This window comes from Drosophila simulans, chromosome 3L (genome assembly GCF_016746395.2).
Source record: "Drosophila simulans strain w501 chromosome 3L, Prin_Dsim_3.1, whole genome shotgun sequence".
In the NCBI taxonomy this organism is placed as follows: domain Eukaryota; kingdom Metazoa; phylum Arthropoda; class Insecta; order Diptera; family Drosophilidae; genus Drosophila; species Drosophila simulans.
In genome coordinates, this window is record NC_052522.2 from 22,889,847 (window position 1) to 23,034,025 (window position 144,179).

The window sequence follows — 144,179 nt, forward strand, 5'->3', positions numbered from 1 at the left end:
TTCCATTAGCTCATCCGTTCGTCTAATAGTCGCCGTAGAATCCGATCTCACTTGCTACCTTCGCCATGTCAAATTCAAATTCGTTGATCTCATTTAACTTGCTTGATTAAGTTTTAAATTTTTTTATGGGAGTATAAGTGGTCTTGGTTCGATTAAACGATAAACGTTGAATGTCATTTACAATTTTTGGTGGTATTTATCAAGGTTTAGCTGCATAGCAGCGCTGTCAATTACGCCAGCAGCGGAGCGGCAATTTAATATAAAACATATATATACGAAGTACATATATAGATTAAAAGAAACATAGAGAGATTTATTCTTTCGAAATCACTACACTTTAAAAGTTAACTTATTTTTCCATTGCTAACTTCCGTGATTTTGTTTTTATAGTAATAGTAAGTGGTAGAAAGTGTCAGGAGCTTGCCCAAGCAAACTTTCGTGCTAACTTCCGTGATTTTGTTTTTCACGTCCATTTGTTATTTCGTTTTGAAATTTAGCTTTAATAATAGTAAGTGGTGGAAGGTGTCAGGATCTTGCCCAAGCAAAACCACCAATCCCCAAGCCGAACCCCATAACGTTCCCAGTCAATTCAGACCATTAGGCGGGCCTCACTGTGTACGATATCAGCAGTACCATATCAGTCATTACTAATAATTAGCTGAACATAATAAAATGAGCCAATTCCAAGAAATCTTCTTTTTTACATAATTTATTAAAACTTGCTATAATTTTCAAAGCAGGATTTAAATATATTGAACATATTTTTTAAAAGCAAAATGTAGTTTCCAGCAATTGCAGATGAAGTTCCAGTTGATCCAAGTCTGAAAAAATGTAAGCTTTTAATGGGGTATATAAAAAAATATTTTGTTTAATAATTTTTTAATATTATACATAAGCTATTTTTGTTTATTTTGTAATAAAAAAAATATTTTATCTTGTCTTTAAGTCTAAATGAATGGAATTGCGCTGTTTTGTGCTTTAGCGCGGCGCGGCTATCCAAATATGCCAGCTGGGAAACATAAATATTACAGGGCAAACTCCTTCAGAAGCTCCACTTCAGAAACACAATTAAATGATCGGGGAAATCGACTATAGCATTCTCTCTTGTTAACTTCTTGTATCATTCTATTCAGACTTCATAGATAGGGCATGTCCCTTACATCTTACATTTGCAACAAGCTGTCAAGCGCCGGACAAAAGTATCTTGTGCTATACATTGCTGTCAGTGTATGCTCTGTTTCTTGCGAGACATCTAAATTTTCTATTCGATTCAAAAATATTTATAACTGTTGGTAAGTTAAGATAAAGATTCAGCTTTTCGGTAATTACGCATTGAAAGATTGATTCCGTTATATTTTGGTGAGCCTCGCTATGGCCTTTCATCTGATTATTTCATTTTGCTTGCCGAAATATCTTTAATTGTTAGACAGATGCCTGGTAAATAATGAGAATTGAGAATTTCGCATAAGGAACTGGTTTGACGAATTTTTTGCTTAGGTTTGCTTCTAGGACTTATTTTACTTTTTCTTCAATATCTTTAATGTCACTGCTTGGGTGCTTGTTGGCGGGTTAGCGGTGTTACGTTGATGTGGTGTTACGTAATTATTTGCATCTTCTTCAATCTGTGTAAGTTATACTTTATTTATTTATACTGTGCGGTTATTTATTTAATATTTATTTATAACAAGAGGACTATTTACAAGTTTAAACATTTTAATACGGGTTTATTTTGTCAACAGTTTATTTTAAACTGTGCTTTGATGAGACGTCTTTAAAAAGTTTGTTCGCTGGGTACGTAGCGTCGGAGACGGGTTGGGGTGCGATGTAAGACATAGTATTTCCTCTTGATTTCAGCTATTGCATTTTTGAATGAGGTAGGTTTAAGACTCAATAAATGTTTCCGTTTCGAACAAGCCACGGTTCCACGCTGATAGTTCTGAGGATCTTTGATTGAGCTCGTCGGACGATTTCCATATTGCTATTGCAGGTACAGGGTGCGGCAGCATAACACTCTTTTTTAAAATGCGCGCCATTCAGTTAGTTGATGTCATAGCGGAGCGCTAGTTGTCGCGTTCAAGAGGGGCGATTTGCCTTTTTTAAATCCGAATTGGATGTCGTTAAGTAGATTTTTATGTGTTACTAGACACCAGCCTTTTCGCTATTATTTTATCTATCGTTTTTGCTACACATCAGTTAAGAGAGATGGGTCGGTATGAAGAAGTTTTAGTTTTGTTTAGACTCCTTTTGTAGGCTTGTGGTATGTGGCTATTGAATATTTCATTACTTTTGTTATTCTGTTTTTTGTTGTGGGGGAGCTACTTTTGATCATTTGATATGAAATTCTATTAAGTCCTGGAGCACACCCTTTTAATGTTTGTGGGGCTGAGCGAAGTTCGAGATATGTTATGCCTTCTTTTATGGTTTGGGCTATTGGAGAGGGGGTATAGTTATGTAGGTTATTTCGATATTGATTGTTTCGGAATTCCTTTGAAAAGTTTTAATTTAATTGGTTTTAATGGGATAAGTCCGCAGATGCCTTTTATATTGGCCCGAATGGTTGAGGTAAAAGAGCTGGAAACTTCTTTTTTTTTATCTTTTTTAATTCGAACCAAAATTTTGCGTTTTTGCGTCAATAGTCTATAATGTTTTCTACAGTAATTGTATGGTTTAATTTTTTGGGGTATTTCTTGTTAGTTTGTTAAGTGAGTGCGTTGAACTGTTCCCAGTTGGCATCTTTTAGTTTAAAAAACGGTCTAAAAATAAAAAAATAAAAAAACAAAAACAAAAGATAAATAAGCAAACACATACACACGCATTCCATATTTTCTGCCCACAACTTTTGTTAAGTTCAAATTGGTTTAGGCTTGTTTTGTGCAGATGTTGTCCGAATTAAAAATTAGTATGGCAAACCCTAATAATATAATAAGACCATCAGCTTTTAGTTCAAATGAAAGACCGGTGCCCTCAGAAAGACACGACCTGCCTGAACAGCATCGCGTAGACATGAGTGTCGAACAGTTGACAGCATTAATTGGCCAAACGGTGGCCCAAGTTTTACCTGGACTGATAAAACAAATGAATAACAATACTCTTGACTTTACTGACGTGAGCGACCAGGTCGTCGAGCCCGAATACAGAAATAATTTAGCGGACTTTGACAGGGTGCCTGATATCGTAAAATCGATCAGGGAATTCTCTGGAAATCCAGCAGAATTTGGGTCTTGGAAAAAGAGCGTTGATAGAATCATGGAGACTTATACCCCATTTGTGGGTACTCCAAAATATTATGGTATACTTCATACCATAAGAAATAAAATTGTTGGAAGCGCTGATGTGGCACTCGAGTCCTACAGCATTCCGCTGGACTGGAAGGCCATGTCGAGATGTCTCACTCTGCATTACGCAGATAAACGGGGCATAACTACCTTGGAATACCAAATGTCAACTTTGGTTCAAGGCCACCAGCAGTCGGTGGAAGACTTCCACCAGGACGTCTACAAAAATCTGTCGCTTATTCTAAATAAAGTCGGCTGCATGCAAATGAGCCGAGAATCCGAGCACTTTGTTACAAAAATGTACAGAGAGAAAGCTCTGGATACTTTTATCAGAGGCCTTCGAGGAGATTTACCTCGCCTTTTGGCAATAAAAGAGCCAGCTGATCTCCCCTCAGCTTTACATTATTGCCTTAAACTTGAAAATCAAACTTTCAGGTCAAACCATGCGGCGAATAAGGGTCAACAGTCGAGTTTCAGAGGAAACGAAAAACCCATACCGGCACCCCGCAATATTCAGCCGTCGAATGCCTTTGGCCATCGACAGCCTCCACCGGTCCCTCCACGACATCCCATGAGGAGACCTCCACAATATTTAGGCCAGCCATTCCCAAGGCAACATGTGTCTAATTTCGGTAATGCACCGTTCACCGCACCCCGACAAAACTATCAACAGCAATGGCAACAATATAATGCCCCACCCCGTCCCTTTGCGACCAAACCACAACCAAGACCAGAACCAATGGACGTGTCCGCAGTGTACAGACGCGAAACGTTATATAAATAGACCACACTCGGACATAAACAAACGACAAAAGAACTACAACATCCAAACAGTGAACATGAGACAGCCAAGTATTGAAGTAACTGGGTCCAGTTCTTGGGTCCAGATTATGAAACCCAGAACAATATAAACGGCACACTAAATGAATACTGTGACGGACAAATAGACAATTTGGACAGCGAATTTGGACAATTTGGAAAACGGGAAAAGAGTTGTTCTCAAAGAAAAACAGTTCGAGGCTGTTAGCACAATTAGTCCGAGAATAAAACACTTAGAGGTAGAACAGAGAAAGAAATTAAATAAAATAATTGATTCGTATCCAGGTCTCTTCGCAGACCCCAATCAGAAACTTACCTACACAACAAGTGTAAGGGAAGCAATCCGAAGTATATCGGATACGCCAGTGTACTCAAAATTCTATCAGTACCCAATGTCTCTTAAAGACGAGGTACACAAACAAATATCAGAACTTTTAAACGATAGAAACATTCGACCCTCAAGATAACCTTACAATTCACCAGACTGGATTGTACCAAAAAAACTCGACTCCTCTGGCAAGAAAAAATACAGGGTGGTAATTGACTACCGGAAACTTAATATGGTAACGGTAGCGGACATATAACCTATCCCTGACATTAATGAAGTGTTGTCCCAATTGGGAGACAACAAGATTCTCAGTGCTCTTTCTTTTAAAGGAATCTGATATCGAAAAGACCGCCTTCTCCATCAATAATGGAAAATATGAGTTTACACGACTCCCATTCGGTCTGAAAAATGCACCGTCAATTTTCCAGCGCGCACTGGACGATATTCTTCACGAACATATCGGTAAGATATGTTTCATTTATATTGACGACATCATCATCTTTAGTAAAGATGATGAAACACATTACCAGAACCTTAACACTATTTTCAGAACTCTTCAGCAAGCCAACATGAAATGTCAGTTGGATAAATGCGAGTTCATGAAGAGAAAAGTGGAGTTCCTAGGCTTCGTCGTGTCCGACAAGGGCATTGAAACCAGCCCAACCAAGGTACAGGCAATCTCAGACTTTCCAATTCCAAGGACACTCAAAGAACTGAGATCATTCTTGGGATTATCCGGATATTACAGGATATTTATTCCTAACTACGCTAAGTTAGCAAAACCACTTAGCTCGCTTTTGAGAGGGGAGGATGGTCGAATTTCCAAGACATTATCGTCAAAAAAATCCGTCTCCCTTAATTGCGAAGCAATAGAAGCCTTCAAGAAATTGAAGAGCAGCTTGGTTTCTCCAGACGTAATACTCCACTACCCGGACTTTAAAAAAGAATTTCACGTAACAACGGATGCATCCAATTTCGCAGTAGGCGCTGTTCTTTCAAAAGAGAACAGACCCATCTCATTTTTACCGAGAACACTCTCGAAGGCGGAAGAAAATTATGCCACGAATGAGAAGGAAATGTTAGCCATTATCTGGGCTCTAAAAAAGCTACAAATTTACCTTTACGGTAAAGCAAAGGTGAAAATCTTTACTGACCATCAGCCTTTGACCCATTCTCTCAGTAGTTGGAATGGAAATGCGAGGATTAGGAGATGGAAAGCATACCTTGAGGAATATGACTACGAAATTTTCTACAAGCCAAGCAGAGAAAATACTGTAGCCGACGCTCTGTCCAGAGGACCGACAGTCGAACAGATTAACACAGTAGCCTCAACAATGCACAGCTCTGACAGTTCGAGCCATGGGCTGATACTTAGCGTTGAAGCCCCGATAAATGCATTCAAGAATCAAATTTTCTTCAGGGAGTCCGAGTCAGAGAACTACTTATTTAGCATTCCATTCCCGACAATTCAAAGGCATTTAGTAGATCGCAAATTGTTTACACCCGATAGTCTCTTGTCAGATTTGAAAGAATATCTCAACCCATCCGTGATTAATGGAATTTTCACATCTGAGGATGTAATGGGGAAAATACAAATTCTCTACCCCATCCATTTTCAGGGTTTCAAGATTAGATTCTGTCAAACCAAAGTCAAAGACCTTGTTAACGAAGCCGAACAAGAGGAAGAAATACTTAGGACACATAACAGAGCACACAGAAATGCTGTGGAAAATAAAGCTCAGTTGTCCGAAAGAGTATACTTTCCTAAAATGAGGAAAACAGTTTCGGCTATCGTGAATCAGTGTTTGGTTTCCCACGCATCCAGAAATAAGACAAACTCCCTTGCCAGAATACCCCGGACAAATTATTCATATTGACATCTACTCGACAGAACGACATCTGGTGCTCACGGCGATTGATAAATTTTCCAAACTGGCCATGGGAAGAGTTATCAAATCCAAAGCTGTAGAAGACATTAGGAAAGCCCTAAGAGATATCGTGTTTTATTATGGAGTGCCTAAATTAATAGTAATGGACAATGAAAAGTCCCTCAACTCAGCCTCTATCAAATTCATGTTGACAGACCAGCTGGGTATTGAGCTCTACAAAGCACCTCCGTATAAGAGTACAGTAAATGGACAGATAGAAAGATTTCACTCCACACTCTCTGAAATAATGAGATGTTTGAAAGGAGATGGAACACATAGGGGATTCGAGGAACTTCTCGATAGAGCCATCTATGAATATAACTACACTGTCCATTCTGTCACAAAAAAACGACCTCTAGAGGTGTACTTCAGCAGGATAGCTACCGTAGCTCCAGAAAAATATGAACAAGCTAGACTGGACAATATAGACCGACTTAGGCAAAAACAGGAAACTGACATAGAACACACCACAACCGGACAAGAAAGCCCATAAAGACCTATATCAAAGGGCAAGAAATTTTCGTTAGGGTTAATACAAGATTAGGTTCTAAGTTATCAAGTAGATTTAGGAAGGAACTAGTTAAGGAAGACCGAAGTACCACAATATTAACAGAATCAGGGAAATTAGTACATAAAAGTAACATAAGATCATGATTGCTTTCAGAATAATTACTGTGGCCACATCGATAGACAAGTAGAACATAGAAACATTAAACATACTGATTAACGTAACCACGAGAACACAGAATTAAATTTGAAACGATTCGACTTTGACAGATGAGTTGGCCATAGGTTTGCAGAATTAGATTGGGCTCGTGAAAGAAGAGATTGCGTTGTGAATGCGTTTCTGCGGAGCGAGTTTAAATTGAATGAGATCAGTAGCCTACTTGAAAACAATATACCGATTTCTGCCTTGGCGGCCAAATAAATGTTAAAACTTTCACACGTTCTCGCTTTACACAACGGAACTACAATTTGTATGCCATTAAAATCTCCATATTGAAGCAGTTAATTCCTTATTTCTTATATTTTAAAACATGATCAGTAAAGGAAACTAATAATAATAAATAAATAATAATTTAATTTGAATAATAATAAGATTTACCAATTAAAGACGAAATGTACGGAATCAATGCCTTCTGCAAAGGTTCCAATGGTCTAAAAATATTTAGATATAAATTCATTAGTAATTTAGTAAAAACCAGAATGTTAATAGAAAGCAATCAAGTTGTCAATGCAGAACACATCCGAGTTGCACAAACCTCGAACGCACGCAACAACAAACACCTGGCATTCAAACCATTAATGCGGTGCCCAAACCACCACGAATCACCCCACCAACGATGCGACTCAACAACATCCCGTCCTTATGATGAGCTCTTGAGGACAAGCTTCAATTAAGAGGGAAGGAGTTATTGCCCTACACTCGATTCTCTAACATCTTGTGGTTCTACATAGTTCTGGGTAAACACAAGTGCCCAAAATGCTGACCAGAGGTCTGCATAGTCTCCGCTGCCATCAACGCCAACAAACGGTTAAGCGCGACATCAACACTTCTCCGCTGCGCCGCGGCCGACGCCCGCTGCGCCGCTGCCGACGACTTCACTTGATTGCTAGGGACTTAGGGACACATTTTGTACGCTAGTTTTAGTTTCAAATGATAAATTGCAATAAACGGTCCCTTGCGATCTTCAAAATCAAATCAATTTGTATTTGGATAGGGATAGCGATGCCCCTGAGTAGGAGCCCAAATATATCGTTAAATAGGTTGTCTAAGCTGAAGTATTGAAATTTATTATAAGGAAGAAGTCGTCGGCGCATGCATTAAATTTTATTTCTTTATGTAAGGATATGATTTAGGATAATTTATTGAAGGTTATGAGGAATAGTATCACGGATATGGGTGAACCTTGGGGGATTCCGTTGAATAGGGGTAATGGTGTTGATGTATGCGGACCGACGGGGACAGTTATTTTCCTGTCACTCATGAAGTTTTTTATGTACTTCATTATTTTGGGGACCGTTTTCCAATCCTGCAATTGCTGAATTATGGAGTGCATACCTACTGTATCGAAGGCTCTTAAAAAATCAAGATTGTGTGCATTTTTGACTCCGTTATGAGAAAGTCTACATAGAGTAGACAGTTCGAAGTCGATTTGCCTTTTTTAAATCCGAATTGGTTGTCGTTAAGTAGATTGTTATGTGTTACTAGACACCAGCCTTTTCGTTATTATTTTATCTATCTTTTTTGCTACACATCAGTTAAGAGAGATGTATGTAGTATGAAATATGAAGAAGTTTTAGTTTTGTTTAGACTCCTTTTGTAGGCTTGTGGTATGTGGCTATTGAATATTTCATTACTTTTGTTATTCTGTTTTTTGTTGTGGGGGAGCTACTTTTGATCATTTGATATGAAATTCTATTAAGTCCTGGAGCACACCCTTTTAATGTTTGTGGGGCTGAGCGAAGTTCGAGATATGTTATGCCTTCTTTTATGGTTTGGGCTATTGGAGAGGGAGTATAGTTATGTAGGTTATTTCGATATTGATTGTTTCGGAATTCCTTTGAAAAGTTCCAGTCGCCGGAGAGGTCAGAAAAATATTGTGCAAATATGTTAGCAATTTCGTTGCTAGCCAATTTAGTCTTATTGTTTTCTGGGTTTGCGATGGCATGAATTGGTTTTAATGGGATAAGTCCGCAGATGCCTTTTATATTGGCCCGAATGGTTGAGGTAAAAGAGCTGGAAACTTCTTTTTTTTATCTTTTTTAATTCGAACCAAAATTTTGCGTTTTTGCGTCAATAGTCTATAATGTTTTCTACAGTAATTGTATGGTTTAATTTTTTGGGGTATTTCTTGTTAGTTTGTTAAGTGAGTGCGTTGAACTGTTCCCAGTTGGCATCTTTTAGTTTAAAAAACGGTCTGTTGAATTTTTGTGGATTGTTGTTGGGAATATGGTGGGGGGCTAGGATTGGAGAGCAGAGTGTGAGGTCTATGTGTGTGTAAGTATTGTTTTTTTTTTTTTTTTATTATTATTATTCGACTTACGGTACTGTCCGTAGGTGGCATGCACGATTCATAAGCCCTATTGGAATTATGCCTACGTACTAAAACAAAAACCTCCGCGTGCTCTTCAGTCCTTACTCGCTCACCGGGACTGCCAATCAAGGTATGACTTCGGTGAGCAGGATGTGAGGCGAGGTCGCACTCCCTCCCTTCAGTGTAGTCCATGGGGGCTCCTCCTTCCACCCTTTAGTCGCTTTTTAAGACGAGCCGGGAACGCTGAGGTAGAATTCTTCGCCCGCCGTCACCCAGGACAACAGTTTGGGCTTAGACATCCACTCTGTTGGCCATCTCGTCTGATCGGACACGTTTCATCATATTAATGATAAGGCTGTGTCCCAGCTCCCAAGCCCCGCTGTTCGCCAGCAAAGCCGCAAACAAGCCACTAGGGCTGAACGGGGTACCTGACAGCGTCTTTAGCTGCTCCCTCTCCGCCGTGAACCTGGAGCAGGGCATTAGCACATGTTCTGCTGTTTCCTCACCGTCAACGCAGAACAAGCATTGAGCTGACTCTACGTGACGGAACCGGAGTAGATAGGCCCGGAAGCAGCCATGGTCCGTAAGGAACTGGGTTAGGTGGTAGTCCAAGCATTTGTGTTGGCACTCTGCCCAAACCGTCATCTCAGGGTTGAGCTGATAAGTCCACCTCCCCCGTCGCGACGTTTGCCATCTGTTCTGCCATTCACCTATTAGCCACTAGTGTGCCTCTTGCCTGGAAGCGCCACTCCTCATTAGGCTGAGAGCCTTGATCTCCAAAACAATTGGCGGCAGGCCTGCCAGCGCTAGCGCCGCGTCTTCGGATATGGTCCTGAAACCTCTAATGAGCCTGAGGGCCATTGACCGTAGCACCGAGCGAGCTCCTTTCAGGTATGAGCCCCTGCTAGTGGCATTGCTCCAGATTGGTGCAGCGGTATAGCACCGAAGCCTTTGCTACTGACACCAGCAGTTTCCTGGCCGGTGTCTTGGGCCTCCGAAATTGGGCATAAGCCTAGCCAATGAAGAGGCTGTGACTGCTGCTTCTTGCTCGCGTGGTCCTTGAACGATAGTCTGCGATCTATCATTACCCCCAGGTACTTCAGGGACTCTTGAGAGGTCACCTGTGTGCCATTGACGGAGACCAACATGTTCTCCACCTTTTTCCTGCTGCTTAGTAGGACTGCTTCGGTCTTGTGAGCCGCTATTGCTAGTCCGGCTTTCTCGAGCCAAAGGATGGCAGCACCGATCATAGAGTTGCATTTGTCTTCCAACCCTGCGATTGTTTTTGAGACAGCTGTGATTGCCTCATCGTCAGCAAAACAGTGCAGCTCTACTCCTACGGGCCTGTTGATGCCCAAGATCCCATCGTACATAATGTTCCAAAGGATTGTTGCCTTTCGGCAACAGGACCAGCTTCTGGCTTTTCTACCTTGTTGGGAAGATTCCGTCCAGAAGACATTGCTGGAAGGCGGCCCTGAAGACTTCAGGTCTACCCAGCGCCACTGCTTTTATAAGAGCTCCAGGAATACCATCTAGTCCAGGGGCTTTGTTGGCTTTGATGCGCTTGGCTGCCTCGACGACTTCAAGTTCTGTGACGCACGGGAAATCTGGGCAGGGGCTGCCTCTGTTGGCCTCCATCCTACTATGTTAGCCAGGACCCCCGGGTCGGATGGGGTTGCCGCTCTCCTCCTTAGCTTGTTGGTAACAAGCTAGGCGTTTCCTTCTGAAATCCTCCAAGAGTTCCGCGTGGTGTGTACTGCCTCTGGCTCGTTGCGCCGTTCTCCTAGTCCTGAGGCAATCAGACCGTAGTTGGGTTAGGGAGGCACTCCACCAGTAAACGGGTGGTTTGCGCTGTGCCTTATTTTTCCTTGGCATGGTTGCGTCGCAGATTCTTCCCAGCATATTCATGAGGCCTGCCGCCATACTCTCTGCGTCCCCATTTGGGATTTCCAGGGAATTGATGTGATAGGCCAGCATGGCCTCATCGATCTTCCTGGTGTTCCATGCTTTCCCGGCTGTTCTAATATGCCGTCTCCTGGGCATGACCTCCGGGGAGAGACTGAAAGATATCAGGGCGTGGTCGCTCAGCGTCATGACGTCATGGACCATCCAGTTGTTGTTGTCCACTAGCCCTCTGCTGACAAAGGTAACGTCAATAAAGGACGTACCCCTATCGTTGTTGAACGTCGGCTTCCGTTCGTCGTTCAGCAGTATAAGGTCCAGCATTCCCTATATGTGACCATAGCCCAGACACCTGTAGCATCTAGTGGGTCGGACGTCCTGGGTGAAACGACATCTTGACCATCCAACCCGCATTCTGCGAAGGCCCCTGATATCTTCAGGATTTATCTGCAGACCCTGGAATTGGGCGACCATGCAGCTGTGGAGCTTATCTGTTGTCGTGGCCTCGTCCAATCCGCTGCAAGATAGAGCTATTCTTTGCGCTCCCGTGCGCACAGAGGCCAAGTCATTGAGCGCCGCTTCCAGGTCGCTCTTAAACTTGGGAACGCTTTCCGAAGCTTTCCCCTCTACCTCAAGCAACAGTTCACCTTTCTGCGTTCTCCGGATTTTTCGTACTGCCCAGTTCGCTAAGGCTCGGGTCCGATCTTAGCTTTCGAAGCATCTCTGCGTACGAAGCCTCTCCTGTCTTTTTTACGATGAGTGCCTCAGGTTTTTTACGCAGGCGCGTTGGCTTCACCTTGGTCCACTCTGCACCCGTGCTAGCATTCTTGGCGACAGATGCGTAGCTGCCTGGCTTGGACTCGTTAGGTCTGGATGGCGCCCTTTCTTCCGTTGCCACCCAACGTAGGGTTGCTCGGCTTGGACGCCTGGACTTTTGGCACTTGCACCTTGGCTACCTGCGCCTTTTGAGGAGCCTTTTTGGAAGGCTTTTGTACCTCCGTCTGGGTAGCGGTGCTCGCTAGAAGTACCTTCGTACAGCTCTATCGCCCTGTTGTTAAGGGCTGAGAGTTCGGAGGCTATGCCCTTTGTCTCTCGTGTCACTCGCCGTTGGGTCTCGAATGCGGATAGCAGGATGTTGATCTTGCCATTCATCCTGGTGAGAACGCCCCTCAGGTCCTCGTTCTGGAGAGCTGTGGTCAGGTCCGAAGACCGATAAGGGGAACCAGCTGGGGACTTCCCTCCCGTCTTTTGCGATGGCACGGCGATGTGGTCCTGCGTCTTCTGACTTGTCGCGGTCGTAGATGCTGTAGGAGCCAAGTTCTCCACCTCTACAGCATCGCTGCAGTCGCTAGTCAACGGCGGCTGGGAGCCTGCGTGCTCACCCCTCGCCACCGACGGGACCGAGGTTCCGTCACCATGGGTCGGGTTACCGACTCCTCTGGTGGGGGATCTCGAAAGTCGGGAGCTCCTCCTGAACGGGTCGTTGCGATCAGGGGGACTGCCCCCCACTGAGCTGTCCATCAACTGAAGGATGGCCTAAGGTTACCTAGGCGAAGCACCAGCCTTAGAAAGGGGTTCCCACGTAGGCCACGGATTTCCCCCTTGCTTTTACGGATGGAGGTTTGTACCGCCTCGACTCGGACACCGGAGCCTCTGCTTAGGCACCAGCACGGTGAGAGGATGATATTTGGTCTGTCCGCGAAATTTGTGCCTTTTCCCCTTTCTTAACGATTTGTGCGCTCCCAGTAACAAAATTAAATTAAATTAAATTTTAACGGTTTAATTTTAAATTTAATTTTGAATTTCGCGCCCTACTTTCGCAACACAACACTGATCACACGGTTGGTCTGGCAACGCCACCCTCTCCAGATCACCCGTTGCGCCAAGTTGGCAGCGCTATCAGCTGTTTTATCCGCCGCAACAATCGCAAGCTAATAAATTACCTATTTACCTAAAACAGGCGCACAATTAACTCGCGTGATTGCAGCAAAAAACTATAGCGCGACCTTGTGGTTTGCCAGTTTTCCGCACACACCGGCCGACAAAACTTCTATAATTTCGAGTGTTTCGCGCAGCGTTAATTTAAGACGTCCGTCTTCACGGCGATGTAGACTTGGTCTCTGTAAGTATTGTGTGTTGAAAAGTGTGTGGGAGAATTGTCGCTTAACAGAATAAGGTGCGTATTGTCAATGAACCTTTGAGTTGTTTTCCCTCGTGTATTTGTTGTTGGGGTGCCCCAATTAAAAACTCCCGTAAGTAGAGATGGTCTTTGTAGTATATTAAATGTGTTTTGGAGTGTCTGGTTAGTAATGTGGATTGTGTATTGGATTGACGTGTGCACTAGCAGTGCTACGCAAATATTTGTTAATAGTTTGTAGTTTATTGTGGTCGGAATGTTATGAGTGTATTGTATATGAGTTTCTTGGAAGGAAATTATGTGAGGGGAGTATTTTTTGATTAGAATAAGGCGTTGGCTGTAGTTCTTTACATATCCTTTTAAATTTCATTGGATTATAGTAAGAGACAAAGATTATATCTTATAACTTAACTTAAAGGTAATGTTAACGGTTTAGGCTTAAGTTTTGTGTAGAGTTTAAGGTTCTATATGGGTTCGCTGTCGTTGTTGTTAGTGTGCTTGTTTTGGTTTAGAGCTTTGGCCTTTATTTTGTATGCTTTAAGGCTTTGTTCACGCCAGAAGGGCGCAAACAGTTGAGCGGCAGTGTAAGCGGCCAATGCTTGTACTCAAAGCTCCTCCACGGCTCGCAAGCACCGCTGCTCGCGCTCTCCTTCTCTCCTCTCGCTCTCCTCCCTTCCCGCAAGGTATTCACCTCTCCGCGGTCCCGCGGTATTTCCAATGTTAGTTTTAAGGTAGTCTGAATTTTCAAGTGCGAGAATAAAGTGCAATTTTTTGAAGTCGATCCCGGGCGTTTTAATTTCTGGAGGAATCCGCAGCAGCCGCAACCACAAGTTTTTTTCCGCCCACTCCACTTCAGGCTTGTAGAAAAGTTGTTAGACTTGTCTTTCGGGAAGATTTTTATTTTTAGGTCTTTCAAAGAGCTTATGCGACTCAAAGGTAATAATAATTAATCCAGTTTCAACTAAGGTGATGTTGTTGCTGTCAGAGTTAGAGATGGGCATTGTCGCTTCATTATTTTTTTAACGTCAGTTCCATTTTGTGGTTTTAACTCTTGTAGAATTGTGACATTGTTGATGTGGGTAAGGTCGTTGCAATAACTCTCTTAGAGAAGTTTAATGTTTTATGTTCAGTTGCTGTTACTTCCACATATGCAATTGTTGTTAGTTTCAAAAGTTTTCTGGCTTGTAAATCAATTTTGGTTTTTATTAATAAGCTGCCGTCTCTTGTTCGTTTGCATCCCTCAACTTCTCCTCCACAGGCAAAGTCCACCGATTTTTTATGATAAGTGGTGATATTCTTTTAAAAGAGTTGTTGTCTTTCCTTTTAACAACAATACATTTTTCTTCGCCTATTTTTGGTATGATTTTGGGGTAATTTTGTAAATGTCTGGTGGGTCTGTCATGATTGTAGTTTAATGGCTTGAGCTTCGGTTAGGGGGCTTGGTGTTTTTTATTTCGTGATTGTGGTTGGTATTTGTTGGGTAGACCTAACCGCAATTTAGACTCCACCTCCTCGCCCGGAGTGACGATCATATCTGTATATTGTGTACATACCTGTGAAGACGCCACACCCACTTCAAACTCTCTTATTTTTTTTTTTATTTTTTTTTTAGTTTTGTAAATTTTTTTCGATTTGTAAAAATATTCAACAAATTTTCAAATATGTGTGCTTGGCAGTTTTGGGCGGTCTGAGGGCGTTAGAGTGGGCGTGGCAAAAAGTTTTTTATTGCAAATCGATAAAAATTTAAACGACTAATAAAAATATGAAAACATATCAACATATTTTTCAAAAGTGTTGGCGTTGCAGTTTTGTGCGGTTTGTGGGCGTTAAAATGGACGTGGCAACATGGACATGGCCAGATCGCCCCAGCTATCGATCCTGATCAAGAATTTATAGTGACGTATTTGGGTGGTCCAAACCGGACAGTTCAATTATTTCAAAGTACTATACCATCCCAGTTGCACAGAATCCGTTTCTAATAAAGAATTATTTGGCAGCGGTACTTAGCCGTTCTTGTAAACATCTTAAAGCCTAACCTAAGCACATTTGACTGTTTTAAATCTTCTCTTAATCTTAAGAATCCAAGAGCGAGGCTCTCCCGATCCACAATCCAATTTAGATTTGATTTTTAGTCTTAAGCTGAGATCAAAAGAATAAAGACGTGAAAACTATTACTCCGATAATTTTTTATGTCTTAGCGTTGTCCTTAGTCAACTGACGGGACTCAAAAATATCACAACAAATTTTACTATATATATGGTCGGAAACGCTTCCTTCTGCCTGTTACATACTTTTCAACGAATCTAGTATACACTTTTACTCTACGAGTAACGGGTACAAATACCGTTAACGCAAAAAGCCTTTCTGAAGCCTTTGATAAATAGTGGATGAAACTTAATAATTTTTTGTTCAGATATTTTTAAGTAGCTTATAAACTTACATAATTAATAATATCCAAGCCTTCTGTTGAAAAGATAGTTCCCTTGCAGTATAAATATTGCAAGGTAAGTTCCGTCCATTGAAAATTGCAGTTTGTCCAGTTGAAGCTACATTTTCTACTGAGATGAGCATAAGCCTCGACATGTCGATAATCTGAAAATATTTATTCATTGAATGTTGAAGCGTGCACCAGGTAAAAAAGGAAGCCTATAAATAATTTATATTCTGTTGCGACACCCTCTTTTGAGATTCTAAGACTTAAAAGATTCCCACCTTGTTAAGTCAGACTGAATGCAGCGGCCGCGATCGTTCACATTGAAATTCTATTCCATATTCATCAGTAATGACTACCAAAATAAGGGAAATTGTGAAAACTAGTCCTTGGCTCTGGGACCGATAAAAAGGTATAAAAAGACTCCAACCCCCCGACAGAGCAGACCATTCCTTCTAGGGAGGTGACGTTCTCGACATCGTAAAGGAGTCATTCCCTGGAAGAGACAATCTAAAGAGCTGGAAATTTCGGTACAAAATGAAAGGTAGTGATTTCGTGGTCCAGAGAGTCCAGAGAGGACATCTTTCTTCCGGGCTTCAAGAGTCCTGGACTGGAATGTTACGGGGCAGGCAAAAGGAGACCTCGTGAAGGAAGATCTACTTTTTCATACAAACAGACAGGAAGTCAAGAGGGCACCTTGTAAAGGAAGACCTAATTTTCGAAGCAATCGACAAGAACTTCCAAGATAGGTGGCAAAAAGTACAAGGCCTTCGACAATACAGTCAATGTGATTAAGCAGTCGACCAAAAAGACAAGATCCTAGGCGTGCAACAAACCCTTAATTTCATCGCGGTAGTGTTGGTGTTTCTTTCTCAATATTGAGATTAGTAAAGACCTGCAAGGGTCAGTGCAGAAGCGTCGTTACCATCGTCGTTACCGCATCAACCTGCAATGCTTATATATGCTAAGTGAAATCCGCCTGTCACAATGTAAGTTATTGAAGATGCGGGATGCTTCCCTGGATAGAATTTCAACGCCTACTAGATGACAAGGTCGAAGAATACCAGTGGTCCGAAAATAAGAAGTGGAGGAAGTTTTATAGCAGCCTACGTGGCCGTGCACACCGACTTCACTTAACCCTACCAGCCACACTTAGCTTAGCACGTATTAGTAGCAACCCCCGATCACCCTCGAACGACCTCGACATGGCGAGCCGCATTGAGGCCCAGTGCCGTTGACGAACAGATGCCGCATTTATAACCGTTGACGACGCCGATCATCTCCTAGGCACACCAAGGACAGGAAAGCGACAGACATGATATCCCCATTGAATTCACCTGCGGAAAACTAACTCCCGCCAGCGTTTTGGGGCGGAGGTTGACAGCAAGCCCCGAAAGCCCAAGCGATGTTGGTTGTAGAATTTGTATTGAACACTGAATGGTAAGTCAAGACGGTGCAATCTCTCAAGCCTTCGACGTTGATTTGTGAAGTTCAGCATGATGACAGCTAATGTGTTAACATGTTCTTTTTTTTTGCTCATGCTGTATTTTGTAATTTCTTCTACCACTGATGGCAAGTTTTGGTCTTTTTTGATAGTGGCATTCCGCACATAGAAGAACGCATTTATTATATGCCTTAATAGTTTATTCTCTGCTCTTTCCATTTTGATGTTTGTGTATGAAGCTGCCCTACAGCTCAATGCCGTATGTCCACTCTGCCTTAATGATGGCCGCGCCCAGGAGGAACTTGTTTTTGGTGGAAAGCTTACATCTTCTTTGAATCTACAAGTACATACATATGCCTACTTTTGGTATTTTATAGCGTGATTATTCCCGAAATCTAAAAATAGAATTTGCTTGCTTGTGTGAGTAAAAACAAGAGACGAGAACGCGTATATGTGTGCGTGTTGTGCTAGAAGACGATTTTCGGGCCGATATCAATTCTGATCGAAGAAACGAATTTACATATTTGGAATTTTGGCAATATGATGAAGCTACCCTTTACATATTTATATTTATGTTGATAATTAATTATGTGTAATATATACATATAACATTCATTATTTACTTAAAACCATGATGAGAAATAACAAGTTTCATTTGTGCACTTAATGCATGATAAACTTTTTTATACACATTTTTTTTTTATTATTTTTAAAAATATTTTTAAAAACTTTTAAAACACTTTTATTGTATTTTATAAATACTCGAAAAAAAGGTCAGATGGTACTTTAGTTTCCCGAAGTCCGAGTCTATTGAGTAAAAAAAAAATTTATAAAATAAATAAAAATATGAGAACTGCTTATTGCAAAAGTCATATCTTGAGGCACAAAATGCGGACACAAGCACTCAAGAATCATTGCCTTATTAATTTTCCACACGTCGCAAGCAGAATACTCTAATGACAATGCTACAAACTTTGTCTAGACAATTTCCTGATCCTGATATCACTCCTCCTTGCAAAGGCCGCCTTAGGATATGAGAACCCCATATGCAACGACAGCAAGTGGCACGTCAATATATCCAACATCAAGGTTGAAAGGATAGAGAGATGGCACTCATAGCCGTCGCAAAACTAGCAGTTCTGCCCATCGATTCCGATATAGTTGAAACCGTACCTCTTCCAACGGGTGGAGTATGTTCGTAAAATATCTCCAGCGCCTAGTCATGGGCGCATGGGTGTACCACAGTTCCTGCAGAGCTCTTCGACGCTATCTTTTCGCCCGACAGCTATTCCCAAATCTAAACTTCCTAAGCATCGCATCGATGCAGAACTGCATTCGCTAAGCCCAATAAGATCTTATCGTTCGAATTTGCTACATATAGCCAATAAAAAAGCTAATTAGCTTATTATTATTACGGGTATCAAGCCAGATGTGACAACCAAAAAATGAAATTCGGTAAGTTGATACGCACCGGGGTGGCAAAGCGTAAAGCTAGTTCACAGGTGTGAAAAATCGTGCCAAATAACCGATAAAAAATATGAAATCAACTTCAGAAGTTGGTGCACGGGAGTATGGGGAAACCCTATCGTGCGGTAAGCTACCAGAAAGACGTAGAGGCGTGGAGGCGTCGAAAAAACTGCCTGGTGGATTGTGTTAACACACGTACTTTAGTAGGCAATGCCAAAATGCCAGTGCACGATCTTTACAAATGCAAGCCAAAAACGCAATCAATACAACATAATGGTACAAGATGATGGGCGTCGGTATAGTGTCTTAATTGGACTAGTATCGAAAGTCTACTGGAACAGGTTGATCAAATTTTGCACAATCAGAATAATTCTTAAGCCTTAGAAATGCATAAAGTGAGAAAGAAAATACAGACCGTCGAATTAAGACATCTAAACTCGTGTTACAGTTTTACTCGTTAAATACATAAATAAAAAATGTAATAGCCCTTTTTTAATAGGTTATTATTGTTCTTAGAAATAAATCCTGTTTTATCGGTGTGGACTTTGGACAAGCAACAAAAGAATACATCGTGAACTAACAGGACAGATGTGAACCTAGGACTAGAACGGGCCGCGCCCAAAAGAGGGAAATAACGGGATCGCTGCGACCTACACAGAGACTGCGCAAGCGCAGCTCGTGACCAGTCAGAGCACGCAGCGAGCCATTCGTTCACGTGGAGTCGAGTACGGAGATGCGTACTCCAAACTCGGGCTCGGTCAGACACTGGGAACGAGTCCAAAGGCGTTAATAGTCAGTGAAGAGGCCAGTAAGTGAAGACGCACACAGAGCCAGTGAACAAGAGATCCGCAAGTGAGATCGCGCAGAGTCGGTGAATAAGGAGCCAGGGAGTGAGAACGCGCAGTCAGCCAGTAGAAAAATGGGCCGGGAGCGAGAACAGTGTACATCAGGAACAACAATACGCTGTTGATCTCTGCAAGGGATGAAGCAGAGGAGCGCGGTGATCCTCTGACCCGTATCCTCGGAAGAGGACAATGATTTTTCTTGGTCAAAAGAGACTGTGGAGTCATTGGTTCTGGGAAGAGCTTTGGTTCAACCTTACAGACGATAGACCTTGCGGTCCCGGCTACGCGCGACGACAATGGAACGACTCCTCGCAGCGAACGGCGAAAACCGAGAATTATTATAATAAAGCTGACTCAAATTTGGTAGGGAAATTACACAAATCATACATTTGGTGGGAAAAACAAAGACAAAAAGTATACTTATTTTCACCTAACATAAAAAACACGTTGTCCAAGAAAAATTTTGAGTAAAAATACCACACACCTAGTAAAAGCATCTAAGTCAGCCCATTCACAAACTTATATTCTCTGATTATAATAAATAAGAAAGAGAAACACAATAAGAATATTAAAAACGTGAAATATATTTTATCACATGAAAATTACTATCTTTGTCGGGTCACGCAGCCGCCAGCAATACCTAAATTAATATTTGCTTACATTAGACACAGTTAAACTTAACGGAACCTCAGCTGTACAGAAATATCTCCGTTATCTTAGCTCCCATCCTTTGCGCTCTCTCCCATGTATTCTCGCACCTACACCTTTGCACCGTTCTGCTTTCGCTCTGCAATTATCATTCACTTTCGTTAACTTGTACATATCGCATCAATGCCAAATCTCGTTCGCTAAACCGAAGAAATACGTATCGTTCGAAATCGCTAAATGCCCTACAACCATACGAAACTACCACAAACTACCATGGATCTCCTAGAAAAATGTTTAAATTTCGCGTTCGCATTTCCACTAGCTGAGTAACGGGTATCTGATAGTCGGAGAAGTCGACTATAGTATTCTCTCGTTTTTGTTATATATTTTATACTAACCTGTTTAAATGTTTTATTTTTATTCACGGATCGTTTTCGTCTTCTTATTTCCTCAGTCCCATCAATTGTTTCAGAAGGCTCAGTTACTTCCATAGGAAGCATCATTATACTTTGTTCATCTTCTTTACTCTGAAAAAAATTAAACGGTGACATAAAATAAGAGGAAACTTAAAAAATGCTTTTTCTAAATATGGGTATGCATAAATTAGGCCATTTGCTATTCTACGCATGTGGCTTTCTTCGGTTAATAACCTCATTGATCAGTTTTACTTTTATTAGACACTGCATTATTGTGCTAATAACTCCTTTAAAAATTTAAATTGTATTGGAATATAAACTTAAAAGTGCTTTATTATTATGAGATTTTTTCATGTAACACGGTATTTGACGGGGCTCGCAGCCGCCACTAGATCTTACATTTATTCTTTATTATCTAATCTCTAATCTACGGAAATAATAATAATAATTATCTCATGCATTGTAAATTTGACAAAATATGCCCTTTACCATAAGTTCTTGGATTTTAAATCTATATTATTTTTATTAATTGGCACCATATGAAAAATTCTTGTTTTGCATTGCCTTAACGTTATTATTATTTAAATAAAGCTTAGAAAGAGTAATAGCCAAATCTGTATACATCACAAAATAAATTTCGAAAATGACTTTATATTAGAATACTTGTCATTAGAGTATTCAGCTTACGACGTGAGAAAAATTATTAAGGCAGTGATTGTTGAGTGCTTGTGTCCGCACTTCGTGCCTCAAGATATGACTTTTGCAATAAATAGTTCTCATATTTTTATTTATTTTATAAATTTGTATAGCTTAATAGACTTGGAATTCGGGATACTTAAGGCCCCTAACCCTTATGTAATATTTGTAAAATACATATATTGCTTTATTATTATGCGATTTTTTCATGTAACACGGTATTTGACGGGGCTCGCAGCCGCCACTAGATCTTACATTTATTCTTTATTATCTAATCTTTAATCTACGGAAATCTCTATTATAATTTTAACCACATATAAAACAAACCTCCATTTGAACCAATTTCGTACCAATTGAAATCAAAATAGACAGTCGAGTTCCCCGACTATTAGATTCCCGATACTTAGCTAGTTCTACCAAAGATTTTTGGTTTTTTTGGCACACGATTTTTTCGCCGTGGATCTAGAGGTGGCTCCAAGCTCTCTCGAGTTTTTGTTTAAGAGCGAGAGAGCGGAGAGCTCTATAGCGAACAGCTCTTTTCTACGCATACAATGACAGCAGACAACTCTGTGTGTGCAAACGTATGCTCATGCATTGTAAATTTGACAAAATATGCCCTTTACCAAAGAAGTTCTTAGACTTTAAATCTATATTATTTTTATTAATTGGCACCATGTGAAAAATTCTTGTTTTGCATTGCCTTAACGTTATTATTATTCAAATATAGCTTAGAAATAGTAATAGCCGAATCTATGTACATATTAAATTTCAAAAATGACTTTATATTAGAATATTTGTCATTCGAGTATTCATGTTGCGACGTGTCAAAAATTAATAAGGCAGTGATTGTTGATTGCTTGTGTCCGCACTTCGTGCCTCAAGATATGACTTTTGCAATAAACAGTTCTCATATTTTTATTTTTTTATAAATTTGTAAAGCTTAATAGACTTGGAATTCGGGAAACTAAAGGCCCCTAACCCTTGTTTAATATTTGTAAAATACATATTAAAGTTTTTGAAATATACTTAAAAATAATAAAAAAACACATGTGTATAAAAAAAATGTATAGTTGAGCAGTGCATTAAGTGCACAAATGACAGTAGTGCTATCTCATTACGGTTTTATGTAAATAATTAATGATATATATATTACACATAATTAATTATCAACATAAATATAAAAAAGTAAACGGTAGCTAATTCGATCGGCGATTTTATCAAGTGAATTTAAAAAACTTTAAAATTATAATATCATATGGCTACGAAATCGGCCAAAACTCCAAATATGTAAATTGGTTTCTTCGATCAGAATTGATTTCAGCCCGAAAATCGTCTTCTACCACAACACGCACACATATACGCGTTCTTGTCTCTTGTTTTTACTCACTCAAGCAATAAAATTATATTTTTAGATTTCTTACGCTCTCACCGCAAGCGAGCGGACAGAGAGCAATTTTGGCCGTCAGCAAAAAAGTGGCTGCATTGCCAAACCAATGTATGGCCGTTACGCATCTTGTTATTCTAGTGTCTTTGGTCGCGTAGTGCCTTCCAATCTTATGATCAAGCGCCTGAGAGCTAGGCTCTGGTGACCCCTTTGAATCCAGCTACGCATATTAATACATTAGCTGAGTTCAGTTTGGTCTAATTTTAAGCATTTATGATTTATTCTTATTGTCTTTACTCGATAGTGATCAATTCTAGTATAATTCTTAGAATATATAGATATCCAATAGTTAAAAGAATACAATTAGGAAATTAGAATTCAGATAATCAGGAAAACTTCTTCCCCTTTAGTTCTCAATAATGTATGTTACATTTTTTTTACAGAAATTCCTACGTAATATGAATATTATATATATTTTAAAATTACATGTTCCCTTGTACCTTTGCTAAAATACTCACTAAAATATTCACTTTCAGGATTAGCATCATAGAGACCTAGCTCCATATTAATTATTTGGTCTTAATTTGGAAATATTATCAATGTCTTAACGCGCTAATGGAGTCTTATCAATAGGATAAGACTAGTTTGTCAAAAATGTTCCAATATTGTAATACTAATTTCTCTAGAAACTTACTAATGCTAGCAGGGTCATGTATGGTCTATGGTTTTTATTTCCATCCATGTTGTTGTTTTTTCTTGGATTACGACTTCTTTATAAAAGTTCACGGAACTAAAAATTTTCATAAAATTTTTCTTGCGACCGTTTGTTTGTGATTTATTGGAAATCACTGTTTTTAATTCGCTGATCAGGATTGCTATTTTTAAGGATATCCTATAATTGATCAGCACCGTACTTAAAAGGACTTCCTATTTATCGTATTGCGTTTTTTAACTGAATAATATTTATTGAAAACCAAAACCTTTATTTTCGAGTTTGTGAGTCTGGGCTTGGAATGTGGGAACGTGACAATTTGACAATTATGTTTAAATTAGGCAATGGATGTTTGGTCTACTGGTGGGTGGGTAGTTTTGGGTAATTTCACAATTTTATGACGAGTGTTAAATATACACGAAAATATACATTAGCACCCTAAACCAACAAGTAAGCAACTCTTTATTTTGTCATTGAAATGTACATTTTACGAATATGCAAATGTATATAAACATATACAAAGGGGTAGCAGGTTAGCACAAAAGAATGGGTCAAGTCGATCTCCGACTCAATCGATCTAACTTTCACAATGTTTGCTTAACGAGTAACTTTTTTTTGATTACAACGAATACGTTACCATAACTATGCACATAAGCACTTGTAGTGTAAACATTCCAAACGATAAAAATGCTAATGTTGTTAGTGCGATGTCCGATATGTCCTTAAAATTTATTTCTTTCTTATTTTTTGATAAATCGGTAACAGAATTCAGGCGCTCCGAATGTTCCTCATAATCGGATGTGTATTCCTTTTGGGGATGATCATATCCTTAAAGAAGTTTTAGCATAAGATATATAAACGATATTTATAACCTGAAATATACCATTTTTATTGTTTTTCTTCGAAATTAAGGCAAAATTATCCTTGAAGATTAATTTGTTGTTAAATTCTCCAGGAGACTGTAAGATAAGATAAATAGGTAAGATAATTCATCCGTGTAGGAATCAGAGTTAACTTACAATGAAATGGGATCTAGGGGCCAATGAAGGGGCACCCGTATAAGCATAGCCAGTAATGTCCCCGTAATCATATTCTTCTGTTGCTGCGGAACTCGGCTGATTTGGATCTGACGACCTTCGATATCGATTCCCACTTCCATAGGTATACTGACTAATTTCCTTTGAATTTGTATCGCGGTAATATATAGCCATTAAGCTGTAAAAATTTCCAAAAATATATATTTAAATTAAATATATTTAATATATATATATATTTAAATATATATAAATTTAAAACATGAGAGATAGCTATAGTCGTGTTTTGTCGACTATTCCCGAGGAAGAAATTTCAAATTTATTTCGCATATCCTCAAATTGGTATTCACGATCCTAAAACAGTACAAAGATTCGGTTAAAACTACCAATCGTTTTCCCCCTAAAAAGTGTATGTATTCCTCATCCCCATAGATGTAACCATGTCAGTATATCTGTCCGTCCGCATGAAAGTCTAAATCTTGGACACTATAAAAACTAAAAGGTTGAGATTAAGTATACTGATATCTACGCTTTTCAATATTGTTTACAACGTTGCCACCTCCACTTTAAAGTCCACAAACCCCCTTAAATTGTCATGCGCATAATTTTGGGAAAAGGTAAAATTTTTATACCAGTTACTTGTACAATAGATTAAAAGGGTATACTAGATTCGTTGAAAAGTATGTAACAGGCAGAAGGCATCGTTTCCGCCTATATAAAGTATACATATCACCAGGTCACCACGTCACCAGGTCACCACGTCACCAGGTTAGCGCCCCTTGAGCAAAAATCCTTGATGTGAAATATTTAAAAAACTGTTTAAGCGAGAGCTTTGGAAATTTGTTTCCCTTAAAAGTTGAAAAATTCTTGATATATGTATATTCTTAATTAGGATCAATTGCCGTGTCCGTCTGTCCCTATTAACGTCGAGATCTCAGAAACTACAAAAGCTAGTAGGTTGAGATTAAACATACAGATTCTAGAGACATACCCGCAGCGCAAGTTTTTTGATTCATGTTGCCACGCCCACTTTAACGAGCACAAACCGCCCGAAATCACCAAGCCCTTGCTTTTGCAAAATGGTTAGATATTTTTTATATTTATATTAGTCTTGTACGTTTCTTTTGATTTGCCAAAAAGGTGCTTACCCAGAATCGTCACGTCTGCATTGGGTCTAGGATCCCCAGATTCAATGCGCTTTACGGCGGCCACCACCTCGCGTCGCTTAGATAAGCTACAGATTCTGATAGTTATTGGGAATTTCGGATGTTAATAATTCCCTAAGTCTTTATCCTCAAAAATGCAACCCTTTTTCATCAGAGGTAACGAATTGGTAACAGCAACAACAACAGACGTATGTTGTTGTTATGTTACCAACGGAGTAACTTTTGTTGTACGTTGTACGCATCTTGTTTCTATCGTTTTTGGTTTAACTGTATCCAAAGATGGCATATTTACAAAGTATAAATTTAGGAATTGCTGGCGGCTAAGTGACCATCAAAAATGACTCGCTGTCTGTGCGATAAAGTGAAGGACACTAGTGCACTGTCCCAATTTTCAAATATTTTTGTATTGCGGCAAGCTAAAGGTGGATTAAACAGATTGATCAACAGTTTTTGGTGTTATTATGAGAGATAAGAGATATAATTATAATGTTAATTATCTCCTTTCCAAGCTATTAGAGGAATCTTCAAAGCGCAAGAAAGCCGCTGGTGGTAGGCTGCTCCACAGCTGATCAGCTGTCGATCACAGAAAATCATCAAATGTTGCAAAGATCGGCAGCTAAAAAGTTTCGGAGCAATCCGATCAATCCTGTGGAGAAGGTAGTCCAGCTTGGGATATATCTGCACTGATTTCGCATCGTGTGATTCCAACTGTCTCGATTAGTTTACCACATCAAAAAAACATTGAGTCCGGAATACCGGCATAAGTTGGCCCTTCAGATACACAATCATCAGTGCCAAAACCACAAAATCAGCCCTCTAGGTGGTTCCACTCGAGGGAAAGACTTTCCCTCGATCAAATCACCTGATGTACCGCCTTATATACAAGAGAAAAGAAACGCCAATAACATAACATTGGTATAGTTTATCGTTCAGCTTCCAGTTAGGACAAAAATAGGACAAAAAAGGGCCTGGGAAATTACACTTCACTTATGTGCCCAGACCACAGCAATATCCTTCACTTCTACTTATACTTTTTCCCCTTATTCTTCCAAAAACTTACATTTAGGTTCACTATCCCCTATTAAAGTACAAGAGGCTTGCGTAGCAAAAAAAAAGTATGTACAATATATTAATATGTATGTCAATATTAAACAGTATGTCAAGAATTTGTTTACACACTGTGAAATAAGTTGAATTTTTGACTTGAAAGGTAAGAAAAAAATTTCTTTGCTTAATTACCGCAATTTTTTATGAAATATAATTAAACAATATTTATTTTACTTATAAATTAAAAAACAAATTATAAATATTAAATATACAAGAAAATAAACAACAAATTCAAAGTTTACACACTCTTGGCACTGTCAATTAACTCTTTACACAAAACACAAAACAAGTTTAATCCTAAGTTTATCAAAAATTTCAATTTTTTTATTTATGAATTAATATCTTCCGAACGAGACCCCAAATTTGTTGCCCCAGGATTTCGTTTAATGATCAAAAACGTTGCATTATTATAACTGTGATGATTTTAATGAAAATGTGATTTTAAATTTTAAATAAATGTGAGTTTACAAAAGTGTGTGGTTTAATTTGTTACTCTTGAGATCTCGGCATCGACTGCTCGTCATAACTCTTGTGGAGTTATTAAAACCGACGACCAGTCCGGGCCTCTGCCTGCTTGCTCGACTAGCTTGTTTCTGTGTTCTACGTATATTCTTGATTAAGATCAATAGCCGAGTCGAACTGGACATGTCCGTATGAACGCCTTGATCTCAGGAACTTTAAATGAGAAAATGTGTAGAGTAAGCATGCAGCTTCATAGACTCTTGTAAGATTTTATCGATTTGCAAAAAGCTTTCGCCACGCCCACTCTAACGCCCATAAACCGCCCAAAACTGCCACTTTCCCCAATATCTATCGATATCCCAAAAAAATTATGAAATTTCGCGTTCGTTTCAACTAGCTGAGTAACGGGTATCTAGTCGGGGAATCGACTCGGGAAAGCGTGTTTCGATTAAAAGAAGCGGTATGTGTGGAAAAAAGTGCGTTCGGGCGCGGCTCGATGCCACAACGAACGGCTTGATCGGACGAACGACCGTCGGAAAACGGTGGCGGTTGTCGGCAGTTCGATGTGACGAGGTGGTCGATTATAGTTGGAAGTTCGGTGCGAAGTTTGGGAAGTTGCCAACAGGATCATATGACGTAGTAAAGGGATAGGGTCAAACAGAACGGCTCGATGGCAACAAACATTGCATACAGGGGAGGACTGAAAACAAAAAGCACCTGGGATGCTTATTAAAAATTGAACAAACAAAAAATTTGAACAACAAAATTGTTGTCGTACAAACAGGGTGGCTGCCTAGTGTGGGGAGGAGTTCAGTTGATTACAAAGATATTATTTTAATATTCACATATATTGGACTGTAACGCACAGGGTGGCTGTTTAGCGTAGGAATGGATATACATATGTCGCAGAGTTGTTACTTTCTCGTGGCGAGTCTGCCATGTTGACACACAAACTTTTCGCATGAAGCGAATTCCAACCTGCGTTTGCCATCGTCTGCTTTCCACTGCTCGCACTTTTTACTCGCGCATCGATCTATGCTTCACACACGCTAGCTTGACTACACTCGGCGACTGCACGACAACGCCGTCACCTCAATCGTAACGGCAATTTGGTCACATTCTACGTTGTAGTCAAATTCTAAAAATGACCTCACAATATACCAAACTTCTTGCGCATCAGCGTCTTGCAAGCGCAGTGGTCAAACCACGTTAATAATGTGACAGACACGTACAGTGAACAGAAATAAATTCCCAATGCGACATATATATAATATTAATTTCCCATACCATCTTCCGATCCGATTCCGCCGTCTTCCCAGAATATCAGCACACATCTATGAAATGTAAAGTCCAGACTTTATACAAAATTCAAAGTTACCAATTTTAAGTCTTTCTCTTCTAAATGTATAAATTTGTTGAAATTTTACCGTCCTTAACACTTAGTGTCACAATAACTTGTTAAAGCCTTGTAAGATTCAATTCATACTATATCCGAAGTACACACCCTAAACAAAGGTTTTCTGCTATATGATCTTCTGCGTGTTGTAACGGCGCCTGAAGAGTTTTTGCTTCGACCTTAAAGTAATTAGGGCGTTGCCAATTAATGCAGTCCAGCTCCATCGGAGTTATCCATAGAGGGCAGCTGTAACAGGGCCGCAGTGACATCGCCCAGGAAGTCGCTACAAGCGACTCCTAAAAAAGTCGCGCTAAGTCGCCGTCCAGCGGAACAGCAGGGCACACCGCAGCAGCATCGACATCGCCCAGGAAGGCGCTACAAGCAGCACGGCGGCTAAGGAAGTCGAGCTTCATCTTCCATGGGAGCACCGAGGGTATTAATTAAATCTGTAGCCTCTATCTGAAGCGAACAAAAAAACAAGAGAGAATGCTGCAGTCGAGTTCCCCGACTATCAGGTACCCGTTACTCATCTAGTGTGAAAGAGAATTATGAAAAAATATCCAGACATTTTTCAAAAATATGGGCGTGGCAGTTTAGGGAGGTTTCAGAGCGTTAGAGTACGCATGGCAAAAAGTTTTTTGTAAATCGACAGAAATTTACAAGACTGATATGAATGTGGGCGTTATAGTGGGCGTGGCAACAATGGTCAAGAAACTTGCACTGTGTCTTTGCCTCTAGAATAAGAATCTCTACCTTCAAGCTTTTATAGTTGCGAGATCTCGACGTTCATACGGACAGACAGACATGGCACGATCGACTCGGCTATTGATCCTGATCAAGAATATATATAGTTTATAAAATCGGAAACGCTTCCTTCTGCCTGTTACATACTTTTCAACGATCTACTTACCCTATAACTAACTATAACTATCACTTATCTTCAACCCGGTTTGCACTTCGGAGCAACAGAGGGACACGGGGACAACCATACTCCCAAGAGATCACTGTGCGAGACTAGCCCAAACAGAAAAGTCCAAAGGCAACTAAGGAACCATCTTGCCTCGATAACCTGTCGGAGTTGGGATTGATCCTGGACGAGGTTTTGAATATTGTCAACGTCGGCAAAATGTGCCAAATCACCATGGCAACCGAGGCCAAGGAGCTGCCGAAAATAGGGAGCCCGAGGAGGCCCAAGCCGCGCACATAATGCTCGCACACTGCGGGGAGCACTGCCGAGGGTGTGGAAAAAGGAGCGAGCAACGCAAACCAACTCAGCCGGCGCAAGCGTTCTCTAGGAGAAACCCGGAAACCCGTGGCCGCTGCTGAGCAAATCCCCGCAACTTGCGGCTAAAAAGCCGCCACCGAGGGCACCACAGCGACAGCAAAAGGTTGATGCCCATCAGCCTGAGACTGCTTCAAGTAAGTCTGATGCCCCAGCAATAGCGAGAAACGAGTGGAGTACGGTTACAAGGAGAAAGAAAGCCAACCCGGACAAAGCTCGTAAATCACCCAAGCGCAAGGGAAATCTTACAGCGAGGTGCTTGTCATGGTCACCAGAAGGACAGCCACCTTGAAGAGCTAGTGAGCTGCATTAGCAATGCTAGGTGCGCTTTAAACGGTAAACTTCTCTTGGATGTGGCCAAGGGAATCCCAAAAAGCGCGGACACAATGATAGAGAGTTATGGCCAGGCGCTTGTCAACACTGACGAGGTCCGCATCATGACAGAGGACTCTGAAGTGCGTGGTCTCGACGCGCTGGTCAAGACGCAGGAGCTTTCCGGGGAATAGATAGGAGGAAAATGCAGGTTCGAGCGACTTTAGACTGTCCGCGAGATGAGTGGCCCGCCACGGTGTAATAGATGCCTAGAGCTGGGCCACAATGCAAAGAATACGAAGCACCACCTGCTTGGTGGCAAACAGCCCCTCAGGAACCAGAGGTACTCGCCAGAAACCGTTTTCATGCAACTGATTCAACTGAACTTGAGTCATTGCAGGGCACAAGTAGCAAATCCGGTCTTTGGAGTGGTGCTCACCACACACAATTTCTAGAGACAGATCAATCCCTGAAACATTCGCTAAGCTTGACGTAGTCCTGGGCCGGCGCTGGGTCAATAATTGACCTCACGTTCGTTAACTGTACGCTGGTACGCTTCTTCCGTTGGAGCGTCAAGGAAGTGTACACGGTAATGACCACGAAGCGATCCGGAAATAGGCATAAGACCACTCGACAGCAGGGCTACCATGCACCAACCTATGGCCTACCGTCAGAGCACCATGAGTCCAGAGGAGATCGCCGCTGCGCTCCTCGACCCGACGGTCGATGACCGCAGCGAGGGTAGAGGAAGTCTGCGAACGAAGCATGCAAACGAGGAAGACGTACCGAGGGCACCACACCCCCGTTTTCTGGTGGGACGACGAGATGGCAGCACATTGCAGCATCTGCCTACGCGCTAGAAGACTTGTCAAACGAGCTCATGACACCTCGCGCCTGGAAGCTTGCTACGAAGAGTATAAGGTTGCAAAAAGGGCCAGAAAGCGCGAATCGTTTCTGAAACTCTACGACGCATTACATAGTGACCCGGGGAGCGGTGTCAACAGGATGGTACTTAGGCGCATCCATACTGGCGCTGCCAGTAGTCGCAAAGTAGTGGCCTGAAGAAGCAGCAAACACAGCGATCAAGGCTGTCGAACCATGGCTAGCTGTGGCCGGCCTGGAATTGACCTCTCAAAAAACTGAAGCTGAAGGCAAGAAGAATTCCTGAAAGCTCTGTGTGAATACTGCTCATGTCTCGCCGAAACCGTTGTTGGCTACGAACTGACATCGCCACGCAGATTGTCTGATCTTTCCGAGTTTGAGGGCAGTCAGAGGAATGACGAATATTCCTGTGCGCATTCACGGAGACAAGGATGGTAAGTTGCCGATCAGTATCCGAATTGGAATTGGTTAGACTGGGTGAAACACGCGGCTAAAATACAGCCGTAACCTACCGTGTGCACCTAATTACTGTCGCAGACGTCGGAATCAAGGATCACCCCAAGCGAAGAGTATTTCACGTGAATAGTATGCAGACCGCCCTAGACGTTGCCCCATGTGTGAGGGACAACACTGGATAAAGGACTGCAAAGAATTTAACCACTCTTCTGCGGCAACGCGGATCGAGTCCGCAAAGAAGTTAAGGTTTGGTTTTTTGCGTCTGGAGTACGGATAGATGGCCCGGTTCTGCAAGCATGTTCGCGATGCGGGATGAGGGACCACTACCTACTTCATGACACAGCTGGACATCCCCAACGTCCGCCAGTCGCAGATGAAGGCCGCAAGGGAGCAGCCAAGACCGCTGCGACATCAGCAGACAGATACGAATGCCACATTAAGTGAATTCTAGAAGAGCCTACCTACCGATCGACATGCGCTAGCCAGAAATTTTCGCATTGCATCTTGAGTTGTGTCGATTCGGATAGAGGCCACCTGCTATTCCGGACCTTGCCCTTGACGTTGTACGAGAGAATACGCAGGTCGACACCTACGCACTGCTGGTTGAAGGATCGTCTGTCACCCTCATCGACGAGGAACGCATCCGCATTCCGTATGCTCTAAGACGAGGTGCGCTCTGATGAGGACTATGTCAGTAGCAGTATTGGGTACGAGACTGATGGACAATGTCAAGCAGGGCAGCTGCGTACTATGGACGGATTCTAAGACTGTGCTGCACTGGATAAGCAGCACCCACCAGGGATACACGCAATTCGTCGGTAACGATGGCGGAGGTCTAAAAATCTACGAAGGCGTCACAATGCAGATGAATTCCATCGAGAGGGTGCGTCAAGGCAGAGCGCACACTGATAAGTGTCACTCTAATAGCTCTAATAAATCACAGGTCGACGATAATAATTTCGATGTGTCATTTTTTTTTTATTTTTCTTTGACCTGTTATGTCTGGGTCTGATCTCAAAAGAAGTATTTTAATTAAAGCAGTGTTCTTGAATATGCGAGACATCTCTCGGGTATGCTGCAGTCGGTTTTTTTTATTTCCTTGTGCCAATTTTTTTGCAAATGTAACTAGTACTACAATACTCGACTACAAAGCAAAGAATTCAGCACAGGCTGAACTTTTTCTGCATACAAGCCCTCTACTGTGCACCAAAACACACACTTATAAGAAGCGCCTATGAAATCAAAAACAAAAAGATAAAAAGCTTTAAAATGAATATATAAAATTATACACAAAACACCAATGACAAAAACACAGCAGAAACAAAAACATAAGGGAGGGAATAGGAGTAGGAATGTTGGAAGGAATAGTAGTGATAGCGTCATAAATCTGATATCGAAAAAAAGTAAGATAACTTTTCTTTATTCATGACAATACACAAACGGCAACTTACGGCAGCAAAACTCAACGATTTTATTATCTTAAAACAATAAAGAAAACACAGAATTTACTTCACATCGAGCGTTTTGCGGGGAACATAACTAAAACGTTAGCTAAACTTACAAAAGACGTTCACAAAATACACAAAATAATTAGTTCAATCAAAATATTTTCACAGGACAAAATGACATGCAAGTTTTTTATAAATAACAACATAAAAAAAGAATACCCTCAACTTTAAAATCCATTTTAAATCAATTTAATCGAAGCACAATATCAAACGTTTGACCACTTCAAAGTACAGTTTTATTTTGAAAATAACTGACAGACTGCAGCTGCGTTGCGCCGATGACTTTCACGACTTTGAGGAATTTTTCAGAAAGTCACGTTACATATCTAGCAAAAACCGGTTTGCCACTTAGAAGTTTGGACTTTTTAGAGACAGTTGTCAAATACTTTGCAAAAATTTGTTGTGATGGATTTTTTGATTTTTGGCCTTTGGGTAGGGGACCTAACAGATCCGTGGCAACCCATACCCACGGGCCAGTGAGTTAAGGATTTCTATCCATGGGAGATGGACGGATTTCGTGGGATACAAACAATCTCTGTAAGCTTCTTTGACGGACAGAATATGCCCTTGGAATGGGGAATAAAATGAGAAAAAAATGTTAAATTGTTCCAAAGCGTCAGAGTTGGCATGGCAAAAAGATAGAAATTTACACAACTAATAATATTATGAAATAATTTCGAGAAATGGTTCAATATGTGGGCGTGGCAGTGCGATAAAAAGGTACAAGACTAATAATATTATGAAAAAATTTTGAAAAATGGTTCAAAAGTCTGGGCGTGGCAGTTTTGTGCGGTTTTAGTGCTTTAGAAAGGGCGTGGCAACAAACTTGAGCTGCGTCTTTGTCTCTAGAATCTGTATGCGGAATCTCAACCTTCTAGCTTTTATAGTTCCTGTGATCTCGACGTTCATACGGACAGACGGACATGGCTAAATCTACTCGGCTATTGATCCTGATCATGTATATATGTATACTATATGTATATATATGGTCGAAAACGCATTTTTCTACATGTTACATCCTTTTTAAACGAGTCTAGTATAGCCTTTTATGCTACGAGTGTCGGGTATAAAAAGAGCAGCCAAGACATAGTAACACTTTGTTGCAATGCGCATATAAACGCAAGTATATAAGTGTAATATTTTTTCAATATCCTCTGCATTCGAACTACATTTCCAATATTCACAGAAAGGTTTATTGATGTCTTTCAAATCGCGGCACACCCAGTCTAAAAATTCTTGTTGATTTAACCAGGATTCTCGGGAATAATGCGGCAATTTTTTGAACAATGAAAACACAAAAACATTTCATGTTATTTCTCTCTGAATAAAGGGTCTAGCGAAATAATTGAAATTACTTCTATGTACTATAAGGTATATTAAACATTTGCACACATGTTAAACATCATATTTAAGAATTTCAATACCTTTTTAACAGTGATTTGTATTGTAAAGAGCCGCTTTCCACTAACATTTTATTAAAGACGTCAGAGGATTTTGCGTTCGACTGATTTCCTTCAAAATATGTATCTCCTTTAATTCCACTTTTGATGAGTTCATTTTCTTTAATATTCATTGAATTTAAAATTTCCTTTGAAAGATAATTAGATGTCATGTAGTTGTGAATCATTTTTCTGAAAACATATCAAACACATCTAGCATCACACATATATAGGTATTTCATTAACATTTACCTGTGATATGTCATTAAGTGTAGAACCGCAGTAAACTCATTCGAAATTTTGTTCCTAAGCCGACATTTTGCACATAATGTAAAGAGATCAAGTGGCATTAAATGGCTTTCTAGTATTTCATGAATATTTGTTCCAACATTGATTTCGCAAACATAACTATGCCATAAAGCAATTAAGTGCATAACAAAAATGATTATATTAAAATGCTGCGCCATACTTCGCACACACTCATGACACTTTTTGATATAATATGGAATCTGAAAACCAAAGAATCAAAACTGTCTTTCTTGGTTCCACCTTGTGCGCATATTCAACATGCTCTACCAAGCATGCTAAACGTGGCTAACAGAGAAAACATATTTAGCAGCTAAATGCAAACTTAAATACTTTTGTGTTTGTTAAAATCCCCTTGTAAAAAACAACCATAGGTATATTAAAACTAGATAGAACGAATCAGATCAGTTCCTCAAAATCCGATAGATGTTACTCAGCTACTAAATATTAAAAAATAAATTAAAATCAAAAGTGTGGACGTGGCCGTTTTTTGGGGGCTTATGAGCGTTAAGTTTGCTTATGTTTTTAACATATCGATAGATTGGAATGACAATGAACCTATGGTCCAGTTCGGGTGAAATTATTGACTAGTCTCAGCTTAAATGGCTTGCAAAGGTGTCAAGCAAAGGTGTCACATTCAATAAAATCCAGTTTTTGAGCAAATCAAAGGACGGACGGACAGAGAGATGTCATTAGAATTACAAGAGGCACTTCTTTGGTGGTAGCACAAGTCGCTCTCTCTAAGCTCGCGTAAAGTTTAGAGCGTAAAAATCTATACATAGTAAGCAGTTGCTTCATTTATTTAGAGATCTTAGCAATTTCGTTATAAACGAAACCCTACCCGTCTGGCCTTGTTGCGGTTACGCGCGACGACAAAGGAACGACTCCTCGCAGCGAACGGCGAAAACCGAGAATTATTATAATAAAGCTGACTCAAATTTGGTAGGGATCATACATTTGGTGAGAAAAACAAAGACAAAAAATATACTTATTTTCACCTAACAAGAAAAAACACGTTGTCCAAGAAAAATTTTGAGTAAAAATACCACACACCTAGTAAAGGCATCTAAGTCAGCCCATTCACAAACTTATATTCTCTGATTATAATAAATAAGAAAGAGAAACACAATAAGAATATTAAAAACGTGAAATATATTTTATCACATGAAAATTACTATCTTTGTCGGGTCACGCAGCCGCCAGCAATACCTAAATTAATATTTGCTTACATTAGACACAGTTAAACTTAACGGAACCTCAGCTGTACAGAAATATCTCCGTTATCTTAGCTCCCAACCTTTGCGCTTACTCCCATGTATTCTCGCACCTACACCTTTGCACCGTTCTGCTTTCGCTCTGCAATTATCATTCACTTTCGTTAACTTGTACATATCGCATCAATGCCAAATCTCGTTCGCTAAACCGAAGAAATACGTATCGTTCGAAATCGCTAAATGCCCTACAACCATACGAAACTACCACAAACTACCATGGATCTCCTAGAAAAATGTTTAAATTTCGCGTTCGCATTTCCACTAGCTGAGTAACGGGTATCTGATAGTCGGAGAAGTCGACTATAGTATTCTCTCGTTTTTGTTATATATTTTATACTAACCTGTTTAAATGTTTTATTTTTATTCACGGATCGTTTTCGTCTTCTTATTTCCTCAGTCCCATCAATTGTTTCAGAAGGCTCAGTTACTTCCATAGGAAGCATCATTATACTTTGTTCATTTTCTTTACTCTAAAAAAAAAATTAAACAGTAACTTAAAATAAGAGGGAACTGAAAAACAGCTTTTTTTTAGATATATGTAGGTGTACATAAATTAAGCCATTAGCGCGTAGAATTGCAATTTCTTCGCGTTTCGGAAAAGACCAACCTTACCATTGTCGCTATCGTAAATTATCGCTATTTCGGAAAATAAAACTGTCGTTATAAAAGCAAACTTTCTTCGGTTTTTATTATTCGCAACAGCTATTGAAAAAGCTCAATAGCTAAACATTTGGTTTCATCGGTCAATAGCCTTATTGACCAGTTTTACTTTTATTACACAGCATTATTGTGATAATAACCCCTTTAAAAATTTAAATTTTATTGAAATATGAACTTAAAAGTGCTTTATTATTATGAAATTTTTTCATGTAACACGGTATTTGACGGGGATCGCAGCCGCCACTAGATCTTACATTTATTCTTTATTATCTAATCTCTAATCTACGGAAATCTCTATTATAATTTTAACCACATATAAAACAAACCTCCATTTGAACCAATTTCGTACCAATTGAAATCAAAATAGACAGTCGAGTTCCCCGACTATTAGATTCCCGATACTTAGCTAGTTCTACCAAAGATTTTTGGTTTTTTTGGCACACGATTTTTTCGCCGTGGATCTAGAGGTGGCTCCAAGCTCTCTCGAGTTTTTGTTTAAGAGCGAGAGAGCGGAGAGCTCTATAGCGAACAGCTCTTTTCTACGCATACAATGACAGCAGACAACTCTGTGTGTGCACACGTATGCTCATGCATTGTAAATTTGACAAAATATGCCCTTTACCATAGAATTTCTTATACTTTAAATCTATATTATTTTTGATTAATTGGCACCATGTGAAAAATTCTTGTTTTGCATTGACTTAACGTTCTCATGTACAAAATATACCCAAATAAATTTCAAAAATGACAAAAATGACCCCGACTATTAGATTGCCGATACTCAGCTAGTCCTACAATATTACTAATTTGGAATATATTTTTTCAAAGTTTTTCAGTAATCTTCCAAATTTCGAAAATAGTTTAAAAATGTTTGCGGTTATGTTGTATAATTATAATTATTATCATTCTGTTATTTAGTTATATTTAGTTATATACTGACGAACTTCTTAACATAGAATTTAAGATATTGTACACCTACAGAATTTCATTCTTTGACGTTATCATGTTTTGTTTAATGTACCACAAGTCGTAAGTAAACACTTAATACTCGATATGTTACATCTTTTCCCAAACAAACATATTCGATTGAGGAGGGAGACCGTCCACGGATGCAATTGGATTATAAGAAACCTCTTCTGTTCTTGAAAAGAACTATGAGTAGGGAGCGGTGCAAACAAATCTAATTCGCTTTGCATTTCATACATTCTATATGGTTACTTATTATGCGTAAGAAAAATATCATATATATTTACGTTCCGTGTTTCTTATATGATGTTGCTGCAATATTGTGAATCTGAAACTCCATCTCACCCTATGCATTGTAACGAACTGTTTTCTTTGGTTCACTACGAATTTATGATCTGTATGATTGCCCGACCTAGGAGAAAACAGAGTTTCAGATTAGAACAGCTTTACTTTCCGACACTTCGACAATGGACTCCTACAGTGATCGCTGTCTGCTGCGCGACGTTGCTCCTTCCTTGTCATAGGATGTTATGGGGCAGGGTTTATCTTCCGCTAGGTTAAGCTAACTGACTCCACTGTCCCTTCTAACCACTGCGTTGCTCCGTTCTTCACTTGCAGTAATCGTCCTTGTGATTCCTGATTCCTTCTATATCCTGACTGACTTTTAAGCGGGGGAGGGGGAGATCCCCGAGGGGATCCCGCTTTTACCCCTTTTGCGCACGACCCGCTAGGCTACAAGGTCCAACTAATGTCTCGTTAGTTCAAGGTACTTCCTTTTTGTGCTCGTCCAAAGTAAGCGCCCTTACCGTTCGACAAGGGTCCCTTATTTCCCGTTCGACCTGGCCGCATTTGACTCTTCTCGCAATCCAGCCGACTTCGCTGTTGATAAGACGCACCCCTGCAGTCGGATTTGTGGGGAGTTTTAAGACTCCTCAAATCTCCCGCTGCCTTCGGAAACTTTTGAAAAGATGGTGTTTCATAACTGTGACAAATGCTGACACAATGTTTTTTAAAACCCATCTTGAACAATTGAGTGAGGTCAATATGCAAATTTCTTTTCATGAGTAAAATAAATGAAACTGCCTGCGTGCTGCACCGAGAACTCCGCATGAAGTAGAGTCCCACAAAACACTGCAACTTACTGTCAGAAGATTGGCGCTGCTTCGGCTTAAAAGAAGAGTACGAAAGGAATATGCTAGAACAGATGATCCACGCATGCAGCGGATTTAAAGTTTACTTGCCAACCGCTCGAAGAAAGCAGATACAAATAGACAACTTCCTGGATAACTTGGGTACAGACGCGAGCTTAAATTACTCACTGTGGCGGATAACGAAACGTTTCAAAGCTCCCCTCAGCCCCCCTCTAAATCGGCTATCAAAAATCCGTCCGGTGGCTGGTGCCTCACTTACGTGGAAAAAGCTGAAGTGTTCGCTAACAACCTTGAGCATCGTTTTACACGCTTTAACTTTGCGCTGGAAAGACTTTATCGTTAGGTCGAAGAATTTATGGAATCACCCTTTCAAATGAGCATTCTTGCAAGTTCTGTAACACTGCAGTGTGGACCAGAATTCGATTTAAGCTAAAGACTTGAAACTTTGTACATTTTGTTGTTAAATCACAAATAGTTTGCACACAAAATTTTGTGCGATCACGCCCTCGCTTGCCTCCCATATTAACTACCGGAATGACTCAGGAGTCAACGAAATTTGATTGTTTTTTTAAATATAATAAATGTGTATAGATATATTGTTTCATGAATAATCGCCCTCTTCTTCTTCTAGTTCTACATTATAAATTTCCGAATCTGAACTCCAATCAGAATCAAAATGTGAATCAAAAATTTTGTCTGGTGTATCAGAATTAAAATTATACTGTATTTTCAAAATACATACACTGCCTTCGGAAGTGGATTTTTCCTATTTTTTCATTCTCTTTCTTTTAAACAAATTGTTGATAATAGTGGGTCCGAGGAATCAATCGATCTGTGAAAAATATTACTCATCGTATTGATTCGACTATTTTTCCTGGTATGTATTTTTCCTGGTATTTCGAGTAGGCCTCTAGGTGGAACCAACGCCGAATTATTGATTTTAAGTCAGTGAACCAGTACTATATGAATCGTTGGCGATATAGAGATTTTGTAATAGCACTTGAGCAGTATTTTCCATTACTTCTATACCCTCTGGTCGGCACTGTAATTTTGCTTCGATCACTTCATTATAGGCCGGATATATGTCGCTGTTATGGCTTTTATTTAAAAGCCTGGTGCTTATATATTGCTGTGCTGCCTTGGAGTTTTCAAAATCACTAACAAGAATTATTATCTTAGACGCTTAGAAGTTATCTGTTACACTCGGGTAGTTTTCTTTTAATTTCTTCTTCGATTCCAGATTATTGTTGTTGATTGCGGAATGAACGTAATCTGAAACATAACTATTTTCCTATTGTTGTGCCTTCAAATGTCCTGGAGGTCGCTGTAAGAACTCGAACTTGCCTATTATATAAAATCAAATTGTTAGAAAGAAAAATGGGCAAAAGATATTACTTTACAATCAAAGAGAATAGTTAAAGGTACAAACGGACGTTTTTGACTTTTGTCAGAAATTGTCAGAAAATTAGTTATACTCCACGAAACACAGGGGACACTTTAGAATTGTCGTTTAAAAATATACATAAATATGATGTTACACAACACAAAAACAGTACAACTATACACATATTGACTACACACGTTAAAAACCACATAGCTTGGATTTTATTTTCCATATTTTACTATTATTTATGGATGCGTATTAACAATCGTACCAGGTGCAAAAGTAAGCTAATAATTTGGCGGAAATTGCTTTCTCTCAATCAGCTGTTTAACACTGCACCTTAAAAAGCTCATAAAACGATTTAGTGAAGCTTTCGGTCAATATTGTTTTTGTTTTTTGCTTATATGATATATTTTCTTTTAGAAAATATTTGCTAAAGGACGATATATTGTCTTAAAAATTTAGACTTTATGCCAAAAAAAAAAAACGAATTCTGGACCATAGTGCACTGGAAGAAGTGAAGGAACATATATCAAAACTATCACCAAAGAAAGCCCCAGGAGATGATCTTCTAGACAAAAGAATCATTGCACTGGGAGCAGAACAAGCATTGCAGTTTCTGGTTTTAATATAGAACAGCATTCTTGATCGGGGGTATTTTTACGAAAGCCTGGAAATCGGCGAGTTTAATAATGATTCTTCAGCCCAAAAAAACCACCAAATGACGTTTACTCATACAGGCCCATTAGCACTCTCCCTCCCCTGGAAAGCCTAAACCGTACCAGGCTTCAGGTAAAATTATTGATCCTTAACAAGCTTAACAAGCCAGGATATTGCCAAAGCGATTACGAAGTTTAAATTTGGTTTCCACGGTACCCCTAAGCAACTATATAGAGTAGTCAACCTTGCTCTAGAGGCTGAGAAAAAGAAGGAGTTTGCAGAAGCTGCCATTCTTGACAAACAACAGCCATTTGACGGAGTATGGCACCCTAACATCCTGTACACAGCAAAGATGTTGTTTTTACTGCAGCTGTATTTGGTTATTAAAAGTTGTATGGAAAATCGAACATTCCACGTCACTGCTGATGGATTCAAATCTTCTGGAGCTCCTTGGTACATAAGAACCAAGGAAATCAAACGCAATCTCAAGGTACCCAAGCTCAGAGACAAGCTCAAAAACATCTCTAGAAATACATGGAACGGCTCAATGTACACTCAATGAGCTTGGCCAGAAAGCTAGGAACCGCAGCAGCAGCCAAAGCTGATGGTAGAGTCAGAAGAAGTCTTAAACGACTCCACCCTCCACCACCACCACGATCGGGTTTTGACTCAGGAGGACTTACTATATATTTATAATATTTGTCCCCTTGTTCTACTACTACTTGTGTTAGTCTTTAGTAACAAACACGCCACATAAAAACATTCTTATGAGTCAAGTAAAAAAGATTAAAAAAAAATTCGGGTCTCTAAACATTTAATCATCAACGGAAAATATTGGTCCACCGCAAAAATCACTGCACTATAAGTTGATGAAGGAAATTGCTGGCGCGGGCCCAAGAGAGATTCGAGAGCATTTGCTGAAGAACTTGCCGAATAATGACTCTGCCTTGTCCACGACGAGTATTTCAAAAACAATTTTCAGTACTTCCCTCACAATAACATCACCAAGTTCAATCATCAATCAGCCTGTTCATCGAAAGACGCCCTTATTCGTGCCTCAAGGAAAACAAGACGCAACAACCAGCAGGCTAGTGTTAACCAAGCTTACCCCCCGACCACGAAGCCAATCCATCACTCTAAGGTATCAAGAATGATGTTTTTCTTTTCGCAGCGAACTGGACGTCCTTGTAGGAGATTCCTACACCATCAAGACTGCGCTGTTCAGTGCAACACCTAGGATACCTATAGGCAGGGGGCTCGGCATTTTCTAGAGAAAGGATCATTATTTCACCATCAATAGCTCCCCGAGGACCGACCGTACAGAATCGTAACATACACCATGAAGTTTCATCGGAGGACATCATCGCATGCCTACAGAAAGAGGGCCATAGCGTTGTACGTGTGTATACTCTACGCAATAAGTCGACCTCACTCCCTCTTAATATGAGGTTTATTGCTCTCAAGAAAGCGGAAAATAACAAGCTTCTTAAGAATATTCTTTTCGTTTGCAAGCGCTATGTCGAGTGACATGGGAGAAACCACGTTGGCAACTCGAGCCTGTACAAAGCCATAGATGTCAATGCTATTGTCATACCAAAACGTATTTTTCTCGGCATTTTATTTGCAGAGAATGTGTAGGCTCAAGCAATATGATGCCAGACGCTGCTATCATTGTGAAAAGCCCCATGCAGCTAACTTTAAAGGTTGCATTAAATACCTAAAAGAAGCTTATACTCGTAAGCATCATTTGAAGACCAACGAACCCACCGCTTCTGGCCCTATAAACGGATCCCCTGCCCATGGCGCTGGATTGCCGTCTGTTGTCAGAGGCATTCAGCCTGCTGTTCGGCCAATTCATTCGCCTGCCGCTACTGCTTCTAACCAACCTGGACTCCAAGCTGGAAGAGCTTTTTTATAGGCTTGACAGAATAATGTCAGTATTGACAGTAATGTCGTTAGTGGAAACGTTGATGCAACTACGTCTCCAGACCCGCCCTTCGCCCTATGCATTTAATAATGGGTCTTCATAAGATAGCAGCTTGGAATTCAAATGGGTCCTCCTCGAAGACCAATGAGATCCTCGCTTTTATTGAGCTTCACGACATAGACATCCTCCTGTTGTCAGAAACCCACTTCTCCTCCCTGTCCAATTTCAGGGTCTATGGCCTTACCCTACATACTGCCAACCATCCGGATGACAGACAACACGGAGGTGCGGCGATCCTTGTTAGGCCAAATATCTTTCATCAACCATTCGGCACTCTATTGCAAAATCATATCCAGGTAGTAACTTCAATGTTACAGTAGACAGTAGAGTAGTACACCAGAGACTCTAGGTCAAGCCTGGATCACATTCACGCAGGGGTTCCACAGGGAAGTGTGCTTGGACCCTTCCTGTATACCCTGTACACTGCTGAAATGCCAACTCCCGTCAACAACACCGACGAAGCTTGCGTCGTACTCATCCTTGCAATTCGCTTCCAATCAGTCAGCTTCAAAAACATTTACAAAAATCTCAAAGAACTGGATTTTAATGAAATTAAAAGTAATTTGAGTTTAAAATTTGATGAAATTGGCGAACTTTTAAATACACTCCCTCGGGGGAAGATTTTAAAGCCCGGCTCTTAAATGCATCCGCACTCAACAGTGATGGGGCCGAAATCAATTCTGATCGAAGAAACGAATTTACATGTTTGGAGTTTTGGCCAATTTCGTAGCAATATGATGAATTGAATTGAGCTCTTTTTAAAAATATCAAATTGGAATATAAAAAAAAACTGAAATTTAAAAACAACTGAATCTAATGTGCATTTTAAATAATAAAATTGTTCATTTACATACATCATATTAAGTCAAATGACTTAATAAATATACTTAATAATTAATGCAAATACAAAGGAAATTATTATAACTACTGTAATTTGAAACAAAAATATTCCAAAAAGGAGACATTACATTAAGAAATAAATATTTTATATTACGTAGTAGAAAATAAAAATTAATAAATTAAATAAAAATATGAAAACTGTTTATTGCAAAAGTCCTATCTGGAGGCACGAAGTGCGGACACAAGCACTCAACAATCACTGCCTTATTAATTTTTCTCACGTCGCAAGCTGAATACTCTAATGACAAGTATTCTAATATAAAGTCATTTTCGAAATTTATTTTGTGATGTATACAGATTCGGCTATTACTATTTCTAAGCTTTATTTAAATAATAATAACGTTAAGGCAATGCAAAACAAGAATTTTTCGCATGGTGCCTATTGATAAAAAATAATATATATTTAATGTCAACGAACTTCTAAGGTGAAGGCCATATTTTGTCAAATACATACAGTTGTCTGCTATCACTGTATGCGTAGAAAAGAGCTGTTTGTTGTAGCGCTCTTCGCTCTTTCTCTCTCGAACAAACACTCGAGAGAGCCTGGAGCCACCTCTAGAGCCACGGCCAAAAAATCGCATGGCGTTACGCATCTTGTTATTCTATGGTCTTTGCCTACACTCAATAGCAAAAGTCTGCGTACTCACTTACCATTTTAAAATGAAAATGAAGTACACAAATGGTTTGGTCAGTTATGCATATAATTAACCCATTTTTGAAACCGAACTCTCATTTATTGTCTTGGTGTTTTTATATTACAATTAATTAACCATTTTTAATTAATTATATATAGGTGGAAACACGTGTTCACGTTTATCAAAGTATTCTGATCGATAGCAATAGAAATGTAGATTTCGCAAATGTGCCCTGCACCAAATATAAATTTATCAGGTTTTTTCTGTTTGTGTGTGTGGTCAATCTGATTTAATTAAATTGAAAAGTCGAATTAATTTGTAAGTACCAAACCATATATATATATATATAACGTTTTTCAAATTGACTTGCGCTGGGACTTCGGAGGTAAAATTTAAAAGTGAAATATGAAAATGAACTTATTGGTATGATTCCTTTTAGTTAGAATTCCAATGTAAAACTGATTTTACAAAATGTACAAATTTTTTACATTATTATTATAAAAATGGCTTGTATTGCGACGCGTGCAGCCAAAATGGACGAAAATGGTTTAAAACTGGCCTGGTCTATACGTTGCCAGGATGCATCTTTTGTTTAATTAATTTGGATTGGTCAATGCTATTATGCTGACGAATAGTTTCACATGCTGGACCCTTTGTATAAAAGTTTGAAGATTGTGTATAGTTACAACTAAGCTGCCGTCGATCGTGAGAAAGATTTATGGCACCTGAGGAGTTTAAATGTTTATCATTTAGAACAATCTTAATGAAATTTAAAGTAATTTGAGTTAAAAATTTGATGAAATTGCCGTAACTTTTCAATCCCCTCCCTCAGGGGTAGATTTTAAAGCACGGCTCTTAAATGCATCCGCACTCAACAGTGATGGGGCTTATCCGTTGCGCCATGAGCGGATTTGGCATAGGCCACTTTTGCTACCCTTTCCTAAACTGCCAAAATTCGGTAAATGTTGTGCAAATTTGTAAGATTTGTATTCTATGTTAACTAAGCTCATCAAAATTTTAGATTTTTTATTAATATTTTTGAACATATGGATTGAAACAACAAAATCATAAATTCTGATGATCACTTGATGATCACTTGTTATGAGAAAACAGTAACAATATTTATCATAACTTAAAACTTACTTAATTATTCTTATTAATATTTTAATTGATAATTTAATATTTTAACATTAATTAACAACATTTTATTTAAAACTTAAACTTACCAAGAAAAAGTGTACACGAAAAAGTCAGCATACAGCTCTTTTAAGGTGCATGGAATGTTAATGTGCACTTATTGTTAGGTTTTTTTTGCATTGGCCAATTTAAATTGGCCACTAAAATTGGTATTATTGCCAAATGGAACCAAAATTATCTTGAATTCCTTACAGTACGAAATATTCAGACTTTACTGATGTTTTATCGGTGGAAACTCGTGTTTACGTTGATCAATGTATTGTGATCGATAACAATCTAAATGTAAATTTTGCAAATGTGTCCTGCACCAGATATAAAGTGATCAGATATATTCTTTTTATGTGGTAAATAAGATTAAAAAAAGTGAACAGTCGAATTAATTTGTAAGTACTACCACACATATAGACCATATGTATAAATTATAAGTCGTTGGTTTATTTTAGTTATATTTATTTACCACTCTCCCGTTAGGGCGAGGGTCACAATATTTGGGTATTTATAATTACAAGGCGTAAGCCTCGGAGTATGATTAAAAACTAACTTAAGAATTCGGTCCCGGTTCAACTCTGCGGCCTCTGGTCCGCAGCAGAACTGCTGGCAGAAGGCCAGGTCAGCACTTCTGCGTCAGGCCGATCACTCGCTCCGCGAGTGCTCCGTGCGGGCTCCGGGCAATTGCACCTGGAGTACGCGATCAGCAGTTTGTTTAGTTCGCGTGCAGACCACCGGATATGGCCTGCAATTCAGCAGTTTCACTCCGTGAGAACTGCTTGTGTTAACTTATATATTACGTTTTTCAAAATGATTTGCGCTGGCATGTTCGCTCTGCAATTAGGTGTACACTATTTATGCATACAACCAAACTTTCGGTTCGGATATAAAATAAAATAAACGATTTTTCTTTATTAAAATGTATTTAAGCTTAGTTTTATTCGTAAGGTTCCATCAGAAAAACCATTCAGGGTAGTGATTAAAGGAATCCATGCTAGTGTTCCTCGTTCACAGATGGAACAAGTATTGAATGATCACGGCAATGAGGTCCTTAAAAGACAGACTGGAAAAACATTCAGGTTCACGACGATTATATCGGAGCAACTATAAATTTAAAAACGAAACAAAAATTATTTTTTATCAATCTAAAGCAAAGCCTAAAAATATTACAATTTGGGAGATACAGAGTCGCGGTAGAGCAAAGATTCCAAACCTTTGGACCCTCTTAGAACTATTGCACCCAGGACCCCATTTGTGTCAAATATAGTGGTCCCCATTTAACAGGATCTAGTTTGTGTACAAGGTGCATGTATATCGATTGCGGGGGTGATCATGTCTCGACAGACAACTGATGCCTTTTTCAGAGCAGAGAAAGCTAAAAATAAAGGCAAGGTCTAGGCTACCGTCGTTTAACAACTCCGCAATACACAATCAACGTGCTCCAAGCGTCTGTTTTTAGCTGAGGCATTAAGAACAAACATCTTATACGCTAATATAGCTCGACGTAACACGTGTCAATCTAGGGCTCATGCAGGCTGGAGATAAACCAACGTCTAACTGGTCCAAATGCTGACACAATGTATTTAAACCCCATTTGGAACAATTGAGTGAGGTCTATATGCAAATCTAGGAAGAGGTGCATAGTGCATATACTTCTCATGAGTAAAATAAATGAAGAAGCTCTGCTTGCTGCACCGAGAACTCCGCACGAAGTAGAGGCCCACAGACCACTGCAACTTACTCCCAGAAGATTGGCGCTGATTCGGCTTAAACGAAGAGTACGAAAGGAATATGCTAGAACAGATGATCCACGCATGCAGCGGATTTAAAGTTTACCTGCCAACCGCTCGAAGAAATCAGATACAAATAGACAACTTCCTGGATAACTTGGGTGCAGACGCGAGCTTAAATTACTCACTGTGGCGGATAACGAAACGTTTCAAAGCTCCCCTCAGCCCCCCTCTAAATCGGCTATCAAAAATCCGTCCGGTGGCTGGTGCCTCACTTACGTGGAAAAAGCTGAAGTGTTCGCTAACAACCTTGAGCATCGTTTTACACCCTTTAACTATGCTTCGGAAAGTCTTGTCTCGACAGATAACAGCTGCCTCTGTCAGAGCAGAGAAAGCTAAGAAAAAATAAAGGCAAGGCGAGTAGAATAGCCGTATGAACGTCGAGATCTCAGGAACTATAAAAGGTATAAGGTTGAGACTCAGCATACAGATTCTAGAGACAAAGACGCAGTGCAAGAATGATGAAATTTCGCGTTTGCTTTTACACTAGCTGAGTAACGAAATAGTCTGGAAACGCGACTGTAGCATTCTCTTGTTTTTAGTGGAATTGTTGGCTAGTGCCATGGGTAATAAAAGATTTGACGGAAAGTATAAAAAAGCTATACAAGTTGGCAACAATTGGTGATTTAGCAGACAGAATTCACCACCACGCAACGGTGCAGACGTCAACTATTCACGACTACAAACGTCAAATTATTACTATTATTGCTAATCATACAAAACGCATTACACATAAAAAGAGGACACACCAGAATTATACATGTAAGCTGAGATATACTTTATTTTATAATTTTGATATTATATTTAAGAATGGAAGTTACACAGTTATTAGACTGTTTCGGCTTTCTTTTAGACAACTGTCGGCTTTACTAAGCTCTTGCGGCTGTCTCTGCTGAATTCCACACTCGGTTAAGCCTTTTCTGTTCTCTCTGGGCTCTCTGGCTTTTTATTCTGTTGCTCTGCTCTTTTCGATCGCTTCTCCTGCTGTTCTGCTTTATTTCTGCTGATCTACATTTACTTCTTCTCTTGTACAGTTGCGGTAACAATAATAGCACCATAAGCACATTTCGTGTTTGCCCCAGCTTTTCTTTATTTTCTGACATTTTTCATCATTTTTTTCACTAATCTTAAATACTACAATGATTTTCAATCGAAATAATAAAATTGGTAACAGATCTAATGGATATTTTAAAAATAATTGGTAAAACAAAAAAAAAAAACCTCAAAATTTAGGCGGTAACAAAAATAGCACTGTTTCTCGTATTTTGCTAAAACGAAATAAAAAAATAAAATAGTAGTTCAACAAATGGATTACAGCTGTGTTCAAAAAAATAGCAGTGCGATGGAAACTAAGAAACACAAATGTATTTCTCCATGTCCCTTTTTGGAATCCACTTTTTTTTCCACTTATTTTTGTAAAATGGAATGTATAGATATAGAAAAAAAGAAAATCCCGTCAGTTTTTCATGTTATCCTATTTTTATTTACATTCTTGAGCAAATTCACCACTTTTAGGCTGTTTATAAGAATAGCAGTCTCTGGTTTTGTCCATCGTAAAATCTCGAAATGATCAATATTTTCTAAAAAGTGAGTTTGGTTAAGTTAATTCGTATATTTTAAAGGGCAATAAATTTAAAAAAAAATAAAAAAATTTTATTTTAGTGGGCAGAGGACACCACTGCTCCCAGGAGAAAAGAATGTTAATTTTTGAGCTTAGAAAGGAAGGAAAAACATATAAGGACATTCAAAAAACCCTTGAATGCTCTGCCAAAATGGTATCCAATGCCATTAAATATGAATGGAAGCCCGAAGACCGTGGTACCATACTTAAAACCACAGATATAGAGGATCGGCGCATAGTTCGTTACAGCAAAGTCTTTCCTTTTGCATCCTTTGGGGACATAAAGTCTGAGCTGAACTTGGGAAAAAGCGACGTTACTATTCAGAGATGACTACTGAATCAAAATTTAAGTGCGAGGAGTCCACAAAAGGATCCCCTACTTAGCCCTAGGCATATTAAGGCAAGGTTAAGCTTCCCTAAAACCTACCTAATCTGGCCAGTCTCCAAATGGCATAATATCCTTTGGATTAATGGGTCAAAAATAGTGCTATTTGGTAGAACTGGTTCACTACAGTATATCTGATGACCTCCAAACACGGAGTACCACCCAAAACACCCACTGATGACTTTCAATCATGGTGGACCTAAAATCCTGGTATGGGCTTGTTTTTTCTACAATGGTATGAGTCCATACCATATGATTTATGGTATAATAGACCAAAACGGATATGCAAATATACTTAGTGATGTCTGATGTCATATTCTGAATATAATATGCCCTTAAAATAGACATTCCAACAGGATAATTATACGAACCGCAGAAGCAAATCGGCTAAGAATAAGAGTCCACCAAGTCCTGGTACCGTTTTTGAGGAATTTTGCTCCATGAATCCTTGACCCTCGATCCCCCATGAATCCAAAGTTCTTCGATATTGTTGGGTTTGGCTTCAGAAACCTTTTTTTCACGTCCGCACAAAGTTTTTCGATTGGATTCAAGTCGGGTGACTAAGCAGGCCATTTCATTACTCTGATCGATTTCTGCTCAAACCACTTTCGAGCCTTCTTCCTCGTGTGTTTTGGGTCGTTATCCTGTTGAAATGTCCAAAAAAAAAAGGCATTTCATCCTCGGCATATGGCGCCATCACATTTTCCGGGATATCTGTGTAAATGTGCTGATCCATGATGCCTTGAATCATATGAATCGGATCTACTCCATGGTATGAAAAGCACGTCCATACCATGATGTTTGTTCCCCGTCCTTTACCGTCTTAAAGGTGAAGCGAGGATTATATGGTATTCAGCTCGTGGTGGACGCCGAACATAAGACCGAGAGCCTTTCCCACCAAAAAAAAAAAAACAATTTTGCTCTCATCTGACCACAAAATGTGGCGCGCCCTTCTCCACAGGCCAGTCCTTGCGTATCTTGGCATATTTGATTCGCTATGCCACATGCTTCACAGTCAAATGAGGGACTTTTCTGGGACTGGACGCATTAAGGTTGTTTAGTCTTAAGTGTTTGCGAACTGTTTCCACGCTTGCAGCTATCTGAAGCTCCTTCTTCAGTTCCGTCGCCGGCTTAAAAGGCTCCTTCTTGCTTTGCCGAACCAAGCGCTTGATCTCCACGTTGGACATTAAGGGTTTTCTTCCACGTGTTTCGTTCTTTTCGACAAACAGCAATGCATTGCGGATCATATTGTTTGAAAAACCAACAAACCGTCTCATTTTAGCGTAGGTTTTACCATCAGAGATCATGTTTTTAATCAAATTCCTTATTTCGACGGTAAAATGCTTTCCCCGACCCATAACTAGAGAATTTTTGGTCTTCTTTCGAAAAAAATTCAATTAAAACCTTTAATGCAACTCCTTTTTTCAAAATTTGTCCAAAAAAAAAACTCAAAGCAATCACTCCTATTAATTTTATTCAGCAAAAACGTGGTTAGTGCTATTTTTGTTACCGCCTCATTTAGCGCCCTTTTGCAGAAAGTGCCCAAAAACAAAAAGAACCGTTACATTGAGAGACTAAAAAATTATTGCTTAAAGAGACAACATGTACCATATGTTGTTTTATTATTTATTATTCATGCAATCTGACTTACAAAAAAAAAAACATTTAATACCTTTTTTAGGAAATCAACTTTCCACCTGCAGTAGTGCTATTATTTTAACCGCAGCTGTATCTTTTTTGCTCAGATCCTGCGTTTCTTCCGTGATTGCAATACTCTCTTACGTACATACATATTCTGATTATCAAATTACTTGAGCCCAGTACTATGTTATTGTTATTGTCGGATCACTATTTTTGTTTCCTTGCTATACAATTCGTTGTTTTTTTATTGTCACTGCTCATTTAAGCTACGCGATCAATCAAGATTGTACACAATCCTTTCCAATATTCCGTATTGTCAAAAGCCTTAGCCTCTTTGCCGCCCATCTTGTAATTTCCTGTATCTTTCTTGTTCTCTTTCTGCTCTCGGAGCTCTTGATCAAGAGATCGCGATTTTTTTTTGAACCGGTGTCTCTAGCTCTAAGGACGGTCTCCTTAGCGGAATGGCTCCTTTTGGATACAGAGAATCGTCCTGAGAATGGTCTCTCCTCAAAGAGTCCCTTCTCGAAACTTTCTTTTCCTAAGAGGGTCCCCTCTCGGCACTGTCTTCTCCTAATGTGCTAAGGTCTTATTATAACGGCTTAGAGCTTTCTCTTCTACTCATAATGTGTTCTATGGGCCAAGTGTTTCCACTCAGGAGTAATATCACCTTTCCCCTATTTTGGGAGTTAATAAACTACTGATGAACTACTCCATGTGAGCTATTGCGGCCGCTGGACTGGTCACTAGAATTTTCTTCTGCAGTTTCTTTCTTGCATCCAACGAGGTAGTTTCCCTCTGCTTCAGATTCTGTGGGGTTGATTTAGAATCGTGTTATCATACCCAGACGTTGTAAGTAACTTTATACAACATTTTTATAATATCAAAATATTCCTTTTAAAAATGTAAGTCCTCGGTTTAATTTTACCGTGCTTAATGCTGAGTGTTACAAGAACTATTTACAGTTCCATTTCGCACACTATCCGAAACAGTTTTAAAATTTCGTTAACACCAATTGCAAAACAATGTCTTATCCTTTTCGGTATTTTTGAAAACACTACGGTAACATTGAATCAGGCAAAAGGCGAAATATTTGCCAAGTTTTTTCATACAACAAATTTTACTCTACCTCATTCCGAATAGCCTTACTCCTAAGCGATATAAAAGTCGAATTTAATATTTTGTCCAACTCAGCTCACTGCTGTACGATCTTCAGCGGGTTAAGCAGGCCTATTTTCCAGGTCCCGACAGAATCCCTGGCTGTGTGCTTAGATTCTGTGCGGAATCCTTGTGCAAGCCTCTACAGAAACTGATTACCTTATCTCTGGAATCTTCGCAGTTCCCCCATATATTACCCCCCCCATTAAAAAGGTAACAAATTGTATCCGAAAATTACAGAGGAATCTCCAAATTGTCGGCTGTACCTAAGTCTTTATACCCGTTACTCGTAGAGTAGTAGGGTAAACTAGATTCGTTGAGAAGTGTGTAACAGGTGCATATATTCTTGATCACTAGCCGAGTCAATCTGTCATGTCCTACTGTCCGTCCGTAAGTTGAGTTTAAGCATGTAAGTCTAGCGCAAGTGTGTGCGGTGTCAAGTTTATATATTCCAGTCAACTCTGCATAATCTCTTGGTGCGCTTCGTTACACAATATGTCATTCGACTTTGACCAATTCACAAATCGATATAAAAGCACTATATGTTGGAGTTGAAGAATATATTTAATTTCCTTTGAAAAAAGTTAAAGATAAAATAGGTATTTAGGTTACGCCTTTACAGTGGAAGATTGTTTAACATTAAGGTACTCGGTCTGTGATACCCATAAATCGTGGAAAACTAACACTGAACATTATTTTTAATTTTGTGTTTCAGAGCATGTCTGGAAGAGGAAATTTGCTGAGCTTATTTAATAAAAATGCCCGCAATATGGAAAAATCAATTTCAAGTGAAGATCATGAAATCGACAGTGGCTTGGATTTTGATAATTCTGGATCAAGTGGAGAACGTTTACTGTCAGGCCATAATATTGAAACTGATCTTATAACCACTCTTCAAAATGTAAATATCTCTGTCGGCCGAGGACGTGCTAAGCTTATAGACACATTAAAAACGTATGACGATACATCAAATCAATTTATAACAACTGAAGCAAAAGAAAACAATACCGAAAAGACAAAGGGCGCCGAATTAGAAGCAATTGCTTCACATAATGGATTATTTTTTCCCGATTTAATTTACGGATCTAAAGGTACAATCCAAAAAAAGATTATGCTTATATGTATATTTTTTTACAGGTAGAAGCACTTTGTCATTTTTAAATTAAGATAAATTAAATTTGATAAAACTTTAAACTGTATTAAAATAATATATATATATATATATTTATATATATATATATATATTTGCGGTTTTTTGTAGGCTTTACGTTTTTAGAATTGCCTTTCAAGTTTGTATAGTTCCTAAGATCCATGTTTACGGGACAGACATGCCCAGATCGACTAGGCTATTCATCCTAATCATGAGTATGTATATGTCGCAGCGTTGGCATTTTCTTGCTCCTGATCTTCCATATTGGCAAATAAACTGTTCGAGTGAAGCGAATTCCAACCGGCGTGCGCGATCGTCTGTATGCAACTGATCGTATTTTCTACGCATCGATCTATCCTTTACACACCCTAGCTGGACTACACTTGGCGACAGCGCGACAACGCCGTCGCCTCACTCGTAACGGTACTTTGGCGCCAGTCATATTCTACGTTGTAGTCAAATTTTAAGAATGTCCTCACAATATACCAAACTCATTGCGCAGCTGCGTCTTGCAAGCACAGTGGTCAAACCATGCTAATAATGTGACAGACACGTACAGTGGTCAGAATACATCCATAATGCGACATATACTTAATAGGGTCAAAAACGCTTAATTTGACCTTTCACGGTTTTTAACGGATCTAGTATTTCCTTCTACTATACGAGTAACAGGTAAATTTATTACATTTCTTTTTGTTATTTCCAATTTTCTATTTCCTTTCCAATTTCTATCTATAGCCAAAAACATCTTGGCCACACCCACAAAGCCGTGGCTCCCACATTTTTCAATTTTTTCGTTTCGTCTATATTTTTTATTTACAAATTGCAAACTCATAGAGTAAAGAGGGTATACTAGATTCGTTGAAATATACATATGTAACAGTTAGAAGGAAGTAGTCGATCTGGATATGTTTCAGGAATTAATAAAACTAGAGCGCTGATATTAGACATGCAGATTCTAGAGACATAGACGCAGCACAAGTTTGCTGCAAAATGATGTTACGCCCACACTTTTGAAAAATGTTTTAATAATTTTTAATTTATTTCTATATACATTTCTAACGATTTGCTTAAAAATGTTTTTATTTTCTTTGTCTTGCCAATTTATACTATATACCAATAACACTTTGGCCACACCCTTTCAAACGCCTTTAAACTTTTGAACAGTTTTTTAACTTTTTCTCATTTTATTTTCCAATATCTATTGTTGTGCCAAAAAAATGATGAAATTCTGAGTTGGCAGTTAACTTTCTGAGTAACGGGTATCTAATAGTTGTGGAACTCGACTATAGCATTTTCTTTTTTTTTTTTAATTATATGCTTGATTTACGATATCCTTATGCTGATTTTACACCCGCGCAGCTCTAGCTTATTGGCTCCCAGAGGGTACATGTTTATCTTTTTTTCTATTCTTTATATGATTCTGTTTTTTTTCTATTCTTTATATGTGTATAACGAATTTATAATATCGATTTTTCAGGTTCATCTGTTGATATATACTGTAATTACTTAAAGCTAACGACGGATGAATCCAAGGGAGTTTATAATTACGAAGTGCGTTTTTTTCCTCCCATTGACTCGGTTCATTTAAGAATAAAATATTTAAATGATCATAAGGATAAACTCGGTGGAACCAAAACATTTGACGGAAATACTTTATATTTACCTATTTTGTTACCAAATAAGATGACCGTCTTTATTTCGAAGGTCGACGATGCTGAATTGCAGATTCGAATTTTATACAAAAAAAAAGAGGAAATGAGGAACTGCACGCAATTATATAATATTTTATTCGATAGAGTTATGAAAGTATTAAATTACGTTAAATTTGATCGCAAGCAGTATGATCCTTCGCGTCCAAAAATAATACCACTGGCAAAGTTAGAAGTTTGGCCTGGCTATGTTACAGCCGTTGACGAATACAAAGGTGGTTTAATGCTATGCTGCGACGTTTCGCATCGTATACTTTGCCAAAAAACTGTTCTAGAAATGCTGGTTGATCTTTATCAGCAAAATGTAGAGCATTACCAAGAATCAGCGAGAAAAATGTTGGTTGGAAATATTGTTTTAACTAGGTATAACAATCGTACATATAAAATAAATGATATTTGTTTTGATCAAAATCCAACATGTCAGTTTAAAATTAAAACTGGCTGGACAAGTTACGTGGAATATTATAAACAATATCACAATATAATCATAAAGGACGTCAATCAACCATTGATTTATAGTATAAAGAAATCAAGAGGAATTCCAGCAGAAGGGGAACATATACAGTTTTCTTTAATTCCAGAATTGTGTTATCTTACTGGGCTGCGAGACGAAGTACGGTCAGATAACAAGCTTATGCGCGAGATTGCTACGTTTACGAGAGTTTCGCCAAATCAACGACAGATGGCGTTAAATAAGTTTTACGAAAATGTTTCGAAGACACCCGCCGCACAAGAAATTCTTAATAGCTGGGGTCTTTCATTAACGAATAATTCCAACAAGATAATTGGACGTCAAATGGACATAGAGCAGATATGTTTTTCAAAAACTAGTGTGTCGGCCGAAAGGTCCGCAGAGTTCTCTAAACATGCTGCGACCAATGAAATGTTGAAAGTAGTACACCTGAGTAAATGGATCATTATACATTTAAGAAATGATACGAAAGCTGCAACTAACTTGCTCGATAACATGAAACAGGCATGTAAGTCACTTGGTATGAACATTTCTAACCCAACAATGATTTCGTTAGATCGTGACCGAATCGATGCGTACATTCAAGCACTGCGGCGAAATATAACAATAAATGATCAAATAGTCGTATGTATTTGTCATAACAGTAGAGACGATCGTTATGCTGCAATAAAAAAAATATGTTGCTCGGAAATACCTATACCATCACAGGTAAATTGTTTTAATTTGTATAATTATTTGATTTATGTGTAAGCTAAATGAGCTGTAACTAATTTAATAACGATGTTTACAGTATCAAAGGTTAGTCCTTAAAATTTGTTATTAGTAAAATAAAGTGTATTTGATAATAAGGATCTAAATTCGGCAACCGAAGAATATTCACCATAGTATTACCCCGTAACTACAAATGGTAAATTTATGATAAACAAGAGAGAAAGATATAGTCGAGCTCTCCACTATCAGATATCCGAATCCACCTTCGAATTTTCTCGGAAATATGGTGTTAGCTAAAAAGCTTTTTTATTAATGCTTTTGAGCAATTAAAGGACGAGGTTTATTTTGCGATTTCGTACAATAAGTTTTATTGGGGTAACGAACGAGAATTGCATCAATGAGCTCGCAACTCGCTTCGGTCTTACTCTGACATCTTCCGAGCGATTAAAAATGAGTTGTGTATTGCTCGTTCTCGCCCAATATATATTGGGCTATATTTTCGTGCGCACTCTGCCGTCAGCCATAGATGCTCACGCAGCTGGCATGCATAGATAACGATGATATTGCTGCACAGCTGAGGTGCAGTAAAGTTCAGCAGTGTCTTCAATATTAGGAATTGCTGGCGGCTGCGTGCTCAACATATGGTTTATATCAAATGTTGTAGAATATTAATATTAACATCTAATTCAATAGATGTTAAAGATGTTTTTATGTTTCAATAAACCAAGCAAATAGTAAAAAATGATATTTGTCAAAGTTTATTGATTTTAGAAGTGAAGCTGTACTAAAGTGACGTTTGTTGCCAAATATTTTAAGAACACTATTAATGGCATTCATTTTCATATTAAAAAGTTCACTTTACAATTTTTCTGGAATTGGAATGAGGAGATAAAAGCGTCAGTTCTCTTTTCTTTCCAAAAACGAAGTGTTCTTTCTTTTCTTATTCCGTTCCATTCTAAGCTTATTACTTATGTATATTGGTGTGTCGGTTTCTGATCGTGCGAACGGGACACGAAGTAATGTCCGCAGGCACTTAACACGAAAGTAAGCTGGATGCATACATCGTGGTTAAAACCCTGCAACCCCGCTGAAAGAGCGCCCAATCATTGCTTTTAAGGCGCATTTTAACCATTAAATCATCAGTGTATTCTTAGCTTTCTCACCGCTGTTTAATCAGTTACTCACAACACACTTTGATGAGAGAAATTGTTTTTTATTTTGCTTATTATTAAAATTATGCATTTAAATTATTAAATTACTAAATAAATTATGCATACATATAAATACAAAATTCGGGTCTAGGTCGTGTTGTTATTATTCGGATTTAGAGCACTTTCTTTTCAGTTGAGTTGGAATATGGGTCCAAATGTCCGATTAACATTAAAGTAAAATATATTACCTTAAATGATCGCTTCTGCGATTAGAACGTGTTGTTGCTTGTATTACCTATTCCATTGCTTAAATTACCTGGATTAATGAATTAACATCTAGAATTCTTGTTCTCTTGCAATTAACTTATGTTCTTACAAGCTTTTTCTAATTTTCCCCAAATTCTATATATCAATATCTTCACTCTTTTTATTTGTCCCTTCTAACCTATCTTCTAAACTATATATAACTCTGCCGTTGGAACTTGGATGTTGGTTAATTGATGATAATGCATTATTCAGGACATGAGCATTAACCTGTGGGGATCCGTTAGCTAATTTTTTGTGCTTTATTCCCTTTTTTTTAAGGAAATCTTGAAATCTCCCATGCCTTGCGATCCGAAATAATACATACAAAAAAGTCCTTCCAAGCTACTACTGCTTCCCTAGATTTTGTTTTTTTTTTTTTTTTGGGGATACAGTCTTACGAGCTTCGTGAACGCGTCGATAATCAATAATATATGTTTTATAAACAGGTAAAATGGTCTATGCGTACTACATCAAATGGAATGTTTTCCTTGGGAATGCTGTGAAGGAATCCCTCTCTTCTTTTCCAGATTTGGGACTAACTTTGGGAAAGCAGTAGTTCTTTAAAATCACTTCTTTCATAATGTCTAGTCAAACGTGTCCTAATTGATCATGATAATTCAACAAAACATGACTTTCCATTCCACTCTGTACATAAAATAAGATAATTTCCTTATCCTCATTTCAATAAACTATTTTTAAATGCTTTTTTTCCTCTGCTTTCACAAATAATTAGACTTTCCTCAATTGAGTTACAATCGATCGTTAATATGTGTTTATTCCTATTAAGCGCATTAACGTGTAAGATGTAATTATAATCTTGCAGAAACAGCACCCACCTGCCTAATCTTGGACTCAATAATTTTTTATTTAATGCTAGGATACAGTTTCTTCAGCATCGTAGAATTACCGTAGAAGAACAACACAAGCGCAAAGGCCCAGTCCAATGCACGAACTTTCAAGAATATGGCCATTCAAGAGAGAGCTTCATGACTCTGCTCATTGCACGACAAATAAAAGCGATCCCAATACTAAAAAGTGCGGAAATTGTGGCGGTAACCACACAGCTAACTATAGAGGCTGTCCAATATACAAAGACCTCAAAAGCCGGTTTCACCTCCGAGTAACGACTGTACGCCTCCATAACGCACGGAATACACTTAAACCCTCAGAAATAAACCCAGACGTATTTTTCTCAACCGCAAAGAGATCCTCATTTGGCCCGGGGATTACCTCACAAAATGTGACTTTCGCAAACGTCCTGAAAGCGGGACTTACTAGGCCTAGCACTACGACAACCACTCTACATACTGCCCAAATTGATCTGACACCGAATCCCACAACAAAGCAATATTGAAACCATGATGCATACTTTTCAGCAGCATATGGTTGAATTCATGTCCTTCATGCGGACTACCATGCAATATCTCATGCGCAAGGAAAATCTCCTCATGGAGATGCTAATATCACAACGTTTCAAATAATCAATGGTTGCCCTACGAATATCATTGTGTAACGCCAACGGCGTTTCACGGCATAAACTTGAAATAACTCAATTTCTTTATGACAATAAAATTGACGTCATGCTACTGTCGGAAACACATTTCACTGCTAAATACAACTTCCAAATAAGCGGTTTTTTGTTTTACGGAACAAATCATCCATACGGAAACAAACACCACCATTATAGCGAGTTTGCAACTAATTACATGCAGGCCACATCTATTAACGTACAACCAGGAAGCAGCAATCTTACCCTCGCAGCGGTATACTGTCCCCCACGTTATAATGTATCCGACCAACAATTTCTGGACTTCTTTAACACTTTAGGGGACCATTTCATTGCTGCAGGTGACTACAACGCCAAACAGACCCACTGGGGGTCACGCCTCGTCACCCCTAAAAGAAAACAGTTATATAACGCCATCATAAATGTAAATAGAAAGCTTGACTACGTCTCTTCAGGCAGACCATCGTACTGGCCTACCGACCCGAACAAAATTCCTGATTTGATCAATTTTGCAATCACCAAAAACATCCCTCCAAACCTCATTAGTGACGAATCCCTACCGGATCTATCATCTGACCACTCGCCAGTCCTCTTAATACTGAACGCCCTCCAATGCCCTGTGACTACAAAGCAGACTAGCAGATTAACATTAAAAAGAACAAACTGGATCAAGTACAGAAAATATATAAGCTCACATATCGCACTGACGCCGATATTAACTCCGCAACAAATACTCTAGAGAGTGTCTTAGCTGCAGCTGCCCGCATCTCTACACCAAAAATTGAGAGTGCACCTCGCAGCCCTATGATGACAAACCTTGCCATCGAGCAGCTCGTTCTTGAAAAACGACGGATGCGACGGGAGTGGCAAGTCCATAGATCACAATTCGCAAAGCAAAGACTAATAAATGCTTCACGTAAACTCTCCAATGCACTCAGGCAAGAAGAGAAAAACGCCCAACGTCGATAAATACAACAATTATCAACATACAGCAGTAAAAACTCGCTAGGGAAAGCCCATCCCAGTTTAACTACCCCGGCAGAAACTATTTCACATTTAAGGACCATCGCAGGTGGATGGGTCCAAAGCGATAGAGAGAGAGAGCTACCTCATTCGCAACGCACCTTCAACCGTTGTATTATCGACGCTAAGAGACGACCACCAAACACTACATGAGTGAATCGAATTTCGAGCCAACGAAATAGCAAAAATTTGAAAGGATCAACTAAATCCGAAAAAGTTTTCAGGATGTGATCCAATAACACCAAAGATGATTATTGAGCTTCAATACTGTGCTATATGCACTATCTCCCTGCTCTTTAACGCTATCAAAAAACTCGGGTATTTTCCAGAGAGATGGAAAAAGTCGATCATAGTACCGAAGGCAGGAAAGGACCTTTCAGTTTCAGTTTTCAGTATGAGCCTATTCCCTTGTCTTTCGAAACTCTACGAAAAATGTCTGATGACCCGGATCACCCCCTATCTGATGACACGTAATCTTATTCTAGCGCATTAGTTCGGCTTTCGAGAGAAACATGGAACCATTGAAAAATCAATCGAATAACTCCAGAAATACGAACTGCTTTCGAAAAATATATTTCACAAGAATATTTCTGGATGTCTCCCAGGCATTTGACAAGGTCTGGCTGGATGGTTTTAGTTTTTAAAATCAAAGCAATGCTTCCCCAAAACACCCACAAACTCTCGAAGTCGTATCTCTATAACAGAGGTCTTGCTGTGAGATGTAACTCTGATATGTCCAATGACCACGGCATAAACGCTTGAGTTCCCCAAGGCAGCGTACTTGGACCTACGCTATACGTCCTTTATACTGCAGATATACCCACAAGCAGAATGCTAACAACTTCTACATTTGCCGACGACACAGCGATTTTAAGTCGATCCAAATGTCCTCTTCAAGCAACAACTCAACTCTCTCGTCCCTTAGTGGCTGTGGAGAAGTGGCTATCTGATTGGCGAATCAAAATAGACGAACAAAAATGTAAGCAAGTAACATTTACACTCAACCGGCAAGACTGCCCTTTGATCACTTTGAACAACACCGTACAGCAAACGAAGTTACTTATCTTGGAGTTCATCTCGACCGAAGGCTCCTGGCGTAGGCACATCGAAGCCAAAAGAACACATGTGAAGCTTAAGGCTAGTAGTCTCCATTGGCTTATCAACTCACGGTCATCCCTCTGTCTTGACCACAGGGTCTTAAAATCAATTTGGACATACGGCTTCCAATTATGGGGAAGTGCCAGCAGTAGCAACATTGATATCATGCAAGGGGCGCAGTTAAAGATACTGAGAACAATCACTGGGGAACCAAGGTATATCCAAAGAGACCTTAAAATCATATCTGTCAGAGAGGAACTAACTTAACATAAACAAAATTACATGAGCAAATTAACTTCACATCCTAACCATCTTGCGAGAAGTTTAACGCGGGCTTGCGACCGATTCCGTCTTCGCCGCAATGACCTTCCGACTCAAAGCTAAGTATTAGGTCCGTTCTTCAAGAATACAGTTCAAAAGACTGCACTGTGGTCCAGAATTCGATTTTTTTGGCATAAAGTCTACAAATTGAGATACGGACTTGAAACTTTGTACATTTTGTTGTTAAATCACAAATAGTTTGCGCCCAAAATTTGGAGTCTGCGCGACCACGCCCTCTCTTGCCTCCCATATTAACTACTGGTATGACTCAGGATCCAACGAAATTTCTTTTTTTTTTTTTTTTTGTAAAAAGTGTACATTGTTGTTTTAAAAATATTCGCCCTCTTCTTCTTCTAGTTCTACATTATAAATTTCCGAATCTCAACTCGAATCAGAATGTGAATCCAATATTTTGTCTCATGGATTAGGTTTAAAATTAGACTGCATTTCCAAAAGACTTATTACTGCCTTCTGAAGTGGTTTTTCCTATTTTTTCTCTCTCTTTCTTTTAAAGTAATTGTTGATAATAGTGGGTCCGAGGAATCAATCGTTTTGTGGAATTTATCACTCATCCTATTGATCCGCCTATTTTTCCTTGCATGTGATAGTCGGTCCCTTTTGTAAAGTTTATTCCGGTCTTCACTCGCATTTTCAGTTTCCTTTTTAATCTTTCTCCTACATTTTGGTAAGATAAGTTTCGGCGTCCCATTTGCTGGGTGTCTTGGAGTTTTCAAAATCTCTAACAAGAATTCTTATCTTAGACGCCATCCACTTGGTATCTTTGGAAGTAAATCGGTCTAGGTGTCTGTTACACTCGGGCAGTTTTAATTCAAAAAGTACTATTTTTTTGTCAACCTCTTCTGTCTTTTTCTATTCCAGATTATTGTTGTTGATTGCGGAATAAACGTAATCTGAAACATAACATATTTGCCTATTGTTACGCCTCCAAATGTCCAGGAGGTCGCTATGTCTGAACTCGAACTTGCCTATATAAAATCAAACTTTAAGAAAACGAGCAAAAATGAGCAAAATATATTACTTTACCATCAAAGACAATAGTTAAAGGTACAAACTGACGTTATTAACTTTTGTCAGAAATTGTCAGAAAATTAGTTATACTCAACGAAACACAGGGGACACGTTAGAATTTTCTGTTAAAATACACATAAATTGGACGTTACATAACACAAAAACAGTACAACTACACACGTTAAAAACCACATAACTTGGATTTTATTTTCCATATTTTACTATAATTTATGGATGCGTACGTATCGATCGTACCACGTCCAAAAGTAATCAAATAATTTGGCGGGAATTGCATTCTCTCAATCAGCTGTTTAACACTTCACCTTTAAAAGCTCATAAAACAATTTAGTGAAGCTTTCGGTCAATTTTGTTTATTGTTTTTATTTATATGATCAATTTTCTATTAGAAAATAATTGCTAAAGGACGATATATTGACATAAAAATTTAGACTTTATGCCAATAAACATGGAAATGTCCAGGAGGGAGGTTATGGAACACCAGATGATCCTTACTGCCACATGCGAACGCACATACCACGCAACTAAGGCGCCGTGAGATAGTGTGACTGTGTGTTGTATTAGTTAGTGTGGCTGCTTGTTACATTTTTTAGTTCCTTGATGCTTGTGTCCATACGGACAGCCAGACATGATCAGACCGACTCAGCTAGTGATGACTATCTAGGATACGGTCGTAAGCTGATAATTCTGGGCATTAGACTATGGCTTTCCTATATTAAGTTCATACAATAGAATGCTTATGTATTTAAACATGAAACATTATTTTTTTAAAACTCCTAAATTTATTTTCAGGTTATAAATGCTAAAACTTTACTAAATGATTTGAAAATTCGTTCCGTTGTTCAAAAAATTGTTCTACAAATGAACTGTAAACTCGGAGGCTCATTATGGACGGTTAAAATTCCATTTAAAAATGTGATGATTTGCGGAATAGACTCATATCATGACCCATCTAATCGGGGAAATTCTGTTGCAGGTAAGGATATTTAATCTTTCAATATCAATGTAACATATCTTCATAGAATTATTTATTGATTGCTATGTAACACGCGAAAAACCGATCCGATAAAATTAAACTGTTGGCACGTCTTCTTGTACCCGGACAAATCTTGTAGGCGGTTCGTTAAAAGGAAATTAAAAGCTAACAATGTCATTGCATTAATATTCAACTTGCACACAAACACTCCTTTGCTGTTTAATTATCTCCATATCCCCAGCACCTCCATTAGCTGAGAGTATTTAATAGTCGTGGCTGGCAACTGTAGCGCTCCCTCATATTTTTTTATCAGTATCTCACTCTTTCTGGTTAATTCAATGTCGTAGAATTACAAATTGTTCTTTACCAGCTTACGCAAATCGTTTTGGATAGTGGATTTAAGAAATGAGATTGCTATATTCCAGCGCTCAGCTAAAATAAGTGTAATTTTTTTTTAAGCATTAATAAATCGATCCAGACTCCGTGGAAACCTCGGAATACACTTTATAGTATTATCGATTGTCGGATGCGGTTATAATTGCTGATGTGTCCTGGCTTTCACGATTTTGTTGTGGGCTGTCAAGTCGAATTAGCATGCATTTTTAAAATAGTTTCGAAAGGCATGAAAGTACCGTCATTGGTCTGCACGATAAAGGAACATCGTGATTCTCCACCGGGCTTTGGAAGCATTATGATGGTAGATTTCTTCCATCGTTGTGGAATCCAATAAAATTAAGTGATATCAAGCTGGATGATGTAGTGAATTTGACGAGATTGTCGTTATGGTATGTTCTGGTTGTAGACGTCGCACTTCAGAACAAGACTTATCTGCAATTCACTGGGCAATACCACATTTTCGACCGATAGATTTGAAATATATGAAACTCATTTTACAATTAAAACAGTTCACAAGTTCAAAGTTTGCCCATATGCGGCTAGAACTAGAAGAATACGACAAAGTATCTAAAAGGAAAGGACGCAGATGCCGTGTCCAGGATAACACTATCGGAACTTAAAAACCCACAAATTTAAGTCTTGAATGATATGTCACGACCAGGCAACAAAGTAAACAAAAAATTTCCTGTGTAGGATAAAGAATAAAGAATTAAAAGATAATGGAACAAAAAGTTCATAAGGAAAGACTAATCAAATGGACTGCATAAAAAATTAACAAAAAAAAATACATTTTTTATTCATTTAAATAATATCAACCAAAACATTGTAACACTTTGTTTCAATTCGAATATAAACGTTGTTCTTCAGTTCAAGTGTTATATATATGCTCCTCGATTTTTCGTATGGTGTCCAGTTATACCCACATATATGATTATATAAGTATGTCCAAAAAAACATATACACTGCGCGTTATGCTGTTAAATTGAAAATTTTGGTTCAATTTTGCGAAAATATGGGAAGAGGAACGCAGCAATCCTGCAGGAAAAATCAGAAATCATAGCTTGCTATGAATGCGGGCTGTCTTTTCATAAAATTATAGAAAAAACCGGCAGACATCGCAAAACTATTTTAGCAAATTTTATTAAAAACAAGTAAACTTATGGAAAAAACTACAAAGGTGGCAATAACATCGTCTTTAACGGGGCAGATCGAAGGTCCATACGTCGAACACCTTACAATTCTTACGACTCCTCCGCCAAAACTCGAAAAAAAAGTGGTGAAAACCCGAGAAAATCGATTGGTGATTAAGGAAGCCAAACATTTAAAACACGAAAAACTGAAAAAAATCACCTCTTAATAAGTTCTAAAAAAAAGCGCGACAGAGTTGTGCTCGAGCTTATATGACCTGGTCTAAGGAGTGGCATTATGTCGTATTTTCAGATGAGAAGAAATTTTTCTAGGGGAACCAGACGGCTATAATCATTACTATCATGATTTGCGTAAAGAGGAGCACATTTTAGATCGCTTACACAGTCGGGTTGGAGGTGTCATAGTATGGCCCCTGTGAATTGCAGTTTTTAAGACAAAAATGAACGCGAAAGATTATAATTGTGTATTAAAACCTACTTTAAAAACGTGTTTGGAAATCTATAATGGCATTTTAAGCACGACAATGCCCCAATACACACTGCACTGCACGTTCGTTAAAATCATGGATTCAAAGCGAAAATGTAAAAATTCTGGAATGGCCACGATACTCCCACCTTAATACAATATAAAACTCGAGGCATTCGCGACGCTGGACTTGGCTCTATTAAACCAAGGAACCGGCACACGTTCAGGCTTGCCGGACTGGGCTCTGTGGTGGACCTCAACTCATGCGATGCTGCTGACAGCAACCCATGGGGAAGTGCCTACAAGGTGGTGGTCAATGACGCAAGTACGAGGACTCCCGAGCTCCTTGACCCAGCGATGCGTATCTGTAACGTCTTCAGAACAGTGTCCAAAGAGGAAGCACTGGTGATCGCTGGAATAATCGCCCAGGAGAACAAAGTGGTCTTCAAGCAAACGCACTGTAGAGGCCTCTTCTCCAGTGCAAAGCGCAGCGCAACCTGGAGACGTGGTAGGCGGAGCAGGTGGAGCACCGGGCTAAAGGGTCGCTGGACGCAGCAGCTGATTCCCAACCTTGAGCCGTGGATAGAACGGAAGCATAGCGAAATAATGTTACTGAAAAGTGGGCACGGCTACTTTCGCAGCTACCTGAACCTGGACACGAGGAGGCGGATGAATGCCCATGGTGCGGAAGTGGACGGTGGCGAAACCCCAGAGAAGTCCTTGAAAACAAAGGAGGATCAACTCATTTCCTTTAAATTTAATTTCTAATTCAAAATATTTAAGTATACTTAATTTTAAAATGAATCGTAAAAACAGAAATTACCGTAGCGGGCGCTACGATGAATCTATAAAAAACAAACTGCATACCATATAAACTTTTCATTTATAGAATTGTTCAAATTTTGAGGAAAAAAAATTCGAATGCTATTGTTTAAACAATTTTTTTTTCCACATCAAAGATTTTTACTCATTGGGTTCTAACCTGGTGACGCGCAGTGTAAGTAATGTTTCCCTGCGGCACGCTCCGAACGCCATCTAATTGTCAAATTATTCGAATCCTGCACTTGTTTTACAATTTTGAATGTTATTTTGATTTTGAGCCCATTTAATAATAAATTGTTATTGTTGTTATTTTGTTTTTGTGTGCATTTATAGAGAAATGCATAGGAATACTATTTTTGTTTTCTCTTTTTTCGGCTGTTTTATGCTCGGTCTTAATTATGTGAGTTTAATTTGCTGAATATCATTGTCACTGCTCTGCTCATATATGCTAACCGGGCACCGCCTTTCACGATGTAAATTATTAAAGTCGCGGGATGCTGGATACAATCCTTTTCAATGTATAGTCGTGAACACGACTCCGCTGCACTGACCTATCCAGAAACATGAATACTCATTATATACCCGTTACTCGTAGAGTAAAAGGGTATGCTAGATTTGTTGAAAAGTATGCAACAGGCAGAAGGAAGCGTTTCCGACTATATTAAGTATATATATTCTTGATCAGGATCTATAGCCAAGTCGATCTCACCACGTCCGTATGTCTGTATGAACGTTGAGATCTCAGGAAGTATAAAAGCTAGAAGGTCGAGACTAAGCATAGAGATTATTCTCTCGATATTCCAAAAATTTATGAAATTTCGCGTTCGCATATTCACGAGCTCTGAGTAACGGGTATCTGATAGGCAGGTAACAAGTAACAATAGTATTCTCTTTTATCCTTATTTATATAAAGTATTAATCATTAAGCATTTAATTGTTATCAAAGATAACACTGCTTAAAAAGAGGCTTACACTTAAACATCAAAAATATACATTGATTGTAAAAAAGAAAAATATCAATAAATCTATAACAATCGATAAAATATGAAGAAAACATTGAAGCTGTGTTCCGTCAAACCTACCTCACTTTAATCCTGGGCGATGAGATCTCGTCTTTGGATCCTGGGTGGATTATACATTAGACTGGCCCTTATAATATTCTTCTTTCTTTTTGTTTTCTAAACCGCCGGGCAGAATTCATTTCTACTAGGGCCCAAAACAACCTACAAAAAATTTGGGGCCGATCGGATAATGTTTAATGGCCGCCAAATCGCCCCAAAGTTGGTAAATTTGATTTATATGGAAAAATTTCTCATACGTCAACTTTTTTTTTGTCAAACTTCTTTAAAAATGGTTTATGACTAAAACATTTTGTGTTTGATTAACACTGACACTACGGAACCAGTTTCTCGAGGAAGTAAGGATTGTATAACCGAACGACTGGCAGCTGCTCTTGATGATGCCAAAGTTTCCGATAGAAAAGCTGTTCATATTTTGAAGGAAACTTCTGAAGCATTCGGAGTAGACCTAAAAAGTCTCATTTTAAATAGAAATTCAGTACGAAACGCAAGAAGAAAGTACCGAGAGCTTGCTCTTACAAGCACAATTTCAGTTTTCAATTTTGTCGAGGAAGTGAGTAAATCATTAAATCGAATAATGTATGTTTTTTAAATATTCTTTTGTTTTAGGTCAGTAATGCACGTTCAATGTTCGTTCATTGGGATGGTAAACTAATGGATGATATTGTTGACACACAAAAAGTAGATCGCATTGCAGTTCTGGTTAGCTACAATGGCATATCTAAATTTCTAAGTGCTACTATTATTGAACATTCTACTGGGGAAATTATTGCAAATGCTGTACCTGACGCGTTAACCAAGTTTAATCTAAATTAGGAGCGTCTTAAAAAATTTTTAATTAAAAAGCTTCTTCAATTTCCTTGCCGACATCACATATATGAGCTTGTTTTGAAAAAAGTTTTTGAGTTGAAGTGCTCCTGAGGTACTATTGTTCAAGCGTTTCGCAGCAGCTTGGCCCAAGATAAACCAAAAGCTTTACAACTCTGGATTGGAAGATCCTGTAATTCACATAATTATAACCCAGGAACAGGAGCTTTCTCTTGAACAGTTTTTTCATTTGCAACTGCAGCTAAAATCGTATAGCAGAGCAGATTATCAGGAACTTCTTCATTTTTCACTCGCCTTTCTTGGAGAAAACTACACTTTTCGATGTTTCAGTTCAACGTCCAATGCCTGCTTTATGGGTAAAGCAATTTACAGTCTTAAATATTTATATTCCGCGGTCAATTTAAGTTGAATAAGCGAGAGATGAATGCACTTCGAGATATTTACTTATTTATTATACTTTTGTACATAAAAGTATGGTATGAATGTGCAGTTTGTGAAATATGCCCTTATGACGGAGACATTGATATTGCGATGTCTGAAAAAATAATCTCCAAAATGAAAGGTCATTTGTGGTTTTTATCGCCGGAATTAGCTGCCATAGTATTTTTCGATCCTACAGTGACAGTGGCTGAAAAAAAAATATGATTAACCAATTAAAAGCAGAGGAGCCAAAAATAAAGATATTGGAGCAAAGGCGTATTTTAGACGCTAACGACTTGCGATCCAGCTCTATAAGTGACTTCATCTGTTACAAAAACAGTTATTTTTCGAGACATTCGGGTTTCCTAAAACATGATCCACTAACCTAGATAGAAATTGACGATTATATCGATTCATTTAATTTTTGTGCTGGTTTGTTTATTGTCAATGATACTGCTGAGCGTGGCATACAATTTATGAAGGACTACAATCGAATTTTGACAAAAAAAGAGGAGGAAAAACCACTTATTTTTCAATTCGTTGAGAGATATCGCAAAACATATCATTGTAAAAAAGACCTATAAAACTGTGTTCAGAAAAATGTTTTTGTAAATATATAGAAATACATAAGCAATAATTAAATTAACACACTTTATCGTTTATCGTTTTTATGTGCTTGTAAGTTATTCTGGCTATAATCAGTTATACTTAATATAACAAATTAACTTAACAAATTACAAAAGAATAAGTTGGTAAAAAAAATTGAATTCTGGACCACACTGCAGCGGTAGGATTGAATACCTCGGGTTCATCTGCGCTCCAAGGATTGGTAGGCACGAGGACGAGGAACCATTCCAGAAAAGAAGCAAAACGGTGCTTAGAACTACGGGGTAGACTACACTTTGGACCTCGGAATGTCCTTCGCTGGTAGGAGACTGACCTTGTGGGCATGGCGCTTTATTGTGTCGAGACGTGGCGAGACGTACGGATCTCAACGACTCGAATGCGAACATCGGCTCCGGGCTCTGTAGAAACGATTCTGCGACGAAAACCGTCGCCAAACTAGCCGTTATGCCGATTTCGATTCGATTTTCGATTCCGATTTAATTGGAACCGTACCTCTTCCAATGGGGGGAGTATGTGATGTGCGCATATGTCTACAACTGTACCTGCAGCGCTCTTCGAGTCTTTCTTTTCGCCCTTTTTCCTTCTCTCGCAAAAGCTAAACTACTTTTTAATGTTCATATTTTGAAGCAAAGCTTTCGAATAGCCATAAGAGTATATGCGGTAATATAATATTTTGCCCCACTGTAAACGAATGCTCACTGCTTAACGATCTTCAGCGTGTTAAACCTGTCTATTCGCCAGTTCCCTGGCTGTATGCTCAGATACTGTGCGAAAGTCTTGTGCCGAGAAGAATATGTGAGCGGGCGTTTGTCCCGTGGTGTCATGTTTTGTTTTGTGATTGTAAGTATAAAGTATAGTTTCTATTTTACTCAGGTCTGTTTCAGTATTTTTCATAGTATTGATTATTCTTATTTTTTCGTTAATGGTCTTATGAAAACGTTCTATATCTGCTACTCCTGTTTTCGTGGTATTTAGCTGTAGTTCGACTCCTTCTGTTTCTAACCATTCTTTTAATGCTAGACTTGAAAATGCACCATCTCTGTCTGCTTTTAATAGCTTCGGTTTTCCCAATTGATTAAATATGCGCATCAGGGCGTTCTTGCATTCTATCCAGTCCTTGGTTTTTATCTGCTCTAGTGTAGCGAATTTTGAATAAGTGTCTATACAGCTTAAATAGTGTTTGCCTTCGGCTGAGTAAATATCTATAACGAATTTGTCTCTACAGAATTCTATACTTGGCGTGAGTTTAAATGGGACTTTGGTATTTCTATGCTCTGACTTTGCTAGATTACAAACTTGACATTCGTTTATAATGTTTTGGATTTGTAGTTGGCTATTTGGAAAAAAGTAGTTTTCACTAAATAATTTCTTAGTTTTCTGGATTCCTGGGTGCAATAACTTTTCATGGGATTGAAGGATTATTTCCTTAAATTCTGCATATGCTTTAATGTTTTTTAGTAAAGTTAGGCTTCTAATTACCTTTGTGGTGCTTGGGTTGATAATTTCTTTATGGGCTGCCTGGATTGTTTCAAAATCAGCGTCGCTGTCTATGTATAAAGCGCTGTGGTTGTTTACAAAGTAATCTATCAAATACTGTTTGGCTTTTTTATAAGTGAGTGTTTCGTACGAAATATGAATGATCTTTTTCTTATAATAATTCTCCTGTTTTACTTTTTCTGGTCCCTTAGTGAAAATGACTTGTCTATTGTAATTATTTACCGCTTTTTCTGTTAGGGAAATTAAATTCTGGTTGTCTTCTTGGGCGCTGTGCTGTGTAGCTTCAGTAAAGAACGCTTCCTCTGTAGTAATCCTGGATAGGGCATCTGCTACATGATTTTCTTTGCCTTTGACGTATTTAATATCGAAGTCGTATTCTGCACGTCTGAATTTCCACCTTGTTAATTTAGCGTTGGGCTCCTTCATCTTGTGCAACCAGCACAACGGTTGGTGATCACTTGCTATTTCAAAATGTCGACCTAGCAAATAGTGTCTAAACGTTTTCGTTGCCCAAACAATAGCTAGTAGTTCTTTTTCAATCGTACTGTAATTTGTTTCATGGTCGTTAAGTGTTCTGCTAATATAACTTATGGGGTGACCATCTTGAGAAAGTACTGCTCCTAGAGCTACATTACTAGCATCTGTTGTGAGTACAAATTTTTTCTTGAAGTCTGGTGATCGAAGTATGGGATCGTTAGAAATAAGGAGTTTTAACCTTTTGAATGCCTCAATATATTCCGGGTTTTTACTATCTACTTTTTTGTCCTTTTTAAGACATGTTGTTAGGGGTTTTGCAATCTGTGCGAAATGGGGTATGAACTTTCTATAAAAACCTGTGAGTCCTAAAAATGATTTTATCTCCTTCGGCTTAGTAGGAAGGGGGTAATTTTCTATTGCTCGTAGTTTTTCCGGGTTAGGTCTTATACCTTCTGGAGAAACCATATGTCCTAAGAAATATGTGTCGTGTTTTAAAAACTCGCATTTATCTAATTGGAGTTTTAGATTAGCATTAGATAATGCTTGAAAGACTGCTCTAAGGGATTGAAGATGTTCCTCTAAGGAAGCTGAAAATACAATAATGTCGTCCAAGTATACCATACAGATTTTATTTAATAGTGGACGAAGTACATCGTTCATACATCGTTGGAAGGTAGCTGGGGCGTTTTTCAGTCCAAATGGCATACGGGTATACTCGTAATGCCCTGTCTTAGTTGTGAAGGCTGTTTTGGGGATAGACTCGGGGTCCATTTCTATTTGGTGAAACCCTTTGATTAAGTCAATTGTAGTGAAATAGTTGCATCCTCCTAACTTGCTTAAGATTTCGTCCATATTTGGTATTGGGTATTTGTCTGCTATTGTTATTTCATTGAGGTTACGGTAGTCTATGGCTATTCTGTATTTCTTCTGCCCGGAGGTGTCTGTTTTCTTGGGTACTACTACAATGGGGCTACTATAAGGGGAATTGCTTTCTCGGATTATTCCCTGATCTAACATTTCTTTTATTTGGTTTTCTACTTCCGTATCTAGTCCGGGTGCGTATCCGTAAGGCTTTCTGTATACTGGGTCATTATGGGATGTTCTAATAGTGTGTTTTACGTTATTAGTGAATGTGAGCTGGTCTCCCTTCTTATATTGAAGGTCCTGGAATTCTTTTAGGAGGGTTATCAATTTTGCTTTTTCTTCGGAATTTAAGTGGTCTAGCCTAAAGGAATTATTCTGTGTATCTTGAATATGTATTTCTTCTGAAGGAAGGAAGGCATCGATCATTTCGTGCACGTGTCCGTATATTGTAACTGTACGGGGTCCGTAATTTACTGATGTAGTTCCTTCGTCAAGTAATTGTCGTCCTAAAATCAAGTCGTATTTAGTTGAAAAAGGATATATCAAAAAATCGTATGGTTTAGGGAAAAGATTATTTTTGGGTAACGTTACTTTCTTTTGTGCAATGAACTGGCCATTACTTGAGTTTATTTTCTTTGCTATCTCTTGGATTGGTAATTTGAAAAAATTTTGAGTGGCCATATTTACTGTTGAGCCTGTGTCTATTAAGCATTTTAAATTGAGTCCTTTGTGTTTAATAATTATGAATTGGCTTGTTCCGAGGCTTGGGGCCGAAAATTCTCAGCCGTTTCAGCTTCTGTTATTAATTCCATAGGAGGTTCAGTTGGCTCTTCTCGTGCCTCTGCCATCTCTGGTATGCCAACCGGATGTTGTTGTGGGGGGTCGTAAGGCATGTAAAGATCGAAAGGATATTGGGGATGATTCCCGTAATGCATGTAAGGATTGAACTGTTGATGAGTTTGGTCTAATTCTTCTTGGTAACGAGCCTCATCAAAACTCATACGTGATTGTCCACTGTCAGACGGTCGTTGTCTCTTTAGTGCTGGTCCACCGGTCGTTATATTTTCTCTTGTATTTAGTGCGTTTGAATAACTAAGTCCTGGTCGGTTCTGGTCAAATGTATGTTGACGATTCAATGGTCTAGGTTGAGCTATAACAGATACGTTAGGATGAGGGTGAAGTTGACGGTATTGGTATTGGGAAAACGGATTAGGGTTAGTTCTGGGTAATTGAGGTGGTATATATGAAATTGGTTGGCGAATTGGTTGATACATGGCGTTGTATGATGTGTAATGATGAACTCCAATTAAGAACACAAGTTCGTTTTAAGTTGAAGGCAGCCGTCGGGCTGACATATATTTATTCAATTTCTTCTTTTGATTTTAGAGTAGGCAGAAATGGTTCTGCCAGCTCAACGTCTACAGAGTCTCTGATTTTACAGTTTTGAATATATTTGGACTTAGGCTAATCCGCGTAGCTGCGCTGCCGGGTACGCCAGCGGCGGAGCGGCGTTCTTATGTATATCTTATATATCTAGGCTTATCGGGAGAGCGAGCTAAGTATGTACGTATGTAATATGCATTTGGTCGGCGTGTGAATGCTGACCAAGCACTTATACTTTTTGGCCTTCAAGTGGGCAATGCACTTATACTTTGTGGCCTTCGAGTGGGCGATCATGTTACATCCGCCCTGGGCCTAACTGCGTGCATAAACATAAACATAAACATAGCAACAAAGTGCTGTCATATGTTAATATGCTATTTTATTTAATTGTTCTTAATATTGCATAGGCACATACTACATCTCCCTCCTTTTGAAAAATAACGTAACCTAGTGAAGTTATTTTGATTATTAAATGCAAATTATTTTATTTTTATTTTTATTTTGTTTGTGTTTTTGTTTGAACAACAATAGTTGATTTTATAATGCAAAGATAAAAATATACGTAGTGTATGGAAAATTTGTATAAATGATTAAGGAAAATATAAGTTTAAATTCAATCATGAATGAAATTTCTTTAATCTATCTTTATGAACTATTTGTTTTTTGTTTTTATTAGTAAGTAGCGTAATATTGTTATTATCTCCTATGCTTTCTATCTTATAGGGCCCCGTATATTTAAAGTCTAATTTATGACCTACCTCATTTCTTAGTAAAACTTTATCTCCTACTTCTAATTCTATGTCTTTTACTTTTAAGTCATAATTTTCTTTATTTTTTTCTTTGTGTGCTTCAAGAAGTTTTCTTGCTCGAGCATATGCTACCTCTAACCTATATTTACTCTCCTTAGCGTAATCATCTATGTTATATATTGGTTCTATGCTATGTAGTTTATTAAAATGTTTTGGTAAATTACTTGTTCTACCGAAAACTAATTCATATGGACAATAATTATGTACCATAGATGGGGTCGTGTTGAAGCAGTATACGAAATATTGAAGCCATACGTCCCAATCGGTTTTGTCCGTCGATATGTAGGATCGTATATACTCGTTTAAAGTTCTATGACTTCTTTCTACTACTCCAACTGTCTGGTGGTGATGAGCTGTTGATGTTATATTTTTTATTTTCAAATATTTACACAGGTCAGTAATTATTGAATTCTTATACTCTGTTCCCATGTCCGTTATGAACGTCTTCATTGGACCGTACTTTAGAATAAAAGATTCAAATATAGCTTTTGCGACTGTTTTTGCGCTTTTATTTGCTATTGGTATGGCAACTAAGTACTTGGTTAAATCACATATGAGAGTGACTGCGTACTCGTTACCATTTTCTGACTTGGGTAGTGGACCAATTGTGTCCACAACAACTCTATCGAAAGCATGTTCTGGTGTTTCAGTTATCGTCATTGGAGTCTTTGTGTGCTTTGTTGTTTTTGCTTTTTGGCATTTTTGACATTTTCTTACGTACTCTTTTATGTATTTACTCATATTTTTCCAGTAATAATGTCTTTTGACCTTGGCCAAGGTTTTTGTAATGCCTGTATGCCCTCCTTGTATTGGATCATCATGTAATGTAGACAATATAGCTTCTTTTTCTTTTTCATTATTTATTTGGGTCACCGGGTTAAGTAGCGCTACTTTTAAATTCTTTAATATTTTATTGCCCATATTTTTAAATTTATCTATTGAAACGTGTTCAAAGATTTTTTCCCACGGTGCCATTTTGATTTGGCTGATATCATATATACCGGCCTGCAATTCAAGCCTTTGGAGAAATTGATCTAAATCAAGAATTCCATTAGTATAAAGATCACCAACATCATATCTTGCAATAATTTTCTTTCCATGTTTAAATAAACATATCGAGTCATTCAATTGCAATGTCACTACTTTTCGTACCTCGTCATTTGTTATGACTTCGTATACGTTGGGCTCTGAAGCTATTTCTTTGGTTTGCTTTTGCAAATCCAATTGTTCTTTTCCTGCGCAGGATTTTTGTCTACTTTGAAATCTTGTAGTGACTTTTAATATATTTCCAGTTATATCTTTTAGCTCTTTGATGGTTATTCTTGATAACGCATCTGCTACATGATTGTCCTTGCCCTTTAGATACTCTACTGTAAAATTATATTCCTCTAGTTCAAGCCTTATTCTAGTTAATTTAGAGCTGGGGTTCACCATCGAGAATAAATATGTCAATGGTCTATGGTCTGTTTTCACAGTGAAATGTTTTCCGTAAATGTATGGTCTGAAATGTATTATTGCCCAATGAATTGCTGCTAACTCTTGTTCTGTTGTACTCTTATTGCTTTCACCTTTCGTAAAAGCTCTGGATGCATAAGCAACTGGGAGTTGGTGGCCATTATGGTTTTGAGTTAAAACTGCGCCACACGCTTGCTTGCTTGCATCTGTTGTTATGCAAAATTCTTTGCTGAAGTCTGGGTACTGCAAGAGTGTTGGGTTAATTAGCTGAGATTTTAAATGTATGAATGCTTTTTGACATTCATCTGTCCACTCGAATGGAACATTCTTTTTACATAATCTTGTTATGTGCCGCGAATAGTCGGCGAAATTTTTGATAAAACGTCTGTAGTAATTGCAAAATGCTACAAAACGTCTAGCGCTGTCCGCATCATGTGGAACTGGGTAGTTCTGAATGACATCATATTTTTTGTCATCCGGCAAAATTCCTTTGTCTGTGCATTTGTGTCCCAAAAATGTGACTTCATGCATGAAAAATGAACATTTTTCAGGATGTAACTTTAGGTTGTATTCCCTGCATTTACCAAAAACTTCAGTGAGGTTTTTAAGCATATGTTTTTCGGAACAACCTATGACTATTAAGTCATCCATATAAAGGAATGCTTGAGACGGTTCTATTCCGGAGAATGCTATAGTCATCATTCTTTGGAATGAATTAGGCGCTATTTTTAAGCCAAATGGCAATCGCGTGAAACGATATGAGCCATTGCTGGTTGAGAAAGATGTTATATCTCTCGAGCCTTCATCCAGTTCGATTTGATGAAAACCTGACATTAAATCAAGGCAGGAGAAATATTTTGCTCGACCAAGTTGGTCCAAAATATCATCTATTCTCGGTAGTGGAAATTTGTCAGCTAAAAGTTTCTTATTAATTTGGCGATAGTCTATTACTAATCTCCATTTCTTTTTATCAGAATTCGGGCTTGACTTTTTGGGTACTAATAGCAAAGGGCTATTGTACTGTGAAACTGATGGTTCAACTATTTTATCTTTTATTAATTTCTGAACTTGGGCTTGTATTTCTTCCACTTGACTATGAGGACTTCTATAATTTTTCGTGTATACTGGCTCATCATCTTTTAATCTCAACTGTTGTTTATAAAAATTATTAACTGTTATAGGTTCTGATTCTAATGCAAATATATCTATATATTCGCTGCATATATTTTCTAATTGTGATTTAAACAATTCGGGGAAATTTTTCTTTAATTGAGATAAGACAGTTTTATTTCTGTGTTCACTATTTGCCTGAACTACATTGTAGTTCGAAAGTGGCTCATATTTTAGAGTGTCCATATTGACTAATTGGTCGGAATCGGTTGTATTTAAAATTCGGACAAATGTATTACTTGATGTTGCGATTGTATTTGCAACATAAATACCAGTTTGAATTTCCTGGTTTGGAATTAAAATGTTATCATCTTTTGATGATACTATTAATCTTCGGACAACTTGGGATCTTGCTGGTAATAACGTTGTGTTAATACCAGAGCTGTATGCTATGGGAATATATATTGGAAATTTCAAATTGTTTGGTCTAATTATAAACCAATCTTCTTCTTGGTTTAAATCGATTTGGCAATTATATTTTTTTATGAAATCTATTCCGATTATTCCATCACACGGTATTGGAAAGTTTTTATCTACTAAATGAAAATCGTGTGGGATAACGTATTTACCTGTCTGTATCTCAATAAAAGTCTGTCCTCGAGACTGAATTTTCTGTTGGCCTATGCCTTGAATGTTTATTTTATTGGTTATTTGAATATTAGAAAATTTGTCAGAGTTCTCTTTGAGAATAGAGATATCTGCACCTGTATCAAGTAGAAAAACTAGTTTTACGCCTGTTTTGGCATGAATGAATGTAGAAAATATGTTGAGATTATAATTGATGGTGTATACTCTACGATCTTCTTCTACTGAGTACCTAAAGGCTGTTGCGAGTTTCCCTGTTCTTGGATTACTCGTACATTGGCATTGTTTCTGTTGTAGTTGTTCTGACTGTTGTTACGGCCTCTGTTTCCATTATAACGGCCTCTGTTATAGCCATTATAACGGTTATTATTTCCATTATAGCGGTTTTGATAACCGTTATTCTGGTAACCGTTATTTTGGTAACCGTTATTTTGGTAACCGTTATGGTAGTTGCCTCTAATACTATTGTTATTAAAGCCTCTACCGCGGTTACTACCTCTATTGGCATTTCCGTATCCTCTATTGGGTCTGTTACCTCTAAAGTACATCACTTTATTGATGTCACCGGTAACTCTTGTACTCGTTCTTATGTATGCGCTTATCGCTGCATCCATAGTGGTGCAAGTCCCTGCTTCCAGTACTGTTTTGATACTTTCGTGCTCAGCACGATGTATCATGGTTTCAATTGCCTCTTTGGTGCTTAGACCAGTGGCATGTTCTAGAGGTATACCCTCATCGATATAGGAAGCTTCTAAAAGTTTTCTCAGGCTATCAACTTCAGCGGTAAATTGCGTTGCAGTTTTACCTCTCTGCTGAACTGTTGCTAGCTTTGCTTTGACATTACTGGATGTCTCACCGACAACTACTTTCTGCAATTTGTTTATAATTGCTGGAATTGTCGTTTCATTGTCAACTGAGTTCAAAATTGTGCCAACTATTTTTGACTTAATGACCTCAACTGCAATGTCTTCAAATGGTCCCTTAGCTAGGTCTACCAATTTGATTGCCTTAATGAATCTTTGTAAATGGATCTTTTGCCCATCAAATTCTGGCACTGTGCAGGCGACTTCCCTAATGTAAGACCTAATGGCAGCTGCTTCTTCTGCCATGGTTAAGTTATTTTCGGAGTCGGCTGCGTTATTTGTTTTATCGTCGTTCTTCAGCATTAATTTTGCTGGTATAGTTAGATCGTGAAGATCTTCCTCTTTAATGTCTTCCTTGACTATAGTCCTATCTTCCTCGTCAGAGTTAGTGCTGTCTTCATTCAAATTTATTCTTAGTGGGGTGTTTACTATGGTTGGAATTTCTATCTGGAGACTGAATTTATTTTTTATAAATATTAATTTTTCTCTTAATGTCACCAGTAGGTTTAAAGCCTTAGCACACTGTTTGCGTTCCAAATTCTTTCTATTTTGTTGGATCAACTCTCTGATTTCATTATAACTATTTACCAAGACTTGGGCATTCCTATTGATTGTTACAGCTTGTGTTGATCTGTTTTGCGTTAAGCACTTATAGGATTTTCTGAAATTTTCATTTGGATCTTTTATCTGATCAACAAGCTTTTCCCAGTCCATGCTGTGGTATACTCATAACTTCAAATTTATTCATTTGTATATATTTTTTTTTTTTTTTTTAATGTAGATAAATTCAATATTACGTTTTATATTTTTTTATTTATTATTTTTTCTTCATATAATTTTTCTCATATTTTCATTCATAATTGACTTTATTAAAGATCTTCCTTAAATATTATCTATACCGTTAGCAGTGCTACGGTATCGTTTCTTAAGACACTTGTTATGCAGTTTGTATATTTTTATTAATGCATTGGATACCATAATTAATGCAATTACAATTAGTATTATGGTTATCCAGAACAAGTCTGCATTTTGGACTTCTACTTTATTTATTACATTGGCTGTAGAGTCCACAGTTTTAGTGTCTATTAGACCCATTTTGGGTATACTAATTTTATATTTTGGAGAATAGAATAGAAAATTTCCTTTGTATATACTTTTATTTTCAGTTTTACTTATTTCATTTGTCTCTATAGACATTTATGTTTGGAATTATCTATTTATAAAATCTTCCAATGTTCGCAAGAGTAAAAAAAAATTGTATTTTACATTGTTGCCTGCCTGATTCTAGCTATGGCTTCACGGGCCATATTGGGTTAACAGGGCATAATAGTATATGCTCCGTTTTACAATATTTCTTACAATTTTTCTTATCTATATATATTTTATATTTACTTTATATTTATATATATTTATTATTATATTCTGCTGTTGATGATGCTCATCAGGTGTCAGCTGGGCGTCGCCGGGGGTGGCACGCTGACACTCCCTCGCTGCTGTCTATTTGTTGGGTGTCAGCTGGGCGTCGCCGGGGGTGGCACGCTGACACTCCCTCGCTGCTGTCTATTTCTTCGCCGCTGAAGACGTCGATGGTCGCTCACAAGTCCCCAGGCAGTGGGGACTTCAGATTCCTTCGCAGCCAGGGGGGCAGGACTTCTTTGGTTTTGTTAATGCTGGTGCTGGTGCTGGACATGCCTGGTATTTTGGAACTTCATTAATTGTGGGTATATTTTTAATATTATCTGAGTGAGTTTTCTCGAGCTTATGGGTCTTTAATTCTTGCTGATATTGCAACAAGTGGTCTAGCTCTGCATGTAGCTTTAGAGCTTTCGACCAAACCGGTGGCGTTTGCTGACCGTATATTAGCCACCTTACGTGGGCTATACGTTTATTCAGCTTAGTTTTCAAACCGCCACGGTGTTTGCCCATACTCAATAGAACTCTACTCACTCAGATTTTTCCTTGGTTTTTGCAGTTCCATTTAATTAGTCCAGTCTTCTTCCAGTCCAGTGTTCCTTTGTTCCTTTGTTTTCACCAGCTTTGGTCAATTCGTCCAGCGTTGGACGACTGTCACGGTCGCCATGTAATGATGAACTCCAATTAAGAACACAAGTTCGTTTTAAGTTGAAGGCAGCCGTCGGGCTGACATATATTTATTCAATTTCTTCTTTTGATTTTAGAGTAGGCAGAAATGGTTCTGCCAGCTCAACGTCTACAGAGTCTCTGATTTTACAGTTTTGAATATATTTGGACTTAGGCTAATCCGCGTAGCTGCGCTGCCGGGTACGCCAGCGGCGGAGCGGCGTTCTTATGTATATCTTATATATCTAGGCTTATCGGGAGAGCGAGCTAAGTATGTACGTATGTAATATGCATTTGGTCGGCGTGTGAATGCTGACCAAGCACTTATACTTTTTGGCCTTCAAGTGGGCAATGCACTTATACTTTGTGGCCTTCGAGTGGGCGATCATGTTACATCCGCCCTGGGCCTAACTGCGTGCATAAACATAAACATAAACATAGCAACAAAGTGCTGTCATATGTTAATATGCTATTTTATTTAATTGTTCTTAATATTGCATAGGCACATACTACAGATGGTTGGAATGGTGTTGTATGATTATAGTAGTTAGTTGTTTGTCTGTGAGTTGCATTGTTAGGTGATTTAATGGGATTTAAGACTGGCTTTGTATTGTTCTTGTATGCAGTTGCTATTTCATAAATTCCCTTTTCTTGCAATATATTTATTAATGATCTTAAATTCGGAATTTCGCATTTAACTATTCTTAACTGTATGTGAGTTGGTAATCTTATAATTAATGTTTCTATACTGGTTCGTATTAGTTGGTTATACAGGGTAGTTTCTGCAGTGTCGCTTTCTAAGTCTAACTTATTTGTTAATATCTGCCGTCTACGTTCGGCTTCTTCTAAAAATTCACGAACGTTACCTCGGAATTGGGTATTCCGGAAGTCCTCCAATAGTAGATGATTTGGTCTCTGGGGTTTGTAGTTTAGGATCAGATGAATCCTGAGTTCCGTCCAGGTGGTGAGGTTCGTAACTCCTAGTGTGCGGATGACCTCTCCCGCGATGTTGCGCTCAATGTGTCCGAAGATGGTGAGCTTCTGCCGTTCGTCGGTCGTTTGATATAGTGCCAGGATGAAATCGATGCGGCTGATGAACGTATACAGGGTCTGTGGGTCCCCGTTGAAGTGTTCGACTCCATTTATTTGTCGTTCAACTTGAATTATATTTGAGTCGGACAGCATTATTGGGCTTGGTGCTGCTACTGCCATTTTTTGGTCAAAATTGTTGGTTTCTTTTTTTTTTTGTTTTTAAATGTTTATAGTTACTGATGTTTCGTGAGTAGCGGTTATTTCATAATTTTATTATTGTTATTTTTATTTTTGTATTGTATAGTTTTAGTTTATTTTTAATTTATTCAAACTTTATATCTTCAGTTTTTTGTTTGTCTTCATTTAAATTTTATTCACTCTTATTGATTTTTCACTTATGTTACGTTTGAAGTCTATAACTCTCCTCTCTTGAAAACACGTTAAGACTTATTTTTTTTGTTATTTTCCGTTGAGCTTAGATAGAGTTTATTTAGATATATATTTTCTTTGAGTGTATATAGTTTTGTTTTATATGCACTTATTTAATAGTTCGTATTAAAGATTTTTTTTAACTGATTGATTGTACTTCCTTATGGTATGTTTTGTTTCACTTAGATTTTAATTTTTCACTTATTTGGTAATTCCTTAATATATTTAGTTTTTAGGTTCTTTTTTTTATTTTTTATTTTCCAGCAATTCACTTGTTCGGAGTAACCAAAAAAAATTTCTGGATTTATAGCTCCGGTAAATGTTGGAAGTTCACTGTTGTTTAAACAGATGTGTGTCACTGTTCTTTTAAGTGTAGGCGTATTAATGGTCAACACTTCACTTTCACAGTAACACTACGTAAGTTCTTTGGCGGATAACACAGATTACAGGAATTAAAAATTTTATATTTTCGCATCAAGCAATCTTTGAGTTATCCTACCGACTGCGCCAGTTAAATAGTTTTTTAATTGAGCCGAACAAATGATCCGTATTTAACTAAGATCAACGCTGAAAGTTAAATAGTTTTTATTTTTCAAGTCGAACAAATGATCCGTATTTAAACTAGGATCAACTCCGAAATAAATTAAACACTGAATAAATTCGGTTTTGGTTTTTATTAAATATCGGTTTAAGACTTATTGAACTTTACGGTATAACTTTCAACTTAAGACTAATTTCAAATGTGAGTGAGATTGAGGAGGGGCCTCTATGGGTTACAGAAATAAAGAATAGGAAAAAAACGGAATATCTCCCAAGGTTGTGAAGTGAAGTAATAGACGATCGACACGCAGATAACGCAGAAAATAGCTTTAAACGGTAAAATCATGTGATGTTCTTGGATGTTTACGTTAAGAAGAGCTTTAGAGAGAGCAGACGAAACTCAATTAACTGAGCGTGATGAGTTGGCGTGAATACGTCACTATATATATACTGTCAAAGCCTATATATTTTATAGGGCAGGACGAAAAGTAAACAGGCCAAAAGCTCAAATGTCAGCTAAGCGAACATCACAGGATTTCGCACCAGCAGACGGAGTTGTGGAAAAGGCTAATGCTGGGACTAGGATATGCTTTTTGGGCAGATGTGAAAATATTCGCTTATTTGCCAAATCGAAAACATCTAAGCGCAGTGGAAATCATGACTCCCATGGCAGCACTGTAACGAAGTATTAAAAAAACGTATTTGCTTCTTATAATTAAAACAAAGGAGAATGCTATGCTCGACCTCCCCGACTATCAGATACTCGTTACTCAGCTAATGGGAGTGCGAACGCGAAGTTTCATAATTTTTCTGGGATATTAATAGAAAAAATTTAAACGCTTTTGAAAAGTGTGGGCGTGACAGTTTTGTGCGTTTTGTAGGTGTAAGGGGAGTGATCAAAGTTTTTTTTTGGTATACCGATAGAAATTTAGAATTGAAACGAAGAAAAATCCAAAAATTTTCTAGGCGTGGACAAAAGTTTTTGAGCAAATCGATAGATTTTAACAGGATTAATAAAAAATCTGCTGCACTTCTTTCGGCCTATCTGTACCAGCTTTTTTATAAATGCCTACTTTTTATATATAATATTAATACATTATTTTTATAATTTTGCAGCATTTGTGGCTTCCGTGAATTCATCATATTCAGAGTGGTACAGTAAAGCTGTTGTACAAACAAAACGCGAAGAAATTGTTAATGGGCTCTCTGCATCTTTTGAAATTGCTTTAAATATATATCGTAAAAGGAATGGCAAACTCCCCACAAATGTTATAATATACAGGTAATGTACACATAATCTTAGTGTATTACAAAGTCGTTTAATATTTATACTCGTTACTCGTAGAGTATTAGGATATACTAGATTCGTTGAAAAGTATGTAACAGGCAGAATGAACGGTTTCCAACTATAAAAAGCATATATATTCTTGATCAGCATCTATAGCCGAGTCAATCTAGTCATGTCCGTCTTTTCGTGTTTTCGTATGAATGTGGAGCCCTCAGGAACTATAAAAGCTAGATAGAAAGTTAATATCAGCATACAGATCCATGCTGCTGTAAATTTCATCGACTAGCAAAAAAACTTCTTATATAAAATTTAATTTATCTTAATTTAAAAATGACAAAGGAAAATAAATATATAAGCATAATCTTTTTTGGATTGTACCTTTAGATCCGTAAATGAAATCGGGAAAAAATAATCCATTATGTGAAGCAATTGCTTCTAATTCGGTGCCCTTTGTCTTTTAGGTATTGTTTTCTTTTGCTTCAGTTGTTATAAATTGATTTGATGTATCGTCATACGTTTTTAATGTGTCTATAAGCCTAGCACGTCCGCGGTCGACCGAGATATTTACTTTTTGAAGAGTGGTTATAATATCAGTTTCAATATTATGGCCTGACGTAAACGTTCTCCACTTGATCCAGAATTATTAAAATCCAAGCCACTGTCGATATCATGATCTTCACATGAAATTGATATTTCCATATATTTATTAAATAAGCTCAACAAATTTCATCTGAACCGAACATATAGTACTTATATCAACTTTTATCTAGATTTATTGATGGGTTAATGTCGACTGACATATTGTAGTAACGAAGCGCACCAACAGAGTATGCATGACTGGGATGTATGACTGGGAGTACATATGGAATATATACGCTACGTCTACTACATGCTTAAACCCAACTTACGGGCGGACAGTAGGACACGACAGATTGATTCGGCTAGTGATCAAACATATATGCACCTGTTACACGCTTTTCAACGAATCTAGTGCTCCCGAGCAAAGACACTAGAATAACAAGATGCGTAACGCCATACGATTTTTTGGCCGTGGCCCTAGAGGTGGCTCCAGTTGTGGCCCCTCCACGTGAGCCGCTTGTCCAGGATCAACTATAGGTATGGCGCTTGGGGAGATTGAGGGATAAGCGTGTCCTGTAGTTCAACCCTAGTAGGAGTTTTGTGCCTCAGGGAGAAATTACACTGTTGGGATGGATATGTTCCACGTGTTCGTCCACGTATAAGGGTCAAAAATGTATTGAGTTTTCATAGACGCTTCGAATCGACATGGCGAGTTTGCGAATAAGGCTGTATCACCATCGTACGTTACCAGGAGGTTACTCGGTTCTTTGGGATATAACCATAAGTTTTCGCTCGCACGATGGGCTTGTTCTGGGGTTCCGTGATGTTTCCGAAAGCTTAACTGGTGATCTGAAATGGTATCCTGAACGCAATTTACTGCCATAATTCTATTCAAGAATATTCTTTCGAATATCTTTGAAAAAGTTGGTAGCAAGCTTATTGGTCTGTAAGACGCAAAAATGTTCTGCGGTTTGCCTGGCTTTGGTATTATCGATATCGAAGCGAACTTCAATTGTGTGGTGAATACTTAACATGCCGAACAATGCCACCCCAATTATTATATAATTGCGTGCGGTTCCTCATTTCCTCTTTATTTTTTTAAATATAAAGTATTTCCGTCAAATGTTTTGGTTCCACCGAGTTTATCCTTATGATCATTTAAATATTTTATTCTTAAATGAACCTAGTCAATCAGAGGAATAAAACGCACTTCGTAATTAAAAACTCCCGTCGTAAGCTTTATGTAATTACCATATAACAGATGAACCTGAAAAATCTTTTATAAATTCGTTACACACATATAAAGAATAAAAAAAAACTGATAAAACACGAGCCAAAGGTATATTTTACTGCTTCAGAGTTTATAAAATAAAAAAAGGTAGAATGCTATAGTCGAGTTCCTTCCCCCAACTATCAGATATTCGTTACTCGTTTAGGCCGTAAGAGTGGGCGTGGCAAATCGATAGAAATTTACACGACTAATAAAATTATTATAAAAATTAAATATCCAATAACTTTTCAAAAATGTGGGCGTGGCAAAAACTGGCTTGCACCCTCTTAACTGCAATAGAAATAAAAAAGTCGAATTCAATAAATTATATAATGACTTACGATGCACGAAGAACTATGACGAAGAATTGGCCAAATTTTGTTAAACACCCTATACTGCCTTGCCAAATTTATAATAACATTATTAATTATAAATATTATATAATATAATTATTATTAGCACAGGACGGATTAAAAAAAACGTGTTTTTAAAAAAAAACGGCAATTGAAGCACAGAATACAAAAAAACAATCGTACGCTCTGAGCGAGTTGAAGCGATAAAGCAGTTTGCAAACTGCTCTCTCGCTTCACCGCTTAAGCTCGCAACTCGCTTCGCTCTCATTTTGACATATTTCGAGCGATTGGACTTAAAAATGAATGCAGTGGTTTATCGCTCGTTCTCGCCCAATATTATCGCTTCGCTTCGGCTTACTTCTCGCGCGTACTCTGCCTAATAAAAATGTGTAAAAATATCAACACAATTTTAAAAAATAGCATTTTTGTGCGGCTTTTTGAGGTACAGTGGGCGTGGGGTCAACAACCTTGAGCTGCGACTTTGTCTTTAGAATCTGTATGTTGAATCTCAACCTTCTAGCTTTTCCTGAGATACTGACGTTCATACGGACAGACGGACATGATTAAATCGACTTGGCTATTGACCTTGATCAATAATATATATACTTTATACAGTCGGAAACGATTTCTTCTGCTTTTTTCTTTTTAATAAATCTAGTATAAACTTTCACACCACGAGTAAAGGGTATAAAAAGGCATTTACTTTTTATTTCGGCCAAACAAAAGTGCCCGTTTTACAAATCGAAAATTTCTTACTAATTCGAAAACCGGGGCGATTTCAAATAGAAATCGTGAAATTTTTACTAATTCCATTACCGGAGCATTCCCGTATAATTTGCTTTGTACAAATAAGAATACAAAATTCACGTTTTTGTGATCAGGTCATATTCTACCAGCTGATTTTTAGGAAAAAAAAACTGAAAAATTTTAATTATGTTATATTTTATAAAACAATATTAATTTTAAAAACTAAATTTATCTCATTTTTTTAACATTTCAGAGATGGAATTGGAGATGGACAGCTAAATACTTGTCTTAATTATGAAATTCCACAATTTGAAATGGTGTGTGGAAATCACATTAAAATTTCATATATTGTAGTCCAAAAACGAATCAATACTCGCATCTTCTCGGTAAGTTAAAATGTAATTGACTCATTAACATAATTTAAATTAAAATCATTTTTAAACTCCACGGTACGAACTAGAATAGTGGGTATTTGTTTTCCTAGAAATTGCATCAATTGCATTAAGTATGAGGGTAAACTCGATTGGTTGAACAGTAGATAGGAGGTAGAGCGAAGCGTTTGCGACCCAAGGATGTTTAAATCTCCTAGCTCAAGGTCGCAATCCGAATCGTCGATAACTTTGCATATTAAATTTTCGAAATAATTTATGGCTATTTAAAGACTTAGAAGATCTGGTTTTTAAAAACCATGATTTTTCGAAGCCTTTGCATTTTTGGACCGCAAACATATAATTTGCGGCTTCCTCCTTGCGTCTGTGTTGTATATTTTCATATATTTCTTTTGATTTTTTTTTCGGGATCTCTTTTACGAACTTTATGAGAAGTTGTGCAAGGACAAGCAATTTCCGTGTAACTTCCACTCGCCGTCAAATATTTGTGTTTCTCGAAAGAAATAAAAGCGAGTTTTTCCTTGCCTTTTCTTTTCCTTTTTGGCTTACGGTTTTTTTTTTTTTTTTTTTTTTGTTTTGGCCTGGTAAAGTTTTGAGATCTTTTTGTCCTGTTTATAAAAACGCTTTTACATCGCTTTGCTGAATATAATGTTTAAGTTGTATCAGAATTGATACTGATACTGATACTGATACAACTGATACATTCCCCAAGAGGGAATGCTATACTCGAGTTCCCCGACTATAACATACCCGTTACTCAGCAGTTAAAATAAAAATATGAGAAAATGCTATGGTCGAGTTCCCCGACTATCAGATACCTGTTTCATAGCTAGTGTGAATGCGATCGAGACGCTAAATTTAAACGATTTGAAAAATCGATCACTTGTGCAAAAACTATCATTCTCTAATAGTTCCCTTCGAATAAAACCGAGAATGCATCTTTCTGGTCGGGCTCTGCTAGCTACTGACTGGCAATCTAATCTCACTGCTGTGGTAAAGCCAGGAATTTCATATACTTCATTTGAGTATGTTGCAACGAAGCACAAAAGAGAAGAGAACGAAGCCGATCGAACGAACACCGCTAATGTGGCAGAGCAAACTATCCGTATTATGGAAAAAAATATGAAGGTTCGGACTATTGAATAAACAATCGAAATAAGTATTCAGTAACATAGTGGAACGTAATTCTCGGAGCTCTGCTTCTGAAGATGAATCCTTAGCAGACAAAAGGTCCAATAATAAAGAGACCTGCCGCACTTGTGGCTCTACTACAGGCCCCCTGCATGCTGGAGTTAGTGTGAACCACCACTTTACGTAGCCCCTTGACTTGTATGAATAGTTATAGCTTCTGGAGGTATCACTGGAGACTGCTTTCGATCAGTGATAGTTGCTTGGTTAGAATTAATTTAAAAACTTTTAATCATTTTCGAAATTGGGGTCCATGAAGCCTCTTTGCAATGTCTGCGCTTAGATCGCGCATTTACTCCCATACTATCATCTAAAAATTGTATCCAAAGAAGATCTGGAGTGTTGGACGCGCTGAATCCAATCTACCCAAGGACACCAGTGGCTCCGTTTACGAGACCATCTGATGTATATACATTGACTGCAATCAAATATTTGGCAGTGCTTTTTAAAGTCAGTGAGGTTCACAAACCTTGTGTTTCAGATGTTTTTAAGGCCCTAGCTTGTTCCAAACATTTGTTCCTCTGCTCTAAGCTCTTTTGAGCGCACTTAAATTTAGCATTGGGGATCGAGTTGTTTCTCCCTATTTTACCGATCTGTGTCCTGGTTAGTTGAGAAAAGATGAATTGAGTCATTTGGCACTTGGCTTTCATCGGAAATACGAAAGGTAACATCATCAGACGACATTTGGCTGGATGCCGTGTTATTGAGTGCAATTGCAAACGGTTAGTCACTGTCGCATTATCTTTGTGAGTTCAAAAAACCTAAAAGAACTCCACAGATAGGATCCAAATATATAACTGTATGGATCACGCATCATCGATCACGTACGGGCTGCAACTGTCTAAGATCGCCGAAAAAGATAAATGGGAAAACATTTTTACACCGACCATATAAATTTCGTCTATTATACGAATTTTAATATCTTTAAATCTTGAACGGAGGGTATTAAACAAATCACTAAACTTCTAAATGCGGACCCAGCCTGATTTACAGGTCGAGAGAACATGGAATGAAGAGTAAAATTTCAACAGAAGTTGGGTCGCATCCTACTCTACCATTATAGTCCTTGGATAGGGACTGAGAAAGGAGGGATATAACTTTACTTTTGCCGAAACCTGCTCCGCCCCCTACAAACTCGTAAAAGGTTCGATTTGTCCTTGCATTATGCCAGACTTGTGTAATGTAAGTTTTTGCTCCAAATTTAAAGATCTAACTAAATTTGCTAAGTTTAAATAAAGGGGATATAATTGGTGGAAGCTTTATTACCCGGATATTGCTATCTGGATCAACATCTAACACATTGTTGTTGAAGTTTAAAACCTTAATTTGAGAAGATATTTCAGGAATTGCTAATGCCCTAAACTCCTCGTTAACGCGCCCTCCTCTTCATTGTCTTCTCTAGTATTTTCCTTCATGCCCTTCTAAGCGCGTCTTCTAAACTATCTATAACATTATACTTTTCAAAATTCTCCTTGTAAAAATCTTTACAATTTCGTGAATAAACTTTTCCTGTTCATTTCACCACGGAGAATAGAGCATTACTAATGATCTAAAATAGTTTATCCTCTCTGTATTAATATGAAATGGACTGATCTCTTCAGAAAAATTTGTGGTTTTTTCAAACTAGACCTGATACCATATAAATATGTATTAACTGAGGCTCACAAGGTTGTGATGGCTAATCTTAAATTTAGAGTTGCTTCAGGAAGGGGATTTAATATTTCCGTCAGGGCACTGGAGGATATGGAATACCGAAACGACACACTTTTTTAAGACCCGAATGCACGTGGTATTTAATATAGGGAGCCAAATCTGAGTTTGTAACATCCACAGTTACGAACTGATCAATGAAGGTTATTACACTAGACATAGACTCTTCATTGCGAACCTCTCTGTAGATATTAGGTAGTAACGAAATTACTTCCAAAGACACCAAGAACGCTTTTTCATTAGTTTTAAAGTTTCTACATATGTGCAATAAAAATATCTAGAGCACGTCACTGAGTCTCTTCTTATCAGGCACTGAAGAAAAGCAAGATGGAAGCTTTTTCTTCAGTTATATTTACCCTATCGAGATTATTTTTTATAATGAAGAATAACTTATCAGTTCGACAACCTCGTCTATCTACATTATTTAGTTCAGACCTGACAATGGTTGTGTCTTTTAATGCCAGCATATATGCTAGGAAATGCCAGTTCTTCAGAATCAGCATCGGAGCACCGATGTAATTCCCATTCCTACATAGTATTTCTGGTTATTCTCAAGCAAAGTTTCTTGTCCTCCAGTCTTTATTTCTTTGGCATCAGTTTTCTCATCGTAATTGGATGGCTAGTTGTCCCTCTAGAAAGGCTACATCAGCTTGAGATGCTACTAATGGAACAGTATCGGATGTGAATGGTTTCTTCAGCCTCATTAAAAGCTCGTGGAATAGACGTCACGATATTGCGATATTCTTTGATAGCACTTTGACGCTTATGTCCTATTGACTTAATTATCATAAATGGAAGACGACGTGAAATCAATCGTTCTTCCAAGGGAGTTAGGCTACTCACAAATTTGCGAATTTCTAAAATCTAAGCCATTTAAAATGGCCCCTTTGAGCTTTCGGTCGTATTTTGAGTTTCTATGACAAGTTTCGCAAAACTTAAAAAAATTACCAGTGAAAGCAAGATATCTTGCATTGTTGATATATAAGACTGGGGCTTGTTCCGCCTCCCGAAATACGGAAGCAAAGCGCCTTGACCTTCTAGACGTAGAATTAATGCCCTGGCTTAGACATCTCTTCGCATACGTTGAGAAAGTGAATTTATTAACCTCTCCACCTCTGAATACTCCTTATTTTCCCTATTTACCATATTTCTCAAAATTAGCCTTCTGGCGAGTTGAAAACCATTTTAAAAAAGATTAAAAACGTGTAAATATAGAAACGTTCCCTTGAAAGGCTTAAGTATTATATTTATTTAAAAGGAAAAACGTGGGATATACAAAACAAATAGAAATGGGGAAAATATGATAATAAAAGCATACGAGTATGTCTTTAAAAAACGTATGCCCATATAGTTATTAACTTAATTAAATTAATAGTGTTATAAATTTAAGTTTTTAAAAAGACTTAAAATTGTAGTACTATTAAGATTACTATTTACACCGAGTAAGTGTATTAATAAAATTATAAAAGTCAACCTTAAAAAAGCCTCAGGTCTTATATACATACACTCAGGGAAAAGTCAGGGCGATATTTAGGTAAAAAAACACCAAAAATTAAAAAACAACCACAAATTTGATACCACTGACCGCTTTGTAATTTAAGAATTTGATTCGTTAGGACGAGCGCCCAAATGTAAACTGAGAAATACTCAACCTAGAGTTTTATTATAATAGTAAATTATTGATATCGAATTAGAAAATTACACGGTTTGGTTTTCATTCAAACAACTTTCGGCTTTACTCCCCGCATGCGGCTGTCATAGCTGAATTTCACACACCACCGCTTCTCCTGCTGATCTGATTTTACTGCTGCTCTGCTTTTACTGCTGCCCCTGATTAAAGCTCTTCTCTTCCGCGAACTATACTTTCTTACATGTATACTTCTGTTTATTGAAAAGTTTAATATGTAAGTTAAAAAACACTTATTGGTTAGGAAAAAGACGTTAAAAACTTGAAAAATCAATCAAAAATAGCACTTGTTGCACCACTGTAAATGGATGTTATAATGGCAAAATTTAGTCTTCGACTGACTGACCTTTTTTTTACTATTTACATTTTCAAGAATTTTTAATATTTACATTTTACATTTTTGCAAAGCGTTGCAAAGCACACTAAGATAAGAGCGAGTTCTTCATCCATTTAGATTTAACATTTTTTAAGAGTAATGTTCTTATTAAAATTATATTTTATTCAACTTTAGATCAATTTATTTTGAATTATTGAAGAGTACGTGGAAAAAATCAAAAATTACATATAAGTTCGAGTAGTGGGTATAATTGCATATATTTCACCATAGCTAAGGAAGGTGAATGAAACGTCAAAAATTTCGTTGTCAACAGAATCGTCCCCTAATATTATGAAAAAATATCCAAACATTTTTCAAATGGTCGTGGCAGTTTTTGGCGGTTAGAGTGGGAGTTAGAGTGGGCGTGGCAAAAAGTGTTTTGGCAAACCGATAGAATTTTACAAGACAAATAAATTATAAAAAAAATATCCACACATTTTCCGAAAGTTTTGGGCGGTTTGTGGGCGTGGCAACATGGGTCAACAATCTTGCGCCTCGTCTATGTCTCTAGAATCTGTATGCTTAATCTCATTTGATTTTTTCTCATTATTCATTATTCCCCATTATTCTATTGATATCCCAGAGAAAGTATGAAAACAATTATAAGTTACGGGTAGTCTGTAGTCTGATAGTCGGGGAACCCGACTATAGCATTCTCTCTTGTTTCAGATTTCTTTTTTGTGTATATTTTTGGGATAAAATGTAATTTTATAGGTAGACTTATCAGTAGTGTTTTTTGTTTCATATTTTGCCAGTGCCCGCTTGCTGTTGTAGCTGTTTTCAAGTAAGGTTTATAATCCGTTTTGAGTTTCACCCGCATTTTTAAAAAATGTTTTCCATTTTAATATTTGTTTTTGTTTTTCAGATCTTCTATTTAAATTAATTTTAAAATTTCTTTTTCGCACTTCTCGGACTATTATTATTGTTATTATTATTATCTGAAAGTCGAGTCGCTACACTATATCGATCCACTTGTTTAGAATCAGCTCACCATCACTCATATTTATAATTGATTTAAATATTTCTTTAGCCATCATCTTGCGAAATTCAAAAAATGTACGATTCACTCGGACTTCCTTTAACTGAAAACCGGATACCGCCAAAAAAATTTCCATATTCAAAGGTTTTGATGAAAACCCAAAATACCAGTCCATTGATTGATAAAAAGAAACTATGACTTCTGTCTTTAATTTGGACCGTAACCACTTTGTTTGTTTTGTATTTTTAGGAGAGCGGCATTCATCTTGAAAACCCATTGCCCGGAACTGTCGTAGATCAGCAAATAACAAAATCAAATATGTATGATTTTTTTTTGGTTTCCCAAATGGTACGACAAGGTACTGTAACCCCAACTCATTATGTTGTTCTACGAGATGACTGCAATTATGGACCCGACATAATTCAAAAACTAAGTTACAAACTTTGTTTTTTATATTACAATTGGACTGGTACAATACGAATTCCAGCTTGTTGTATGGTAAGTCATAATTAACACCTAATTTTTTTTAAACCTTGATAACGCAAGATACCATTAACGACTTTAAAGGGGCGCTTTGATTTGCAGAATCGTTTATGGTATCATTAGGAATATTTCTTAAAGTGAGATTAGAAAAAAGTAATAACAGTCACTGATAACTTATTTCGAGCGAAGGTATAAGTTGTAAGCTGTGTAGAGGTCTGAAGAAAATGTTTGTAGTTCATTAATGTTTAAAAAATATGTTCAAAATAAAGCATATTTAAGCTATACATTCTTCATCATTATCAACAGCCGAATAGTTATTGCCATGTCCGTCATTTTGTCTGTCCGTCTGTTTTTATAAAAACCAGTAACTGCCTGAAATCTATCTCAATTAAACATTTTTGTTTATAGACGGCTATAGGTCGTGGCAGTAGTCGCTGGAACACGAAGAGTGCCTATCTTCGACTGTATACCACGGAATATCCGCGGGATCATTTTGCCGGAGACACTTATGATGAATTCTGCGGTTAAAAAAAAAAAAACATTTTCTGTAAATAGGGTAATTGATATAAGATAAATTCTTTATAAATTCAAAAGCGTAACCTTTAAATAGATGAAAGAGTACTTATCCTATAGGTTTATTGTAGTTCATTCCATTGTTTCTTGTCTTAATTGTCATGGTAAGTGCTGTGATGAGTCTTAAAACATTCCACAAATACGGGCGCAGCAGAGCTGCCTAGAAACACCGGAGAAGTCTGGAATGCGCGAGGAGTAAGGGGCAGCTAGGTCAAAAGGTCGTACGGTAACGGTACGGACTTTGGATGACCACAAAAAGAACGCACCGTTAACTAACTGGGCATTGTTGGACTTTGGACTAGAGCGGGCTGTGGGCAAAAGGGGAAAATAACGGTATCTCCGGTATCGGTTCATTTCTTTGGAATCCTGACTGCTGGCGATCTTCTGCTCGTTGATAACGTCGCTAGTTTGTTGCTCTGTGTCCGGGTTGAGTGGGTCACTTCTCTTGGTGGCTTCGGAGGAGGTGAATGTCGCCGTGAACAAGTCACTAGGGCAAAACGGGGTGCTTGCCAGCGCTTTTATCTGCTCTCTCTCCACCGAATCACATGCATTATCACATGTTCTGCTGTTTCTTCACAATCGACGCAGAAAAAGCATTGGTCTGACTCTACGTGTCGGAAGGCCCGAAAGCAGCCATGGTCCGTGAGGAACTGGATTAGGTGGTAGTCCAAGCATTTGTGTTGGCTCTCTGCCCAAACCGTCAGCTCAGGCACCTCCCCCGTCGCGACGCTTGCCATCTGGTCTTCCACTCACCCAGCAGGCACTCGTGTGCCCCGCCTGCCAGAGCTAGCACCGCGTCTTCGGATATTGTCCTGAATCCTCTAATGAGCCTGAGGGCCATGGACCGTAGCACCTAGCGCGCTCTTGCTAGTGCCATTGCTTCAGATTGGTGCAGCGTATAGCAGCGAAACCTTTGCTACCGCCACCAGCAGTTTCCTGGCCGGATATCTTGGAACATTGGGCACGAGTCTAGCCAATAAAGAGGCTGTGACTGCTGCCTTCTTGCTGGCGTAACTCGCGTGGTCCTTGAACGAATCTGTGGTCTATCTTTACACTCAGCTAATTTAGGGACTCTTGGGAGGTAGCACCTGTGTGCAATTGACAGAGATTAGCATATTCTCCACCTTTTTCCTGCTGCTTGGTAGGACAGCCTCGGTCTTGTGAGCCGCTATTTCTAGCCCGGCTTTCTCGAGCCAGTATATGACAGCACCAATCGTAGTGTTACATTTATCTTGCAACCCTGCGATTGTTTTGGCGACTACTGTAATTGCGACATATTCAGCAAAACAGTGCAGCTCTAGTCCCACGGGCCTCCTGTTCATGCCCAAGATTACATCGTACATGATGTTCCACAGGATTGGTCCAAGTACCGATCCAAGTACCGATTTTTGGGCCATCTTCCGTATCGTACCATAGGACCCGGTCCCTAAAGTAGCTGCCAACGACTATCCTCAGGTACTCCGGGGTCCCCATACAGTTCATGGCTCTGAGGATTATGGCTCCGAGGATAACGAGCCGTCTGGCGGTGTTGAAGGCGTTATTTTCGTCCAGAGTCATTATTGCGCGGTATTTCTTTCTGCCTCCTTGCCATTTATCAGCAGCAAGCAGCGGTTTCGGCGATGTTACTCACGGACGAGAGAGCGTCCAGGGTACCCTTTCCTTTCCGAAAACCATATTGCTGACTTCCTAGGCCGTTGATGTTCTCGGTGGTTGCCTCTATTCGGGTATACACGATACGATTGAACAGTTTTCCAACTATATAAAGTAGGCATAGGGGACATAGACCTTGTTGGGAAGATTCCGTGCAGAAGACATTGCTGGAAGGTGGCCATGAAGATGTCAGGTCTACCCAAAGCTTCAGTAATCCTTTGTTGGGTTTGATGCGCTTGGCTGCCTTGACGACTTGAAGTTCTGCGACGCACGATAAATCTGTGGCAGGGGCTACTTCTTATGGCCATACCGCTCTCTTCCATAGCATGTTGGTAACAAGCCTATAGGCAAGGCGCCGGGAATCACTACCTGCGCTATCCTGCAGTTCCTTATACGACCGCGCTTTGGCAGACGCTATGCCGTGGTTGAACTCTGCGTTTCCTTCTGAATGCCTCAATGAGCTCCGCGTGGGGGCTACTGCCTCTGGATCGTTGCGCCGTTCTCCTAACCCTAAGGCAATCGGACTGTAGTTGGTTCCACCCTAAGGTGGAACTCTCGCAGTACACGGGTGGTTTACGCTTACCTGTAGGTTGGGCACGCAAAGCTACTCGTCGGGTGGTTTCTGTCCACCCCGCTGCTGCAGATCTGGCATTTTGGTGCTGCAACACACCCCTTTGCCTTGTGCCCGCGCTCACCGCATCTAAGACAGCAGTCTGCCCTATCAGTCGCCTTGCAGGTCGTTGCTCGATGTCCGTAGCCCATGGTATCTTTAGAAGATTTTAATTTTCCTACCGTAAGTCGATTACAAAAAAAAAATAGCAACAGCCATACACCAAATTTTAGAACGCTTAGATATAACACCATAAATTCAAGTATTCCATAAGAACCCCAATATTGGTGAATATAACAAATCCAACTTTAACGTCCGCTGCCGAATTCGTTATCCCCACCAAAGGGTCAAAACTACTGACCAGACATAAACATCCGCAGCCGCATTCGCGACTCCCACCAAAGGGTCAAAACCGCTAACGCAGCAAATTCTCTGCTGATCAGTATCCATGCGCGATCCACTCAAGAGCGCGCCCAATTCTTATAAATACAAAAGAGACTCTTTACGCTCAACATAAAGAAGTAAATAAGTCTCAGCCAAGGGTTTGCTAAGCGTTTGCTTTGCAACATAGATCTTTCGATTTAATTCCTTCGCTCTACGAATAAGACGGGAATGTCTCCGCTTCCACACTTGTAATTTTATTTAAATAAAGATAATATTTTTTTCTTAATGAATTACCGTGGATTCGTTATTATATATATACTGGCAGCGCTGCTCCTCGATTTAGGATAAAAACCCTTTATACTGTAGATCCAAAGATCACTTACAAAAGATATTTCGATTGGAGATAATCTCTACATGGCGACCGTGACGTTCGGACTTCAGAGGAGCAGATAAAGGATAATCAATTACAACTGAGAAAAGCAGACGGACGAGGAAAAAACGAAGCAAATAATGAAAAACCTGAGGAAAATTCTTAGTGAGTTATATAAGTGTGAGATGGCAAAAAAGCGCGGTGGTGTGAAGAAAACAAGCCCTGCTTAGAAACAATTAAAAAAATTGGTAAATAAGAATATCCACTAGGGACAAGAGGAATATTACTAGTTCGCCCGCTGATTTATGTCTTATTAAGCGAAATAGGTGGACTGTCAGACATTAATAAAAGATCTTTAAGAGACGAAGTCGACATTTGATAAGTCATACAAATGTCTCACATAAAATAGAATGTCTGCACATTGGTAGAATGCTTAAACGAAGTACGCCAATTATTACATAATAATATAAACAGCAACCAGATAGATCAAACCTAACACAGGCAGCGATGTTACTGAACATACTTCTTCAGGTATAATTTAAACATATCGGTACCTAACATTTTTGATAGTCCAATAACTATCGACGTAGATAAAACCGAAGAGGAATTAGAAGAGGATTTCCAAGAAAAAGATCTGCACGGTCTAGCAATACCAGCGGTAAAAAAGGTGACAGAAATAGAAGAGGAATCTTCTGAAACAGACTCTAACAATAGTACCACTGAGGAAAAAGCTGCAAAAATGACAGACAGTGTGGCAACGTGCAGGGAATATGTGCGACATGTTTCGTCCACAATACCTGAATTCGACGACCAAAAAATGATCCTAATTCGATTCCTCGGAGCTCTCCGAATAATTCTTTATGAAAGAGGTTACATATTTAGGTCACAAGTGTATGGAGGTATACTTCCTGATGATTGAAAATAAGGTGTAATCAAAAAATATATCAAACCAGAAAATGCAGACGAAGCTAGACGATTCGTTGCATTTTGTAATTGTTATAGAAGATTCATTCCAATATTTTCAGAAAAATCACGTTACTTAACGAGGCTTTGTAAATTTGAATGGACGGCCGAATGCAAAAAAGCATTCGAGTATCTTAAAAGGGATTAATGAAACTTACAAGAACTTTTACAAAGGGTGAAAGTAAGAAGTCCACAACAGAGCAAGAACTGGCAGAAATTCATTGGGCAATAAATCTTTTCAGATCATATATATATGGTAGGCATTTTTGAGTTCAAAGTGGCCAAAGACTTTTTTATTGCATCTGACCGCATACCATGTGTGCCTATAGCACTCCCCCCACTCCAGCGCCGGCGCTCGACGACAATTCGAATAAATTTATGCCGGCAGCGCTGCTCCTCGAACACTTACAAAAGTCAGCATATAATGTCCTCTGCTAAGGAAATTGGAACGGAACCCTGTATTGAGAAATGTTCTTTGTCTTTTTTGTACCCTTTTCTAGATTCATCGAAAAATTCTATTCAAAATCATTTTTTCTTGCCTATTTCTATCGGTCTGTTTCGGTTACACTGCACAATCAGTGTGAAGTAATTATGGACACAAATATGGCCTGCTTCCAAAACAAAATCCGTCTGGAATTATATGTAATGTTTTGGAGTAGATAGAAGTAGTTTATATCGAGCTGACCATTAAATTACGAAAATTGTAACAGCACGATTCATATAACTATTTTTTATTTATTTATAATGAAAAAAAATATTTAAAGATATTATTTCTCTTTCCTTTGCGATCGTACTACAGCATTCCTATTAATTGATCCTCTTCGATTTAAATAGGTGCAGTCACAAATCAGTCACGCCGATGTGTGATCGATATACATATGAGATTAAGTAATACAACATTTTTAGAATGTCTCCAACAGACAGGCGTGTACTTCTTAACCCACCTCTTCCAAACAGATATACCAATTAGTTAATTTGACACCAGCATTTTCTTGCGTTTCTTAACCAGTGACTTGCAGACACTTGCAGATCCAATCAGTTGTTGATTGGACGTCAGTGCTTCATCGTCCCCTCCCTTATGGGATACAAAACGTATGTACTCATTAAGCCATTCGTAATTGTATCGTCGTAGTAGTTGGAGTTCGAAGAAATTACCAATTCGATTTTGGAGCCACTTTAATGGATCAAGTGAAGCGTTCCCACGCTCGGCCCATATGAGGCGCGCCCATACGGCGACTCTGGCAGGTGGCAGTGGTGCCATTACTGAGCCAGTCTCGACTGCGATCTTTTCCACACTACTATTATTTTACGTCTGATTTTACTGATTAAAAGGAATTACATAATCGATTTGCGGAGAATCATTTTGCTACGCCCACTCACTACTTACGCCCTAAAGCCGCCAAACCGGTCCCGCCCACACTTTTGAACAATTTTTAATTTTTTTTTATTTTATTCCCCAATATCTATCGATAAATTATTACATTTCGCCTTCGCATTCACACTATCTGCGTAATGGGTATCTGATAGTCGGGGAACTCGACTATAGCTATTTTTATATTTAGCCTCCCGGCAGTACAGTGTAGGGGGGACTTAATGCCAAGGAAGAATATAAAAATGCTAGTAACTGTTAATCAACACCCTAGAGTATTGTAAAATACTACAAACGTTTAAATGTTGTTAAATTTGATTATTTTTGCTGATTTATATGGCACTACTAATATTTTGACTGGGTCAAAATGTGTATTTGCACTTTAAAGTAAAAAATTAAATAAAAATAAAGAAGAGAACCAAACATACCTTTACATACTTCTATAGCTCATATTAAGTTACTTAAGTGAAAAAAATTAGAAGAATATGTTAAGGAATCAAGAAAATAATGCGAAATAATTAGTTTGACCGCAACAGTACGTGTTGGTCCATACTACACCTATGTGTGTACTGAAGTCCACCATGCTTGACATAACACAGGGATTTCCTTTGAATTTCTTTTCCCTCCTTTCTAAGAATACACTTTCTTTCCTCATGGAAGCTGTCCTCTACCCACTAATATAGAATTTTTGTCATAATTTATAATATATTGCGCTTATAAATAATAATGAACTTAATCGCCCACTCTAACGCCCACAAACTGCACAAAACTGATGCCATTATTTTTGAAAAATGTGTTGATGTTTTTTCATAATCTTGCAAATTTCAATTGATTTTTTTTTTTCGCACGGGTCCCACGGCCACACCTCCCGCCCAACCGACCGAGGGGACCAAGGAAATGAATATAATGTCATGTAATAATAATAGGATTAAGTCTATTATAGTCACAACACAATACTCTGTAATTGTCATGCAACTCATAGTTAGATCTACAATGATTTAAAATAGGTGGTATATAGTTTCTAGTGAATCTACTTGGGACAGAGAAGTTAACCCGACTAACCAAGTCGGGTCTATCAACGTCACCACGAATAAGCTTACAAATAAAGACTGTTCCAAGCATCGTTCTACAGTTAGCTAGGGAAGGTAAATTAACTAAAAGTAGTCTACTGGAATAAGGAATATATGGTTTGCATCCCAATTTAGGCGCCGCAAGGCAAAAAGTAAGACGTTTTTTTGGACCGATTCAAAGCGGTCCGGGTGTACTACGTATTGTGGACTCCAATCAGGTGATCCATACTCAAGAATCGGACGTTTAATACGTTATCACGGCACCATATTTGAAAGCTGTCTAGATCGGAAGTCCAAATGGTGCGAAATGTCCTTGTGCTGGAGGCATAATTTAAAATCGTTTGCGTACATAAGTAAATCCATGCTGACACGGTGATATGATTGATCTACAAAGGTGCTGCATATGAGGAGTGATAACATTTTCAAAAAGTTTTGGGATAGTCGACAATTTAGAGATTCCTCTGTAATAGCTTGCATCCAGTTTGCTACCTTTTTTTGTGGATGAATCACAAAGGACTCCTTCCATATATGAGGAAAGATTCCTCATATACTGTGAAGATTCCAGAGATAGGTAAACAGTTTCAGAGGAGGCTTGCACAAGGCTTCCGCACAGAATTTAAGCACACAGCCAGGGATTCCGTCGGAACCTGGCGAATAGACCGGTTTAACACGCTGAAGATCTTTCGTTTATAGTGGGGCAGAATATTAGATTCGACTTAGATAGGGCATAAGAGTATGGCTGTTCGGAATGAGGTAAAGTAGAATATTTTGTTTGAAAAAACTTGGCGAATAGATCGGCTATTGCCTGATCCGATGGATCCTTAGTGATTTCAAAAAATAGTGAGGAAGGGTAAGAACTTGTTTTTCGCTTAGTGTTAACGAAATTATAAAACTATTTCGGATCCTGTGCGAACTGGAACTTACAACGGTTTAAATAATGTCTGCACGGTAAAGTTTAACTGAGCGCTTAAATATTTAGAAAGGATGAACTGAGAACCGGAATTTTTAAATTTTGTATAAAGTCTGGACTTTACATTTCTTAGGTGTATCAACTATTTATTAATCCAAGGGGGATTAGAGATGAACGGATAGTACATCGGAACACAATAGTCAAAATATGATTTAATTGTGGTATAAAATGTGACGTGATAGAATGGTGCACACTAAGTGTGCTGGTTTTAATGGCCGAAGAAGTGATGACCTAGCAAAGGTTAAAAATCTAAGTTACTGTTGCGGTGTTTGTCTTGTGGTTGCGAACGAGATGAAATCGTTTATGCGCCAAACTAAAGGTGTCTTGAAAGAACTGATCCGCAGTTTTGGCGTAGCTAGAGATAGTTTTCGTCTAGCCGATGATCTTCTTTCCGCGCTTAATTCACAGTTTAATGGCCTTAAGTTATTAGATGAATCTCCAAAGCGCAAAAAAGCCGCTGGTGGTAGGCTGCCTAAGGCCCCGCAACCACGGGCAAATGATCAACAGGACTCCACAACTGATCAGTTTTCAATCGCAGCAAATCCACATATGTTGCTAAGATCGGCAGCTAAAAAAGATTCGGAGCAATCCGATCAATCAGCTGTGGATGGACCCCACCCTGTGATTGCTAAAAATTCCGAACTGTCTGCACTGGTTTCTCAACCAGTGATTCCACCTGTCTCGATTAGTTTACCACCACAAGGGAACATTGAGTCCGGACTACCGGCACAAGTTGGCGCTTCAGAAATACAATCTGCAGCGCCAAAACCCCTCGCGGTGTTTCCACTAAAGAAACAAATTTTCGTTTCTCGGCTTTCCCCTGATCAAACATCTTTTTGAAGAGTCCCGTAACTCTGAATTCTTATGCGTAAAGCTGTCATTTCCGACAGATCAGTTTATATTACGTACTCGTATATTCCGCCCTCTCCTGAAATCCCAGAATATCTGAGTCATCTGTCCGCTATCCAATCCATCTCAAATAAACTGTCTGACCAATTGGTAGTTCTAGGTGATTTTAATATACCTGGCACAACGTGGTCCCCAGAAGAAAAATCGAGTATCTTTCTCTCTTTAGCACAACATGACTTTATTGACAGCTTTCTCGACTTATCGTTTTCGCAAGTTAATTATATTCGAAACTCTCTTGGTCGATTTTTGGATCTATGTTTTGTAAGATCCATATCATCCTACTTTCGAGGTACCAAAGACACTAGAATAACAAGATGCGTAACGGCCATACAAATTTTTGGCACGCGATTTTTTGGCCGTGGCTCTAGAGGTGGCTCCAGGCTCTCTTGAGTTTTTGTTCGAGAGAGAAAGAGCGGAGAGCGCTACAGCAAACAGCTCTTTTCTACGCATACAGTGATAGCATACAACTGTATGTGTGCATACGTGTGCTCATGCATTGTAAATTTGACAAAATATGCCCTTCACCCTAGAAGTTCGTTGACTTTAAATCTATATTATTTTTGATTAATTGGCTCCATGCGAAAAATTCTTGTTTTGTCTTGCCTTAACGTTATTATTATTTAAATAAAGCTTAGAAATAGTAATAGCCGAATCTATGTACATCACAAAATAAATTTCGAAAATGACTTTATATTAGAATACTTGTCATTAGGGTATTCAGCTTGCGGCGTGAGAAAAATTTATAAGGCAATGATTGTTGAGTGCTTGTGTCCGCACTTCGTGCCTGACGATATGACTTTTGCAACGAACTGTTTTCATATTTTTATTTATTTTAATAATTTTTTTCTACTACGTATTATTATTTTTTATGAATTATTATTATGAAATATTATTTTTATTATTTATGAATAAAATTATTATTTTTTTATGAAATTAAAAAATAATTATTATTTTTATGAAATATTTATTTCATATTTATTTATTTATAATATAAATAAAATAAAAATAAAATATAAATATGTAAACGGTAGCTAATTCGAGCGGCGATTTTAACAAACGAATTAAAAAAATTTTAAAATTATAATAGTCAGGGAATTTTTATTTTATTTCATCATATCGCTACGAAATTGGCCACAACTCCAAATATGTAAATTCGTTTCTTCGATCAGAATTGATTTCGGCCCGAAAATCGTCTTCTAGCACAACACGCAACATATACGCATTCTCGTCTCTTGTTTTTACTCACACAAGCAAGCAAATTCTATTATTAGATTTCTTACGCTCTCAGCGTGAGCGAGCGGAAAGAGAGCAAATTTGGCCTTCACCAAAAAAGTGGCTGCATAGTGCCAAACGAATGTATGGCCGTTACGCATCTTGTTATTCTAGTGTCTTTGGAGGTACCGTATTAAAAAAAAGGTACCGTATAAAGTAAAATCAGAGAAGTCAATCAAGCGAATTCACTGTTTTCGCAAGGCAAATTTTCGGACACTAAACAATTTGTACTCCTGCAACATAATATAGGATGCCATTAATATGTTTTATACCACAATTAAATCATTTTTTGGCTCTTGTGTTCCGATGTACTATCCGTCAATCTCTAAACCTACTTGGATAATAGATATTAAATGATAAATATAAAATGATTTCGCGTATCAATATTTGTTCTTATTTGTGTCTGACCTATTATGCAGAAAAAGTAACTATTTTTGTTTTTTATGATCTGACGTAAGGCTATAGTTGTAGTTATTGATAATGTCGACTATTTGATTCTACTGTTTTACTACCGTTTATTTTTAATACAGTATCTTTATTAATGCATTTACATGCTCTATCAAATTTTTAACTCTTAATACCCTTGCATCTTCTGCCCATTCCACATATTTTTTTTATTATTTTTTATCTATTTTTACCGATTAAAAGTTATCCTGTATAAATGATTGTGTGTGAATATATTTTTTATTTCATTTATGTGACATTTTCAAGAGTTTATTATTTTTTTTTTTGTGTTTATTTATTTGACATTCATATATATGACTCTCAGCTTATTAGGGACAGCATTGGTAGTTTAGTTGCTAATTGGATTTCAATAAATAAAGCCGTTGTTCTCTCTTCAATTTGATGTCCAACTCTTTTTAATTTTTTTATTTACACTTCGCAAATAATTAACTTATTACTAGTCCGGCCGTTGCCAACATTAGCTATTTTCGAATAATGAAAAGACGATTTTTATGAAGTTATTTCGAACGAAGCGATTAAATTTGTTTCCGCGAAATTTTGCATCGATGCGCGCATGCATAGGTCACGAAAGCGAATAATGAATAATTTGCAGATCTAACAGCAGAACGCGAAGCTAAAAGTATAGGTGCAAAAGGAGAGGAGAGCGCGAAAGAGGAGTGTTTAGGTGCTGATCTGCATATATAACGAAAGCTGAGGCGCAGTAGACTGTGTCTCCTATGTTGGCAATAACTGAAGACATACATTTTGGGTTCTGTGCAGCTCGAAATAGTCTAGAGCATATTGGCCTTGCTCGTGGTCAAGAATCATTTTCTTCAGATCCTGCATTCCAAATTTAAACAAGAGAAAGTCGAGTTCAGTTTGTAGAAATGCGAACGCATTTTATGAGAAAAATTAAAAAAAAAAAAATTGTTAAAAAGTGTGTGTCGTTGCCACAGTGATTTTGGTCAAATGGATTGTGGGCGTGTTTTTGAGCAAATCAATGGAAATTTACAGGACTAATATAAATTTGAAAAAAACAACAAAAGTGTTGAGATGACAGTTTTGTGCGGTTTGTGGGCGGGGCAAAAAAAGTATTGGCATATCGATAGAAATGTACAAAACTAATATAGAAATAAAAAGTGTGTCCCTTAAATCTGTATGCTAAATCTCAACCTTCTAGCTTTTATGGTACCTGAGATCTCGACGCTCATAGAAACAGACGGACATGACTAAATCGACTCGGCTATTGATCTCGATCAATAATATATACAGCTGCGGTTAAAATAATAGCACTACTGCAGGTGGAAAGTTGAAAGTTGATCGACTCGGCTATTGATACTGATAAAGAATATATATACTTCATATGGTCGGAAACGCGTCCTTCTGCCTGTTACATACTTTTCAACGAATCTAGCATACCCTATTACTATACAAGTAACGGGTATTAAAAGTCAATTACTTTTTATTTAGAAATGGGCGTTTTACAAATGTCAAAAATTTTTCGAATTCGAAAACCGGATTACCGATTTTGTGATTTCAGAATAGAAATCGTAAAATTTTTACGAATTCGATTACCGGAGCATGCCCGAGGGATCGTAGTTTGAACTGAATTGAATTGAAATATTATATCCAATAACTTAATTATATAAAAACATCAGTTAATCAAAGTTTGTCTTTTACCATTCACTTTAGCTTATTATATTATTTTAAATATTTTTCAGTACGCTCACAAATTGGCTTATTTGATTGGACAAAGTATTCAACGAGATGTGGCTGAATCACTTTCTGAAAAACTATTTTATCTTTAAAATTATCAAAAGACCTGTCCATAACCCTACAATTAATAAATCTGTATATTTTAAGACAAAAATAAATAATAAAAAAACGTTCTTCCCAACTGTCGTTTGAAAATTGTTTTTGAAGTAGTTATTTAATTGTTTTTAGCTGTCTTGTCTTTCTAAAATATAGTGATCGTAATTTGAACTATTGCTTTATCGACATATTACATTCAGTAACTAATTAATATAAAAACATCAGTTAATCGAAAGGTGCCTTTTAACATTCACTTCAGCATATTATATTATTTTAAATAGTTTTCAGTAAGCGTGACGAGCAAAGTATTCAACGAGATGTGTGTGAAGCACTGTTTTATCTTTAAATTTCGTATATTCATATAGCATACGAATGCTGACCATTCTAAAATAAAGGAGCATATATAACTGAAGTCAGCGTTTATATGCCATTGCAACAATGTGTTAAAATGTTTTATTTGATATTATTTTAACGGTACTAACTGTACGTATTTTAAGATAATTCTAGTCAAGGGTTTTTGCTGGATTATTTGTTGCATTTTTTTTATAAATTCAGTCTCTATATGCGCTTTATTCGTTTCAAATGTGCTGCAGCGCCTTCTACTTCCGCGAGAGTGCTGTGGATTCCCGTACAAATAATTCTTCTGATTCTTGACTGCTCGTTGGTAGCGAAATGTTTTTTTTTTTTTGGTATTGAAAAATTTTCCTCCGAGAACACTGCATGTGCGGAAGCGTCCGCTGATAGGTAGATCAAATGGTTTGTGAAAATCAGAGTAAGGTAGAATTTTTTTAATGGTTCAAATGAGTTGCATTTGTTTTGCGATAGTTCTATTTTTATTATTCTTGATTGAGTTTCCATTTTCAACATTTAAGGGTCTGTGAGCGGTTTGGCGATTGGTGCAAAAAGCACATATAATTGCTGCATAGATCCAAAAATGATCTAAGGCAGTAAATCTACCTAGTCCTACCTACCTACCTAATCCGCGTGCAAAAACGCACAGTCAGTGAATAAGGAGTACGGGAGTCAAAGCACGAAGTCAGCCATCAAAAAAGCGGCCGCAAGCAGTCAGTCAGTGAGCAGCCTGAACCGCAGTACGAGGTCGGTCACTGCAAGTGACCGGAAATTTCCGTTTCCGGAAATAGCTTTGGTTCAACCTTACGGACGATTCGCCACCACCATAACATCCTTAGTCTCATTTGAGGCCCGTGGGCTGAGACGACAAGGGCAGAGCGTGGTCGGAAAGGAATAATGAGTTTTTGGTTGACAACGGTGTTTCTGGGAGGAGCTTTGGTTAACCTTACAGACGACCGCCACCATAGGTCTCATTCGAGCCGGCACGTGGTCCGTTGGCAGAGACGACAAGGGGCTTGCGTGGTCAGAATGGACATGGGGAATGGGGAATGGGCCTTCGGTCATCAAAGGTGGTTCTGGGAAGAGCTTTGGCTTGATCTTACGGACGACACATCTTGCGTCTCCGACATAAAAACTTCCTAAGTCCCATTCCAGATGGCACGGGTCCACTGTCAAAAACGACGCGGGACAATAAAGGAAAGAGAACTGTAGGTGTCCATTATCAAGTGGTCTGATAATCAAGCTAATCTAAACTGAAATCCTGTCTTCTCCGTGGTCGGACAACCACACAAGCATAAATTTGGTGAGACGCACATACAAATTCACTGAATTTCAATTCGTAGCGAGCAGAACGAAAGAAAACAGTTAATGAGCAAATGTTGGATGTTTTTTAACCAGCAATACTCCTTGAACGCCAAAACTGAAAGTGCAGTGCTTATATAGACAGGTTAACAGTTGGCTAAAGTAGCGCTTGGATTTTGTCTCCATTGTGCCGGCGATATGGTACGTAACGAAGGGTAAAACACCTTTGTCAATTTAATAAAAACCTATTCTTTCCCGCTTTAGCATTCGAGAATGCATTTTATACAGCTCTCTCTTTCGATTTGCTCTGTTGTGTCTTTTACCTTGGGAACGAAGTATATTTTTTGATAAGATTATGTGTCTTCCTGGCAGATAAATGTGATTGATCCATAATTTTCCATAGCCAACTATATAACAACTAGTTCACGCTTTTGGTCCATGAAAATTACGTCATTTTAGCTGTAGAAGTCCTGTTATGTATTCTTTTACACTGAGCCTCGAACTGCTTGTGTCCATTCGTCTTTCCTCTGAGCATCCTTTAAGCGATAGGTGTGACAAATAGTAAGACGAGGCTCGGTTTGGAGCTTGAGAATATTTTATTTGCGTCCTGGAGTGATTTTACATCTTGTAGTTGAAGTCCTTCAAAGACAAAGCCCAACGAGTTAATCGAAGAGGTTCTTCCTTTCTGTTCATAGTCATCTTAAACCCGTTACAGTCGGTTACGACCCCTCCCCTCTCCACAAACGGTGAAGTCTTGCCACTCATGTATTAGAAAGAACTGTCTTCAGTATCTTCGGGTCGGGTCTGTATGAATTTCTGTCTGTAAGGGGAAGAACTGGTTCGCTGATTAAAGAAGTCTTTAGTTTTTCGAATGCTAATTGTTATCCGTTTATGAATTTTCGGAAATAAAAAGTAAAACCTAGGAATCGCTGAATTCCGTTTTTGTCTCGTGGTTGCGGAAATTCTTCAACGGCTTGAATTTTTTCGGGTCCTGTATTTAGAAAGATTTTGCACTCACTTCAGTTGATGCGCAAAACCTTCTTTAACTTAGCATTTCTTTCTTCAATGTCGTCCCGACACAACAAAATTTTTTGCAATAAGCTCCCTTAGAACTGCCATGATGAATTTGGTGAATAGTGTTAGTCTTTTGTACCCCTGTAGCTTGTCTAACACGTTCTCCATGTGAGCCATCGGATTGTTGTCCCTGATTAAACTTTCGTTTAGCTTTCGGTAGTTTTGGTAGAGTAGACGTTTCCTTCCGTTTTTATTGGATACCAAAACAGCTGGCAATGCGTACTCGGCTGAATGATCTTCTCGGCAAGCCACTTTTCTGATACTGATAAACGTGGATGCTGATAATACGCCATTTTCTCCTTTAAGACGAATGTGTTGCTGATTAAACACTCTGCGAACCTCCAAAGTAGCCTACTAAATGCTGGTGACGTCAGCTACTTAAAGAGACCAGTGTGGATCAGACGGCGCAACAAGTCATATGTGTTGTGAAAAATAACTTTTCATAAATTTGTTGAAGCACACTGCACAGATCGGACTGGCCGATGCTGGTTTCCTCCAAGCTGAAGGAAAAGAGGACGTCATACAAATAGGCTTGTCAAAGATGTGCTGTTTGTACCGAAGATGACAGGAAATTTCATGTCAGTGAGCAGTGCAGTGTCGATATACACAATACACAAGTAATGCAAGACGGAGAATGCATTGTGAAAGTTTTGCGAGTTTTGTTATCGCAAAACAAAACTGTAGATGGAATTTTTTTGTCACTTAAATTTCTATAGCGTGAGAGAAATGATATCCAAAGGGATGGTTCAAGGAGAAGAAAATATTTCTGTACCAAATAATATTACCTGCAAGACATGTATGGTCAGTAAAATCCATTCTCAGCCCTTCCCAACTGCGACAAATAAACGAGCGAAGGACTTATTGGAAATAATTTATGCAGACGTCGTCATCGAGTTTAAGTTTTCGGATATCTTGCAGTTGCTCTTGAAAAGGGTCCTAGGAAGGGCAGCAAGTTTCAACCCCAAGGGACAGAGTACACTATAGTTGGTTACTCGGTATCAGCCAAAGAATACCGCTTGTATGATGCAGCGGCTCGACAAGTGGCGGAGAAACGAGATGTTCTGTTTGACGAACTCCGTGGTGTTAAAGAAACCCGGCCAGCAGGACGAACTTAATATTGCAGAAAACGTTTTAGATAGATCAATTGACGACAGTAGTAGTGCAAGCTCTGATCACTACGAGAGTGCTGAGGACAAAAATATAGGAGCTCCGGATGTACAGAATATGAATGAGGTTGAGTGCCGAGGACCTGGTCGACCCAACAGTATCCGGACAGGAAAACCTGGTCGTCCAAAGAAGCTATTTAATATTCTTAGCGCTCTGGTTCCAATTCCAGTGCACATGCGCCGGAGTGGCTTGAGGCGATGGAGAGAGAGTACAATTCACTATTGCCAATCAAACCTGGCCGAAGGATTAGCGAGCAATTGGAGCGCCATAAGAACGGCCGCGTAGACCGCTTGAAGTCACGACTGCTGCCAAAGGGATGCTCCCAGCACCTCGTCGTTAATTATCTGGAAACTTTTTCGGCAGTTTGTCGACTGGAAAGTGTGCGTTTAATGATTACACTAGCGGCGGTGCTAAAATTACATCTTCATCAAATGGATGTATGTAACGCGTACCTCAATAGCGACCTAAGCGGGACCATTTATGAGGCAGCCTGAAGGATAGCTAATTGCAAAGAATCCAGATAAGGTATTGTTGCTAAAGAAAGCAATATACGGTTTGAAACAGTCAGGAAGAGCCTGGAACAAGAAACTTAGCTGTGTTCTGGAGGATTTGGGTTTTATTGCCTGTGACAACGAACCATGTTTATAAAAACAAAACGGAAAGGGTAATGTGTCACTAATCCTTGTATATGTTGACGACATTCTATAGCCTGTCAGACTCAAGAGGATTTGGATAAGGTTAAGAACGGAATCGTAAAGGGATTGGAAACAGAGGGAGAAGGCGTTCTTGTAGCGATTTCGTCGGGTCATTCGCAATATATAAAGGATTTTGCCCATGGCAGCGAGAATTGCCTGATGGCGAAGATGCAGGGTTCCAGATTGACTTTACAAGCGATCAGTGCAAGAAAGTTTAACCAGCTGTTTACCAATCTGTTGTTGGAGACCTTATGTTGCTAGCTATTGTGGTACGATATCATTTTGTAAGGGACGTTTTAAAGGATGGTCAAGTTTTATTAAAGTATAATACATACTGAGGCTATATAGCGATCTCAGTCTGACGAATATGGCGTAGGAGAATATGTATTCTGACTTTCGTTTCCAGACACTTTTTGCATTATTTTGCAGTAAAGATTAGCCTCATCTTTATACCGGCCTTAGAGCTCTTCTTGTTATAATTCGTTCCAAATATTGGTGGGAAAAAGACTGACCAAGGCCGTGAATAGATGCGAACCATGTTTTCGGGCTAAGCCCCGTCTAGTGGAACACATTATGGCGGATCTTCCGGAGCGGCTTGACGAATCGCTAATTCTTCTACAAGAAGGAAGCTTGCAACAAGGCTTGCAACAATAGAGTGCTACTTCTACGAATTTAGTTGCTTCGTAACCAAAACAGTGCTTCTAGAGCTTATCAGGGTCTCTCCACAGTAGCATTTCTCCACGGTCGTAAGCACCTTATATGCACCAGGCGAAATCCTAAACTAATTTTGTCAGACAACGCCACTTATTTTGTCGGCGCTTTTGGAAGAATAATTGTTATCGTGCTGTGGGTCCTGTCAATCGTTGAACTGAGGACTGTTGCATTTCATATCTTAGCCGTTATTCATTCTAGACCTATAGTCTTACTTTCAGAGAGCCCCGCTAATCAGGATGTTTTTACCCCAGCTCATTTCTTGTTCGGTGGTCCTCCTGATTCCTTCGATGAGCCTGCCGTGACAAGTCGCACCTACAACCGCTTGTCTGCGTGTATCCTATTTGCTGCAAAACTTCTGGTCTCAGAGAACTTTACTTCAGCTGCGTTCCAAGTGTCGAACTCCATGACCTGGTCTTCCGGTGATCGACCTTGTTCTTGTCAAGGACCAAAATAAAGCCACAATAAGGTGGCCCCTAGCTACAGTGCTTCAGCTGATAACCGGCTATATGATAGTGCTCTTTGTAATTGTCAGAGAGTAGGGGGCATTTCGGTTACAGTTGCTTTCGTATCTCCATATCTTTCGTCATCCGTTTAGCGGAATAACTAGTACCTGATGGTCGAGGAACTCGACTACAGCGTTATCTATAGTTATTGTTAACCTTTTACGTCCGAGCCAATTGAAAACAATTTTAAGAATAATGTTTACAGGTATTAACACATTAATTATTCTTCAAAAACTGTCTATACATACAGAAGAACCCTACGCGTCGCGTTGTTTGGAAAAAATACCGCAATTTTTCCCCCTTCTGGTATTGTTTCACCGCCTCAATTGCGGCCTGGCTGGCTCACCTCAGGGGGCGATCTTGTTTTTTCGCACCAGCTAGCTGACCATCCAAACCAAGTTCAGGGAGCGTCTGAGCTGAAGTGGGCTACTGTGTAGCCTGAGTGCCACATGTTCGTCATCAATGAAAATTTGCAGGAGGTAGAATCTGTAGCACGAACCTCCCAGAAGGTATATAATGCATTAGAGTCTGAATTACGGTAAAAACAATACAACTCGAGGTGGCAACAGTAGGCCCAACAATGTTCACGTACCCAAACTAAAGGAAGACAGCATTCCATATCAGGAAAATGACCCGAAGCAGCAACCCAGAATAGGGTTGCCTAGTGCAAAAAGCCGAACAAGAAAGAGCAAACGATGTAAAAACCGTTTCATAAACCGAGTGAAGTTTTCTGCGGGGACGAGCCTAATAAAAGACTTAATGTGAAGTCTTGGCAATGGTCCCCAGGCGTAGCGACCGTCAGCTACAGGACCTCAGCCAGAGCAAAAACACAATGCTTAAAGCACTGCAAGCGGGAACCTTTCATTCTAGCTCAATAGGAATGGTGACGTTGGCCATAATTGGCCTATCGTGCAATGAGCCGCAAGGGTAAAGGAGGGATGGAGAGCGACGACTTTAATGATTTAAATCAAATTAGTAAGTAAACTACCTATCCTGTCCCTAACAAATTGTGAGTCTGTGCTGTCCTTGGTTGCAGAGGAATTAGATCATGCGTATTGGGGTTCATAGGTCTCGTTCATTCTTCTAAATGTTATCATATCTGCTGTTAACTTTGAACGCGCCATGTCTATCGTAGCGACTGCTGTCTAAGGTGTGGGCAGACGGCCACGAGACACAGACCCACAGACGGGTCGATTACCGATATTAGCGATCTGCCACATCATCAGCAGAAGTCCAAATACAATTACACCAGAGCATACCCGGCAATTCAGCTTGTATTCTGATCGAAATAAAAATACTTGCTCTTCCAAGCCGCAACAATAGCTATTTTTGCATAGGAAAGGATGACTGTTGATGATAGGCTTATTTATTAGCTATTTTCAATAAATGAAACCACGATTCGGAATGAATGTACATATTTTATTATACCCGTTACTCGTAGAGTAAAAAGGTATACTAGATTCGTTAAAAAGAATGTAACGGGCAGAATGAAACTTTTCCGTAGATATAAAGGATATATATCCGTCTGTCCGTCGGTAAGTCTGTCCGTATGAACGACGACATCCCAGGAACTGTAATAGCATGTTGAAAATCAGCATACAGATTCTAGAGTCATATACGCGAACAAGTTTGTTGACCCATTTTGCCACGCCCACAAACCTCCCAAAATTGCTACGCCCAAATTTTTGAATTTTTTTTTGCAATTTATTCATTATTATTAGTCTTGTAAATTTCTATGGAATTGCCAAAAAAACTTTTTGCTACGCCCACTCTAACGCCCTAAAACGGCCCAAAATTGCCACGTCCACATTTTTAAAAAATTTTTGGATATTTTTTTATTACTTAATTAATTTAATTATTTAATTCTATCGATTGCCAAAAAAAAACTTTTTGTTATGTCCACTCTTACGCCCTAATTTTTAAATCTTTTCTCATTTTATTCCCCAATATCTATCGATATCCCAGATAATTATGAAATTTCGCGATCGCATTCATACTAGCTGAGTAACGGGTAACTGATAGTCGGGATACGAGACTTTTTTTTCCCTTTGTTTTTGTTTACTATTGATGCGATTATGCATGGTTTATGAAAGAGAATGTCAAAATCGACTGAATTGCAGAACGTAAATCAGAACGCTGAGCCAGAAGTGCAAGCACATCCGACGAAGAGAGAGAGAGCGCATGACTGACGAGCTTAGTTGATCCCGCAGCATCACCCCATATATCAGGAGCGTAGAAGCGCTTGATCCGATCCATTAAAGTGGACGATGACGTCCTAATGTCCTCTCACGAGTTGCAAACAAAAAAAAAATAATATAGATGTCGGGTGGAGGAGGCCAAAGAAGGAAAACAAACAAACGAAAACAACTAAACCATGTAAATCGGGGACATTATTAAAATGAGGCTGGGTAATAATTACACGCCAAATTAGAAATCTAATAGCTTTCGTTGTAAACCACATCTGAAGATCACATACTAGAAATGACTGACTGTGTCATAACACCGTTCACTGCGAGGCAATCGGCAGAGCAATCCTCCGAAAGGAATGGGAGAAATATATGTATGTAAATATATGTATATATATATATATATGTATATATATAGTAACGTAATTATGCCTTCCTGATAATTCACTTATACAAAAGACCGACCGCGGTGGTCCGCCGTATCGATTCCTCGTTAAATAAAAAAACATTTCTCGATATTGCGCATCCACTTAAGCCGAAATCAGAACCCAGCCACTAGGCAGGCACATAGCCACGTAGCACATAAGAATTCTTTTTCATATGTATGCACATAAGCATAAGCAAGAAGCAAGATCAAGTAAACAACCCACTAACCCAACACATCTAAGATTTTTTCACACCAACTGTTGCAGTCTTAAGCTGAGATCAAAAGAATAAAGTCGTGAAAACTATTTCTCCGATCATTTTTTATTTCTTAGCGTTGTCCTTAGTTAACTGACGGAACATTAGTTCGACTCAAAAATATAACAATTTTACTATATATATATATATATATAAAATATACCTCGAGGACGAGGATATTGAAACCGAAAAGCAGAAAAGGAGTACGCTACTACTCTTTTGAGGAGTCCAGCTACAGTCAATTGTAGTATACTCTTTACCTGGCATCGGTCCCTTCCTCATCGTCCATTTAAATAAGCACTTCTTACCGACACAGAACTCAACGTTTACGAGACATCTATTTAGAGACCTGACAAGGATTCGCGGATTTCTGGCTGCGACTCCGTCAACAAATACAAAGATGTACTTTCGGATCTTCAAAAGCGGAGAATGAGGACATATGCCTTAAAGATAAAATTATAGATGTGTGGGAAACTCTAGACCTCAAGAAAAGACTCATGGGAAAGGAAAATACACTGGAAGGAATGAATAGATCAACAAGGAATAAAAAACCATGACATCAAGACCAGTTGCAGAACACATCTGTAAAATTGCAAATCGCTGTTTGAAGCAGAGTGCGGAATGCTTCAGGTGCGGAACGGTAGGTCACGCATTAAATGACCAATCATGTACGGCAAGAAATGTCACCTGCAATAAATGATCGAAGCCTGGACACTTCGTCAGGAAATGTCGAACTAACCTGAACAGTCTATTCCCTAAGTCCGGTAGAAGTAATCTGAAAATGCCTCGTACGTATATACGCCGTGTTGAGAAGGAGACCACCAGCCCCAAAATCTAAAAAAAAAGTCGATGAACACTGCTTTAATGCTTTAAGTGAGGATGAGGAGGAGTTCATAGAATGCCGAGTGTGAGGTCGTGAAATTCGACTAATCATCGACTCGGGTTGCAAATTTAACCTAATTAGCCACGAGGACTGTTCTCAGCTTGTAAAGGGAAAAGCCACAGTCTTTAACGTAATAACCCACTCGGAAAAGCAATTCCCCAAATTTCCTTTAAGCCAGTTACAGAAGAGATTGCTTCATTTTACGTTCTTAAAAATGGTAAACAATATCTTTTGGGCCGAGTTACGTCCGACTGGGAAGAAGCATTGACCGGATTCTAGAAATGACGCTTTTCCCGACGAAAAACTTTTAATCGATTCTGACATAAGCAACCAAGGAGACACGTTCCGGCAGCTCTCGAGGGCAAGATCATGGAAAAACTCAGAAGCCCTGGTCGAGACATTTTTGAACCTGTGACGGGTCCAAGCGCTTGGATATCTCCCATCGGTCCAGCGCTTTGATATGCGTCGACTTTCGACTGGCAAACAAAGCAATTCTCGTTCTGGTACCCCACGTCGGGAAGTTCATTCCATGACCAAGTCATAGGAAGCTAAGGAAGCTGCTGAAAACCGAAAACAAATTAACCTGAGGCGAAGCCGAGAGGAATGCTTTCAAAAACCTAAAAAATCTGTTATACAAGGTACCCTAGCTATAATATTTCGATCAAAAGCATATAACGCGGGTGATTGTGGATGCTAGCCGGTTTCCCTCGGGGCCGTTTTATTGCATTTCAAATGATATGAACCATTGACAATTACCTTTGCTAGAAAGGCCCTTCAGAGGTGGAGAAACGCTACTCTCAAACGGAAAAGAAAAACATTTTACTATATAGATGGGCCGTCTCGACTTCGTTAACTGCCTAAGGTAGAACCAATCGATCTCAGGACGGAATACAGCATCCTACGCCTCGTGCAGAACTCTATCCCAAGATCTATGCCAATCCCTGATATAGCTGAGTACTCCAAAATGGATAAAGAGATTATTGACGCAATCAGTTGCCTTGAGAACGATTGATAAAAATTTGAAATACAGATATAAATTGTCAAGACAAACAATAAATCGAAGATATATCAACACGTTTTTCAAAAAGTCTTTTTTCCTAGAATCTGTATGCTGAATGTCAACCGTCTAGCTTTTATAGTTCCAGAGATCTCGACGTTCATACGGACAGACGTACATGGCTAGATTGATTCTGCTATTGATCCTGATCAAGCATACAATATATACGCTATATAGTCGGAACGCTTCCTTTTAGCTGTAACATACCTTTCAAGGAATCTAGTATACTCTTTTACTCTACGAGTAACGGGTATAAAAACTAGCTAGAAAAGCTAATAGCTCCGGAGGGAAATATTAAATAATTATCGGAAATTTTTTAGGTTGGTTGAATTTTATCGTTAGGAACGGGATAAAAATTGAAGACCCAATCAAAAATATCCAAAAAAAAGCTTGAAAAATGTGTACAAGTCTGGCGGTAATTATGAAATAATTATTTGGTAAGTTTTTAAAATGGTTGTTTTCGGAATTGTTTTATTTATTTTGTTTCGATTGGAGGGTATCGTTCAGTGGTATGTAGGCGTTCCGATATGCGTGCACCTGCTGTCTGAGCAAAGAGGAGATGAGAAAACTTGAACTTAGGCAATCCTATGCACATATGTTAGTTAACTGAGTTAACCGGACCGATCGTCCGCGCTTCAGCACTGGTCAAATTGCTGAGCAAGCATTTGGCCGGAAGCTCACACATAGCCGGCTAAAGCTTTGCACATTGCACTATGGTCCAGATTTCGTTTTTTTTCGGCATAAAGTCTAAATTTTTATGTCAATATATCGTCCTTTAGCAATTATTTTCTAATAGAAAATTAATCGTATAAATAAAAACCAAAAACAAAATTGACCGAAAGCTTCACTAAATCGTTTTATGAGCTTTTAAAGGTGAAGTGTTAAACAGCTGATTGAGAGAATGCAATTTCCGAAAAATTATTTGCTTACATTTGCATGTGGTATGATCGTTAATACGCATCAAAAAATTATAGTAAAATATGGAAAATAAATGCCAAGGTATGATGTTTTTAACTTATGAAGGTAATAAATGTATAGTTGTACTGTTTTTGTGTTGTGTAACGCCCAATTTTTGTGTATTTTAACAGAAAATTCTAAGGTGTCCCCTGTGTTTCGTGGAGTATAACTAATTTTCTGACAATTTCTGACAAAAGTTAAAAACGTCAGTTTGTACCTTTAACTATTGTCTTTCACGGTAAAGTAATATCTTTTGCCCATTTTTGCTCGTTTTCTTAAAAATTTGATTTTATATAGGCAAGTTCGAGTTCAGACATAGCGACCTCCTGGACATTTGGAGGCGTAACAATAGGCAAATAAGTTATGTTTCAGATTACGTTTATTCCGCAATCAACAACAATAATCAGGAATCGAAAAAGACAGAAGAGATTGACAAAAAAATAGTACATTTTGAATTATTTATTAAAAAAAAAAATGCCCGAGTGTAACAGATAACTAGACCGATTTTTTTTCCAAACATACCAAGTGGATGGCGTCTAAGATAAGAATTCTTGTTAGTGATTTTGAAAACTACAATACACCGAAGCAAATGGGACGCCGAAACTTATCTTACCAAAATGCAGGAGAAAGATTAAAAAGGAAACTGAAAATGCGTGTGAAGCCCGGAATAAGCTTTACAAAAGGGACCGACTATCACATGCAAGGAAAAATAGTCGGATCAATAGGATGAGTGATATTTTCCACGGAGCGATTGATTACTCGGACCCACTATTATCAACAATTTGTTTAAAAGAAAGAGAGAAAAAATAAGAAAACCACTTCCGAAGGCAGTAATAAGTCTTTTGGAAATACAGTCTAATTTTAAACCTGATCCATGAGACAAAATATTGGATTCACATTCTGATTATCATTCGAGTTCAGATTCGGAAATTTATAATGTGGAACTAGAAGAAGAAGAGGGCGATTATTTTTAAAACAACAATATACACGACTTTAAAAAAAAAAAAATAATAATATTTCGTTGACTCCTGAGTCATACCAGTAGTTAATATGGGAGGCAAGAGAGGGCGTGGTCGCACAGACTCAAAATTTTGTGCGCAAACTATTTGTGATTTAAGAACAAAATGTACAAAGTTTCAAGTCTGTATTTCAATTTTTAGACTTTATGCCAAAAAAATCGAATTCTGGACCACAGTGCATTGGCAGAAGCCGCTATGAAGCCTTTTCTTTGTTAGCTTCTAAGCAGTTCGTTTTGTTTATTAATAAAGAGCACAGATCGTTCAACCGACTCCGGCAAATCTGTCGTTATTGATTTTAGCTAACATAGCTATCTGAGTCTCTAGTCCAGTAGCCATAAGGAAGACAGTCATCTTCCCAACCTAATCACCCTAATTCTTCACGTGATGTTAATACCCCTCCGCCACAGTGCGACGGTTATCAGAATATCAGCAGCCAACTGGCGACATCTTTGGGACTGCAGCGAGGGACCCCCCAGCAACACGTCTACTTACTTGATCGATTGTTATTGCTTCCAATTTAAAGTCAAGATGGCCTTCGTCGAGTATATGGTCCGCTGGAAAAGTCTTCGTTGGATTCTGTGACCAAAACCCAATCATCGTACCGAACGATCACACAGTCTGCTTGCCCTTAGGAATTCTGTTAAAAGCCACGCTTCTAACGGGGGGACTATGTCGGGTCACGCAGCCGCCAAAAATTCCTAAGGTGTTGTTTTATGAAAACCAACCGTGCTCTGGCAATCGAATTCGTAAGAATTTTACGATGTCGATTTGAAATCGCAATATCGGTCTATTTTTTCTATTTGTAAATGCCTTTTTTATATTAAATCAGATAGTTTATTTAGTGGTGTATTGATGTTTATTGCACATCACCACAAGAACATTCTGCCACTTAGTTATTTTATACAAAATTTACATCTGACCCCACCTCAGATTTGATAAACAACATTTTGCAGTCGTCAAATGTCGTTAATCGTTATTGCGAAGGTTGCTCTACTGTTAGTGAAACGAAACAGGCAGGTAAAAATATGTATAACATATATAAAAAGAGGGTCAAACGTGTTGTTCGTAATTAATGGTATTTATTTTCATTACTTAAATGATCAAAGAGAGGTCAAAAAGTTATTTCGAACATCGAAATTAAAACTCTGAAAAAGGTGGCCCCTCTAATGTAAGAGAAACTGCTTGAACGGGTGTTTACTGTTCACTAAACATTACGATAGCAAAACGATATCAAAAATTTTGAGAGAATCAGAGCACTTAAAAACGAAATCAAAAGATTTTGCCCAAATCAAAGAAAAAAATATTACGATTATCGGAACATGCCTGATAGAACAGGTATGAAATCTCTCCATTTATTAATTTTTTTTGATTTTAACGTTTTAATCAATTACAGATTTCAATCGCTTCCACACTGGGTTTGTTCTTGGTCTGATACGTTGTTGATGCTGATCTGTGAGAAACTCATATAAACTGCATACTTATGTAAATATTATTTCAAGACAATGTAAAATAGTAGACTTGGTTCCGCTACCTTAGCCTATTCAAAAAATAATATTATTTCTTAAATTCACCAATGTAAATAGTGGAATCTGACAGTACTTAAATGGCGGACGACTTGCATAATTATAAGCTACAATTGCAACAAGTATGTATAATTAAATATATTAAATATATAGTTTAGTGTGGTCTTGGTAAAGATTGTATATGTTTCGCTTATATTCTTTGTTCAGTCCTGTTAAAACGATTGTAGTCAGTAGTCGATGATGCGCAGCTCTAGGATGTACGGTGGCCAGTACTATATATGTACATACAAACGAAGAAATACATACCAATTTGCTTTGGATGTCCTTTCCTAATCACTTATATACAAACATCGATGCCCATGTAAGGAGGTGGATAAAGATACCAGCTTGGTACAGGAAATTAACTCACAACTTCGTTGTCTTTTATTATTAATTTTTGGGGTAAAATTTTGAATTTTAATGAATATAAACATCAAATCTGTCGACTATATACAGAGATATTCTATCCCGCTTTCTAAACATAGTTGGATAAATACTATCACTCAAAAATGTTGTCTAAACTATTTCTTGATTTCGTTTGGCTCGTTTATGGCCATGGCCTTGTCATGTTATTAATGTATTCCTATTCTGAAACAAACCGAACATTGGAAATTTAATTGTGCTTTTAAAAAACGTGTATATAACCGTTTATGGTAAGCTTTTACAAAAAGATTCAGCATCTGCTTAGAAAGCTTACTTCCTACTTCCTACCTTACTTCCCCTTCCAAAAATCAGTTTATTATAAAACGTTCCTTTAAAAACAATTTTTCGTATATAAATATTTAAATATTGGGTTATTGTATCTACAATTGTACATTTGAGAATGTAATATATTGAAATTGTTGTACATGAAGCAAGCAATTATATATATTAATTTTTAGGTGGAGGCAGCTCTTCAAACTGATCCAGAGAATGAAGAGCTATTAAAACTCAGAAGTGATCTTGACGAAGTTATTACCCTTACTCGTGATCTGATACAAACTCAACTGGAAGAACAACATAAATCTTCATATGTGGAGCCATCATCAACCAAAAGAGCTTCGTCCAACTATTTCGACGAAATAGAAGCAGCTCTATTAGAAGCAGAAAAATTAGTTTCAGCTGCTAAGATTTGGAAAAAAGGTGACAAGTGTCAAGCTAAATGGAAGGAGGATCGTCAGTACTACGATGCAACTATTGAAGATATATCAAGTACAGGAGAAGTTAATGTAATATTTGATGCCTATCAAAATCGATCTACGACCCACGTCAACGAGTTGCGTGAACGTACTATTCGCAACGAAGTTTTTCCGTCAAACAAGTATGCAATTTTTAACAGTAAGAGTCATAAGTTTCTAAAACAAATTTTACAGGCGTCACAGGCCCAATCAAAAGGAATATTTAAAAAAACGTAAACAAAAAAAGCAACAGCGCTTCAAGGACTTGGAAGAGGAACGAGAATCAGACAAGAACAAATGGCTTAATTTTAACACCAAAAACCAAAAAAAAAACGGAATGAAAGCAAGAAGTATATTTGCGTCTCCGGATAATGTAAGCGGCAGAGTAGGAGTCGGCACTTGTGGAACTGCAGGAAAGGGCATGACAGATTTTACTGTAGGTGAAAAATATAGAAAAGGTCTTTAGAATATTATTGATTATACGGTACAATAAAAATGTTCTTAAAAATATTAGAAAACAATTATAATAATAATCTTTATAATGAAATACATTTTTGGGCATTCTCCGGTTTTCGAATTCGTAAGAATTTTTCGATTTGTAAAACGGGTACTTTTGTCTGCCCGAAATGAAAAGTAAATGCCGCCGCTTAAACAGCTGTTTAGTAAACATTCCGATATCAACCATATTGCGAAAACCAGAGCGCACCTAAAACGAAATCGAAAGATTTGCCCAAACCGAAAACCAAAAAAAAATTACGATTACTGAAGCATGACTGATTAAAAAATTTTACATTAGGTTTTCTTCTTTCAAACTAATATGTGGATTTTGTTCCAAATTCAAATTGATAATCGTGTTACTTGAATACCTTGGTGTACGGTCTATTCTTGAATTTCTATATTTAGTTGCAAGTCTGCATATTTTCCAAACTTGTTTTTTGTATTTCGTTTATGTTTGGAATTGAAAATTTCTCGGGTCTAGTTATTTCATTGAATCATCTCGAATCGACAGCCATACGAAATTTGGGTATGCCCGATGAATCCCGTTTCTTGTGTGCCATTGCGATAAGGGGATTTGCATTGTCTTATGATCTTATGTTTTATCATTTCTTCAACTTTTTTTTCTACTTCTGTGTTATAAATATAGGCATAACTATAAGGCCTTCATTGGTTCCTTTTTTTTTTTTTTGTTATTACGCCCGAGACCACAGCCACACCTCCCGAAAAAACGATCGAGGGGTGCTGCCGTTTATTATACGGCTCGATTTGCGAGAGGACAGACGCGATATAGAAAAGAGTGCAGAAAACGAGGAATATTTTTTTTTTTCGCACGGGCCACACCTCCCGCCCAACCGACCGAGGGGACCGAGGAAATTAATATAATGTAAAATAACTAATAAATATTGGTGTTAGTAGGATCTAATTATGTATTAAAAAAGTTAGAATTGATTGTATAAAGCAGCAGAGAGTCAAGATTAGAGATAATACGATAAAGTCTATTATAGTCAGATTATAATACTCTGTAAGGGTCATGCAACTCATAGTTAGATCTTAATGATTTAAGATAAGGGGTATATAGTTTCTAGTGAATCTTCTTGGAACAGAGAAGTTAAGCCGACTAACCAAGTCGGGACTCACATCTTCAACACGAATAAGCTTACAAATAAAGACTGTTCCAAGCATAGTTCTACGGTTAGCTAGGGAAGGTAAATTATTTAAAAGTAGTCTACTGGAATAAGGAGGTAATATATGGTTTGCATCACAATTTAGGCGCCGCAAGGCAAAAAGTAAGAAGTTTTTTTGGACCGATTCAAAGCGGTCCGGGTGTACTACGTATTGTGGACTCCAATCAGGTGATCCATACTTAAGAATCGGACGTTTAATACGTTATCACGGCACCATATTTGAAAGCTGTCTAGATCGGATTGTAAGTCCAAATGGTGCGAAATGTCCTTGTGCTGGAGGCATAGTTTAAAATCCGTGCTGACACGGTAATATGATTGATCTACAAAGGTGCTGCAAATGAGGAGTGCTAACATTTTCAAAAAGTTTTGGGATAGTCGACAATTTAGAGATTCCTCTGTAATAGCTTGCATCCAGTTTGCTACCTTTTTTTGTGGATGAATCACAAAGGACTCCTTCCATATATGAGGAAACTGTGAAGATTCCAGAGATAAGGTAAACAGTTTCAGAGGAGGCTTGCACAAGGCTTCCGCACAGAATCTAAGCACACAGCCAGGGATTCCGTCGGAACCTGGCGAATAGACCGGTTTAACACGCTGAAGATCTTTCGTTTATAGTGAGGCAGAATATTAGATTCAACTTAGATAGGGCATAAGAGTATGGCTGTTCGGAATGAGGTAAAGTAGAATATTTTGTTTAAAAAACTTGGCGAATAGATCGGCTATTGCCTGATCCTATGTTACCGTATTTTTTTAAAAAATATCGAGGATGGCTAAAAACTTGTTTTTCGCTTAGTGTTAACGAAATTATAAAACTGTTTCGGATCCTGTACAAACTAAACTTACAACGGTTTAAATAATGTCTGTAGCACTGAGCATTAAGCACAGTAAAGTTTACCCGAGCGCTTACATATTTAGAAAGGACGGACTGAGAACCGGTATTTTTAAATTTTGTGTAAAGGGTGGACTCTTAGGTGTGTCAACTCTTTATTAAACCAAGGAGGTTTAGGGATTGACGGATAGAACATCGGAACAAGATGAGCCAAAGAATGATTTAATTGTGGTATAAAACATATTAATGGCATACGTCATTATGTTGCAGGAGTACAGATCGTACCAATTAAAGGCAGCTACTATATAAAATTTCTTAGTGTCCGAAAATTTACCATGCGAAAACAGTGAATTCGCTTTGTTGATTTCTCTGGATTTACTTTTAATACCGTACCAAGTACCACCTCCACCAAGTAGGATGATATGGATCTTCAGGTTGAGTAAGAGGTTATACTCTAAAGAGAAATACACTTTCAGGAGGTGTTGCAAGACACGATCCAATAATCGACCTAGAGACTTTCGTACATAATTAACGTGCGAAAACGATAAGTCGAGCATGCCGTCCATAAAGTAAAGTCCCGCTATAGGGAGGAGGGTAGTAAATTTTTTTTCTTGGGACTATATATTATAAAGTTTACATTAAAAAAAAAATGTATGTATAAGAAAAAGGTATATTAAAATCGGATAGAATAGCCGACACATTCAGGAAATACATACGTCTGCGAAACGTAAGAGCACGTAATATAAACATATCTGTCGGAGAATGAAAGCTTTACCTATAGGAATTCTGCGTTACGGGATTCTTCAAAAAGTACCACCTCTGACGTTAGGATGGTTATACCAGGCAAAAACTTCTGAGTTAAGTATCTCCGGCTTTAACGAAACCTCTGTAAATACAATGGGATATGGGATGTGAAGGAAAGGCTATCAGGATATAATTTAATTAGCTTGCTACGCAAGTTTCTTGATAGGAGATAGTAAGACTAGATGTTAGTTTTTGAATAGAATGAAGTAGAGGAAGCGGATGGTGCAGTGGTCTGGTCAAGTGAGTGAAGGCCCATTTTTCTTATTTTTAATCTTAGCTTCGAACGCTTTTACCACCATACTATCCGGCCAAACAATACCAGGACATATGGTCTAAAATAGCTCATTAGGGACAGTTATCTTGAGAGATGAAATGTCAGTTGCGAATGTGTCAACAGCAGCCAACGGTTTTCGCGAAAAAACTTTTCCAAATTGGTTTTTTTGTCATACCAAGCTGGACAACCTTCCCAACGAATTGATCGAATTGGTCCGAAACTATTATAGCTGCCGATCTTAGTAACAATTGAGGATTTGCTGCGATTTACAGCTGACTTATAACCAGCCCGTTGGCCTCGGCCTTTAAAATTGCTTCCTTCTGGAGGCCCGAGCGCTTCACGGTCTATTGATAAGGTGGTTTCAGCAGTACTTCCGTTTCCCAGTTAATTGAGTTATTATTAATTGCGTTCTTTATTTGCCTCCGTCGAATTTGGATGAGTTTTGCACAGTGAAAATTGCTCTCGAAACTCCGTTTTTCGAGCGAAGCGAAAATAAATGAGATTGAGAGAAACCGATCTGGAGTTGCCAGATCGCTTGCCTTCCAATAGCAACTCAATATATCAATATAAATATTACATTTTCTTATAAATATTAAGATTAAACAATTTTCTTGCAAATTAAATGGACGACAAAATACAATACAGATTGACCTCTGTTGCAGTGGAGGTGATGATAGAGCCTTATCGATAGGTAACGCGATAGAGCGATAATTTTGGATCATTGGATTAGAAGTCTTCTAGGGCAACCTCCGTAAACGGGAGCAAGTAGGGGCATCTTAAGTAGGGTGGGTGCGCATGGTCATAACATCTGCGACCACCAGAAATTAAAGATTTCGTCGATTATGTAAATATAATTCGTTTGTTTACCTTTTTCTGTTTGTCTGTTTGTTAGAGATCTTATGTAGAGTCGTGAGACGTCGATAGTTGTCGATGTTTATAAAAACAAAAAAATTGTCGAGGCGACGGCGTCTCGACATTTCTGGCCGTGGGAAATCCGTAGTTTCGGATGGTGGTATCACTAATGGTGTCGGAGTAGCCCAACGGCGGCATAGGGTGATAGGCAGGACCGGATGTTTTGAAGCACGATACGCTGAAAATTTGCTCCTGGTTCCGGACTTAGTGGCGATTCAACAATTGCATGCTTTGGCGGCAGCCAATGATTAGCAAAACGGTGTGCGCACTGAAAAAATCTGTGATAATCTGTAACGTGTAACGAAATAAAGTGATGGAAGGCGAGAGGACCTATACTTGCGGGTGCACGCTTTAGAGACCGGCTCTAGCTTATGGCGTTGGGTGTGGTGGTCTTGCATGTACAGACATTAATGAATAAGATCAAGAATTGAGCGTGCTTGTTACAACAGAATAGAGGAGCTACTATGCAAAATCGGAGGAAGCAAATTAATATATTCGGAAGAAGAAGAGGAAAAGCTTGAGAATTCGTCGCCTTCGAAACACCAGGGTAATCGTGTTCGCGGATTGTCCTACCCTACCTATGACCATTTTCCTTAAGAGCTTGACTATAGTGGCCCCTTTGACCCATATCTTCTGTATTCATGGTGGTGACTAATAATAACAATATTTATAGGTAATAATAAGTACACAATAAATTAAATAAGTACATAAGTAAATACAAACGTAAGTAAGTCGAGGAAATATAAGGAAAAGGGTTTTTGTTTTTGTGTTGTGAAAAAAAGAAATTATAAAAGTTATTCAAGAAAGTTATACATATATGGATGCGAAGGGAACAGGCTGCCTAATATATATTTTAGAGGAGGAACATAATTCAGTTTTTCAGTGTTGTTTTCTTTTCCATATTCTTGTTCCATGAATTATTATTATAAATGTTATAATGAATTATTAGAAGAAAAATAAAAAAAAAATGTGAGAGTGGGTTGCGAGTAAATTCGGTTAGATTTTTCCCTTTAATATTTAATTGTCTACTTCTGCAACACCATTAGGGACCAATAAATTCTTCGTAGTGTATTTATTCGAATTCTTCCTTTTCTTTTAAAACATCTGGAAAGCAAAGTTTAAAAATAAATAAAATCACTCCTCGGCAAAATTAAAGCGTTCCACGTATACTTTGAAAATGTACGAACACACGGATACTCTCACTCGAATTTCGAATCAAACGACTTTAAACAGACTTTTTCCAAAGTTTACGCGAAAATTTAAACGTGCACTCCCTGCAAATGTACTCATCTTAGAAAAATAATTAGATTGGGTTAGCTTATATAATATAAAAAAATAGTAAATACTAAAGGGAATTCACTTTAAATAAAATTTTAAAAATACAAAAGGGGTGTAAACTAAGCCTCCTCAATGGTTGCGCCAAGCGAATATTTTTTTTTTTAATTTTCCAAATTATCCCAAACTTATCGGGTGCAGCTTATAAGGTTTGCATCCCGTCTGGTATATTCCAGCTACTTCATACTGCATCTGGTATGACGTAACATTAGTGTGTCACAGCTGACCGCAAGCCCACTATCGGGATCATCGAGACTTTATTATCCACTGCTTCAGTCGCCTCTACACAGCTGAGCCGGGGAGACTTCGGTGTTGTTGGCGGGAGATGGCAGGTCGGCAGTGTACAGGGTGTACAGGAAGGGCCCAAGAACACTTCCCTGTGGAACTCCTGCGTGAATCTCTTCCAGGCTGGATCGAGCAGCACGCACTGCAACGTCGAAAGTCCGATAAGAGATGAACGATGTCAGGATGGCATAGTAGGAACCAGGAATGATAGCTTTCATCTTGAATAGAAGGCCCTCATGCCACACCCTGTCAAACGCTTGCTTCACGTCTAGAAAGACGCCGACCGCGTAGAGTTTGTGCTCGAAGCCATGCGTCACCTGGTTTACCAGTCGATGTATTTGTTCAGGGCAGCCGTGGGACTTCCTGAAACCAAATTGGTGTCGAGGTATGTGGTTCACTTCTTGCGGCAGCTCCATCAGGCGGGCTAAGAGTATTCTCTCAAAAATCTTGGAGAAAGTTGATAGCAGGCTGATTGGGCGATATGCATCGATCTGCGTTGGCGGCTTTCCGGCTTTAGGTATCATTATGATTCGTGCACGCTTCCATTGCCTTGGAAAGTGCCCTAGCCTTAGCATGGCATTAAATATTTTTTCTAAGGCTCGGACTCCTTTGCGTAGCAGAGACTTCGCAGCGCGGTTGTCGACCAGGGTTGTCGACCTGGGTTGTCGACGGTTGTCGACCAGGGGTTTTCTTGATTTGTAGCGCCTTTAGCTGCATCATGACTTCCTGCGGTGTGGTATGCCTAATGGGGCGAGCCGGTGCAGTCGGAGTATCCAGAAAATTATTGATGGCTACGCGGTTTGAGTCGTCTGTTATGTTGAAGGGCATGAAGGTGGAGGTCAGGTGCGAAGTAAATGCCCTCTCTTTTTCATCGTCCGTCTTAAGAGATTGAAATAACGGCTGTCTCTTGATACCTCTTGTGAGCCTCCATAATGAAAAATTGCGGTTGTTATCTGGGCCAGTACCCTCCAGCAGGGTATCCAGATTTTCTCGTCGGGTCCGGGCTAGCAAACGGTGCAGTCTGTTAGTGGTGCTATAGTATAGCTGCTCGAGGCTAGGATCTCCTGTTGCGATGTACCGTCTCCTGCGGCGCCATTTGTGGGAGAGCAGCTCCCTAGCCTCCGAGCTCAAGATGGGAGCCCTCCTTGCGGTCGTGTGACGAGCTTGATGTGGGGGAGGTTTTGGTCCTCCGTGCTGCTTCCGCGATTGTAGCTGCGAGGTAATTTACATACGCTTCTAGACTATAAACATCCATGAGGATGTTTAGATCTACTGTGGCCTCGATTTGCTCCTTGAAGGCCACAGTATTTGCAGTAGGTGACAGCATTTTTGTGACACCTTTGGATAGCTGGGCGTCTTCATCCAGCTCAAACAGCAGGGGGAGATGGTCAGATGACAGTTCTGTCAGTATTTGCACGTTGATTTCTTGCTGTCTGAATCCTTTGGAGATCCCGATAGCTTTGGATAGCAAGTAGCTTCTCCAGTTGCAACGATGTAGATACGCCTGCCAGAGCGGAGAACAGCACCCTGCCTCTAGTGCACTTCCTGTAGTTTCCCCACCATCTGTGCTTTGCGTACCAATCACCTGCCGCAAGGAACTTTGTGTCAAATTGAGCGATGATCAGCTCAACGTCAGCCTACGTCCACCTGAGGTTAGGAGGGCAGTATACTGAGGCAATGTTAAAAGTACCCCTGCTTGCCGTCAGCTGGATAACTGCTGCCTGGATGTGATTTTCCGACAGGGTGGAGAAGAGTTGATGGGAGATGAGTGATCTGATAAGGATCGCCGCACCTCCGCGTTGGCTGTCATCCGGGTGGTTGGCAGTGTGGAGGGTAAAGCCAGGAACTCTGAAAGTGGACCGGGAAACGAAATGGGTTTCCGACAGCAGGAGGATGTCGATTTCGTGAAGCTTGATGAAGGCGAGAGTCTCATTGGTCTTCGAGGAGGCCCCATTGGCATTCCAAGAGGACCCATTTTGAGCAGCAGAAGGGAATGTGCGAGTTTGCAGGAGCAGTTGCATTATTGTTTCAACTAGTGACATCATCCTGTCAAGCCTAGTAAACAGCTGCTCCAGCTTGAACTCAAGGTTAGCGCTTGCATGGTGGACAGTAACGGCAGGCTTGGAGACGGGCTGACTTCCTCTGACAATATTTGCAAAAGAAGGCTTTCCAGACATGTGGGCTGATGGACTGGGTTTGTGTGCTCCTCATGCAGGACCAGAAACAGAGTGTTCATTGACCTTCCGTTGGTGTTTGCGGTTAGAAGCCTCTATCAGGTACTTTTTGCAACCTTTAAATTGGCTGCATGGGGGCCGCCACAGTGAAACAGAATCTGGCCTCGTCCTGTTCCAGCTTGCACTCTGCAGAGGGGTGATTTTCTCCGCATTCTCTGCATATATAGTGCCGAGAACAATATGCCTTGGTATGACCATAGCCTTGGCACCAGTGGCATTGAATCGGCTCCGATTGCTTACGGGGTTTCTCCCATGTTACCCTGAGCCTGCAGACAACCGGTATGCCCTTTACTTGATTGTTGTTCTCCGCCTTTTTGAGGTCAATGAACCTCATATTAAGAGGAAGAGAGGTTGCCTTGTTGCGCGGGGTATAAATCCGTACAACGTTATGTCCTTCGTTCTGGAGGGTTGCGATGATATCCTCCGATGGGACTCCGTGGTGAATATTGCGTATGACTATTTTGTAGGGTCGGCCTTCCGGTAGCTGATGGTTATGAAATAGGGATCCTTTGTCGAGAAAGTGCCGGGCCACCAGCCTGTAGCTATCGGGGGAGTTGCACTGAACAGTGCAGTCTCCCGAAATTAAGGGCCTAATTGTATAGGAGTCTCCCGCAAGGGCGTCCAGCTCGCTGCGAAATGCTGTGAAGTTCACCACATTGGGAAACATCATTCTAGGCACCTTAGAGTAATCGCTGTGTCTCCATGCTATGATCGCTGTGTGAGAGGGAGGGGCGCCTTTTAGATCTGCATCCGTATTAGTAAAGTGAAGATTAGTGAAGATCGCTGAGGTGGGTGTATTCTCTCTTCGAGTGGCGTCGTTGTGAGTGAGAGCAGCTGCATTAGTGTGAATCGTTGCTGGAAGTAATTTTCTCTTATATATGTGTGAGGAGGACGGAGGAGAAGGCAATTTCCCCTTCGAGATGCTGCTTTTGGCGCTACCAGTGCCTTCAACAGTATTAGTGAGCGAGAGGGGGTCTTTTTGGGCATTATTAGTATTTGTGTTCTGTTTCCCCTTATGTGAAAGGGAATTAACAATTTTTATGGCAGCCCCAGAAGAGTTTTTTGAAATTTTATTTGCTGGGTTTGAGTGTAATTTCTTCTGATTAATAATGCTAGTATTAAACTGAGAATTGTCTGATCCGTGGGACATGGGCGATACTTCAAGGTAGAACGAGGAAGTTCGCTGTTCTGGGCTTGAGGAAATTGAATGTGCCTTATCGTCAGAAGAGGAATTAGTAAATTGTTGGTCGGACATGATATTTGCTGATTTTTATTATATAAAATGGATACTTGTTTATATTGTTTATTGAAAAGGTGCTCCAAGTGTGGAACACTGACAACCATAATGGGAAGATCCTAATCTTCACCCAAACTCAGCGAATTGATAGCAAAGGCTGAAAGAGTAAACGCGAAATAAAAAGTCTTGAGCCGCGTGTCCGAACACGAAGAAGTTTTATTTGAAACTGAAACTGATACACATAAAAATGCCAGCTTCATGCGGCTGCTTATTTACTAATATATATACATACATACAGTTCATGTGTATGCATGTATGTTCTCATACAAAATTACATATGCACATGTGGGCATTGCTTATATTCAACAGTTTAGGTATAAATACCCTGGCTTTTAATTTGTGGCGTCTCCTCTAGCTTCAGTCGTCTCCTTCACTTGCCTTTCCTCCTTTTCTTCGTTTAAATTTTCCGGATTGTGGTTTTTTATCTTTTTTTCATCTTTATGGTTCTTCGTCTCCTTTTAGTTATGGCGGCAGCTTGTCAATTTTGCAAAAATATATCACAGATTACTTGTTCGCTTTTCGTTTGTCGATTAAATGTTTTTATTGTATTGTAACTTTCAATTTGTTAACTTGAAAAGGCGATTTTAATTAAATTTGCGTGAGAATATTTTTCATATGAGAGCGCGGGTTATTTTATTAAATAAATTTAATTTATTTAATTTTACCTTTACTGATGGAGGTACGGAGACCGAAGGAGCGGTTTAAGACTTCACCCTTTCCATCATGAGTGAGTGGGACGACGGGGGTGATACGGTCACCCCGTCAGACGAAGACAGCCCCAGCGGTTGGCGAGGGCAAGGCATATCCGCCCCTTCTACTTCGTTGCTCCGCCCACCAAGGACCCGGAGGATGTGCGCAGGATTATGGAGGCACGAGTCGCAGCCCTCCAGCGGTTCCAGAAAATGGGATAGGGCCGATAGCGGCGGTCGATAGTGAGATCGATAGGGAAAAAAATACTTCATACACAAGGTTTTTCAACACGTGGTCACACTATTGGCAGCAGTCGGCACAACATGGCAACACCGGCAATCTCGATATGAAATGGAAGTGATAACAACGGTCGCCGATATTATTAATTATTTATTTTATATTATTTGTAAATGGTGGAGTAAAACGCGAGGCGATTTAGTTAAAGTTTAATAACTGTTTTATTTGACATAAGCGTGACATCGTTGTGAGTCGTTTGGAAGTTAACACAAGAAGAAGGAAGTTTCCAGATAAACAAAAAGAACTTATTCAGATCAGTGTGACCAACTTTCAGTATATAGTTGTTGCCAAATTAACATACATAATTTTTTAGTATTTCAATACTCCTTCTCAACAACATATTCAGAAACAATTCATTGTAGTTAAACATTTTAAGTGCTTGTTTTTCTGTAGGTTTTTTGTTAAAATATCTGATAACATGTCGTTTGTACATATATATTTTACATCGATTTCCTTTTTGGAATAAAGTTCCCTAACATAGTGGTACTTTATGTCGATATGCTTACTTCTATTATGTAATACTGGATTCTTAGCTAAAAATAAAGCACTCTGATTATCGCAAAAAATTAAAATTGTGAGTGATCTATCAAAAAACCCATTTCCTTCAGAAACTTTTTTATAAATACTGCTTCTCTTGCTGCAATGGACAATGCAACATATTCGGCCTCCGTGCTGGATAATGCCACCAGACTTTGCTTCTTGGACTCCCAGGATATTGGACCAGATGCGTTTATGAAGACAAATCCACTGTAGGATTTACGATCCTATGTGCCATTTGCCCAATCTGCGTCGACGTAGCCATGAATCGGTTTACCTGTTGCGTGGTAATGAAGTTTTAAGTTTGAGGTGCCCTTCAAATACCTTAGTATACGCTTGGCAGCGACTTCATGCTCCTTATGTGGGTTCACATTTCTTTGAGCCAGTTTTGCAACTGAATGCATTATATCTGGCCTGGTTGTAATTGCCAAATACATTAGTGATCCTATAAGTGACTGGTAGTCCTTTTCGTTAATAGGCTTGCAGTTAGGATCAGTACACTTAACTTGGAAATTCGTTGCTACCGATTTGCAATCTAACATGCCCCAGGTGTGTAGCATACTCTCGATATATGTCTTGTGACCTATTGATATGGCTCCAGTTTCACCTTCTCGCTCAACTTCGATGCCCAAGAAATGATTAAGCTGTCCGCTATCTACTACTTTAAACTCTTTGGCAATTGACTCTTTTATACCAATCAAATCATCTTTACATGAGCTTGCAATAAGAAGATCGTCGACATATACTGCAATTATATTAATATTTTCCTTCTCATTGCGTGTGTACACACACGGCTCGCTGGCACAGGGAACAAAATGCAGTTTTTGCAAAACTTCATTGAGCTTGGCGTTCCACTCTCTACCGCTCTGTTTTAGTCCGTAAAGTGACTTCTTTAGTCTCAAAACTTTTCCATAATGTTTATTATCAAATCCATCGGGTTGCTTCATATAGACTTCTTCGCTCTTCGCTTCTTCTCTATTTAAGTAAGCTGTCGATACATCCATCTGATGTAGAAATAAGTTATGCTCAACAGCCAGAGATATAATAAGTCTCACCGACGAATATCTGACAACTGGTGAAAACGTTTCAAAAAAGTCGATACCATATTGTTGTGCACATCCTTTAGCCACCAACCTCGATTTAAATAGAACATTGCCATCCTTATCTCCTTTGATGCCAAAAACCCACTTACTACCGATGGCTTTCTTACCTTCTGGTAAGTCCTGTAGCTCCCATGTCTGACTAGCTTCGAGGTCGTCAATCTCCTTCTGAATTGATGCTTCCCACTCTTGACTCATTTCAGACTGCGTCGCTTCAGCAAACGTAACAGGTACCTTGACATCTTGAACCTTCATCATGTTCAACAAGTTGTATTGTTTTCGTGGACGCCCGGGCTTTCCACTTTTTATCTTCTTAGGACGACCAGGACCATGAATTTCCCGTTCTTCGGTATCATCGCTCTTCGCACTATCGTAAACATCAGAACTATCGGCTTTATAAATCTCGCTGTCTATTTGCTCTTCCTCGAGCACCTCAGCATCTTCTTTGTTGTTGTCCACTGCCAAAATCTGCGAACAATCAACTCCAATTTCGTCAATAAGTGCCGTCTCGTTCTCGCTGTTTCCATTTTTCGGATACCCTATAGTTTCCTCTAGAAAAACGACGTCTCTACTTTCGATTACCTGGTTCGATCCAATGCGCATTAATCTGTAGGCCTTCGCTGTTATTGAATACCCTATTCAACCCCATTCAATGCCTTTTGGAATGAATTTCCTGCATGTTTCTTATTCAATGCAATCGCTTTGCATACAAAGATTGTTAAATGCGATATCCAAGGCTTTTTACCTGTCCACAGTTCGAATGGTGTTTGACTCTTCAACGACCATGTCTCCGATCTGTTGCGTAGATATGCTGCAGTCCTAACTGCCTCTCCCCACAGGGACTCATTCACACCTGAATATAAAATCATGCTCCTTGCCATTTCCACAAGCGTCCGTTTAGCGCGCTCAGCAACCCCGTTTTGCTGCGGAGCGTACGGTAATGTCAATTGCCGCTTGATACCGTTTTCAGATAGGAACTTCTGAAACTCGTGGCTTATATATTCGCGACCGTTATCGCTGCGAATTGCTTTAAGTTTTTCACCGGTCTGTTTTTCTGCAAACGCGACAAAGTTTTTAAACGTGGGAAGCAATTCATCACGGGTCTTCAAAAAATATACGAACATATAACGCGAATAGTCATCAATAAATGTTACGAAATATCTTGATCCACCGGCAGATACTTTGTTCATTGGCCCGCAAATGTCGGAATGCACTAGCCCTAGCACTTTGTCCGCACGATTTTCTGCCATTTTTGGGAATGGTTTCACAGAGTTTTTACCTTTAGCACAGGTTTCACCTGCAATTTGGTCTATGTCCACAACATTTTTGATTGACTTTAAGCCATTGACTATATTGTCACTTGCCATCTTTTTTAGGCTCGCTATGTTCAAATGACCATAACGATAATGCCACTTCCACATTTCATCATTTGCACACAAGTACATGCACCGATTGTTAGAAGTATCAACAACAAAAAGATTTCCAGCTTTTCTTGCCTGTAACACTTCTTCATTTCGACCGTCCTTTATATACGCACTTTGCTTGTGAAAAATCACTTTATACCCTATAAGCTTTGGAGCGGTCTACTTCCCACCGAGATTTGCATGGACTACGGACGAGTTTAAGGACATTTTCGAAGAGTTCCAGACGAAGTTCATTGTTGCAGGCGATTGGAACGCGTCCCACTGGCTCTGGGGTGCGGGAAGGAGCAACCAAAGAGGCATTGCATTAGCGAATCTCGTCCTAAATTCGGATGTGGACTCGCTAGCAACAGGAGGACCAACAAGATACCCGTACGGCAGTAGAGGCTCACCAGGGTACATCGATTTTGCACTGACAAAGGGTGTGCTGGGCATCCACGCTAACATAAGTGCGGTTGTTGAGCTTAGCTCCGACCACCTGCCTCTGGTAATTACGCTGGATGCGGGGGCAATATCCTACCCTAAGATGGAGCGGCTTATCACTAGGCGTACTAACCTGGAGGTATTCCAATCGCAACTGGAGTCCACACTGCCCCTCAACACTGCCTTTAACTCTGGACAGGACGTTGATTATGCTATCGAACTGCTCACCAACAATATCAAGTCAGCAGCTAGATTGGCAACTCGCAGAATATCTCGGCAGCCCGCGGCAGATCGAATCCCAATACCCAGGGAGATCCTGCTGCTTATAGCTGAGAAGAGGCGCTTACGCAATAGGTGGGTGAGGTCTCGGCACCCGTTGGACAAGACGGAATGGAATCGAGCGCTGAGTAGGCTCCGATGCGCGTTGGTGCTGCACAAAGCCGCATGGTTCGACGAAAGGCTTGCCAATACTGGAGTCGAAAGCGAAGCGACGCATTCGCTGTGGAAGGCCACGCGCGCAATCAAAAAGCGTTGCACGAGGAAGGCGCCTCTAGTCGATAGCAACGGGATATGGTTTCGGAACGACTTGGGACAAGCGGAGGTATTCGCTGCGCACCTCGCCGAGCGATTTCAACCATTCAAGCTTGCCAGCCTGCAACAGGTTGAAGAAACTCAGGACCAGCTGAATCAAGCGCTTCAAATGGATATGCCAATCACGCCGTTTGAACCCTGCGAGGTTGCCGAAGTCATTGTGCGCCAGAGTAACAACAAAGCACCTGGACATGACGTCATCTGCAACGCCACATTGAAGGCCCTGCCCAGACAAGCGATCCTCTACATAACGTTGGTTTTCAACGCTATTGTGAGGTTGCAATACTTCCCTTATCAGTGGAAGCTCGGGATAATCTCCATGATCCACAAACCTGGCAAGCCGGAAAGGGAGCCCGCCTCCTACCGGCCGATCAGTCTCCTCCCTTCAATTTTGAAGGTGTTTGAGAGACTGATTGCTGTCCGGATTGTAAGGATTATGGAAGCCCAGGGGATTACCCCTGAGCACCAGTTCGGTTTCCGTGCTGGCCACTGTCGAGCAGCTCCATCGAGTCGTCGAGCAAATTCTATTGAGCCTCCTTGGTGGGCGAGATCTGTTTAGAGCGCTGGCCAGCCGATTTCTGTGGCGCTCCAGCCTGTCATGGTATCTGCTCGAGTGCTGGTTTATTTCGTCAAATACCGTTGCTAGTTTCAGGTCAATAGACAACCGAGGGATCTCATTACCCGATCACCTTTGACAAGGGTCCGCAGAAGCTGACGCTTATCTTATATCCTATTTGTTATATGTGATTGTTATGTAATTGTAGTAAAATTACTGTAAATTTTAAAAAGCTAACTATAGTTAGCCGGCGAGCCCAAATAGGCTGAATTAATAGATAAGAAGGACACAAAAGGGCTTCAAGACTTCCCCGTATGACTTAATAAATAAATTAATAAAAAAAAAACACCCTTTTTCAACGGCTTTCGCTACCGATATGAAATTACTTAGCAAGCTTTTTACGAAAAGCACATTTTTCAAATTAACGGAACCATTCTTTGTTTTAACGGCCACCGTACCGACGCCATCCGAAAATATATAGTTTTCTCCTCCAAGTAATATTTTCTCTTTATGCTCTTTAATGTCCGCGAACCACGACCTTTCACAACACATGTGAGCAGTTGCTCCACTGTCCAAACACCACATCGATTTCGTTAAAACGTCATTTTTATTTACACTTGCAAGCATAGTAAACGACTTCTCTTTTGCAGATGTTTCTATTTCATCATTTTTGTCTTTCACTTTGCACTGCGCAATAAAGTGACCCTCGCGACCACATCGAAAGCATTTTTTTATTCTTCTTTGCATCACTGTTCTTTTGCGCCGATCTATTTTTCTTGTCTCCCTTTCCACTGGGACGCGACACAAACGCTTGCTGCACACAAAGTTCCGTTTCGTCCGAACTCACTCTTTGTCTCTCTCCCTCTTCTATAATTTTTACTTTTAAATCAGAGAGAGTCGGTAACTGTTTCGATCGCTACCACGAAATTTTCGAATTTCTTACCGAGTCCCGACAGCATCAAAATAGTAAGATATCTTCAGAAATGTCCATATCAATTTCTTTCAGTTTTTCGACAATATCCACAAAATCATTTATGTAATTTTGTACGCACGCACTTTCCGACAAACTTAACCGGAGTAATTTCCTGAACAAGGTAATTTTCCTGGCGGGTCCACGAGGCTTGTACACAGCTGCAAGCTTGTCCCAAGCCTCTTTAGAACTAGCGCAGTTTTTAATCAAATTAATTTCTGAAGCCTTCACGCACAGCAATATTGTTGCTAGTGCTTTTTCGTCTAGTTCATCGAATTGGGCTCCTTGCTCAGCTGTATCAGCCCCCTGCTTCACGCGTCTTCCGCACACCAACGACCACATACCCGAGTGCGAGGTCAAAAAAAGTTGCGCGCGCGCGAAGTGCATTGAATTGGCGCTCCTGGAAAATCTCGAAACTTTCCGGGTCGCGCCGGCCCGACAGTGACAGGAGCGGCTGTCCCCAACGCACAAAGGTTGGGCCGTACTCACCAGCAGTAGGCACAGCTCCAAGGGTCCAGGGATCGCCCGCCGTCGATGATCTTCAGGGCCATGGGGCAGGACAGGGTGAGAGCAGCAAACAACTTTCTCTTCACTCTTCACTCTTCACTCACTCTTCACTCTTTTCTCTTCCTTCCGTGTGTTGTTGTTGTGGCTGCCAATTGCCAGTCACGCCAGCTGATCACGCAGTCAACTGGGATAGCAGTGCTGGTAAACGGCAAAAGCTCCCAGGTCTGGCAGCGCTGGTCGGCTGCACGAGTCCCCTGGCATAGGTGGCGCTTTCTACTTAGTGCACTCACTGACAAAAGCTAGCAGCTACGGAAGTCACCAAACGATCTGTACTCCGGGCGTAGCATACATATATGGGCGGCCAGCGGTTATCCTTGGCAACATCCCATGGAATCACGGAGACAGACCCATGAATCGTGCAGGAGAGGCAGAAAATAAGTGTAAAAAGTCAAGGAGCAGACCAATAGCCAATAGCCAATAGCCGCTACCAGAGCTCAACTAGCAAAGCGGGTTAAGACCCCCCAGCTAGAAATCGAGGAGATGGGAGCAATCCTGGACGACATTCTGACGAAGGTCAACCATAACGGGTTTCCCGTTCGCCAGATTGAATGAGCTCCAATTAAAGCTGCGCACTAGGCTGCCGGAGGAGGAGAAAACGCAGGTCGGACGTACGGCAAAAGCAGATGCTAGTCAACAGACCACCCCCAAGCTCCCATCCGGCCTCGAAGAACCGTGCAACGTTAAGGGCAGCCCTAAGCCAAAGGATCGCACGGCGCTGTCTGCGAAGAGAGCCCAGCGACCCGACCACCAGAAGGTTGCGGGACCCAAGCGCCTACCAAGGGCTCCGCCCCAAGCCACTGTAGCGGGAAAGAAGTCGCAACCAAGCTTGCAACAACCGCCCGGACCGCGCAAGAAGAGACCGCCGAGGGAGAGACCAGATGCGCTGGTTATCACCCCCTCAGCTGGCTTACCTTACAGCGAAGTGCTGTCCCTGGTCACAAGAGGGCAGGACGCTAGGCTCAGGGCCATCGGGAAGAACGTAGCAAGGGTGAAGAGGACGGCCAAAGGCGAACTGCTCCTCGAGCTACGTGCCCCAGCCCAAGACCTGACGCAGAAGCTCAAGATGGACATGGGAGCGGTGTTAGGAGACCGCGCCAGCCTTCGCGCGTTAACACAATCCAAGGCATTCGTGATTCGCGACCTCGACGAGCTCACTACGGAAGACGATTTGAAGAGTGCCTTGGAGGCCCAGGCAGAGATCCTTGCAGCAGTGGTGGCTATCAAGAGCCTCCGGCAAACGCAATACGGAGGGAAGACTGCGGTGATAGCAGTCCCAGCCAATCTGACGGACCCGCTGATCAAGCGTGGCAAGCTGAGGGTAGGATGGTCCCAATGCTTGATCAAGGAGCTGGAGCCACGCCAAAGATGTTTCAGATGCCTGGAAGAAGGCCACATAGCAGCCCACTGCAGAAGCACCCTTGACAGAAGCCAGTGCTGCTTCAGATGCGGGACCGCGGGACACAAAGCCGCCGAGTGCCCTAACGAAGCTAAGTGCTTCTTGTGCGCAAGCAAGGAAGCCAAGCGACCAACCACCAAATAGGCACCCGGAAGTGCCAATTGGCGGGTAAAGGAGCACCAAAGGCACTGCAATGATGCGGCTGATTCAGCTAAACCTGAATCACTGCCCGGCAGCCCAAGACCTGCTAGTGCAGATGGTGCGTGAACGAGTGGAGCTCGCGCTACTTAGCGAGCCCTACCGAATGGCGGCTAGCCCAGACTGGGCTTTCGACCGCACCAAGAAAGCAGTGATCTGGAGGTGCAGCAGAGAAACCTAGCAAATTAGGGCTAGGGTAGGCAGATGGTGGGTGTACAGCGTATACCTAGCTCCAAGCCTGACCCTAATCGCATTCAGCCGGGCACTGGACAGACTGGCAGCGGATGCTAGAGGCCGCACCCAGGTTCTCATAGCGGGCGACTTCAACGCGTGGTCAGAGAGCTGGGGCAGGTCAACCACCAACGCGAGAGGCAGGATGGTGCTGGAGGCATTCGCGACGCTGGACCTGGCTCTTCTTAACCATGGAAACCGGCACACGTTCAGGCGCGCCGGACTGGGCTCTGTGGTGGACCTCACCTTCACTAGCGGCTCGTCGTACAGGCTAACGAGGTGGAGACTCAGCGAGGACTACACTGGCAGTGACCACTTGGCCATCATCTGCGACCTGGGATGCCCACCCTCGTCCCAAGCCCAGACACCAGCCCAGGCCAGGATTAAATACAAGACGGACTCTCTGGACACGCAGGAGTTTCGAGAGCAGTTCCTACCCATGGCGAGCAGACAAGGAGCCGAGCTGACGGCAGTGGAGCTGATGAGGCGGCTGAAGGCCGCGTGCGACGCTAGCATGCAATCGAGCAGGTCGCATAGCCGACAAAGAGCCCCTGTCTACTGGTGGAACCAGGAGATAGAGACGGCTCGTCGAGAGTGCCTCTCCGCCAGACGTCGTTATCAACGCGCTAGAGGTGTGGAGTCCTTTGCCGAACGCCAATCCGAGTACAGAGCCCGCAGAAAAACTCTTAAGATAGTCATAAGGGAGAGCAAGCGCAAATGCTTCCTCGACCTATGCGATTCTGCCGACAGCGACCCATGGGGAAGTGCTTACAAGGTGGTGGTCAAGAAGGCGTACACAAGGACTCCTAAGCTACTGGACCCAGCGATGCTCCGCAGTGTAGCGGAACATCTGTTCCCCGTGATGGATGGGTTACGCCCAGCCGACCCAGCCACAGGGGACCTCGTCGAATCCGACGCCACGGTCAGCAGTGATGAGATCCTGGAGCTGGCAAAACTGATGAAGGACGGCAAGGCACCCGGACCCGACGGCATCCCGATCAGGGCGCTTCGGCTTGCTCTCTACCTCCAGCCATACTCGTTTGCGAAGGCATTCACCAAGTGCCTGGAGGAAGGAGTTTTCCCGAGCTGCTAGAAAATTTAAAAGCTGCTGCTCCTTCCAAAACCAGGGAATCCACCCGAGGAGCCTTCATCGTTCCGGCCAATGCCTCATCGATGGAACTGGCAAGCTCCTGGAGAAACTGGTGTGCATTCGGCTAGAGAGGGCTATCGCCGACGCGGGTGACCTCTCACGGTCCCAGTTTGGATTCAGGAAAGCGCGGTCCACCGTCGACGCTGTCAACAGAGTAGTCGAAGTAGGGGCCCAAGCAATCGACGGCACCAGATGGAAGGGTGGTAGCAAAGAGTACTGCCTCATGGTCACACTAGACATCATGAACGCCTTCAACACAGCGAGATGGGACCGGATCCTAGAAGCACTAATTGGCTTCAGCGTCCCAGCCTACCTAGTCAGGATCATCCGCAGCTATTTTTCTGATCGGGTCCTACTGTGCGAGTCGTCGGAAGGCGTCTTCAGGCACCAGGTCACCGGTGGAGTCCCGCAAGGCTCGGTCCTCGGCCCGCTTCTGTGGAACACCATGTACGACGGGATACTTCGCCTACCGCTGGTCGGGAGGAGCGAGATCGTAGGCTTCGCGGACGACGTGTCCTTGCTCGTTGTTGACAAGTATCCCGGCAAGGCCGAAGAAAGCTGTAACCAAAACATCAGGGCCATTGAACATTGGCTCAGTTCTATGGGGCTAGAGCTGGCGCCGGAGAAGACTGAGGCTGTCCTGATTAGCTCAAGGAAGGCGGTGGAGACGGCCACTGTCGAAGTAGGCTGTACCAAGGTGTCCTCCTCTAGGGCAATCAAGTACCTGGGAGTCATGATAGACACCAGGCTTTCGTTCCGAGAACACCTTGCCTACGCTAGCTCGAAAGCAGCAGGAGTAAATCGGGCGCTATCAAACATAAGTTGAACTCCCGAGGCCCAAAACAGGCGAGCAGAAGGCTGCTCACCCGAGCGACCATGCTATATGCCGCCCTGGTGTGGGCAAAAGCTCTTGGAACCGAAAGCTACGCCCAGGGCCTAAATGCTACCCACAGACTGTCGGCACTACGTATCTGCTGCGCCTTCAGAACAGTGTCCAACGCGGCGGCATTGGTGATCGCAGGAATACCGCCTCTAGACCTGTTAGCGCAGGAAAACAAAGTGGTCTTCAACCAAACACACGGTAGAAGCCCCTCCTCCTGCGTCAAGAGGGCAATATGAGCGGAAGCAAGGCAGCACACCGTGGAGACATGGCAGCACAGGTGGAACAACGAGCCTAAGGGTCGCTGGACGCAGCAGCTGATACCCAACATCAAGCCGTGGCTAGAGCGGAAGCATGGTTCGATATAACGTTCCACCTAACGCAGCTGATCAGCGGTCATGGTTGCTTTCGCAGCTACCTGAAGCGCTTTGGACACGAGGATGCGGATGACTGTCCATGGTGCGGAGGTGGTCGGAGCGAAACAGCTGAGCACGTTCTCTTCTCGTGCGTTAAATACGCTAGGGAACGGAGCTCTCTGGAAACCGTACTTGGCGGCAGACTGAATGCGGACAACCTAGTCCCATTCATGCTGCAGGGGGAGGCGAAATGGCAAGCGGTCAACAGCTTCGCCGCAGCGATAACCACCGAGCTCAGAAGAGAGGAGAGTCCACGAGTGAGGAAATCCTGTTCGTCCTCGCGAAGCAATGCTTCACGACCATACCGCGGGGAGTCCTGGATTTGCCCTTCTAAATGTTATTATGTTTTATTGTATATAGTTTATCATAAGGGTTCAATAAACGAATTAAAAACAAAAAAAAACATACCCGAGTGCACCAATACACTCTTCCTTTGCACCGACCATACTGCGTAATTTTCGCCGTCCAATTTGTCGATCGCACACAGCCCTTGTCCGCTCATGTTTATAAAAAATGTTCAAGCTAATTATATACAATAATTATTTTCCTCTTGATCACACACAATTATTAAAGTCCTGGGCCCATTACCTATTTGTAAATGGTGGAGTAAAACGCGAGGCGATTTAGTTAAAGTTTAATAACTGTTTTATTTGACATAAGCGTGACATCGTTGGGAGTCGTTTGGAAGTTAACACAAGAAGAAGGAAGTTTCCAGAAAAACAAAAAGAACTTATTCAGATCAGTGTGACCAACTTTCAGTATATAGTTGTTGCCAAATTAACATACATAATATTTTGGTATTTCAATAATTATTATGTTTTTTTTTTTTTTTTTTAATTTCGCAATGCAATTTCTAGTTGTTAGCTCGCGGTTTATTATATTATATTTCTACACTTCACTCTTCTCACTGTTTTTCCTTACATCTATATTATTAGTAATATCCTCATGACCTGGTCGTCACGAATCCTGTTGAATCGTCCTTAGGCCTGGAACTACCGACTTTGCCAGTTATCTTCCAACGTAGGTCCGCAAGTTTGAGTGGGGAAGATTTGTTGGTATTGATCCCAAGAGATACGTCCGTTGGAGTTGTGTTTGAAATTCTGAATGAATGTTTTATTTCTTTGTCATAGTTTTTATAGTTTTGGTTTGGTACATTTATGCTTATTGACCAAAAAGTAGAAGTGGAGCGGATGCGGTTCTGTGTTGTCAAGTGGCCCCGTTGTTTGGATCGATTCAGCATCTCCAATGGTAATCGATCTAATACTCATCGTTTTAAGTGAGCCGCAACAAAGTACAACAAAGTATTTCTTGGTGCTTCTTCTGGTTGTCGGGGCGGCTTTGGTGGAGGACCGCCGAGGGTGAATCCTGAGGCGGTAACTCGCGCATGGTGTGGAATCGTGGAGATGTCTGATGACGGTTCGGAAGCCCCTCTCGGAATGAAGGGAAGCCGTTGGCTGTCAGGACTTCTTTAATTTTGCTGCAGTCGGTCATATCCTTGGCCTGGATCTTGACCCCGTTTCCTTCTAATGCCCTGGTGGAGTAGCTAAAGACTCCTGCTGTGTAATTCAGCTTTTCCAGCAGCGGGACTATTTCCCTCACATCATTGACGAGTATAGGGGGTGCTCTACGACTCTGGGGCACGATTTTCCATGGGGGCAGCTCTGCGTCTGAATTTTGAGGGGGTGGGGAGGCAT

General features: G+C 39.4%; 3 protein-coding genes across 14 annotated transcripts; 2 read left to right on the forward strand and 1 right to left on the reverse strand.

Annotated features, from left to right (window-relative positions):
- Positions 1-674: 674 nt before the first annotated feature.
- On the reverse strand, positions 675-67,727 carry LOC27208296. Of its 10 annotated transcripts, none has more exons than XM_044923031.1 (8): positions 34,767-35,252; positions 34,500-34,706; positions 24,490-24,685; positions 24,354-24,429; positions 24,108-24,298; positions 20,661-20,789; positions 15,868-16,019; positions 676-821 (listed from the first exon to the last, which is right to left on the reverse strand). In XM_044923031.1, exons 1-8 carry the CDS (start codon positions 34,979-34,981, stop codon positions 713-715), a joined length of 1,275 nt encoding a protein of 424 aa, XP_044778966.1. In that variant the 5' UTR covers positions 34,982-35,252; the 3' UTR covers positions 676-712. The 10 variants fall into 10 exon arrangements, with proteins under 10 accessions (XP_044778969.1, XP_044778975.1, XP_044778966.1 ...); XM_044923037.1 differs by lacking the exons at positions 34,500-34,706; positions 34,767-35,252 and adding exons at positions 36,436-36,564; positions 36,707-36,879 and having other exon boundaries at positions 677-821; XM_044923036.1 differs by lacking the exons at positions 34,500-34,706; positions 34,767-35,252 and adding exons at positions 25,653-26,086; positions 26,731-26,799 and having other exon boundaries at positions 677-821.
- On the forward strand, positions 44,717-106,187 carry LOC27208878 (protein argonaute-3). Of its 2 annotated transcripts, none has more exons than XM_039293368.2 (8): positions 44,717-44,755; positions 52,930-53,305; positions 54,845-56,256; positions 63,505-63,688; positions 83,774-83,939; positions 87,148-87,280; positions 93,473-93,721; positions 106,012-106,187. In XM_039293368.2, the coding sequence occupies exons 2-8, from the start codon at positions 52,933-52,935 to the stop codon at positions 106,096-106,098; spliced, it is 2,604 nt and encodes an 867-aa protein (XP_039149302.1). In that variant the 5' UTR covers positions 44,717-44,755; positions 52,930-52,932; the 3' UTR covers positions 106,099-106,187. The 2 variants fall into 2 exon arrangements, with proteins under 2 accessions (XP_039149302.1, XP_039149301.1); XM_039293367.2 differs by lacking the exon at positions 44,717-44,755 and adding an exon at positions 45,848-46,017.
- A 13,994-nt stretch (positions 106,188-120,181) lies between these two features.
- Positions 120,182-121,931, forward strand: LOC27209031 (survival of motor neuron-related-splicing factor 30). Of its 2 annotated transcripts, XM_016184556.3 has the most exons (4): positions 120,201-120,336; positions 120,422-120,575; positions 121,135-121,553; positions 121,606-121,931. In XM_016184556.3, the coding sequence occupies exons 2-4, from the start codon at positions 120,534-120,536 to the stop codon at positions 121,874-121,876; spliced, it is 732 nt and encodes a 243-aa protein (XP_016033086.1). In that variant the 5' UTR covers positions 120,201-120,336; positions 120,422-120,533; the 3' UTR covers positions 121,877-121,931. The 2 variants fall into 2 exon arrangements, with proteins under 2 accessions (XP_016033087.1, XP_016033086.1); XM_016184557.3 differs by lacking the exon at positions 120,422-120,575 and having other exon boundaries at positions 120,182-120,336.
- The last annotated feature ends 22,248 nt before the right edge of the window (positions 121,932-144,179 follow it).

Excerpts from the sequence above, each read along its gene's own strand:
- LOC27208878 (XM_039293368.2), top strand. The coding sequence starts at position 52,933 with ATGTCTGGAAGAGGAAATTTGCTGAGCTTATTTAATAAAAATGCCCGC. Across the intron at positions 56,257-63,504 it reads AAATACCTATACCATCACAG|GTTATAAATGCTAAAACTTT; the intron begins GTAAATTGTTTT and ends ATTTATTTTCAG. Across the intron at positions 63,689-83,773 it reads TCGGGGAAATTCTGTTGCAG|CATTTGTGGCTTCCGTGAAT; the intron begins GTAAGGATATTT and ends ATAATTTTGCAG.
- LOC27209031 (XM_016184557.3), top strand. The coding sequence starts at position 120,295 with ATGGCGGACGACTTGCATAATTATAAGCTACAATTGCAACAA. Across the intron at positions 120,337-121,134 it reads ATAAGCTACAATTGCAACAA|GTGGAGGCAGCTCTTCAAAC; the intron begins GTATGTATAATT and ends ATTAATTTTTAG. Across the intron at positions 121,554-121,605 it reads GAAGTTTTTCCGTCAAACAA|GCGTCACAGGCCCAATCAAA; the intron begins GTATGCAATTTT and ends CAAATTTTACAG.
- LOC27208296 (XM_044923031.1), bottom strand. The coding sequence starts at position 34,981 with ATGGCGCAGCATTTTAATATAATCATTTTTGTTATGCACTTAATTGCT. Across the intron at positions 34,707-34,766 it reads CACTTAATGACATATCACAG|AAAAATGATTCACAACTACA; the intron begins GTAAATGTTAAT and ends ATATGTTTTCAG. Across the intron at positions 24,299-24,353 it reads GAAGAAAAACAATAAAAATG|GATATGATCATCCCCAAAAG; the intron begins GTATATTTCAGG and ends AACTTCTTTAAG.